Consider the following 144,179-nt stretch of genomic DNA (forward strand, 5'->3'; position numbering starts at 1 on the left):
AAATGTCACGGCAGGCATTATGTCACCGGCTGGTGGCAATAAAAACAGGGTTGATTTAAATGTTTTGACTTCGTAATTCCCAAGTTTCACAAAGACAGCCTAAGGCAACCTCTATGGAGAATTACCACAGTGAGACCCACACCACACATTTTGATCTTTTTATGCTCCTCAGAAATAATGTAATTCTCAAAGTGAGGTCTGGAAATTCATTGAAGTATCACCCATTATTATGTGGAAACTGTCGAATGAATTATTTTTTACTGTTGCGAACACTTCATACTTTTTTTAATTGTAGGGCTGAATTCTATCAAATGAAAACCACCACAAGATGATCGCAGTTTATTGAGGCAGAGGTTGTTGAAGATGACAACCGTGTTGCAAAGCCAAACAGCACAAAGTCTGACCCTCCAGGGCAAGCAGAGGGCAAAGGCCAACCACAAGGCCTTCAAAGCAGACCATAAGCAAAGGTTACAGCCATCAATAACATCTGGTGCTCCTGCAATGTGTGCATGTTTTTTTTTTTTTTCTTTACAAACATAATATATGTAGGTGTGTTGAGCGACATGGCTCCGCAGTCACAGTCTGTATTTAGAGATGTTTACATGAGGAACATCTGGATAAAGCCTGAGGTCATTGAGGGTGTTCACATTACCAACACTCCATAAAAGGTCTTTCCCACGGTTGATGGTTCAGTCTGGTGGTGTGTATGACCTTGGGACACTGCAGAAAAACAGACGCTCTGCAGAATTCTCCTCTTTTACTTAACACACACACACACACACACACACCTACACACACACACACACACACACACACACACACACACACACACACACACACACACACACACACACACACACACACACACACACACACACACACACAAAAAAAAAAATCAGGATCCATGATTCCTGAGCATTCAAAGTGTGTAACTAGTCACTAGTCATGTAACTGCTGGTTATCTCTCCATAGGAAACCACCAACAGTATCACCCAATAAATAAACCAATCAAATAGTCACTTTAATTTCATGACATTGTCTTTGCATTTATATGTTAAAATTGGTGAGCTTGGCATCAAACCTAAATACATTTTTCTTAGCAACAGGTGCTGAAAACAATTGAAGAGCAAAAACTGACATAAAATATCTAATAAGAATTCTATTCCTGCTGATGTAGCCTACAGGTAATTTAATCAAATGTTGCTGGATTTGGGTGTCAATTTAGGGTTTTTTTTTATTTTTATCTGGCATATTTTTTTTCTATAGCTACTGTTGTTTAGACTTTTGAGTCTGGATACGTTTGTTACATTAAAATGGGTCATAAGTCTCAGTATTGTTGTAGTTTCAGTACCAAAAGGAAGCTAATCTGTTAGTGCACATCCATTAAAACTTCTTGCCCCAAATATGATGTGTGCAGTACAAAAGTGTGGCACAATCCAAACATGCCCAAAGGAAACTGAGAAGAAAAACAAGTCACTGGAGTATTACATAGTTTGTTTATCCCGTCTAAGGCCTACAATAAGATAATGCTTTTTGCAGCTGTGGTTGATTGATTGGTGATAGCTTTACATACATGGTTATAAAAAAAAATAACAAAAAAGCACACACAGTTTTTGGATCATTCATAAAAAACTGTCAGCACCACTTGCTGTTATCACTGCAGGAAACACAGTTGAGTATTAGCCATAATTCACAGGAGACACCAGGGGAATACTTTATATTATGTTCACTTGAATCTTTATTGTTTACATCATTCAACATAGATAATAGGTAATCATGTGGTTGCTGTGTTTAGAATGAGAAAGAAAAATCAGAGGATTAGCTGAGATTATTGGTGAAACATTGCTTGACCTTGAGGGGAACAACACAGCTGCACAGACAGAGAGTTTTCCACTGGCAGGACGAAGAAGCACATATATTCTGGAGTAGATATCATCCCTCTCCCCTTTCTTCCTCCTCTTCCTACGTCTCCTCTCTTTTCTCCAACCTAAAGCCAGCGAGAGGCCACTCCAGCAAAGAAACTCTCATCCAGAGACTATGCAACACTGTCAATTTACTAGAGGTGAATTTGTACACTGGGATAAACAGGTACACTGAGTAAAACCAACTATGTTTCTGTGCATTGAGAAATATACCTACCTATTATCCTAAATATCACTGAAATACATACAGTGGGATGGTAGGGTCACAGTACTCCAGTAAACCCACTTTCTTTACTATTTGTACACTTGCATGTAAAGAACAGGACCATATGTGATTTAAAAACAAAATAGTGTGACTAGTATTTCATACATGTATTTGATCTACCAACCACAAATTACCCAAAAATATTTGGCACAATCTCGACAGAGAGAAATACAATGCAATGGCAAAAATACCGACAAACAACCAAGTACAAAAGATTTTCAAATAATGCAGAGAGAACATCAAATCTAACCATGCACGAAGTAAGGCAACCTACTGCAGAATTTTTTTTAAGATATAGAAAAAGATACAGTGTATGCACTATAAGGAGTGCACCTATTTCTACAACACCTGTAAGAACTGCTGTCAGCACTGTCAGAGCCCCACCTACAGACAGAGGTTACTGGTAGTGTTGCCCATCATTAATAACTTAAGTAATGCAAAGTATGCTCTTATGCTACAATAAAGCCTTATCGTGGACTTTGACAGGAAAATAGATGTATCAAATTCCAGTTTTGTTCTTTTTTAAACTACAGAATATGTTTTGTATTTTTTTCTCCGCTTTACATTCAATTTTGTTATGCTGTTTTTTCTTTCTTAAGAAATACTTAAAGTTTTATACTGATTTTCTCTATGCGTGTGTGTGTGTGTTTGCGTGAGTGTGTGTGTCTGAGTATGCATGTGCAGCTGTATGTATGCAGCTTGTGATGGTTGTGTTTTACAAATCCTTTGTCTTGATGAGGGTAACCAGAGGCTTGTCATCAGGACTGTAGTCTTCATAGGCGATGGGAGTGGCATCGTACATGGCAGGCCTGGACTTCTTGCCAAATCTAAGAAAGTATAAACACCAACTGTATATCAATTGTACATTAGACACAATACGTGGGATTAGTGTTAGTTTATACAGTGGTTCTATAAAGTTAAAGGGGTTCACAAAAGACAGAATATCATCAAATAAATATACATTCATGCAGTAAAGGCCAAGATACCCTGGTTTTTAGCTTAAAAGCCACTGGATCCCTCACCTCAGTAACTTATAGTTAGATATACAGTGTTAATGCAAAATAAATGTACAAACTAAACCTGTAACTGACCTGGCGTGGCGGATGGAGGCGATGGCGTTGCTGAACTCGCTGTCGATGCTGCGGCAGTTGTAGAACTCCTGGTAGGCGTGGCGTGACGAGCCCTGGTACTCAATGCGGCTGATGCGGCAGATTCCCACGATGAGGATGATGAGCATGAGGACGAAGGCCACACACAGCGCTCCGATGATGATGTAGAGGGAGTGGCGGGGCATGTTGGTCAGGGTGTCCTCGGTGTGTGCCGGCTTCCACTGGAGGTCTGACACACACACATACACACATTCAGCTTTCCACTTGTCTCAGTTTGAATTGATTGCTGAACAGATCTTTTCTGACAGGCTGACTTACGGATCTCACAGTTGGGCCCGACCCACCCGTGTGGACAGTGACAGAAGAAGCTATTCGGTTGGTCGATGCAGGTGCCTCCATGGTGACAGGGGTTGCTCTCACACTCATTGATGTTGACTTCGCACTTCTCCCCTGAGTGGACAGTTACGGTTTCATTCAGTATTGACTAGAGCAGGGAAGCTAAGAGCAGAAACTGAGGCGGATGTGTTACAGTGTTTTGACGCCTGACAGTTGTTTTCAAACACTTTAGGGTTTACAAAGAAAACAGAATTGTTATGTGTCAGTATCAGAAACACCATCTCCTCAGAAACTCTCATCTTTCTATTCATTTGGTAACATTTTAAAGGTGTACAGAAAAGACAATTGAATTTGAGCCCACTCTGGATCATAAAATTAATGTGATCTCATCTTTCAGACGATGTAGGCCAAACTTTGTGCAAAATTATATTTTTGAGTAAATCCGGGATGAAAGTGAGGTATTTTTTTTTCGCATTGAATAATGCAGGCGCACGGATTATACGTCAGCCTGTACACGATTCATCAGCCACTGATATTGGATCCGTAATCCGTCATTCAAACGTCTGAGACACGCACACACACACGGAGCTCGGGCTCGCCCCAAGCTTTGAATATCCCGCCCGCTCGATAACGACCAATCAAATTTGTTTTCCTTACTTGAGTAAACTCGTGTTGCAGCTCGTGACAACTCGGCGCGACAATAAGTAATGCACTCACCCGCCATGGCCTCCATGTCTTGCATGGTGCGTGTGCATGGAGGCCATGGCGGTTGAGTGCATTACTTATTGTTTTCTTTCAAACAACTGTACCCGCTGATCCCAGGTCTGTCTGAAGCTCTCCACCAGTGGTCCTGGACTGTTAGGGAACCCTTCTGATTATTGTTTTGACTCTTCTGTCTGAAATCTTTGGTTGCGTAGGTCTTTAGACAGCTCTTAGACAGCTCTTTGCTATTACCTATCATGCAATACTTATTGTCTGACACCTTGGTGGTGAGAAACCTTTTTAAAAGGCATCAATCAGGACTAAACCAGCAGATATTACTTTGCACTGATAGGAGACAGGATCACATTCTAAATACTGACAAACTCCAGCTGCTTTCTTGGCTTTCCATACCTTTTTGCCCCTCCTTTTCTTCATGTGTTCAATACTTATTCCCTGTGTCATTTCACTTTATTACACATAACTTAATTTATGGACATTAATGTTCGAATTTCTTTGTATGTGTGCATTACTTGGGTTGATGCCGACATCTGGTGAAAATTTCATGTCAATAGCTCTATTAGAAATATTTTCTGAGAAAAATGTTGACGTGTTCAATACTTATTTTCCCCGCTGTATATATATACACATATACATACACACACATACTGTACAGTAAGGTTCTACTTTATTATGAGGCATGAACATAGGCAGGTAGTCTGATGGTTGTCAGGCTGATTATTGTAGCGGTGCTCACCCAGGTATCCAGGTGGGCAGGCACAGGAAGTGTTGAGTCCTGTGTTCTCACAGCGGCCTCCATTCTGGCAATGCATCTTCAGACATGGATCCTTGTAGATTTCACAGTGTCTGCCTGCGCGCGCGCACACACACACACACACACACACACACACACACACACACACACACACACACACACACACACACACACACACACACACACACACAGAAAACTATAATTGAAGGAGCTAAGTCTACTACTTCCTTTCTTCCTTTTGCCCTTCCGAACTACACTTCAAATCAAAAGATCATAACAACATATTTGTCTCTTTTAGTAATGCTTTATCTTTACATTTACTGTAAACACGTAGAAGCAAGGATTATATACAGACATTTGTGTAAAAGTTAAAATAAAAAATCAAATACTCACAAGCGCACACACTTACCTTCAAACTGTGGTGTGCAGACACACTCGTAGGCATTGATAAGATCCCTGCAGGTGGCGTAGTTCTGGCACGGGGCAGACAGACACTCATTGTACTCCTCCTCACAGTACAAGCCATGGTAGCCTTTATCAGACACACAGATACATACACTATATTAATCCTAGAGCCTTCAAAGAATACAACATGAAAGACAGAAAAAGTATGCATGCCTGTGCATAATAGCTGTTGCTATTTTTGCAGCAGCAAACAGTAAACTTGATTTTATCACAAATGACATTTTTGTTTAACCTCGGCCTTTCCTCTCATTCACAATTCACACCATCACGTCACATCAGTGCAGCCATGACCTTCATCTATCGGAAGTGCCTTCTTCATTGATCAGATTGTGTGTAGAAGATAAAGAGATAGGCCTGCCTGATCTATCATAATTATGCACCTGACATTCAAAGGGGAATGATTTGATATCATATATAGTACTACTATGATTTGAAGTGAATGATGAGCATGAGGACTGTAAATGTATGAATATGTTGTAAGACCAGTACTTAACGACTCATCTCTGATGGGAATGGGCCTGAGGTCAAATGACATGCAGTGCACTGGGTTTTCCATTGGATGGCAGCTGTGTACTGAGGCAGAATGAGCTGGCAACATCTCCTAACATGGTCAGTCAGACAATCATGTCTCTTCTTCTGTTTCTCACCAATAATAATTCATGAAAACAACATAAAAAAAACAACAAAACAATGGGTAATATAATACATGTAAAAGGAAATGCCACCTGTTTCAGCTTGTTATGCTGATACAGCTTTAGTAGCACAGGTAAAGGACAGGAAGATAAAGTGAGTGGCAGTAAGTTTTTACTACAGTAAATAAGACCAACAATTGTAATATGTGTCCATGAATGATCAAATATTTGATGTACCTTACCTGCTCACACTCCCAACAGAACCACTACACTTTGTATAACTGTGCCGTACGCCCAAAACCACCAGAGGGTCTATGTCTCTTGAGTCCCTCTACGACTAGTGTAGCAATCTGTTTTCATTAGCTCTGCTCCCATTTTGACTTAGTGAATTTCTCTGTTGGGTCCCAGTCCCAGTCCAAGTTTCAACAAAACCTCACTGGGCCACAGTCAGATAACGTGTGTTTGGGGAAGGAGAGAATGGGAATTAATGAGGAGCCCGGTTAGAACCTCGAGGGTCCTCTCTGTGAAATGCCAGTAAAATGTCAAGTGCCTTTCCAAGACTCTGTCTGCTGTCTGAGGGCTGGCAGCATCTCACATGAGCTGGATTTCAGGAAACTGCAGGACAGATCCTTCTATGTATCAGCCCCCCCAGCAGCTTCCTCTGCGATGGTTGGGAGGCATTTACACAACCCCTCACACACATCTACACAGTTATACAAGATAGACAGCCATGCGAAACTAATGTAGTCACGTGTTCATACACTCAGACACTGAGATGCAAATGATCATATGCAGCATACGGACGGACACACACACCTCAGACACCAGCTGGCATTCTGATGAGGTGAAGAAAAGGTCAACTCTGGTCCAAAACACTTGTGTGTGTGTGTGTGTGTTCAGTGTAATGTCTGGGATGCTAATTACAATTCACCAAATTCACCAATCGCATTAGACTGGAGGTCTCTGAGTGGAGACATTTGATTGGATGGTGGCATCTACCCGTCCAGCATAGCCACAGACCCAGACAGTGGATTGGGAGCCATATGCACACACATACATACACACACGCACTCCCACATACTTGCAAGGTCTCACCATGGCAACCAGACAACAGCGGATGAGAGGGAAATGAAGTGAGGTAAACGGCAGGAAGATAAAGACGAGGAAGGACAAAGGGACAGGCGGAAGGGGAAAAAATGAAAGAAATGCAAAACAGAAATACAAAGAAAGAAAGAAAGAAAGAAAGAAAGAAAGAAAGAAAGAAAGAAAGAAAGACTGAGGATGCAGTGAAGAAAAAGGTGCAATATCGGAACAATTGGAAAACAGCGGTTGCCCGGCCGCGCTGCACCAGGACTCAGCAACAGTTAAAGCATATGAATAAACATGAAGACCATGAAATATGGAGGGATTATCAACTCATGCAATAACTCTTTAGGGTTTTCTGTAGCAGAGAAAGGCTTAGGCACTGTGTGTTTGTATGCAGCAAAATGAAAAGAGTAAAGTGTTATGGCTTAATTATAAATGTTAAAATGACGATGAGAGAGAGAAAGAATTTAAGAGGAGGTGGCTTAATTTTAGAAGGAAAGGTACGATGGCAAAAGGAATGGAAATAGAATAGAAGAAAATAAATAATAGATAGAGAGAAGATTATAAAGCCTGTTCTCAAAGTAAAAAAGTTAGCTACATAAAATACATTAGCCACTGAAGCTAGTTAGACACAAATTTAGGTCATGTCATTTTCTGATAGAAAATGCTGATCAATAGAAACTTTCATGTAAAAAAGATGCAGTCCTGAACTAAAGTTAACATTCAGCATTTTTCCTAGTGACTAAAATAAATATAAAAACAAACCAGCAACTCCTCTCGTCTAGTTTAATCTACAAAACAAATTTGGAGTGTCACATCAAATATTTAATTGTGTTCTGATTCAAACATACCAAGTCTTGACTTTTCTTTAGGACATGACAAGTCTTGCTGAATTATGTAGGCTGAGCAGTTGAACTGCTTTCACAAAACAATAACAAGACTTAATGGGCTTTATGCACAGCTCCACTACTTCCTGAAATAAACCAGCTCCTTTATTTCCTGTCTTACATTATTGGACCAACTGATTAATCCAGGTGTGCCTGACCATTGTTGTGAGGTCAAACACACCTGGATTAATCAGTTGGTCCAATAATGTAAGACAGGAAATAAAGGAGCTGGTTTATTTCAGGAAGTAGTGGAGCTGTGCATAAAGCCCATTCAACTTTAAACTGATTTGAATATACCAAACCCCCCAACCACCAACCCCCCAAAATCAAGACAGCTTCAGAGACCTGTAAAAAAAAACCCTGGGAAAACTCTGTTATTGTTCGTTTAAATATTCAGGTTTTGTTTTGGGGGTTTTGGGTTTTTTTTGGAGCATATGTTTGGAAAAACAACATTTCAAATCTCTAATTGATTCCAAAGGCTATAAAGAGAGAGCAGGAAGGGCAGAGTCAAATTATGTTTGTGTGCCACTGGCAAAATCATCTATTGCACCATCCTAGCGAGGTAATTGCTAGACACTGGATAATGATAAGTCATCATTCCACTCAATTGATTGCACCACAGAGGCATCAGCACCAGTGCTACGATCATCATGTCTAACAATGACTCATCATTCAGCCACAGCACACTTACTGCTCCTCCGATGCCTGAGCCACTACCGCCCCCTGTTTTTAGTTTTCACTAACTTTTATGCGCAGGTTGTAAAGCCAGATTTAGAGGAGGTCTTAGAGGCAATGTTTGGATTCAGAAGGTTTCCAAAGGACGTGGATGGATTTCTGAACTAGTGTATCGAGCACAAGTTCAATAGGACCTAAAACCGCAGCTTCTGTTTGATGCATCTGTTATTAGACTTCCCTATTACAAAGTCTGATCATGTTTTATTTTTCTCTGTTCATTCTTGCCCTTGTCAACATACATTGTAATAAAAATTCTAGGCTGAATGGATTTATCATATTATATATTCACATTATGTGAGGTCTACGATCTTTTTTTTCTGCCAAAGCAGAGACACTCTGCTTACCTTAAACATACCTTTCACCACAGGTTTCATTATTGTTTTTTTTAAATAAAATGATGTATAGGTTTCTTACTCTTTTTTATTTATGTGTGGATCGGCTGTGTCAGGAACTTTAGAACACATTTACCGTCTCATTTTCCGAATACACAAAGTAGCATCTGCTTTAAAACAAATGGATGATGGATGTTTTAGCTGCAAGAAAATAAATGTAACTAAATGACTGCAACTGAAACAGGAGGTGAAAAGTGGCTTCCCTGGTAGGTGGGAGGGAGGGAGGGCCTGTATGTGCCTGTGCTCTTATAATTCACTAATTCTATAAATAATTCTCTCTTTTTTATTTGGATTCTGTTCAAAAACCAGTCAGATGAGGTGAGCTGTCCCAACTCTGACTGACTTTGGCTAAATTTGGTTCTGTGCAGCACCAGGACATCAGAGGTTAGCAGTGCCCTAAGTCTGTATTAAAAGCATCAGTCATCACCAGGTTGTCTGACGCCGCAGCTCACCTGGGACACACAGACACCTGTAGCTGTTGCCTACACTGCGGCAGACCCCATGGGCACAGGGGTTCAGGGCACAGAAGTCCACCAGCTGGGCACACGTGGGGCCGGTGAAACCTGCTGTGCAGGTGCAGCCGAACCCCAGGGGGCCGGGGCCCTGGGCGTAGCACGTCCCGTTATTGTGACAGGGGCCGGAGGCGCACGGATCCACCTTCTGCTCACATGTAGCACCCTGGTATCCTGCAGCAGGGGGGAGGGACAGAGGAGGAAGGACAGAAAGGGAAAGAAAAAGGAAATAGTGATAAAGACAAAACGGTTCATTCACTATATCTGGAAGGAAACACAATTTCCGGATGGATGGAAATACTGCAAATAGCCAAACATTAATCAACCATTAGTCAAAATCACACACTGAAAATGTGTCCTTATCTATAAGACCAGACTAAGCACGAAGCTTGGGTGCCAGTTTTCCAGGCCAAAGTCAGCTGAAACTCAACTTTCCGGTGTTTTCGTGGCTTCAGTTGAACCTAGAGGCAAAGAGGTGGGCAGCGGGGCACAGCAGGGGTTGGCTTTATGCAAATCAGGTGGTGCAGTGTGCTATGTTACATCCATTATGGCATGAAATTGCACCCACTCTTCAGCCCACTGAGACCACCTCTTAATGCACACAAAGATTTTCTTTCTGTGGGTTTAGCTGCACACAGAAAGACCTGCATGCAACACAGCCTGTGGTGAGTTTTTTTTTTTTTTGGAACTGTTGCTGTTAGTTGTGCAGTTTTTGTAGAAGCAGTTTTAAGAAGAGTAACAGCAGTAATTAAAGATAATAGCGACAGACAGGAAATGGTTTAATTCCCTCATCAGCTACCAACCAAAATCACCACCTCCAGCAATTTTAATGTTCTTTCCTTTATCTCTTTCAGAGCGAAAGCACCTCAACATCAATTACTTTTTGCTTCTGACATGAATGTCTAACTATTGTGTTATAGCAGTGTCTGTTTGGCAGACGGTGGATGTGTTTTCGCCGCGCTCTCTAGGCAACAGCACCTGTGCACGTCCATTTCCCTTTTGTGGGTGACTGCTCGTGTGATGAGGCCACTGATTTCTTCTTCACCTCCTCTCATTATCTCGTGAGCCTCTGCTTCTCTCACCTTCCCTTCCCCTCTAAAAATAAGCTCCTCTCTTCACCCCCTCTCCTCCCCTCTGCCTTCACCTCCCATGAGAACCGCCACGGTGCTGCTGCAGCGGCGCGGAGAAACACTCACTGTTGTGTACGCGCACATAGCTTGCTGTGATACAGTGTGTGTGTGTGTGTGTGTGGGTGCTCTGATTTACAGTAACAGTAGTGGTAAATCCCAGTGCTGACTACACCGGAGTGCACCCTCCATTGAGCTAATGAAGAGATCCCTCTCAAGCCTCCATTGATCTGCAAGACTTTATTTCACTGTGTGAGGAGGACATTTATCATTCAGCGGCAGAGAGACAGGAGTAATCTGCAGCAGTCAGGGGAATATCTCACCCAAAGCTCTCTCTCTCTCTCTCTCTCTCTTCTTCGCTCCCTCTGTGTCCACTGCCTCGCTCTCCTTCATCCTCTCTTCTTTTTTCACTCCTCTCCCTTTTAACTCCTCTGCCTCCCTCCGAGCTCCCCTCTCTTTCTCACCCTTTTTTTTTTTATACCCGCTTGCAAACACACAGATACAAGCCCACGCTCGCACGCTCACACAAGCTCTGGCATAAATTTAATTTCGTGATTTGTATTTGTTCTGCCATGGTTTAATCCCCTGCTTTCCTCTGTATTTAGATTCTAACTTAAAAAAAAAAAAAAAGCTCAATGTCTGAAGCTAAATTTCTCCCTCTGCGTCTTTCAGTTTATGTTCACATATTCATCTAAAGATGTGCAAACACACATATGGACATGAGACTTGGCTGATGTCCCAGTTTATGCTGCTGGCGTTCAAACTTGCCAACATTAAAAAGAGTGAGCAGTTTAAAATTAGCTTGCCCCCTCATTTCCCCCCATCGCCCAGCTTGTTCTGACTGGAGGCAGTCCCAGTGCTGACACTCACACTTTCTCTTCTGTCAGTGTGTAGAAGAGGATGATAACGTACACTTCATATCAGTGTGGTATTCTCTGTTGAGGAATCAGAGCACATTCATAAAATTCATACTACGAATGGTTTTCATGTAGGAGTGAATGCATCAGAGATTAAACTAGACATTGGAAACCAACCCGAGACCATTGTGATAAACTTTTCCATAATGAATGTTTCATTTTGAATGGGAAGTGTTTATTCATAGTTTCTATTATGTATTGTAGTATGTGAGGTAAACAATGTACAGGCTTATGGTAGCTGCTAGAGGCTATTTCATAGCTTCAGTGCCAGTTCAGTTTGCTTTGTTGAGCTTGACCACATGGGCCAAGTTGATGGCAGTATGAGTACTCTTATACCTTCAAGTATCTGGTTATGTCTGAAATAACTCATCACCGTACTTCTCCCTGGAGTTAAATGTAGAGGACTATACAGTGTCTTTTTAGACAGGCTTTCTACTGATGTTGATGTTCTGGATGTTCTGTGAAGTTACCTGTATTTGTGCCATTATGTCTATTTTGTTGTGATATCTGTATTTTATTGCATTTGATCCTTGTTGTAAAGCACTTTGTGATTTTATTTATGAAAAGTGCTATATATATTAAATTTACTTACTTACTTTACTTACAGTAGTGAGCTCATCGGTAAAATGGGAATGTTTTTTATGACATTGTGCTGTGACTGACAAAATGTTTCTGTTGGAAGACAACGTGTGTTAGTGTTTTGGAAGATTTGGTGAATAGTGTCGGTGTATTCTTGTATTTTGAAAATGTGTGTCTTTTAGTGTTTAGTGATTCTGAGTATGAAATTAACTGCAATTGTGTGTTGTAGGTGTGTCGTGCGTTAACAATTTTGAAAAAGTGTTAAAAGTACTGAAAAACGGGTTATATAGGGATCCTAAAAAAACTGCAGGTTAAGTTTTCAGACTATAAATCTGATGGTTTTTCCTTCTCTACCTGTCCCTGAAGGCTGAAATATCGCTGTGCCCAAAATAAATATTCAGCTTTTTCTGACATCGTTGGCCAAGTGTTTGCAGAGTTTATATCTCTCTGATAATAGATGCTACCGTTGTCTTGCCATCAGTTATTTCATTTATTGCTTGTGTCTGTACAGGAACACTGCAAGAAAACTCAGTGGTGATTTACGGCGTTGGGAGGGGAGATCCTGGCTAAGCACTAAGCTGCATGCAAAAATGGGACTTTGTGTCCTCTGTGTAAACTAATTGCTTTCATTTTTGCATGATTGTGTTAATCAACACAAGTGCAATAACAAGAGTGCAAATGGCTTTCGGAAATAAATTGTTCAGAGTTTTGAATGATCTGCAGCACCTGCCAGAGGACGACTGGTCCAACAGGTGAGAAGAGGGTGTGAACAGTCCTTTACAATATTTCTGGCTCTGGAAATGTAGCCAGTGTTGGCAATATCTCGCACAGAGGGAGGAGGGCAGCCAGTGATGGTTGAACAGACAAAGTCTTCATTATCATCTATTGTAAACCATTTCTACTGTTTCAGTCCCTAACAAACATGAACAAAAGAAAACAGAAAAAAAAACTTGTGACTTCTCCAAACATCATGGTCTTGGTCCTGTGGGAAATGGATGCTGGGGCAACAGAGAAAAACAGATCTATTCTTTTAACAGACTTTTTGTCTCGTCCTCTTGTTCTCGCTCCATATTCTACACAATGAAAGATTTTACACAAAGGACACATAAAGCAGTCTCGGACTTGGAGAGTTTTCAAAAACACTTGCCCTTGGACACTTTACATTACTATAAAAGGATTTTCCATGTTAAAAAGCACCATTCTGGATGAAAAGGCATTTCTTCTATATCTGATTATTTTCCCAGTGGTTGTGTTGAAATCCTCCTCATCTGATATGTTCATCAGTGGACACTCCTTTCTCTTCATATCTGTGTTTCTCTACACAAGCTACACACAACCTTGTTTCTGTCACACTGGAGGCATGACATAGAGTCTCACATTAATGTTATAAAAAGTATGTCTGATATTAACCAGACAATGAGACACGGTGCTGATTTGTGGCAGTCATTTAAACACTTAAACCACATCTGCAACCTGATATTAACTGGAGGAGTGTATGAACATTGTTCAGCATTCAGGTTATTGATTGATAACTTGTTAAACAGTGTGTTCAACACTGCAGTATCCTTTTCTATGGATTCCCCATTTTGAGTTGTCGGTGAAGCTCTATTGATAATCACTCCTGAGTATTAATGCCAAACTGCTGTGGCGGCTTTAATGTGAAATTCATCCTGCTCTCAGCGACAGCGACGTGTACTGACAAATACTTTTTTATACTTTCTGTCTTGTACTGTTGTGTAATGGTATATGTGATGTTGTAGTCCCTTTTCACAGCAGATATTTTGACTCATCACAGTAGGCTATCAACAATAGTATTCAAATATTCAAATGCCTTAAAGAGGAACTATGCAAGATTTTTACCTTAAAGGACAATTCCAAAATTTCAACCTGGAGCTGTAGTTTCCTAATATTTCACGTCTAAAAGACTGAATCTAAAGATTTTCTTCGAAATTGCTCCTGTTTTGCAGTAGTTCTGTCTGTCCCCACATTGCCACAGCAGTGTATGATGGGAGCAGACCGATTTTACGCTGTTGAGGCTGTTTACATCCCACAAAACTGCATTTTTTTTCCACAGACAGCGTCAGATGGCTATTCCAACATACACCGAGGGGTTTGTTTACTTCAGGAAAGCCAACATGTTTGTAAACAGAGCTGTAATACAAAGTCTTGTGTGACAGTCAAGTTGACGCGCTCAGTATGTTCACAGGCAGAATAAACAATATCCAGACTTACTCCTACTGCTACGAAAACGTCGTGGCTCTGAGGTGATATTCCTTTGTTGTTAAACAAATGGGAGTTTCAGACGACCTGTAAACATACTGAGATGGTCAACTCGACTCTCGCACGAGACTTCGCAAGATCCCGCGGGACTTCGCGAGAACCGCAGAACAGGAGCAATTAAAAAGAAAATCTTCAGATTCATTACTTTAGATCTAAAATACTAGGAAACTATTTGCCTGAAATTGTCCTTTAATTAAACAACTTCAGAGTAATTGTGCTGGTTAAATGACTTGTTACAGGGAGAATGGAGGCTCTTTCTGCCCTCCACCTGGGGTCTCTTGGCCAAATGGCCTGCTAGACTGCTCTATGGCACTAAAACACTGGTAATCCGTTTGTCAAAGTTACCCACCTCGGTAGACATTGCTTTATGGATTGCCTTTTTGCCGGCTTCGTTGAAAACAGATGCATATGTCCGGGGGGGAGGGAGGGGGCTTAACAGTGAGTTTTTACAACAGTGAAAGTACTCGCTCTGAAACTGTAGGGGGAGCTTTGTAGAGGAAAAAAAGCGACCAAAACAGCGAAAAAGCGACCAGACTCACAAGAACTAAACAGTTCCCTCTGACAAAGCATTAGACAATAAACTTAAGGTATTTTACAGTCAGTCTCCACACAGTAATTATGAAGTGCAGGTGTGTTTTTTTTCACTGCTGCTCTCTCTAATTTTATGAAAATAAACACACAAGCGCTGGATTATGACTGCACTATCACTGCACTGGAGGCCATTGTTTTTTTTTGGCAGCTTCATATTAACAACACAGTCAGGTGTTGCTGTGTGAATGAGGCCTCCTCTAGATCAACAATGGACTGACCACTGGGTGCTGGGTGCTTGGCACCAGGTTTTACATCCATCTGTTACTTCATTGTTTAATTCACTGTTGCCTAATCTTTCACCTTGTATTCTGTATGTGTGTACACTGTTGTCAGTACGTGTGTGTGTGTGTGTTACTCGCTAGATGAATACTGTTTCGGCAGAGGTTTTGCGGCCACAGATTTCCCCAGAGAGCCTGATGCAGGTCACTGAGGCTATAAGACTAATTAGAAAAGAGGAGGAAGGTTTGAATTAATCTTGGTGGCACAGATACTGTGCAACTGTGAAACACGCAGCAGACAGAGTGTACAATAACTGGAATTGGACCACTGCAGGATTTACACTTGTTTCAGCCTCATTCTTTAAGCCAACCTCATGTTCCTCCCCTTCTTTTACTGTCAAGCACAACACGCTGGTGAAAGGCTGCTGAGTAGAAATGCTTGTGTAACCCAGACAGAGGCACAAAAAACCATGTTTCTGTGGCAGCCTCACTCACATGGACTGAAGACGCACCAACAAACACACAGAGACTGGTTCCAGGATGCACCGATGGGGCTCCTACCTTCGGGACAGTAGCATCTGGGCCCCGCCAGGCTGCTGAAACAAGTGGCTCCATTTTTACAGGGCTGAGAGAGACAGTGGTCGACCAGCAACTGGCAGCGCTCCCCCTCATAACCTGACAAACACACATTCAAATCTCAAGCCACAGGTTTTGATTAAATATGCTAAAAATAGACACTGGCATGAGTCAGTCTTTGTGTAAGTTTACAGCCATGTACACAATATATAAACTGAGGAAAGCAGGTTGGTAAATTACATATTTTAACCCTGAACTTCAAATCAAATGCAAAATAAAAAAAACTCCAAGAAAACCATGGTAGCAGCTAATCAGGATCCTACATCCTACATTTGACAGAGCCGCCTATTGTCTGCTAACACCTTTTTATTTTTTCTCATTAGCTGCTCCCTGCTCTTTTGTTCTTATTTACATATTCTCTAAAAAGAAGAGGGAGAGTTTCATTCCTCACGTCTCCACACATGTCAAACAGTATTTTCTCACACTGCCCTAAAATAAACACATCTAAGGGCCCGAGGCCATGTAAAATGGAATAAAGTGCACGTTGGACACAGGCACCTGCAGGGCAGCTGCATGTGAAGTTGCGTCCTTCACCCCCCTGCCTGACGTCGGTGCAGGTGCCGTTGTTGCGACAAGGTCGGTGGTGACAGGCGTCAAACTCCTCGCAGAAGATTCCAGTGTAGCCGTCCTCACACTCACAGAAGAAGGTGCTCTGCCAAACGTAAATAAGCTCACAATAAATTCACATGTCAAACCAATGAGCCATGGAAAACAAATCAGTAACATAACAATGCAATAACAAGCTGCAGTGACACAGTTCAATTTTCTCAAAAAAGTGAGAGGAATGATAATGAGAAACCCAGAGAGAGAGTCACTCCTGCAGCAGCTCTTTTAGTTGGAGGCATGTGTGGATGTACAGTTAGTGTGGATGTTTCTCTTAATTTGCTGCAGTGTGTTTTTATTACTGTCTTAAGGGTTGCGAATATCATAACCAGGCATTTTTGAACACCAGCAGAAGACCATAATGAAAACTCCTCCAAAAACAAAAACTCGCTTTTTCATCACGTTGCACTGCTGTAATTTGTGGTACTGCGTTGTGTTGTTGTGCACTTCTGTGGCTTTTGTTCTTTTGTTTTCTGCTCTGCGCTGGTCTCTGCTATTAAATTAAACACAGGGAGAGTGTGGGTTTTTTTTTTTTTCTTCAGCCATACATTTTTGAATAATGATCAAAAGGCTCCTGCACCACTGAACACAATGATTCAGCTGCAGTAAAAGTCTCTGTGTAGAATAATATACGAAGTGAGTGGTTGCTGAAACCAAGTATAGAACAATACTACGGTAGTTAGTTTCCTCTGTGAATCTCAGCTTCATCCACACTTAAAGGGATAGTTCAACATTTTGGCAAATTGGCCCATTGCCATAATCCCTATTATCATAGCAGTAGGTTCGTTACCTTTAATTGTTGGTGCAAGCTATTTTTAGAACGGCAGAGCAGAGCCGTGAGCTGCTCAGAGCTACGCTATGGAGGCTCATGGGGTTTCTTGGTTTCCCACATCAAACTCATTAAATACACAATCCAACAACTCCAAAACGCTCTGGTGGACAAGTTGTGACCTGCACATTCACCACGCTATGAGATAATAACAGAACCGTTCTAATAATAGCTTGCACCGACAATTAAAGGTAACAAACCTACTGCTAAGACTATAGGGATTATGGCAATGGGCCAATTTGCCCTTAAACTCAAATGCTTACTTGATATAATCAAAGTTGTTTTCAAAGATTTCATACTCTTGATTCCTCACCTCAGATGGCTGTGTGATACATTTGCCCTTCCCGGAGCACTGAGGGTCACTAAAGCTGCTGCCGGGCTCCACGCAGCTGCTGGCCTTCACCGTCAGGTTGAGACGCAGGGTGACCTCCGGGGCCGTGGGGGCGCCTACACGCAACACACCTACCACAGAAGAGCTGAGTTAAGGACCTGTTAAACTATTCATGTAGCACAGAGTTACTTTTTAATGACAGGTGCTGCATTAGCAGATAAGATTAAATAGATGATCCCTAAGTCTTTGGAGAGAAGATTTGACTTAATGCTAGAGAGCTTTATTTGACTAAAGTGCAAAGACAGAACAGAGAGACTTGAGGATGAATTCTTCCGACTTTCATGATCCTCTAGCTTTTCTTTTTTTAACTGTCTGGAACAGTACTGAAAGAAATGTCATGATATTTTAGCGATTCATATTGGTTTCAGGGTGAACTGTTAAAACTTAAATGATTGCCTTTCCTCACACACCATCATCAGGTTACAGTTTGTCCAATATTTTATTTAACTGACTAATGATTGATGATAATTACACCCAGTACACATCATGCATGTTGACATTATCATAGTGAGCCATCATCGGTTATCATGGTGCCTTTAGTATTTAGCGTTCAGCCTCGTAGCGCAGCTAGCATGGATTACTACAGACTCTTGTTGTATGATGCAGAACAGATCTTACACGATCCCTGCCCCCCCAAAGAGTACACTTAACAGACCAAGAAAGAAACCAAAACAAAAACCAATACACTCCTATATGAACTGATACAAGCAGCTCGTCATTGTGACCAAAATAGAGTGCGTGTGTGTGTGTGTGTGTGCCTCTCCGTCTTGTCTCTTTCTGGGTCTGTAAGTTCAGAACATCTCATTATATCTTCAAAGCTGACAGCTACACGAGCACTTGGATAAAAATAGCCTCGTAGTGAATATTAACTTCCATTTTTTTTAGAGCCCGATCCGAGGCCAATCAGCTTGCGAGTCCACCAACGACGAGACTCTGATGACGTCAGCACCGTCCTCAGCCAATCGGAGAGGGGGCTGTCAAAATCAACGAATGCTCCTCTGTCATCCCTCGACAAATGACTGTCAGACCAATGACATCGAACATCGGACCTGCAGAGTCACGGCTCCTTTGAATCATGAAAGCACATTGACATCGCACACATCCAGGCACACAGTGACGTGTGAGGAAGGAAATGCAATGTCACTGCACCGCTCCTCCCTGCTTACTGATGCTATGCACAGATTTTCCCAGCTGGCATGGCATGCGTGTTCGCAAGGTCACAACACCTTCATGGCTGCTGCATGACGCACACTTGCAACTGGGTGTAAAGGCAAGTTTGAGTTTGTGAAACGTTACTCATTTATTACCAAGCCTGACCCGCTGCTGCAGAAAGAACAGGAAAAACCACCATGTCTTCATTCTTCTGCAGTTTGACCTTCACTCCTCCCTCCTTCTGCATCCTCTGTCCCGCTGTCCTCTACTCGCATCCCTTTTCTGCCTCACCATCTTTTCTTTCTTGTCTCTCTCTCCCTTTATCTGACTTTTGTTCTCTCTTACCCTCCATTATCCTCTCCCCTTAGATTTAACTCCCCAATGTCCTCTCCTTCTCTCTCTGTCTCCCTCTCTCTCTCTCTCCCTCCCTCCCTCCCTCCCTCCCTCCCTCCCTCTCTCTGTCTCTCTCATGAAATGAAACAGAAGCCAAATTGCCACAGACAAGTCAAGGTCAGCAGACAGGCAGCGTAGTGAAACAGCATCAGGTATGTAGAGCACATACAAAGGTCATCTAGCCTTTCCGTCAACGAGTGAGCCTCCAATACCCATAACCCACCCCCCAGCACCGCTCCACCCCTCCCTCCCCCAGCAGCCACTGCAGCTAAGGACTTCTTTTTTTTTGTCGCACTTGTGTAAGAAAAATCCACAAAATCCATATGTAGGAAGCTCAGTATTAAAATACAGAACAAATATCTGCTAATATCTCTGACTCACACAGACAAATATCATGTGCTCCTCCCTAACGACGTGTACAATTCATTTAAATCCATTAATGCTCAGATGTGAATGAGCTATTTGGATATAGTTGGAAATAGAGTGTTTTCTCCTCAGCATCTTAATGGTTGTTGGACAGCTATCAAACTAATGAAATGATAAAAACAATTTAAAAAAACTACAACATTAAAAACATTTTTTTTTTCATTTTTGGTTTTATAATGATTCTTGTCTTAACTAAATATGACAAACTTCATGAAATAAATATCTATCAACTGTTTAAGTGTGAGTATTGATTGTTATACTTGTGTAGTGGTCAATTACAGCAACCTATCAATGAATTTTTTTTCATAAATTACACAGCACTTTCAGTGGGCTTGTTGTTGCTTGATGAAACCATGTCATAAGTAAGACACTTGAGCATCATTGTCTCGGGTTTATAGCATGTGGACTTTGCAGGCCTACTGCAGACCCTAAATTACACTTGAATTTTCCGATCATTTTTGTTTATAATGATAAAGTAGAAGAGATGATAAGATATTTATTGGAAACAGTTTCATATGCTAGTCCACATGAGGAAAATGGAGGAGTCTTACTCAGGAAGTAGTTCTGTCCCAGTGGCAGGAGGTGGTCTGACACCACCAGCCCATCAGGAGCTTGCAGGAACCACATCGTAGACCCGTTCAAAATGGAGGAACGGAGGAAACCCTCTTCGTTCAAACGCCAAAGCACTGGAGCTCCAGTGGTGTTCACCACCACCCTGGTTGGAGACACAAAGGAGGGGATGTCAGGACGGAGGATGAAGGAGAATCTGATGATTGTGAGCTTGGTTTGAAGTCTGGCTTTATATAGCAACTTCACCATATTCACAGTGCAAATAATGGATGGCATCAGATTTTAAAATATAGATTCATTATAGACTCATATATTCCGGCCATACTCTGCAGTACATCCACTGAGCACTCGATTCGATACATCTTAAACAGTATTAAAATGTCAACAAATCAGCTTCAGCACGATAAATGACCTAATCCTGTGTGTCAGCTTCTAATCCTGATCTTAGTTTAAATAAGAAGCTTAATAAAATATCATCCATTCTTCACACTTGGTCATCGGCAGCAGTGCAGCCGTCAGTCGCTCTGGTACTAATGGGCACTTTGCCCCGTGTTTGAACCCAGAACTGTTGATTAAAGGACAGTTTTCCTGTTTGCTGCTCCACCTTGGCATCATGCTCAGCAGCTCAGGTCTGGTGAGTAATGACTGTCAATGGTCTGACCCAGTGGAGGTTACTTCCTGTTGAAACACTGTGGCTCATAAACTGTGAAATACAGCCTGTGTGGTCGTGAGGGGGGGGGGGGGGGGGTGATCATTCATCAGGAACAGAGTCAGTTTGAGATGGACCAGAAAAATGAGTAAAAACTGGTTTGACAAGAGAGGAGGGGGAGAGTGTGTGTGAGGAAGTGTGGATGGGCACATCAGCACCACACTTTATAATCTGTTACTCAAACAAACCATTTTGTGCTGATACATTTTAGATTTAATTCATTTCGCTTGTTTTCATAATGTTCACACAGATGCACTTAACTTCGCATCATTGAACAGATCCTGCAGCATCCGTACACAGCCAAGAGGAGGAGACCAGACATATCAAAGTCCTGTCAAATTGTCAGTGAGTAGATTTTTTAGGCTACTGTTTATCTGTGGAGGAATTATAACTGGAGTCTGTTGAAATCTACACTACCAGTCAAAAGTCTGGACACACCTTCTCATACAATGGTATTTCTTTATTGTTATTACTTTCTACATTGTAGATTCATACTGGTGACATCAAGTGACCTATACCCAGTTGAGATGGTTCGAAAAATCGGTAACACTTTATAACAAGAACACACTATTAAGCATTAGTTAAGCATTAATAAATACTGAATTCTTCATTTATAACGCATTAATACTCATTAATATGTACTTAACAAATAAAGTTAGTGCTTATCAATGATGAGTAACATTTTTAATTGTGTTTATAAACTACATACTAATGAGTATTCATGTGTTATAAATGATGAATTCAGTATTTAATGCTTAATTAATGCTTAATAGTGTGTACTTAATATATAGTGTTAGAGAAAAATCTAATATATAAAACATATTCTGCTTTGTTTAACACTTTGTTTACCAATGCCATATGTGTTCCTGTGTTCCAGTATGTATCTACAATGTAGATAGTAATGAAAATAAAGAAAAACCTCTGAATGAGAAGGTGTGTCGAAAAGTCTGACTGTTACAAAAATTCAAAATCTTTCAAAACATGACAATCATTACATCATTGCCATGGGGGGTGGGGTACATCCTGGACAGGTGACCGATCTATTAATAGGGAAACAACCTCACAAATTCATATTTACACAATTTCTTTCTGTCCATTTGTTTGGACTTTGGGAGGAAGCTGGAGAACCGGGTAAGAAATCATAGAGGCACAGAAAAGCCTGAGGCCCACAGGAATCAAACCCAGAACCCTCTTGCTGTGAGGCGATAGTGCTAACCACTTTACCACAGTGCCGGTCGCCCCCTTTCACATTTTTTTACATTCCTAATGAAATTATCTCCCTCTATCCAGAGGACTTTCTCTGTGATCAAGAAGCCAAAAGCAGCATCTGGAGGAGGCTCACGACTTCTTCTGCAAACATCTGAGCAGAGCTGCCGGGGACGACTGCTGCTGCCTGCTGCTCAGCAAAGGGAGAACGACAACAACAACACAGTCCATGTTTCCTGCCAGAGACTCTGGGCTCCAACAGTGGCTGCTGAAGAGAGAGCAAACACCAGAGCTGAGCCGTGTTACCGCACTGTGTCCTTGAAACGGAGAGACTGTGCACTGCTGAGCAGCTCCTCAACAGTTAAATGCTCCCTCCCTCCCTCACACCTCAAATAATCATTTTCACATTAATAAAAAGGGAATAAAAAATGATCAATTATCCTCTCAGCTCTTGCCCTTGTGCATTTATTATAATGACTGCTCGCATAACCAACAATAATTATTATTACCTCTATGGTACTTAAGAACTGCAACCAGCAGCACTTCACAGGGAAAATGAGATAAAGAAAAGCAGATCCATGACATGTTGAACTTAAAACAATCAGACTCAGTAGCAACACATTCAGGCATTAGCCACCAGCTGTTTGATTGTTAGAAGATGACAGGGCTGTGCATGCCTGTGTGAAAGAGACAAAATAATAATCAGGTCTTCAATCTTTAGCTTAACTAAAAGGTTTTCTTTAAGTGACCACTGCCGGTTTAAAGCCACAGGTAAAAAACCCTCTTCTTACTTGAGCCTCATCCAGCCCTCAGCCACAGCTCGGGATATATGAGGATATATTTTAGGTCATGCTCATAAGTGGTGGCAAGTTGCAGTGTCACAAGTGGATTGGCATGAAGGCTGTCCTCGAAATGTAGAGGTGAAGAGGGAGCTGAGCCTGAAGGTGAATCTGTGAGCTGTGACTGGAATAATAAGATGGTGGACAGGCGACTCACAGCTGAAATGATTTTTTTTTTTTTCGTGGGGTGTCCGAGTTCAGCCACAGGGACAATATGAGCAGCTGAGATATCTGGGGATCTGCTGCTATTTTAAATTTAAGAAATTATCCAGTTGGCATTTTATATGGATGGTTCAGTAAAAAAAAGACCCTAGGATAGGAATCATTCGTTATAATGTAGTGTCCATTCAGCAAATTTTGACTAAGCTAATTACTACTTCAACCCAAACAATTACTGTCATTGGTTTACCATTTAAACATGTTGAAAGTATTCATCAGTGGTGTTTTTATTGTTGCCAAAAACGCTGCTTGTATCTGTTAGTGTCAGCAGCTGCATGACAACCACTCTCTCCAGCCTCTTTGGGATACAAGAGCCGTATTACATTATTATCAGGCAGCCTCTCCAAATCGATGTCAGCTCAGGATCACAGCTTCATTTCCAAGAGGCACATGTGTATTTGTGCGTGAGTGCCCTTCACAATGTCTCAGCGAGCTTTCAGGTGTTGTGTGTAATTATACAGTATGAAAACAAAGCAACAACAGTTGATTAAATTTCAGCTCTTGCCTCCCAATCTGAGATCGTGATCCGAGCCCTGAGTTGTGCCGACCATCTGTAATGAGGGGCGACATCAAGGGCAGTGTTTACCTTGACCATTACTCCTGCATAATTCATCGACCCTGATTTACAGAGCCTTTGTGATACTGCTCTTGAGCAAACACGCTCTGAAAAAGATGGAATATGCAGAGGGGTGTAATACAGTGCGTGTGCCAGGAGTGGATTATGAGGAGATTCAAATGGAAGGTCATTAGTTACAAAAAGCTACAAGCTGCGCTGTGTTGTCAACAAAAGTTGCTGCATGGTAAAGAATGCGGATAAGATGCTGTGCAGAGAAGATGCTATTTTAAGCTCTTCTTTGTGATTATGCAGACTGTACTGCATGCTCTGTTGTTATTGCTGTTGATTAGGCTCTAACAAGCAGGGCCAGTTTGGTTAATTAAGGCAGTTTTTAGGTTAGGTGTAGGGACTTCGTGTCCTTAGATCAAGCTGAAAAACACTGTTTAATTAGCCACATCAGTGTGAAAAAGTGTCTTCCACATCCCTAACCAGACCTATGACCTATGCCCATACCTGCATACCCTTTCATATCACTGCAGTAATGCTCAGTTCATTTTAAACACTTAAAATCTAAAAAGGTAACACAAAAATATAAAGTTATATATCAACCAAACTGTTAATGAACTGCCCCAACTATAAATTGCATCAGCAAAAGTAACTCATGTGCAACCATCTTTGAACAGTGCATGAACACTTCCGGCTTGCGATACTTAAAGGTTTCCCTGTTCCTCCTATTCTTCTGACATTGAACAAATGAGGTAAGAACTTCGTCCACCAGAGGTTAACAAAAAGTGCACTGCATTTTCTTTTATGAGAACATTTTTTGTACTGTCATCCACACAGGTGCTTTCACTAATTCTGCCGGATTTCACCTCTGCACAGGTTAAAGATGAGAGTGGCTGTGTAAATGGGCTCTTTAAAAGGAAGGAAAAGCACAGGTGTAAATAACCTGGATTATGTTTAGTTGCTTTAGCTGCTGTTTCATTGTCCTGGTGCTGTGTATGTCGGCTCACCGTCACGACTTATATTACTGGGACATCTGAATAGAACGGAACCATACATTCTGTTAATATTAATCACAGTGTCGAGGCAAGTGTGAGTTATGTTAGGGTTAAAATGAGTTGCCAACAGAACATAACAGAACTGACAGAAGTGAGTCACTGAAGGTCAACAAAAGTAAGATATTAAGTAAGATATATATTTTTACTTATTCTGCAACAAAATCTACTGAAATGGTAAAAAACTAATTTTGTATAAATGTGTAATTTGTGCCACCACAACCAGTGCAAGAAAACTGTTACGAGAGTCTCAGAGATATCAATCAAGCACATATGTTCACACCCACACTATCCTGGGAAACGGTCCAAACACCTGAACCGTGAATGAAACCTGCAGTCATTAAGAATCAAACATTCACTGCCTGCAGGCTTGAAAGGTTATTGATACTAGGTTTTATTTACTGTCTAAACAAGATTTTTCAAATCCAGATTTTTAAAGCCACTTTTCAAGTATTTAGACAGATTTTTGGTGGACTGCTCCTTAAGGGCAAAGCTGGCTTACGAACAGGCACTTACCATATTTTTAATAGTCACCACAAGCTTGCTGTCACACAGCAAACCTGTAGCATGAGAGTAAGCCACAATGGAAGTGCTGATTAGCTTGTAAGCGGATCCCTTGGCAAAACATAATGAAGCCATCACTTGTAGTCTGTTGATAAGTTAAACTATAGCAACAGGATCCTGCACAGAACAAAAGAAAGTGAGGCAACCCAGACATAAATAGGAGCCCAGAGTTACATTTCTCCCAGCGAACCCCCAGTCTGTTAATCCAGCGCTGCTTTCAGAGGGATACCAGTCTGTCAGAAAAGGTACTTAAGGCTACACACTTACTTCACAGCCGTCTCTTCAGGCACCTCCAGAGACAGAGTCAGAGTTCCTGAAGTCAGCTCACACAGCTCAGGACTCACACAGTGCAGACCCTCCGTCACCTGAAACACACACACACATCATATGTTTTTGCACATTTTCAAGGGATAGTTCAACATTTTGGCAAATTGGCCCATTGCCATAATCCCTATAGTTTTAGGAGTAAGTTCGTTACCGTTAATTGTCGGTGCAAGCTGTTTTTAGAATGGCAGAGCAGAGCCGCGAGCTCCTCAGAGCTACGCTACGGAGACTCATGGAATTTCTTGGTTTCCCTCATCAAACTCATCAAATACACAATCCAACAACTCCAAAACGCTCCTGTGAACAAGTTGTGACCTGCTTCACCACGCTATGAGATAATAACAGACCGTTGCCAGACTGAGTTGTTTTAGAGGTAAATTCATGCCAAACCGCTGATGCACGTTCCCGTCAGGAGCAGTTTTTCAGCAAGCAGTCTCTGCATTTACCTCTAAAACAACTCTGTCTCGTAACATTCCGTTATTGTCTCATAGCGTGGTGAATGTGCAGGTCACAACTTGTTCACAGGAGCGTTTTGGAGTTGTTGGATTGTGTATTTGATGAGTTTGATGTGGGAAACCAAGAAATTCCATGAGTCTCCGTAGCGTAGCTCTGAGCAGCTCACGGCTCTGCTCCACCGTTCTAAAAATAGCTTGCACTGACAATTAAAGGTAACAAACCTACTGCTATGACTACAGGGATTATGGCAACGGGCCAATTTGCCAAAATGTTGAACTGTCCCTTTAAAGATAAACCCACAGAATCTTAAATTTAACCTTGTTATCTTACCCTGTCGGCCTCCCACGGCACCACCAGCAGCCTCTGCCCGGCTTTAGGTTGCCATGGCTGCAGGGTGGGAGATGCTGGCGTTGTGGTGGAGGGCCCGGTGGTCGGCTGCTGTGGCTGAGTGGCGGCTGCGGTGGTGGGAGCGACCGGGGTTGCCAGTTCAGGAGCCGAGGGGGTGGCGGGGTCCCATTCAGCAACCGCCAGGTCGATCTGATCACACCTCTCGCCCTCGTAGCCTTCAGTGCATTCGCAGGTGTAGGCTGGCTCCCCCTCCTCCCCGCTGCTGCTCCGGCTGCAGTTTCCATGGAGACAGGGGCTGCTGGCACACGGGTCTGTGAAAAACTGAAATAACGGAGAAAATAAATAAAAACAGAGCGAGGGAAACAGAACAAAAACATTATTATCTAACTGTGCACTGCTGTCCTTTGTACTGTTTTTTTTTCCGTCACTCTTTGTCCATTTCCCTGGTGAGAGTGCAGAGCTGAGATTCAGTTTCGTTTTATGAGGCCTTGTGAAAAAGCAAGAAAATGTATGAGTAGTTCAAAGCCATACTGATCATTCTTTTCTTTCATGTAACTCATATTATTCCTTCAGTTGTCTCTGACTCAGCTTCCCTTTTGCACTCTGCACTCTGCTCTTTTCTTTTATTACATTTCATGTTCCTAATCAGGTTTTGCAGGACTGTTTTTCTCCTTCACTTTCCAGTCACACACACACACACACACACACATTTAGGATACACACATACCTGCAAACACACTTTCATTTCATCCCCCAAACATGGTTTCCCGCATCATGTGACGTTGTGGAAAATGCACCCTGACAACCGTCTTCATGCTGTTTTCCTGCATCAATAATTGACCATATTTGGAAGAAAACATTTCAGCATGGATGTTGAAGGTGAAAGAGGACAAAGCCGAGCTTGTGTAGCTTTACTCCCCGACACCATGCTGCCTTTTGCTCGGCTTTCGGAGCCTTCTTAGGCTTAGGAACGTCTATAATCCTGCTGCTTCTTATTTATGAGGCAAATTCGCTGAAACAACCTCAGGTAGGCTATCTGCAGCTCCAGCTGCCTGATTTAAATGTGCTCAGATAACAGTTTTTAATAAAACCAGGAGAGAAACAAAAACCTGGGCTGGAGAGTGCGGGTGAACACCGGGATGGAAGTGATGCTCATAGCAAATCCCTTGGTGCATATAGATGGGGACGGGAGCATATGTGTGTGCGAGTGTGTGTGTCAGTGAGAGAAACAGAGCCGAGCAGAACAACAGGGCAACATTAACAGTCGGCTCTCTCCACAACCGAGTCACAGCTCATTAGTGTTAATCTCTCTCAGGTTTGTACTCACAGAGCCTCTATCAAACTCTGTCTCTCTGCTCTGAAGCACAACAATCCCAACAGCCCCATCAGGCCGCTCTTCGCTTCTTACACAGTCTGCTGAGCTTATCTCTAGCTAAACGGCACCAGGGATCGACTTTATCAACCTTTGGAGAGCAGCAGCGTTGCCTCGTCTGGGTTAGAGGAAGCACTGGGAGTCCAGTCTCATGACCTTTTTCAACTGTCGCACCAGATTTCTCTTCCATGCTTAGCGGTGGCCACGCAGACCGGGCTGCACAAAATGAGCACTAACACAAAGAGGAACACGTCAGGACTCGGTATATCATCTACAATCTGTATCACAGCAACTGGCTGTATTTATCCTGATACACATTTTAGCCAAACCTATTTCATATTGTGATTGTTACAGGATATTGAGATTGATCAGCCTGCTTCAACGTAACTAATATCTAAGAGGTATCTGAGGAAATTCATACATTTAGGCCTGTATTCCTGCATCACGCTGCTTATTATTCTCCAGCTCTTATGCCCTCGGCTCTTGCAATCAATTTCCTTTAAGCAGCTGATAATAACCCACATTAGTCCGTTCATCTATATTCCCACATTGACCAACAAACAGAACAAAGAGATTCTCTCAGGCCAAATTAATTGCTTCACAAGGTGCTGTTATCTAGTATTTGCTAATTTGGGATGGCTGCCCCGAGGAGGAAGGATCGATGTAGGCAGACGGAGGGAAACAGCAACGCTAGTTAAGCCATTGGCATCGTCACTTTAACCTGGTGGAGAAGATGGATGAGTCTGTTACTGGAGATATACCACACACAGACACACAAACACTCAGCTTCTAGGTCATATTTGGGGCATTACTCATATCATATCATATCCATTTCCTGCAGACTAAATACTAACTATAACCACTGACCCCAAACCAGCTCTGTCTCTTTAACTGAAGACGCAATTAGACAAGCTTTCTTCAATTAAGTGGTCTGAAATCTGTCCCAATAGGTAGCCTCAGACAGACATAGACACACACAGATATGTTCTTTTAACTATGCTTGGGAGGCACATTAATGCATACATGCTTATTACCATGTGTTATGCATGGTGTGTTTTAATTGGACTGTACTGAAGGAGGGGAAAGGAACACAAAAAGCATCAGTACAAAAGCATAACATCATTACAGAAAGCAAAACGAGCTTAACCTCAGTTTTGAGTTTGACCATTTGGAACATGGTAACATAAATTGATCATTTCATTGAGCTATGTAAACTAAACATGACACCAACTGGCGAGAGCATGAAATGCCGTATTTTCATAAATGCAGCAGAAAGTCTTTGCTGAGTTCGGTGTCACCTAAAATGTGTGGGAGAGGGTGAGAGATCAAGTGTGTCAAGCAAATGCTGCTTTTCATGGAGGGTGTTTTTGTGCGCACCTGACAACTTGACATCCTCTGACAATTAACACTGATGTGATGGTGTGACAATGTCAGTTTTTAAGGATTTTACTGACACCTTGTCAGGAAAGGAAATATTTATACTCCGATTATGCACTCCAGGGCAGACCCATATCCCGTCTGGCCTGGGAATGACTTGGGATCACCCAGGAGAAGCTGGAAAAACGTTACCAAAGAGAAGGACGTCTGTAGCTCCCTGCTTTACCTGCTGCCAGTGTGACCCAACCCCAGATAAGCGAAAGAAAATGTAAGGTTGAATGATGATGTACTGTGTCATTGGACTAAATTAAAACAAGAAAATACATGTTATTATGTATCACACACTTCCAGTTAATTGAAGACTGGTATAGTTTAAACAGTCTTACACAGCATGAGCATTAACAATAGTAAATTAGCTAATTAAAATTTTATTTGGGTTTTAATTTAGCTTTTTTATATTTCCAGGAAATATTTGCAAATTATGGAGACATAAAATTATTTGTACAGTGACTAGACTACACATCTTTTTGCCAGTGCTGTGCAGGCATCAAAGTTAGGCTCCAGAGTTGGGAAAAAGACACACAGATAGAAATCCTAGCACACAAGTCCTTGAGCTAGTCATTGCAGTAAGTCTCTATACCAGCCCAACACATCTTAGTTAGACCGACCTCTGACCTTCGAGAGAGTAGAGAGAATTTCTCGACACAGATTAAAAATGTCATTAAGAAACTGCTGCCCAGCTTCATTATATTCCTCCATCCAGGGGGGGAATTGAGTCATATTGCAGGCTGCTGAAGTTTTAAGAGGTAAACTCAGCCTGTTATTGCACAGTAAGTGGGTGGTGGTGACAAACTGAGAGAGAAATGATTGGGAAAGGTGAAGTGCTGAGGAAAAACAAGGACACAGTGATTATTTTATTTATCTATCACTCAACAACTAGTGATTCCAAAACCTGCGGTATAAAGACATTCTGCAAGCTTCATAAGAAAAACAGTCCTGTTTTTAGCCTGACTGTCCCTGAGCAGTATGTTATCCCTCAAATGAAGCTTAACAAGCTCAGTAGCTGCCGGTGTTATGACTAGATTCTTTCCAGTCTGCATTGCTTGAATCTACACAGGACACAACAGAAATGCTGTATGTGCAACAACAGCAACAAAGGTGTGTTATGATGGAGGAAGCTGCAATGTGAACGGTGAATGCTTTCCCCCACCATTTCAATGAATCCAGTATGTGGTCAAAATATATAAACAAGAATGTCCACAGACATTTGCATGTTTTTTGTACGGATCAGTTTAAGCTATATAGAACAGGCAATATTGTAATGCTACAGCATACAAATACACAGTACAACACTCATTGTTGAATGGAAGGAAGGAATCCCTGCAAAGTAGGTTTAAGGTTGTGCAAATTTACCTCCAGCTGTGGACAAGTGCAGGTGAAGGTGAAAGATTCAGTACATGGACCACCTCCATCCAAAGTGTTGTGAAGAGCAGTAGAGTTGGAGGACGACTGTTTTAGCACTCTATCAGAGAGGATTATCTGTGCATACGATCACAACTTAAATGTGCAAGAACGGGAAGTGGATGGGAAGCAGATTATCTGATCTGTAGTTAGTTGCAAAAAATGCCTTAAATGAGGAGAAGCCTGCACAGCTGCAGTGTTAAAATGCAGAATTTAGCTGCTCGACAGCTGCTAGCAAGGACGACAAAGCCGGTGACACTTGTATGATTAGTTAATTATGTTGCCATCACCACCACAGGTCGCAGAGGCAGATGACATCTGATCAAGAAGCGACCATGGGTGCCACATACTTGTTACCAAAGGTGTGCATTTCCACTGTACGAAAATTGCGTGTGGACAGAAAGCAAAAACTTAGCAAAAGAGATGTGTCCTTAAAGGTATAATGTGTAGGAATTACCCCCATCTAGCGGTGCGGTTGCATATTGGAACATATTCTCAAATCGGGCAGACGTCAGACAGACAACAGACACTGCATGCAACAGGGTAAACAAGTGGTCCACCAGCACGAGGCAAAACAATACAGTCTGACAATATGTTGTCATGGTGATGTGGTATTGTTTACCTGACCCACGTTTTACCGTCTTTCTCTCGTCGAGTAAAAGGACATCCGGTTGGTTTGCCGACGGCCGTCTGCCTGACTGCACCTGAATGCAACACCAGTGCCTCCGTCCTTCCTCACACTACACAGTGGTGACAGTTTTAACAGGCCGAGCCCACAGCTCCGCTGAGTTCCCGTGGTTACCTACGGTCACGCTGCCACTCAACGTAAAAAATGGCGATGCAACATGGCCGCCTCGGTTTGGTGCGTCGCCCACTTATGTATTTGAAATGACTTGTAACAACTCATTCTAAGGTACGAGAAAGCTTTCATTTGTATGCGGGTGTGATTCGACTTCAGTGAAATACGTAATGAAAGCAATATTTGATTTTTGCTAATAAAAAGCCAAATAAGTTACATACTGGGACTCAGTCGTATGAACGTAGCCTCACTTTCATTTCATTGTGTTGAAGAGGGTTTACTCTGAACAAGCAGATCAGCCGCTAAGTTCAACAAGGTGCTGTGAACCTGATGAAGCTCAAGCTCTCAGCTGTTTCATAACAGCAGTTAGCCAAGCGCTCTACTTCACCAGTTTATCTGCCACTTACTCTGTATGGGTGACTCATTTGAGCGGTAGGTGATAAGACTGCAGGGGTTGACTTTAATAGCCAGATCGTTCAGCTAATCGCACACACAACAACATCACCTGGAAGGGCAGAGCTGACTCACACACTGCACATGAAAACCAAAGCTCAACTTCACGAGATACGTCGACAAAATGTCACCAAAGGTCGGCACGCTCCACTCCACACCGAACAGTCCAACATCTCTACAAGCTCTCAGTTGAAGAGCTCCTGGATTTCTCTCCTGATTGTTTGGTCTGTGATCCTGCGGCCATGTTCTCCTCTTGAGAAAATCTCTGCTGTGGAGTAGTTGCTTTCTCTGTTACGCTGTGCTCTCCTGCGTTCGGTAATCCAGTCGTAGTGTCTGCCTCCTTCACCTGCTGCTCCACCTCAGCTCAGTGCTCCACCGCTCCACCACTCCCTGCTGCTCCGTCAGCCAGTCTCCAGCCCAAAATGTTCAATGAAACCACTGAAAACCAGCTAGCCTCTGTCTGTGTCTTCTCTGGCATCCAAACACAATAACAACACATCACACATTTCAGTGTTTTGAAGCTAATCCATATAAGGGAGCGTAACAGAGGACACGCATTCCCAGCCATCTGCAAAAACACACAGTCATGGCTGCGTGATCTCAAGACAATATTACAGTGACATTAGTTTCCCAGAGACTCAATCTGACCTTTAATATCATGTATTGCCTAACTCTAACCATAACATGAACCTAACGTCACTCAAACCTGAAAACAGACTTTTTGTTCCCCGACTTTCAACAGACAGGTACACACACACACACATCCTTGTATGCTATCTTTGTGAGGACACTCATTGACATAATGTATTCCCTCGCCTTACCCTAACCTTAACCATCCAAAACAAATGCCTAAACTTAACCATTACTCTAAGCCTAACTTAAACCTAATTATAACCTAAAGTCTTAAACCTCAAACAGCCCTTGGAAAAAGTGAGGACCGGCCAAAATGTCCTCACTTCCCAAAAAGTTTCTCGCTCTGTTGGTTAAAAACTTGTTCCGGTCCTCACAATGTAGTAAGTACAAGAACACACACACACACACACACACACACACACACACACACACGTAAAGTACTGTGTGCTAATTGCTCTCACCTTTCCTAATTACTGTAGCTCTGGCAAACGCATCTTGATCATTAGGCCTATGCTCGGCATTTAAAACAATTTCAGGCAACCTGCAGAGTGACTGTATCAGCTTGTCCCAGTGTCTTACACACACTCATCTTTGTGTGTTGTCGAGCCTTCACCACATCTGTTCCCTGTACAAACACTCCCTCTCTCTCTCTCTCTCTCTCTCTCTCTCTCTCTCTCTCTCTCTCTCTCTCTCTCTCTCTCTCTCTCTCTCTCTCTCTCTCTCTCTTTCTCTCTCTCTCTCTCTCTCTCAATATTTGTCCCATGCTGCAGAGACACGATCTGTTTTATAATCCACTTACTTCTTAATCTGGGCTGTTTATCACCGTTTTGCCTCCCTCACTAACACCCCTCGCTGTGGAGGGAGGACACACACACACACACACAACATTTGCTATATGGCTCTCTCATGAAAACACAGACTCACAAATGAGGAAAATATCTTCCACAAAATGTTCCTCTGCAGCTATGGCTACATCTACAGTAAAGGGACAGATGGAGGTCTGTATCTGGACCACTGCAGTCTCTGTGTTGCAGCGGTGCCACAGTGCATCTGCAGTGTTAGTCGAAGGTTTAACCTTGACTGAACAAAAAGCTTTAGATGCTTCCCTCTCCGTTTTGTTTGAGTCTGAGCTGCAGCTTGTTTAAGAGGAAACTTGACTAGATTTATTTCCAGGAACAGTCCATGTTATTCAAAGTGAAGTGTAGTAGTTTGGTTCAGTATCAGGCCTATTACTCCATTTCCCTTTCAAATACCTGCAGATGATATTTTTAGACATTTTTTTGTTGCTCTGTTTGCACCGTTAAAAGATAAACCTGACAAATAAGCCACTGCCAGCCAGTCTATCTTGTCTAAACTTATAATTACACACATTCACACTTTATATGAGGCAATGTCCACATCTCTTGATGCTGATGAGAGCAGATTGCCTGCCATTCTTCTAAGTAAACAGCCTCTCTTGTTATTAAGTAGATTGGGGGAATAGTTGCCAGATACTATTGTCATCTGTCAGAGAGGTTACATCACCATCAGACATGAGAGGAGGTCTCCTGTGTGGAGAGACTGAGATGTTGCCATATAATGAGACTGACTTTCTGAACTCCACACACACATTTGAGAATGAAACAAGCTGCGACTGAGTTCATCAACTGCCACTGATCATTTCGAAAAGCATACAGTACGTAGATTCACAGATACTGAATCTATGAATTAATCATTATGTGCTTCATTCTGCTCTGCTCCCAAAAAACCTGTTATGTGCTATACATATGAATGACGATTCAGCTATTCAGGAACTTCTCATTAGTGGTTCATCAATTATCAGGACAGTTCCTCATTTGTTCTCAACCGTAATATGCCCATTTCACATCATAATAGGTTTTTACACCAGATGATTGGTTTACTAAAAGGATATTCAGACTCACTTTTCTTGTCTTTCCTGCCTTTTGTAAAAGCATAAACTGACCAGAGTAACAGGTTAAAAAAACCAAAGTGCAACAGCAACATTTTGTAGAAACCAAATTGCGACCTCATTATATCCTACCAACATAATGTGGAAATTATGTCAATTTGAAGCAGCTATTTGAAAGTCTTGTTATTTGTTTCATATAGCCAACGTTGGCATTAAGAGCTGCTTATTTGGCCAACAAGTCTTTCCAAGCTTCAGCTGTAATTGTGTATAATGTATTACCAACAAACATATTCGCTGCTGCAGTTTATTTGTGTAGAAATGTAATCGTGAGATATATCAATTTGAAACTACTAACATGGCCGTCCAGAGCTGTGCCACTACCATCACTAATAAAATAAACAACACGTATTGACTGATTTGTTGTGTTGCTGTAAAGTTGCTGTCAAACAGTTTTCATGTTTGTAATTCTTCTCCTGTAATGGTAATAAGATGGACTGCCTATCCTCTCATCAAGTGGTTGAAGTTTCATCAGTGAAACTATATACAAACACTTCAGCTGAATATCTTTTTGTCAGGTTTTCCAGATGCTATTTCATATAAAAATGGGTTATTGAATCAACTGAAAATCTGCAGGCAAAAAAAACAAAAAACGAGTGCTTTTCAGAACCACTGTTCCAGGTCATGATAATGTGCTGTTCTCACTGCAGTCTGACTTGAAAGAAAATCAGCACAAACTTCATGTGACGTGTCTACAAGGGTCTTATATTTCATGTTTTACTAATGAGAACTATAGTTAAAAATTGATGCGTCTGATCTGGATCCATCCTCTTTTTCAGTACGAGTGTGTATTTCTGAAGCCTTCGCCTTTTCACTGAATTCAAGGCTATGGAGAGAAACTGGAGCATTTCTGCATTGCATAATCTCACAGGAGCAGAACAAATATCATGAAACATGAGGCTGGAGAGAAACAACACAACCCTGGCTGCAACACACAGGCCATGTACCTCCCAACACACATCCATAACCACATTAGGCTCCACAGATCGATACCTTCGAAACACACTGCATTCACCACAGTGAGGGAATTACAACCAGGACTATGTGACTTTAACAGATAGGGAACAAATACTAATTATATAATCAATCACACAGCAATTAGCTAGATGAACCAAATTAAACTTTCATATAGCCAGCAGTAATTTTTATCTCAAATGTGCAGTGCATAATTAGACCCCGCAATCCAGCTAAAACAAAATATTTAATTCATGATGGTGACAAAATAATACTTGAAAATCATCCCTCAATAGAGTAATTTCCCCCCGCAGTATTTTCCAGTCTCCTCTCAAGAGGTTTGAGTCTTGCAATGTGATCTGATTACATAAAAACATACTAAAAACCTGAAGTAAATACACTCAGAAAACTGTGAAATTTGCCGCTGGTACATAATTAACGATACTAATGAAATCAAAGATGTACTGCTGTGGAAGTATCAGCTTTCATATACTGTAGCCATGGGAATGTGTGGAACTCTTTCGAGTTTGTATATTTGTGTCCAAAAATGCACTTTCCCAGCGGCCATCCATCCCTGCTGTATGTGTAGAATGACTCAGGGATTCAGATGCAGCCGAGCATGCCCAAATGAAGCATTAAAAGGTCAAATAAACGAAAAGTGAGGAACCAAAAAGGCAGAAGTACAGACTGAAGGTGATGAAGAGGCAAGGGACTTTGGAAATTTAAATCCAGGCTGAAAACACCTCTGGAGTCCAAACAGTCTTTGCCCCAAATGTCTCACATTGTAAAGAAGTGACTGACTGAGTGAAAGTTTGCCAGAAGTACAAACTGAATTTCATATAAAGCTTGGATCATGATGCAAGACTGTGTCATTTCTATCTTTCCCAGCAAAGTGATGTTGATTTTTTATGTTTTAGGCTCTCTTTTTTTCTTCTTTTACAGTCCATGATAGCAAGAGGATCCACCAAAATGTTGCATTTCTGCTCCTCTTCATATTACAGTGGTGACTAGAGAACAGATGAGAAACTCGCCTGAGTGTCAAATAAAGCTGAAAGACTCGATGAATCATGGCCGCTCTAAATAATTTAGGATCTGGATGATGACTGGTGTTAATTTTGAGCCCTGTGAATAACACTTTTGCCTAGTTTTGAATGCACTGAGGTGTCAAAATGTGAACTAAATATAAAATACAGATGCTCATGTTTTGCCTCTTGATAATGAACAGGTTTTACAGAGCTCCACTTCTATGTGCCAACTCCACAACGTCTTTCTGTAACATCTGTTCACGTACATTTGGTGTTATATCAGTCAAAACATGCTATCTGCTTTATATGTAAAAGCTGAAAGCTAAGGTTTATATCTTGTTTAAATGAGATTAGGAGAAGTTGTGTGAGAATCTGGTGTTTCTGTTGATGGATTATTTGATATGGTGGCTCTGTGTTTAGCACAGTCACCTCAGGGCAAGAAAATCCATTGGTGTTTTGTCTTCTTCAAAACGTCCTGGTTTCTTTTTTAAGCCCTGGTTTCCTGGAAGGATTTGCTCAATTCATTCCGGCATAGGATCTGCTACGCACCACAGCACAGGAGAGGTTGATAGAAGTAGAAATAATTAGATGTCATGACACATTTCTATATTTTTGGAACATAAAAAAAAACAAAAAAACGAATAACCCGCCTGACCTTTTGTCTTGTCACCTGTCAACAATATCAACTCAGTGATATCCAAAGACAGGTTAATGTGGGGTTTTGAGCTTTTGCTTCAACATTTAAGCAATATCCTGTCAGTATATTCCTAGCAGACATTATTGTTGTTATGATTTATTACACCCGTCATTCAGAAAACCATTCAGCATGAATCCCCTCATGATCCAGCCTCATCCCTTCTGCTGTCTGCACTGACACAGCTTAAAGACACCATTTCAGATACTTAGCCGGACACTTTTTCTCATTTCTGTCATGGTCATTCATGAAAGAGCAGGTGACTCACTGTAGGAAACTTTTACTGACGTGAACAGAGACTGAAGTACCTTTCTCTCTTTTTTGTCACCATCCTGTTCCTTGTAAACTTTTTTTTTATATCACAGTCAGTGAGTCTGACACACAAATATCCAAAGACACCTTCCTGGATCATGAAAAAAAGAACATTTTAATCTTTTCATCCATGCAAATAAAGCCAAATTATGAATTATTGTTCTGGAGACTGATTAATTTACATAAATTAATGGACACCATAGGTTTGGACCATTGTTTTGAAGGTTTTGTTGTGACCCTACAAGAAGATATTTAATTTTTATTTTTGCTGTCAACTGAATGGTTTACGTACATACAATACCTTTCAGTATTTCAGCATTTTGCATCCAACACTATCAGGTTTATATTCAGTGGAACTATCTGTGTTACAGGTTCATTTACGGCTTCACTTAACATTCAAAACCAGCTCCACCTTGACCAGAAACAGCAGTAAAATGCTGATAATCCAAGATAATCCATGCTGATGCATCATTTCAGATTAATGTTTGGTTGGCGACGTTGGGTTTTCATTTCAAATCACCGTGGCTGCTGGTTAATTAGTTCACTACCTGCTACTACCTCTGGACGGACACTGAGATCTGCTCCCTCACTGGCAATAAGTGTGGTACATGATGCGAGCCTCCAGATAGTTCCTGACTTCTCAGCCAATTAAATCCTAGTGTGCTTAAATTCGTTGTCTTGGAAACACAGCCTCTGGGACGGCACATTGAAATGACCTAATACAACTTCAGTGTGTGGTGAAATAAAAAAATATAATAATAATAATGAGATGAAGCAGAGGAAAAGAGTCCAGAGGCTGTTGCCTGTTGAGTGCAAAGTAGACAGACATGAATCAGATCATCAAGTGTGAAGTAAGTGACAGCTGTCCAGAGATATAAAAGCTGAGGTGCAAACAAGGCTGTTCAGATAAAAAAAAAACCCTCCAAGACACCTATGTATTTAACTAAATAGATATGGCTAGAGGAAAAACCAAAAAACATCAGTGACGGAGCAAAACTTGGACACAAAATGTTTAATCTGTTGTTGCAGTTTGTTGTTTTGTGACCACCATCAGCAATATTGTAAAATAAAACGTTAGAGGGCAAAAACTTAGAAACCATTCACATGTCACGTGCAATTCCTGTTATGTTGTCCTCCAGGGTTCGGACACAGCCAGAGCAATGAGATCTCATTCTCTTTTAGCCCAGTTCGGCCAGTATACCAGCAGCAGGTCCTGTCAAAGTCCAGCTCTTCAGCTTCAACGCTGTCACTTCAACTGTCGATACAATTACTCTGCTGCGATGATCTCCTTAGGTTGTGAGGCAGTTTGGGGGCGACCACCATAAAGAGGAATAAGAGGTATCAGCTGCCACTGCTGTTACATGTGGGAGGATTGACACGTCTCACACCACGTAGGAGAAGAAGCCTGGTGAGGTGACAACAACAGCGACACCATGAACTACTGGTAGGAAAGAAAGTGTCAGGAAGTCAAAGCTGCACTCATCAAATGTTTCCAGATATTAACGATGGATTTCATGACTTCTTGCAATTCCCTTCAGCCTCCTGTGCAACACAACTCCAAATGAATACGAATGTTTCTCCATGTCAGCTGGATGTGCCATCATACAAACCTAATAAGTGATTAGAAGTCAGTTGTCAGTTTTTTTTCTCCAGCTTAATCTCCAAACCATTTTCAACTTTATATTGTTATGACAATCTTGATGCCTATTCACACACAGGAGACCATTAACATTTATTTGAATGCACCAGGCTGTTTTTGAAGTCACTCACTCTGTACTACTCCCAACTCACTTTTGGACACGACTTGTAGCATTTTTCTTCAGCTCAAAGTGATACATATTGCCTCAGCTGTATATATTATATATAAAATGCCAGTCATTCACTCTCTTTTTTTTTGCACTGTCACCAACCCCTGAGGGAAATGTCTGACTTCAAGGCTGCTAAATGCTTCACTATGTGCCAGCGCTAACTTTTTCTTCTGTCTGGGTTTTCAGATTCCCCGTCACTGAATAAAAAACACATTATTATTCAGAGAGCAGCCTTCGGGGGCGTGCAGCAGGAGAAAAGATGGATTACATTCATTCACTCACTCCCAACACCTGTCCAATGATGCCAATAAACAGCTTTTGCTCAAGGGTAATTAATGCAAACATTAACTATTTCTAGAAGATCTTACATGCCAAAAACAGATTTTGAGGTTCAAAAAAATAAAAAATAAATCCAATTCCCAAGTCTCTGCTACGCATTCCATATTTTAAGATAAGCCAGTAATGAGGATTTGAATTATCTTAATGTGCACACAACATCACTGCTAAACAGAAAACATAGCAAGGCACAACATGTTCATAATCATCTTTAAAATTGGGAAAGAAATCCACTGGTTCACTCCAAAAGAAGAAAATGTCTGGCTCTGGCCACACACAGTAGCCTACAGGACAAGATTTTCCAAAACGATATCCCAAATCATTCTAGGATAAAGACAATCTGCAGCCATCTGCTCCATATTCATCCAAGTGGTTGCACCATCCAGCAACAGAGGACAACGCTTGTGTTGTGGCCAGAAAGTGCGTTTTGTGTCAGTGAGCCTTTAATGTTATCTATTTCTGTACATCAAAGCGTCTGCCATCCCACTCTCTCTCTCTCTCTCTCTCTCTCTCAAACTTCCCCATCGCTTCCTGACCCAGTGGCTTCAAAGAGGAACCCCACTTTCAAAATTTGGATCCATGAAGCCAACACAAACAGGGCCAAGCACCTTGATAAATTTCAATCTCGCCTTGATGCATAAAGAGATGTAAATAGAGGAGCAGGAGGAAGAAGCTGAGGTGAAAACATGCTAATGAGATGAAATGTCCCTTCATGCTCCTAATTTGCTGTCCAAAAATAAATATTTCACACCACAACATTACTTTAAAGCCATGCTGAAAAAATCTAGTCTAGCTCTTCTGTTTAGATATATATTATTTACTTTACATTATTATCATACTGAAACTTTACTTTATTCCACAAAATCTGTCACCCAAAAGTCAACGCACAGCAGGAGGATGCTCACTCTGCACCACAAGGGTCCCTGTGCTTTCATCAAACAAATGACATTAAACAACCTGACACGACGGCCCGACATCATCACTCAAAAGACAATTACCCCTCAACTCCGCCAAATGCCAAAATAGACAGAGAGAGAGAGAGGGACTGATGCAAGAAATGAGACCAAGCAGAGAAGGAGGCGAGGAGTAAGGAGAATACTAAGTGAGAGGAGAATGATTTAAGAGAGGAGGTGCTGCAAGGCTCTATTTATACCTATCCAACTAGAGCTTGGGCTGCAGGGGACTTGGGCGTCTCTTCTCGAGGGCTGGGGCACAGTTGTCTGTCTTCTCGTTCTGCCAGACAGGGACTAAAATGGATCAGAAGCTCTCGGGCTCTTTGTAAATTTATCAGAAGATGCACTGACAGATAGAGGGTTTTTTTTTGTTTGTTTGTTTGGTGTTACATATGCAGCTCTCTCACATCGCAATGAGACCTCGTCCGTCTGCTTGATAGATGTCTATAGCGGGGACACTTCACAACACCACAGTTACTCTTGATTAGTTCTGACTTTAATATCAGCTCTGTGGCAGTGCTACAACTATAGTATTTTAGCTGTCACAGCAACCAACTGCACACAACTCTTGTGCAGAGTGGAAACATTTCTTTTCCTCCTTCAATTTTATAGCTTGCTGCACATACAACATCCAACACAGTCAGTGTGAAAAATGTGTCATTTGCAGTAGCTCGCAGCTCCTAACAACAACTTAATACAGTTGCTGCTCTTTGCTGTATGATGATTTTTCTTACACATTGTAGTTCGCAATTTAAACAAATGAGTGAGCTCACTGAATTCGGAAATCGAATTTGGACAAACAAAAAGCCTAACAGCCTTAAAGCCAAAGATTTGCTGTTGCTGTGTTAACTTCATGGGCAATGAGCAGAATCTAGTAGTTCAGAATGGGCTACTCACACAAAAAGACCTTTAAACAGGATTTAAAAGAGCAAAAATAATATCGGAGTTAAAAAAAAAAGAAGATAAAATAGAATGACGGATTAAAGAGGATCATAAAAATAACAGTACAGTTGAAGGATTATAAAACATGGGTAAATTGTCCCATAATTTAATAAAAAGCAGTGGCACAGAGACAGATCTTAATCCCTGATTTAAAAGAGATGAGAGTTGGAGCGGACCTCAAGAGTTTGTTCCTTCTGTGTGGTGCATACAGTAACAACTGAACGCTGCTTCTCAGTGTCTCGCTGAGACTCTGGAGACGGCAATCAGACCTGTCCAAGACAGCTTGAGTGGATGATTCATTGTCAGACATGCAGAACGGCCCTAAACCATTCAGCGCTTTGTAAAGACGTTGTCATTTAAAAATCAAAGTGTTTGACAAACAAGACGCTCACATGAAAAGCCAAGAGCCGAACTATAGAGACGACAGAGATCTTACAGTGAGACAGTGGCTCACCTCAGCTTCAGTTATGACAAATAGTGTCGGGATGGAGCCACCATTGTCCTCTGTAACTATGGTTACCAAGGTTTATAGATTAGACTGTAGGGATGATTCAAGAGGGACCGTCCAAATTCAGTTCCATCAGAGAAAGCAAGATACAAAATTGGTGGTAATTGTAAACCGATTTTAATGTTGCATGAACTGAAGAAAACTGTCACATCCAAACACTGATTTGTTGGTATCGTTATATAGAGGGATTATCTGTTTACCAACAAATCAGGATGCGTGCGCAACCTGACTGCAGAAAGAACCGGTTGTCATGGTTACCTCCATGGATCTAGTGTAGTCAAAGCGGTGTTTGCTAGCGATGTTGTCAGCCTACCACAACAGTTTATCACCCACTGATGTAGTGTGTGTTTTATACATGGACTGTAGGTTTTATAACGGCAGAAAAAAAAAAAAAAAAAAACCTCAGGACGGAGGATCGAGTTTGTAGCTACCGCGCCAACCAAGCCACGGGACAAGACACGGACTCTCACAGCAGCGGTGGTTATCGGTAAAAACAACACTGTGCATCCCTAACGTTACCTACAGCTATTTAACAGACAATCATGTTCAGGTAAATACTCAAGATTACAAAACTCAGTGTCTGTGAGGACTGATGCTGCCTGGTCAGAGACGAGGGAAGAGGACGGACCTGTCTAAAGTCTGGAACAACTGCATAACGTAAATGTAACGTTACATGCATGGCTGAGTATGTACCGGTAATCTAAAACAATGTATCTTAACGTTAATTAATGTCAGCTTCCATTAGTAGGCTATGTGATCGTCTTCAGTCACTGTCGTAGTAAACATTTCACAATTCATTCGCTGCAGTTATAACGTTACAGCTGTGCCTGTGAGCATTTAGCTTTATCACCATTCAAACCAACATATCTAACACGTTATATTGCTCGAAATTAATCGCCAATGTACTATTTTCTCTCTCGTTTGCCTTGAAAGGGGTGCGAGTTGACGGTATTCTGTTAAATTTGCGCGTTTTGTTATTTTTATCAAAACAATTAGTGCAACTTCCAGCACAAAAAGACCTGATCACGGCTCTTGCTGCTCTTTTTCTGCAGGCGACATGCGCAGTAGAACGTCAGTGACGTAGGCTGATAATCCCTCTATAGCCTACAGTAGATCTGTATGTCAACAGAATATCTATGGGAAGCTATTTAGTTCTCCTCTATAATGTGGGTTCAACATGTAGATGTTGAACAGAAGATGCCCCCAATTGGAGTATTGGGGATCTCCATATTATTTTTGCAGGTTCCTATGCGTAATCGCTATTCAATACAAATGATTGATTGGTTCAACTGCTGAACTGAACCGGCTTATATTTGAGACAGGGGTCTAATCATTTCGCACATATTTTTTGCTTGGCAAAGATGGGAAAATACTATCAAATCGAATGTTTACAAGAGTAAGAATAGAAGGAAACAGCACATTCATTCATGGGCACCGATGAAACTTCTTAATAACAGCGTGCTGGCTCTGGCTCTTTCCTTAGGTCAGTCGGTTGAAGTGACACCAAAGGCAAGAGCCTGATGTGGGTGTTGTTAAATTCACTTTATATTTATTTTTATATTTACTTTATACATTCAAGTTGTATTCTTGGCTATAACAGAGGTATTTATTTATTTATTTAATTTATGCAGTGCCAGCTAACTGTACAGTATGCATGAGGAGGCCAGGTTTGGGCTGAAAATATATGACCACGGCCACGGGTTTCCTTTTTTTTTTTTTTTTTTTTTTTCGGCTGGGTACGGGCCTAGAATTAATGCTAGTTAGTTGGGCAAAGTTGGGTCCAGGCTTCAACAACTGTTGGTCGTTAATTTTGGTTGGTTTTGGTTGTTCATTTTCAGACCTGTGAGAATTGTACCACAAATTAAGCAGCTTAGAATATGCACAAACGACCAATCTAGTGGGCGGTTGAAAGGTTTTTGTTTAGCTTGAACCTGTAGACAGACCCGGCCAGCAGAGGGCTGTTGAGAATTAATGGTAGTTCACTATAACAGTGAGCATGAGCACTATAAAATCATTTCACAGCTACATCAGTAATAGATAGAAAAACCAGGGCCAGAAAAGTCATTTTTGAGAAATAGCTTTATGTTTTTGCATTCCCTTCCATGTATAATGTTTGCATGTACTGTATATTCAACAGAGTCATGGTCGTGGTAATGATTTCTTACCTTTAACAGTCTATGAAACATGAGTAGGATTACATCTGTATTTCACAGTCTCAGACAGTTACAGTCTGGCAGTGGATAGAGTGTATGTGTTCATACTTTTTATATCACTCATACATTTTTCTCAAGGACGGTACAGCAATAACAGCACTCGGTCAGCAGCAAGTCAACACAGTAGATTCAATTTTAATGATTTGGATGGAGGCCCTGCTTGTGGCTTTTAAGCTGCCTCTCTGTGTGATATGCTGTTTTATCATCACTTTCTGCATAAACCATCACGACTCACTCTGACACCACTCACTAAGGAGAAGGAACAACAGCTATTTGAGGTTACAGTAAATGTAGTGTTAACAGGTTTCACATAAACAGTGTGGTTTATGTATCTGAGGGGTGAATAACAGCAAAAATAAATGTCCTTCTCCAGGAGAATAACACTCCAACGCAACATAAGGCTCTCTGTGTCTCTCTCAAGCCTCAGCTGGGAGAGATAGATGGTGAATTGATTGGACTCTGTGCTCTGATCTACAAGCTCCCTCTTCACTCTGACCTACATACACAGAGGGGTCTTTGCGAGACAAGATATCTCCTCTCTAACAAAATAGGTGACATCTACCGCTGACATGATTAAACTGGTTCTGGCATATAAGCCAAAGAGTTCCTGGAACAAAATCAAAGACGAGGAAGTGTCTTGAGGCTTTCTGTCGCTTTGAAAACATGATTTCCAGGTCACATTGTATTGTTTTAAATAGGTAGCAGATGTTAAAATTGTGAAAATCCCTCCTTGATTCACGTCAGACTAAAATGGGACTGAAGCTGGTTCTGCTGCCAGAGGGAATTAGTCGCTGAAAAGCTGGGTGCTGTAACATCCTGTTCCCATTATCACCAAAAAATCGGATGTGCATTACCACCACACATTTTACCTGCCTCTTGGGAAGTCAGGTAACGGCAGGGAGGTTATTGTGCACAGAAATAATTCACCAATAAAAAAAAAGGATTGTACAAAAGGAGAAATGCACACAAAAAAAAAACATGTCATACAACAGACTCCAACAGACTACAATGTGGGCCACATGATTTGTTCTGTTCTCTCCTCAAGTCCTCCACAACGAGCACAGGAAGTAGCTCTGACATTTTCTGCTCGGTGATATGTGCTCTCCACCTGTTGATCTTTCGGCTTCCCTCGTCATTGCTCTGTTGCCATGGTGACACCACAAGAAGAACGGGGGTGGGGGGGCATAGCGATGAAAATTGGGTCTCATAGTACGAGGTGACACTGGACATGCATCATCACTCTCCTCCCACGGGCTTCGTCCCCAAAGAAGAAGAAAATGTTCTTAGAAGCTATGACAGTGAAGACGCAGCTTTAAAAAAATAAAAAATAAATAAAAAAAATACTGTTTGAGCAGCTCCAGACGATCTGACTGTGATTTGCAACACCGCCTACAGAACATGTTCAAACGATGACAGAGGCAGGGATGACAGGAAGGAAGATCTGAACCGACAATACCAAATATGATCCAGGATTCGATTCCTGAATGCAGTCGGGTTTGGTTAAGTTACTATAGCAACACTGTTTCTTGGGTGGATAACAATCGTGCACCAGAGTGACAGAGTGGATGAGCGCAATCATTGGTCAGTCAGTTGAGCTTTAGAGTTTCCCTATTGTCCGTTGCTGTTTCAACATATTCAACTGTTGCCAACTGCACATAATAAAATGTAAAGAAAATTGCAATTTCCTAAAATAGCTCAGCACTGATTTTAGCTAATATTATTCAAACAGATAGAAGAATTGGTTGGGAATTATTTCCAGCCGTGGATGACTACACACGCTCTTGTGAATATTTCTGGTGGGAAGAATTCAAAATAAACTACTAATAGTCTGTGTTGTGATGGCTCCTGAATGTCTAGTCCAAACATCGACAGAGCTTTATGGGTCTATGGCAGGAAAATACTTTCTATAAAATACTATAAGACAACATTTAATAATGGGGTCAAATCATTGTTGGTCTGGTTATGGGACTCAAAAATCCTTGTGGAAACCTTGATCAGGGCCAGAGGAAGGGGAAGGATCAAATTTGAGCAGATGCAGGGTTTTTAAAACGACTCATTTACCCATGAACCTACTTGAACAAAACAGGGTTACGCGCTGTGTATTTTAGTTGCATATTCAAAGTTTTTGAATATTTTCCATCGTTAATACAATATCTAATCTCTGCATCATTCCACTTTTTCTTTGATGAATGTCTTCAAGATCCCTTCTGCCTCTGCTTTACAAGCTTTTCTTTACTTATTTATTCTGAGACAGAAACCCAGTGTTGCTTTTTAGTCAGTGTACGTAAAAAAAAGACAGAGTATTTCTAGTTCGATCTGTTATTATTCAGCCCACTGCCATCACTCCCTTTGGGTACATTTGAGTTCAATGTTTGCCACCTCACTTGTAGTATTGAATTGCAATTCATTTAGGAGAAGTTTTATGAAATGTTGTGAACATATACTCAAAAGCTATAAGAGGAAAATCTCATAAACTTCTAACACCCCCACTGATAGCAGCGATTGACTGGTGATTAGTGAGGTTTGATGTGATCAGAGTGAAGCTGTTGGAGGCAAATGAATCAGCAAGAGATGAAGCTCCAGACATGATCGATCCTTCCCGACAGAGAGCTCCACTCCTCCTCCTTCCCCCTCCACACATCACTGCCTAATGGTTACCCAACACTGAATAAAAGGTTTAAAAAGATCCATACGCATGTAAACCAATAGAAGAACTGGGTTAATATAACACAACATAAACCTAATTAACCGTAAACATTAGCTCTTTTTTTAAATGACATTATGTATTACAAAATTACATCAGTGTCGATATTGTACATTTAGCAAAAGTTTTATATACCAGAACTACATGTATTCCCCACAGAGGACTACACAATATTATAACCAGACTTTTAATTTATGAATGAATTAAATAATACTGGTGTGTTCTGATAACTTTATTTCATGTTTTGAGGAATGAGGAATGATGTTCTCGCCCTCCTTCCACACAATACAATCAAAAACTCTACACAAAAGTCAATTTTAAGTGAAGCTGTTCATTATTTTGGTCTGTGTATTTAATGTTTGATAAATACATTTCCAACACAATCCTCGACAGACAGCCACATTTGCCACAGCGTCTCTCCTATCAAGTGGCAGACAGGCCCAGCTGTACAAGCTAATGTCTCTTACACCAGAGGCTGGTGACTGCGCCTTACTCCTCTCCCTGTCGGAGGTGCTCTTCTGATCCTGAGGGGATTTTTTTGGATTAAGCTGGCATTTATTGTCTGCAGCATAGAGAAGACGCTCACGACGCACAGCGGTGCAGCACAGCACATGCTGAAAAACACACACACAGTGGGTTGTCTCCCTGTCGGCTTCATTAAATAATATATTGTCAGATCAACTGAACTGACACGTTGTGCGTGTTGGAGGAGGTGACGGCAAGTGTCAGACAGTTCTGCGTCTGTTACCGGGTCCGTTTCTTTTGCAGGAAAGGACAACAGAGCAGACGACGACACACACTCCAACTCATCCGTCAGTCGGCCTCGACAACCAAAACACTCCCATACAAGAGAGAGTCTGCATGTCAAAGTCTGTTCCTCTTCCTCAGACCTAATCCTGTAGTAAACCAGTTATCACTGCAATAACATGACCCAAACTTCAACACAACACTGGCTCATAAATTGCTCATTCCTGTGTAATTCTAATGTTCAAATCTGACTAAGAGGTCATGGGTGTATTATTTAGAGAATGAACTTATATTATCTTCCTTTGACTAAACCAGCTAACAATTTCCAAACTGTTCCTCTGGCAAAATCACTGAACAAGTTAGTTAATGCCATACAGTAGACTGTGATGTGACTTTCACTATTATTTTCTTGTAAAATTATCTCTCAGAGAAAAAGCTGGAACCTGCACCTTGGAAGTACTATGCCTGCGGCAGGACTTCATGCACTTCATGGACTTCAAGGGGAAATTCTGTCAACTCTCCACCGTGGTTTGTCCAAAGGGTCGCCAGATTTGTCGCCAGGGCAGTAAAAGTCACTGAAGGCATCTGAAAACATGGGAGTCTTGCAACAAAAGTGCTGAGGCACCAACACTGCCGATAGACATCCCTCTGGTAATGGAAATAGAAACTGTCTGCTGCACCAATTCATTTTTGCAAGAGTAACGGCCAATGAGGAATGCTCGACTGGCTGACAAATGGCGTAGCATCGTCATCTAGTCAGCAACAGATATTTGTATACTTCGGAGTGCAGCCTCCACTGTTGTGATTCAGCCAAAAACAAATACACACGTCCATCCTGTCAATGGCCTCGTTAATTTGACAGCAACAACAAACTAATCATTAGAAGTGACAGTGCAATGGCGGTGTCAGTGCAGAGTCAGAGGGTTATTAGAGGGGGTAAATTACTGCTGAGTAAGAGCTGCTCTGCCCTTTTTACATTATACAGTGGATGGTGACACGACTCGCTGTTCCATTAAAGATAAAAATAGCAACGAGGGCAGACAAGAAGCAATAAAAAAATACCTACACTAAACCACTGGGAGAGATGTAATGACTTTTTTTCCGTCTATCCAGGACAGGGAGGGAAGTTTTGCTGCAAGACACGAGGAAAATTAAAGAGCCAATGACACGGAGATAAAAGCTCTGCTGGTGATGAGTGGTGGCGATAAATAAAAAAAGAAATGTGGGCTGCAGATATGTGAGCAGTCAGGATTGCTTGAGAAATGTTGCGACTCATTAGACTGTATTTAAGGAAACGCAAATGAAAATATAACAAGAAGAAGCAGAGAGATGAAACCTGACAAGTGAAAGAAGTGTTATTATCTTTAAACCGCGGCTAGTGGAGCTGGAGCAGCCTTCACAGTCTGGCTTCAAATCAATTATGTGCTGTTCTATGAATAATACTGTATACAACTGCCTTATGAAGTGCTGATGTTGTTAAGGGGGTTCAATGTTCACCATCCTCACCATCTTAGTTTGGCTGCTAATTTGCACTAAACACAAAGTTGCGGTCCATTTTCTAGCCTAAAGCCTCAAGTGTTGGACAGACTGAATGGCAAACAAATTGGAAGGTTGCAAAGTCTTCAAGTTGTGTGTTTACAGGCTGGTTATTTGGTAATTCAACCCAAAAAGTTGTCAGAACTAAAATAACTCCTAAACTTATAGCTCATTATCAGTCAGATTGACTGTAGCAACTCCCAGCTTTCTCATCCTATAATCTATCTATAATCTACTATTAATAATCACCACTGAAATCAATTTGTGATATCAATTCACATTTTTATACCTATGTACTATATGTTATCTGAGCTGTCTTTCTATGACAGAATGACATGTCCTATAGACCTTTATTGAACCTGGTCAAATACACCAAGTGACACTAAATCAAATGTATGACTCTCAGACGTCACTGTGGACCCACACGTGACTGTTGCAATCGATATGTGGAGCATGAGTACTCGGTGCTCATGTCCACGGTGGGGCGGGCCGTATCATCCATATACATCAGGCCTCACTAGACCTTCTCACTACCACCTCCTCGTCCACTGATCAAAAGGCCAGGTGATGTGTGTGATATGGAAATGACCAAAGTGATTGGCCACGAGCCCTCCTGTTTAACAAAAGCAGCACGACCTGCCTCGTAACATCTAACGACATCAACATGAATAACAGCAATAGCCTGATGATAATAGCTCAAAGGAGTCTCTTTTATTTTGCTGAGAGGCAGCTACTGTATCAAAGGTATCCGCAGGCTTATAAGCAGCCTGTTTCCAGAGTAGCTAACATCCCCTGCTTTCATCAAACCATCTTTAACTAATTACATGAAGATGCATGTTTTCCTCTGCTTACATGCAACAGTTTGCTGCAATTAAAACTACCAAAAATGAATTATTTACTAAAACTATTTCAATCCCATCATGAAATTTGGGACATGTTTTCTGCTCCTCTTGTTTTATTGTGGCATAAACTTTCCTCTCCTTTAAAGAGATAGTTCAAAATGTTTGGCAAATAGGCCCATTGCCATAATCCCTATAGTCATAGCAGTAGGTTCGCTACCTTTAATTGTCGATGTAAGCTATTTTTAGAACTGCGGAGCGTAGCCGCGAGCTGCTCAGAGCTACGCTACGGAGGCTCATGGGATTTCTTGGTTTCCCTCATCAAATACACAATCCAAAAACTCCAAAACGCTTTCATGGACAAGTTGTGACCTGCACATTCACCACGCTATGAGATAATAACAGAACGTTACGAGACAAAACTGTCCCTGAAGGCAATGCGCATCAGCTATTTTGCAAGAATTTACCTCGAAAACAACTCCGTCTCTGTATTATCTCATAGCGTGGTGAATGTGCAGGTCACAACTTGTCCACCAGAGCGTTTTGGAGTTGTTGGATTATGTATTTGATGAGTTTGATGAGGGAAACCAAGAAATCCCTTTAGCCTCCATAGCGTAGCTCTGAGCAGCCATGCCGCTCGGCTCGGCGGTTCTATAAAATAGCTTGCACCAACAAATATAGGTAACAAACCTACTGCTATGACTAATAGCGATTATGGCAATGGGCCAATTTGCCAAAATGTTGAATTATCCCTTTAAGATTTCCACTTAAGTTTCCCTCTCCTGTGATTGACCCCGCCCCTAATGTGTTGCACCTGTCTGTTTAGTCTGCCTCTCCCGGTGTCAGGTCGTCTCCATTCCCTGTGACAAGTGCTTTAATATTCTCTCTGTGGTCAGCCTCAGTGTACGACCAGTTTTCTAAATGACTTAAGAGCACAGCCTCATCTCTAGATGTGTTTGCCTGACCTGATCGACTCCTGTGTACTGACGCTGCTGGCAAAGACCCTCCAATTTTGACTTGTGTGTCCTGAATTGTCCAAAAAGAGATTTTATTTAGTTGAACTGTTTCTTTGCACACTTGATGAGCTTTCTCTTGACGCCTGAGGCCAAAATGTAAACTCTGCAGATACTTCCTGTAATCTACAAGACACATCATGGTTCAGAGCTGATGGACTGTTTTTGTTTAATGATCCCACACCGGCCGTGTTTACTATTATATTTTTAGTCCTACTGATGGTAGATCTTTAAAAACTAATTGATTTTGTGGTGTAATTACAGCCTCTGGGGGGTGCTAGTGTAGCTTAGTAATGAGTAATATTGTGGTGCTGAAAACCTCTTTGTAAATTACAAAATCTTTGTTGTTGGTGAGAGTAGAGAAAGTCTTAGCAGGCACACAATGTCCTCTCAGCTGATGATGACAATGTCACAGTGTCGGTGAGTTAATCCAGGTCAGTAGTTTCAGTCTCAAAAACACTCCAATCAGTGCAGTCACTCAAAACAACAGTCCGGTAGTTTCAGTTTTGCCTCACCGGTCCATTTCCACACAGTCTTGACCGCACAGACTGCTGCAAATCTTAGTTACTGCTTGTGAGGCTGGGGAAGATGAAACAGACACAGATCAAAGAGCCCCAAAGCTGCACAAGGAACAGAGGGATAGATGTCCTTTAATATGGTGTCTTGTTTTTAAAATTGAAAATTAACTGAGTGACAGAAACTTAATCAGCAACTTTGATAATTAATGATTCCCCATTAATCTGGCAAAAATATGAATTGTTAGGTTTAGGGTAAACCCTTTGATGAAGAACCATCTTGTTTTCGAGTGGGTCCACACATTCATTCATTCATTTCTTGAACTTGAACTTGAAGTAAGTACGATGGTGAAAACTAACACAAGATGGCCATAGAGAGACCATGAACAAATGCATGCCAAGCAAAACCAATATTCGGTTAGCATATATTGTGTTTAGTATAGTGTAAATGGAAATAAAAAATCTTCAAAGTAGGGCTGACCCAAAAAAAATCGAAGCTTCGAAGCTTCGTTCATTGCCATGGAAAATCGATCATGAAGTCCGTGATCGATTGTTTTTTTTTCTTCCTTTTTTCCTTTTTGACACCAGTTCTCATCGGCACTTGTTACATTACAATGAATAGGCTACTTGGCATCCTGGAAACCTGCCTGATTTTGGATATATGCAGTGTTTGTTTGCCATTACTTTCATTATTTCCGCTTCGAACGCGCCCCCCCCCCCCCCCCCCCCCCCCGCAGGCCGTCGAAGCCTCGATTAAAATCTATTTTATGTCCGCGAAGCTTCGATTACCAAAATATGATAATCGGGTCAGCCCTACTTCAAAGTGTGTCATATACAACATGTGGAATAATGTTACAGTTCTTAATTTTGAAGGGAAGTTATTCCAGTCAGAATAAATATGAGGATTTGCTACTTTTCTCCATTTTATGTTATTTCAAGTGGAATATGTTGAACATACAATCAGTATCAATCATTTAATCAGTAACAGCTATGATCTGGTTGAAGCCATACTTGATTTCGTAACACACCAGCAAAGCCCGTATGGGGGATCTTCTGAACAAATGACACAATTCACTGACTGCTGGTTCAACAGAATCACTCCAGTAAATAGAGCAATAAAAAGAAGTGCCTCTTCAGCAAGAGGACAATACAGTCCATGGACACATACATACACACACACACACACACACACACACACACACACACACACACACACACACACACACACACACATTACCTATATAAATCTATGTATATACATACATAATGCATACACACATATATATATATATATATATATATATATATGTATGTACATATATATATATATATATATATATATATGTACATACATATAGAAGAATATTCCTCATGGCTTTTATCTTTCTTCTGCCTAACAAGTCAGGGTATCAAAGAGACTAAAGGCTGTGATGAGCTTTGAGCTCCGCTTAATTGGATGCAGCTCAGGCTGAATCCGTAGCAGCAGAGTGAACGGCCCTGGGAGACAAGAGCTGACCGCCACACACACACACACACACACACACACACACACACACACACACACACACACACACACACACACACACACACACACACACACACACACACACACACACACACACACACACACACACGTTCTCACAATTAAGATGAAACAGCTTCACGACTTGGCTTTGTTTACTTTCACTGAGTTCTGTCAGGAGGAGAACATTTTTTTCATCGCTCGTGTGTGGGAGTTTTGCCAACCCAAGAGGAAAAAAGAAAAAGGAAAACCAGTCATTACCAAATGAATGTCACTTTCTGCTCTGGATTTCTTCTTTTTTTAACTGGCAAGACAGCAGGTGAAAAAGTCTAGGGTGCAAATAGCAAGTTTATCACTTCAGTCTTAACATCTAATTAACATCTTTACTCTGTTACTGAGTCATGTGAAAATAGAAAATCTGCCAAGTGTGAGATTGTTTCAAGTTATTTCAGGATGAAGTGCATCTGGTTCTTTGATGCTGCAGGGGGTGAATCCTATGTCAACATACTACTGTTGCTTTATCCAGAATTAATCAACTAGCTCATTATTTCCCCCACTTATAGTTTTTTTTCTCCAAAGAATCTTCTTACTGAGACATTGGTACATTTAAAGACATATGCCACAAATAAGGCAATGAGATTAATGTTTAGACAAAGCCAGACCAGCTGTTTCCACCTGTTTCAAGTCTTAATGTGATCCTAAGCTAACTGTGCTGCATATTTACTGTACGACGATGGGATTGATTCTCTCGACTGACTCTCAACAAGACCATGAATCAGCACACTTCCCAAAATAGCAAACTACTGTTTTAATATGTTCTTCTTACACCGAGTCACAAAAAGGGAACAGTGACAAGCCTGAGGACTTAAACTGCTGCTTGTAAACCATCGAGACTGAGGAACTGAGGGGTGAGAAAGCAGCTTTAAGTGTGGAGAGAAAGAACAGTGAGGAGCAAAACCCTCAGCTGAGGTTTAACAAGAATCCTCACCATCTCAAGGATCAGAAAAAAATGTTCAGTCCATCACACCTCTACCTGCTCTGAGCTGAAGCAGAACCATCTGCGGCAGAAACAGCCAAGTTACTTCTGTGTTACCTCGGATTTATCACCTCTTTCATCACCTTCAGTCCCACATCCCTTCTCTAAATAACAATGAAATAAAAAATAAAAAATAAAAAATGAATAACATTCTGTGTTCATAACCCCAGAGTGAAGATCCTGTTAAGATTCACCGCTTTCCTATAACTCAATATAGCAATGAGCAACCCAGCAAGAGCTCCCTGCACCTGCTTCATGCTGGACGGCTGCTTTGCACTGCCATAGCCGTATTGTGTTGTAGAGCGAGTTACCAAACCCGTCGTCGTGGGCGCACAACAGGCCTTTCAATAATGAATAAGCTGGAGCATGAGAAGCCAATAACTCACAGAAAGGCCAGTGGCAGTGAATTCCAGCTGGACAGCTTACGAGCTGCTGTCCAGAAAAGGTGTAAGCTCATATCTAAACTCTGCTAGTTTAACAAGTAGTAGAGTGCATTTGTTCTCTCGTGGTGCCTGCTGCTGTGGTTTGCATTATAGGCTGTTTTGATTCCTGCAGTATTCAAATAAAAAACAGTGAGGGCAGAAAAGCCACAAAGCAGGATTAGCAATTTAGCCTGATTATTTGGAAATGTTGCAAAACATCCAGAAATCAACAGGTAGGGTCGAGTTTTAATCCTAAAACCTTCTTGTTTTACAGATCCAGCTCTTTTTTTTTTTTTTACTCTAATCCCACTTTGTGCAACGAGCTCCAGGTTTGACAAAGACTTTGAGATAAAATTTGTGAGAGAGAGGACGGTGAGTACATGACACTCGTTAACAAACACATTTACTCACTAAGCTCTAATACCAAGTGACTCTAGTTATCTCCCATAACCTCACTTCCTGTCTTTTCTCACCTCTTTAAACCCTCCCTCTCTTTGCCCCTAACTTATTTCTTCTCCTTCTTTTCCTTTCCTTCGATCTCTACTCCTGTCCTCTCACTGGACCATCTGCGTTGTGACGCATGTAAAAGGACAGGGGATGGAAACCAGCACCGTGCTCAGCCAATCAGGTCATTTACCAAATCTCAATTGACTGCTGCTCCAGTTTCCATGGAGAAGAAACATCCAGCAAGAGAGAGAGAGAGAGAGAGAGAGAGAGAGAGAGAGAGAGAGAGAGAGAGAGAGAGAGAGAGAGAGAGAGAGAGAGAGAGAGATGAGGCAAAAATCAATGATCCCCCTCAGGCCCGGCCCAGAGCCTGTGCCAGACCTGAGCTTTGGCGCATAAGGAGGATAAAGCTAGAGAGGATGAGGATGTCTCAGGATCTTACAGCACAAGATAACTGTGGGCTCCGTGCTTAACAAACACTTTACTGTGGTGTTTTGTTCCTCCTTTTATCCTGAAGAATATGACGGGAAATTCTGCCCCTCCGCACGTGTTGTCCAGCCTCAGTTCAGGCTGTGTGCCACAACACTGTCCTCTGTGGTTTGTGCAGACCCGGGTGCAGTGAAGCAGGCTGCGGAGGTAACAAACTGCAGCTGCTTTCTATTCTGAGAGATGAAACCAGGACAGCCAAGGAGACAGTGATCAGGTCCCTGGCTAAATGCTCCACTAAACAGCTTCAGTCTTGACGGCACAGCCCCAGCAGGTTCAGCTGTACATATACCTCCACATGCATTTACAAGATAAGAAAATAATACTCTGCAAGTGTAAACAAAAAGGACGGGGGTGTATGGCTTCCACCTGTTGGTGATCCTGCCAGAGTTTACCCAGTCACCTTGCCTTTTCCCTGCGTGATGCTGCAGCAGGCTCATTTATCCTCTGCTGCTGTGAGCGGATGCTCTCTTTCACCTCAGCATGACTCACAGGCCCGGCTGCCTATTGAGCCCGTTGCTACTAACGCCTATCTATCATAAAGCTAAAATGGTTCAATCTTCAGTCTTAAATTAAAGAAGTGCTTAATTAGAAACAAAAAGTGGGCTGTTTCAATATGTTAAATGTCCTTGAAATGGCAAATGTGTCAGAACAGTATGGCAGCCAGCAGGGTCAAATCTGTGTAGGTCAAGTTCAGGGAAAACAGTAGGTGACATTGGTTCCTTCTTTTCCGTCTTCAACCTAAACAATACAAATAATTTCCCACTCATGGGCATCATCCAGTGGATTACCAAATGCCATCTACCCCATCCAGCATTTTAGTGTCAGCCATATTCCTGCGTCTTTCCAAGCTCTCTCTGCTGGAAATGTGGCACCTATGTAATAAACAAGAATAAACTCCTATCTATAAAATCCTATCATGTAAAATTCCACCAAACAAAAGGCGCATTGCTTAAGACATTGCATAGCGTTATGCAGATGGCCATGAAAGATACTGTGGAAGCTGAATGACTGTCTAGTAACTGAATGAAAAGTGATGAATGACGTATTTCACCTGATACTCAGAGCCCCAGATGTTCAACACCACCACAGGATCTACTGTAGCTCTGTAACACTATACTTTGGTTTGCAGAGCGAATATGTTCAAAATTCTCTCCCTCTCTCTCTCTCTCTCTCACACACACATCTACTGTTTCCACTTGCATTTCACTCCTTCCCTCCTGTTGCCACAGCAACGCGGCACTTGTCTCAGTGACAGCACATGCTCCCATTAAAAAACCATCCGTGAACAGCAGAGAGCAAGAGCGCACTCTCACACATGCAGATACAAAAACACTCTTATGACAGGTTTGTTTCACACGCTGCAGGGAGAACTGTTTCTGTTCAGCAGAAAGATAACAGGTAGTAGTCATGTAATAGTCATACAACAATAATGGTAATAATGGCTCCCAGAGACTCTAGTAAACCATAGAAAAAGGACGAAACTCTGGGCTGAAATAATTCTCATCACAATATAAATAAAAAGCCAATAATGCACTTTATTTTTTGCTTTCTAAAGTAATTTTCTGACTAACTGTTCAGAGGCAGTACAGTCTTTCCCAGAAGCTAAGTAGTAAGTATAGTGAATACAGGTAGAACTAAACATGCTCATACCTCACAGTTGCGTCCTGTAAAGCCCTGGCTGCATGTACAGGTGTACTCCCAGGTGTCCTCTGGCCTGCCGACGGAGGGGAGGGCCAAGCAGTAGCCCCCGTTGAAGCAGGGTCTGCCTTCGCAGGGGTCCGGTCGAGGTGTGGCCTGGGTCGGGGTGGGCTCTGCCGGGGCCGGGGTGTCTGGGGCTTGCTGGAAAGGGGAAGGGACAGCCCCGATGCTGCTGCTGCTGCAGCTGCTCAGGAGGAGGAGGAGGAGGAGAAGCAAAGGGGACGTGAAACACCGTGCAATCTGAGTGGGACGGCAGCAGGGAAGTGCCGGCATGCTGCACACGTTTGTCCTCATCCTGATCCTCTTAGGTCTGGTTTGTTCCCTCTCTCTCTTTTTTTGTGTTGTTGTGTTTGCCTTTCTCCTCTTTCCTCAGAGCTGGTGCTCGTACTGACTGGGCTGAGCAGTTACTGAGAGGTGTGAGCAACTGTGTGTGTGTGTCAGAGAGCGAGAGCGAGAGAGAAAGGAGGAGGCAGCTCTTAGGATGCTTAGCCTCAGCTGTGCGCAGGGAGAATGACTGGCTGATGGTGAGGAGGAGGCTGAGGAGAGAGGGATGCGGGAGGAGAAGGGGAGGGCTCTTCTCTTTTTGTCAGTGAGTCACAGTGACGATGATAGCTGACGACACACACACACACACTCTCTCTCCAACCCCCCAACACCACCTCCACCTTCATACACACACACACACACTCCCTCTCTCTCTTTCCTGGCTTCTCCGTACGGTGCAGAGCAGCAGAGGAGCTCTGCACTCTCCTCATTTAGAGTCTCATCATCTATAACCTCTCCTTGGAGCTGCGTTTCCAAGAAGAGAGAAAGGGGGGAGTCTGTATAGTCGGGGGATGACAGAGGAGGAAGAGGAGGAGGAGAGCTGGCGTTGGTAGAGAAAATCCTCATCAGCTTTACCATAAGATTAGCTGTGTTCCAATGATAACAAGCAGTTTTACCACACGGGAGACCATGAGTCCAGAAAACAGCAGAATCATGCTGATGGAGTCTGAATGATGGAGGCTGGCTTGAAAACTGAAGGGCAGTTGAGTATTTGTCTTCTTCACTCAAACTACCATACCACACAGTAACATACCCAAATAATACTCCATTACAAGGAAAAGTCCTGCAATTTAAGATTTTGTTTCTTTCCCTATGTGAAATATTGGACAGAGTATTGAGGACAACCCGAAGACAACTGAGACGTGATATGAAGCATCAAAGAGACACTGATTCATCACGTGGGATCACAAGCCAAAAAAGCCTAGAAGCCACTGGTTTAATCTTAAAGGGATAGTTCAACATTTTGGCAAATTTGCCTATTGCCATAATCCCTATTGTCACAGGAGGAGGTTCATTACCTTTAATTATGTAATGTTGTTTTGAGATCCGCGGGGCAGAGACGCAAGCTGCTCAGTGAACAAAATGGAGGTGAACGGTAACTGGTCCCCTGTCGCTTAAAACTCATCAAATAGCTACACAATCCAACAACAGAGAAGTTGTGACCTACACATTCACCACACTATGAAATAATCATGCATAATTATGAAACATTACGACACACAGAGCAAATACTCAGAACTACTTGTACTTTTGAAATCACTCCGCCCACGCCCATTTGCCTCGAAAACAACTCGGTCTTGTAATGTTACATGATTATCTCACAGCGTGGTGAATGTGCAGGTCACAATTTCTCCACGAGAGCATTTTGGAGTTGTTGGATTGTATATTTGATGGGTTTAATGAGGGACAGGGGACCTGTACCATTAACCTCCATTGTGTTCGCTGAGCAGCTCAAGTCTCTGCTCTGCGGATCTCAAAACAACCCCACTACAACCCACTAACCCTCATGGGATTTTTTGGTTTCCCTCATCAAACTCATCAAATACACAATCCAACAACTCCAAAACGCTCTCATGGACAAGTTGTGACCTGCACATTCACCACGCTATGAGATAATAACGGAACATTACAGTTGTTTTTGTAAATGTATGCAAAACAGCTGATGCACGTTCCCGTCGGGGGCAGTTTTCCGGCAAGCAGTCTCTGCATTTGTCTCTAAAACAACTCTGTCGTTCTGTTATTATCTCATAGCGTGGTGAATGTGCAGGTCACAACTTGTCCATGAGAGCGTTTTGGAGTTGTTGGATTGTGTATTTGATGAGTTTGTTGAGGGAAACCAAGAAATCCCATGAGCTCTGAGCATCTCGCGGCTCTGCTCCGCCGTTCTAAAAATAGCTTGCATCAACAATTAAAGGTAACGAACCTACTGCTATGACTATAGCGATTATGGCAATGGGCCAATTTGCCAAAATGTTGAACTATCCCTTTAAAGGTAATGAATCATGACCTTAGGGATTATGGCAATAGGCAAATTTGCCAAAATGTTTCACTATCACTTATCATATGGTTAAATGTCATATTTAAAAGGCATTGCATGCATTTAGCTTTAAACTGTAGCAAAGTAGAGGGATCAGGAAGAACGACATGGACATAGTCAAGAACAAGTGCTTACATCCTCCTCCCCTGCCCACTTTGCCTCCGCTCTCCAAGTGTTTCTCCCAAGGCCTGGGGGCGAGTCAACGAGGCCAACTCAAACCATTATAGGGAAGCTGCAAAGATTTTCCAGAGCAAAACCAAAGATACTCTGTTATGACTACTACTACTCTACTATCTACTAGCTACATTTCTAAACTGTCTATTACAAAACAAACGCATCCCCAGCCACAGCAGCAGCGTCCACCTAGTTTCACACACAATGATGACGATATATGAAGCCCAATGAAAGCAACCACCAAGCTGCTGCGCAGCAATGGTCGGAGCCGGGCAATTATTTTATAGGCAAAATTAGGCATTAAAGTGAAAGTTTGCAACTTTGCAAGTTTGGTGTCACTTGAGCAAAAATTGTTGGAGGAGATGTGCAGTTTTTGAAAAAAAAAAAAGTGAGTGAGTGGTGGACTTCATAATTTGTAATGAGTTTAATTGGACAAAAGTTTCAGCAATATTGGGGCGACATTTTGGTGAAGTTTCAAAACTGTAGCATGTACCGTTGCTTTGGTAGGAATTTTCAAAGTTTTTAAATTTTCATTTCCTTGGAGTTGAATAAATCTGGCAGAGTTTTTTTTTCACTGATTATGCATGGGAAGTAGGATTTCCTTGGAAGAAGAAAGAAGAAAGAAAGAAGAACATGAGGAAAATAGGGTCCTGGCAGCTGATGCTAACTGGCCCCTAATAAATAACCACAATAAAGTTATTGACGAAGATCCAACAAAAAACGACCCAGGCCTATTATAACCACTCTTAGCTCAAATTAGCACCGCTGTGATGTGCTACAACAGTAACTTTAGCAAAAAGGCTAACAACTAGCCTAATTAACAAATGCAAACTGAAGGTTACAGCAGGCTACACGTTACATATTACAGCCACGACGTTACTTACTTGCCAAAAGAGGAGAGAGACGGTTCTCAGTCAAGTTTGAGCTCAGGGCGGTTCTCCATGTGCAGGTGAGGAACACAGTCTATGGTGAGGAAGGACCGGTTTCTGTGCCACCTTCAGCCCGGGAAAGATCCCGCCTCGGACTTGTTTGATGGGACAGTGGAGCCGGTGAAAACTTTTGACAGCAGTTTTTTTTTTTTTTTTTTACTTCAGTGGAGACAAATAACACTGTTTCACCTGTAGGCCTACTGCTTGTTATCCCACCTGTTGTTGGAGATGCCACAGTTAGTCTGGGCCGTTCACTGGCTGTTTCTAGGGAACCGGATCCAGGGCGAGAGAGACAGGCCTTCCCGTCAAAATAAAAGCACCAAGCTAATAAAAGGAACTAGAAAATTTCCTCTAGGGAAATTTTGAAAGGCCCACGGGGCTACTGCCGGTTTTGCCATCTCTGTCAACATGGGAATCAAACCCACGATCTTAAGGTCAAGACAGAGCTGATCAGACAGACACATGATCATCTTTCTATAAGCACTGATATGCTGTAATCACATTAGGTTAACTGTGTGTGTGTGCATGTTACCTGTGTGTTTTGATGTGTGTGTGTGTGTGTGTGTGTCTGTAACTGTAATCACATGAAGCTGGCTCTAGAGTGTGTGTGTGTGTGTGTGTGTGTGTGTGTGTGTGTGTGTGTGTGTGTGTGACTGACTTGACACATGTTATGAGCTGCATCCTGTGTCAGTCTGATTTAGCTGTGTCTGTGTTTATAAACATTTAAACGAGCGCCAGGTGGATTGTTTATGAAGTTAACGAGCTCTGGCCTGAGAATCAGGCTGTTTTCGAAACCGCATACTACCGTACTGCCTACTACATACTGCGTTATATGTACTGTATACTGCATACTGAATGTGGGATTCAGTATGCTACTTCAGCAGACCGACGCCGTTATCATCGCAGTATGCAGTATACGAGTTTCCCAGAATGCATTTCACGGCAACCGGTAGCAGTAGCTGTAAAACAGGCTAAAAGCTGTTTTATTTCTAGCTCTAGCGCTGTAATTATGTAACTTTATTAAGTTTTAATATTTTTTCATGCGAGAAAGTAACTGTTAAGACCCCAAATATACGGCCAGCTTATCCAAATGACGGCTGTTTAAAAGTTTGCTCCGATGTTTTTCGGAGAAGTGAAGCTCCGCAGCGACCGGGACATCACAGAGGCAGCAGCCCGGCTCCTGACGTGCTCGGCCGGCCAGCACTACGACGTCATTCCGGAGGAGAAAACCATCGCTAATTAACTTACCCGCAGGTTTTTAGAGGTTTACCACCGGCTGGTTAAATTATTTTTAGGAGAAAAATGTTGATCTCATCGATGAAATCTCAATTGTGGCAGTAGCATTAGTTTGTTTGAATGTAAAGTGAAGCTTCTTGTGTGTAAGCAGCGCTGCCTCGGGGCTCTTGAGCCTAACGTTACGTACAGAAATCACCACATTTACAAAAAATAAATAAATATTTTACAATGAACCGATCAGTCTGCATTAAGTTTTATTTTATTAAACTATAGTTACGGTACACGGCTACACTACCGTCTTTGGTTACGCTCTGGTTACGTTAGGACGTCAGGGGAGCATTGCATTGTGGGATACAGTAGGCGATCAGTAGACTGGTCAGATGCATACTGGAAATATTTTCCGAATCAGTACGACATCCGGGAACTTTTCGCATACTGCAGATTTTGCTTTTGTTGGCATACTGCATACTACATACTACATTTTGGCCAAATCAGTACGTACTAGCAGTATAGTATGCGGTTTCGAATACAGCCTCAGACATTACCACGGCAACTCGAGGTGGTTACCACGGCGATAGGGGCCCCCCAGGCTGAGTCAGACAGAAACGTGGAGAAAAAGAGCGATTTTCTGCCTCTGCACTGGTCTCGCAAAAGGCTTAGCGTGACAAAACGGTAGCTCCTATCAGAACAAAACACAGATCAACGTTGCTCTAAGGACTTCCTGAAAAATGTGGTACGATTTGGTGTTTCTTATATTTTGGAGACGCTGGCAGTTTTAAAACATCAGGCCGTTCTGCTTCTCTCAGAAAATATTTGTATTGGAGTCAATGAGGAGCAGAGACAGACGTGGCCGCACTCAGAGGCTTATTCTGTAAATTCTGTAAGTCTCTCTGATATTTTGAGCACATGATATGAGAGATAACAAGTTTGTCTTACAAATTCTGAAAAAATCATGTGTGTAGAGTGTAAATTGTGGCCGTGCTGACAGTTTATCCAGATAAAATACAGAATGTTTTTTCACTCTCTCCCACTCTAACCGATGATGTCACGCACTCTGACACGAACATTCCGTGCAATACACAACCATTATAATCTCATACTTTCTCCAAAAATGATCATGGTCATTGATCAGGGATTGATCGAAAACTATATGACCGATCAAAACGTGGAGTAATACGACAATACACAAGACTTGTGTCTAATGTTTGACTTCAATGCAAAGTTTTGCGCAGTTTTTCGCGACTTACGTCGCGAAAAATTCGTAAACTGTTGAGAAAAGTAATAGCATACCAATCCCAATCAAACCGCACGTTTTGATATATAATTTGTCTAGTAGCGAATCGAAAATCGTCCGGAAGATGAAAAATAAAAACTAGGAAAAAATCCACACAATAACAGTAGTGCCCGGGCTTCGGTCCCTGCAGCTATTTCATAGCTGTTGGGACCAGTGCCCGGTGCGATGGCCCGTGACCCTAATTAAGGAATATAATTTACAAGAAAATCCCGGAGCCATTAAGTTAACCTTTGCTTTAAGTTTTATGTTGGTGAACACTTTTACTTTGGTGAATTTGGTTATTTACGTCGCCACTACAGACGGGAACCAGAATACGCAGGGTTAGCCACGTGCTTCAACCATACTATACCACAGAGAAAAGGTTTTGCAACTATATTTTTGTTTTAAAACCTCCTGACTCATTTTCTTTACTCACACATAATTGGAACCAATTGTTTTATTTATTTACCTTTATTTAACCAGGAAGCTCCTTTAGACCAGAAATCTCTTTTGCAAGGCAGACCAAGGCTGGCCAAGGTAGCAGGCAGCCATATAAAATCAGCACATAAAAGATAGCCTACAAAATAAACAGTGGCCCAGTTTTAGTCAAACATTTTAAACCAAAACGAAATGACCTACAGTGTGAATAGATTATACACTCTGAAAACCCAGGGATCACCACTCTCACATTACAGTTGTGTGATATCTTCGTAAATAAAGTGAAAATTGATTTTTTTTTTTTTTAATTTTTTATTTACATGAACGGTCAAGTCTCACATATCACAAAGCAGGAGTTAGTTCACTTTTTATACTAAACAAAAACGTTTGGTGTTTTTAATTGGAAAAGTGGAAAACTCTCCCGTGGAGTCGTCCTCAGCTTCCACAGGGTCACCTACAACTATATTGTTTGTAGCAGTCTCTTGTTAACTGCAGCTTGGGCTGGATTTTGTGCACAAAGCCTCTGATCTTACATAATGCTCCTTTGTTAAAAATCCTGCAGTGGGTGTCTACTGAGGGTTTTTGCATTTGACTTAATAACCAATTACAGATCAGTGGTTTGTCAAGGACGCTGAACATTAAAGGGGCAGTCCCACCAAATTAACATGTCAAAGACAATATAACAGGAAGGGGGAGTAGGACACAGCCTGAGATGAGGGCTGTATTATAAGAGGTGAAGGATGAAGCATTTTCTAAAATCATGTTAAGAACTAAAAGTCAAAACCGAGTCAGATGTGTGTAATCACATTCTGACTGAGAATGAACAGTCACATCCAACTGCACTACTTATACAACACATAAGCATCTTGCCCTTGTCTCCTTTGTCCCTCTATTACAATATATACTATAAAAAAAAAACCTGGTAGGATTCACAACCTTAATTTTCTACTTTAAGTAGATGCATCACTCAGTGGGAGGGGTGGTGGTGTTGCTGCGGCACCCTCAGTATGATCAATATAAAACCCTGTGGTTAATAATGAGATGCCAGCTTTAAAAGTCTGGCCTCAACTTTTCCATTTCCATAATGAATCTTCCCACAGTGCAGTAAATCTGTCACCTTACACCACTCCAGCCTGCTCACTGAAACACAGGTACTGCAGCAGACAGCAGACTCATGCTACCTGTTGCTGCTTGTGCCAAACATTACGAGTCTCCTCATTAAAGACTGGTGATTATTCCTGTTTAATTCAGTTTTAAATTAATAATAAAAAAAATTAAAAAAAGAAGCAGGCCGCTAGTCAGGGACAAAACAGCCAGGGTCATTGTAGTCCAGTTGATGAACAGCCTTCCCAGTGAAAATGGGTTTAATCAGTTTGGCATCGGTTATTTCAACACCCACACGCCTCTTGTGTAATATTAAATCCACTGCTAAGCTTGTACTTGTTCCTAAGAGTTAAAGGAACATAGCGGTGAGCAAGGACCAGTAAGTGCCCATTATGTTAAATCACACTGAGATCTAAAGGGTGACATTCCAGGTGAGTCGGATAATTTAATTTTGTCATGGTTTCCAAGGCAACTCACTTAAACCCCTCACGCAGTAGTCAAGTAGGACCAATGTGTCAAGATTTGTCCTGAAAAATTACAATTTTGATCTTTTAAGAGGACCCACTGACACTGTTCAACTCAAACCTGCTGTATCTAATGTGGTGGAGCGGATGGATAAATAAAACTAACAATGAACAAAGATGAGTCAAACAGTTACTTTATTTATGTTCAGGTAAAAACATGAACCTGATGCAGTAAATTATTGCAGATCTTAGAAACCAGCACATGAACAATTGGGCCAGGAGAGCATACAGTGGCGCCCTCCCCTGGCCACAGACTGCAGGTGCACACCACGGTTTGTTCCAAGCCAGCAGTGCAAAGAAAAAAAAAAAAAAAAAAAAATCAACTACAGCAAGAAATAAAGACAATATAGAAAATTAAAAAAAAAGGTAAAGCAGATATTCCCCACCTCAAACAGGGTGTGAAACTGCATATAAACTTTATTCCATAAATGAACTTGAAATGCTATCTGGCCATGAAACGATAAAATGAGACCAGCCAAATTTTGTGCCCAGCTACATTATGTGTTGAGGGTTGCTCAGAGCTTGGTCTACCAACCCTACACATCAGGTAGGGCTCAACAGAAAGACACTAAACTCTATCAAAATAGGAGCAAAACAAATTTACCTGATCAACACACTGGTTACAACTCTTCATTTGAGCTGAAGCTCTCTATAATAAAGGAGGCCAGAACACAATCTCAACTTGGGTAGGAGAAAGAAAAAAAAAAAAAAGATAATATGCGCTCATCACTACCCGCATTCAACCAACTGCAACTCTCGTTTCCATAACTTGAAGCAAAGACACACAGGGGGGGAAAAGCCGAACCAAAACGCAACACACAAACTGGGGCCAATATAATACAGAACAGAATGAGAATGGACAAACTGAGGGGAAGAGACATGAGAACAAAGACCTATTCTATCAAATGTGTAGAATGAGCAAAGTCTGCAAATTTGTCTGTACAAATGATCTTTGGAGCTAAAGTAAACCTAGCTTGCTCAATGGACACCCCCCCGCCCACCCCACCCCCCTTCGTCCCCTGACACCCAGTGACATTGTCCACCACTCTGGAGAGGAGACATCCCTTTTTTTTTTTAAATATCACATAGCAATGCAATTTAAAATGTCACCCAGATGTTTTCATCTTTTTTTTTAACATTACTCAACTACTGATATAAGTTTTACTCTCTTTTTTTTTTTTTTATATTTTAAGTTCTGTGAGTCATGGAACACCTTTCCATTTTTTTATTTTTTATATTTTTTTTTGAGAGACAGGGGCAGCAAATATATATTTAGAGTCTTAATTTTTCTGCAAGCTGCTTTCTCTAACAAGAAGGCTGTACACGTAGCCTTGATGTATGTGATTACAAAAAAACTAAGAAGGAAGTCATGATTTCATCAATCGCTGTAGAAGGCATTTGAATGTGAGATGTGGAGAGATCAGGAAAGGTGGAAAGACTGCTGGCCCTCGCGAGCCGCAATCAACAGTTTCTCTCGCATGATCTCTATGCTGGAGTAGTCAGGCAGCTTCAGGTAGTTGACGCAGGTCATGACTGAGGGGAGGAAGTCATCCGGGTTCTCCGTTGACTCAAATGTCTTCCTCACAATCGTCAGAGGGGGATTCAAGCTCCGGAAACCTGAGGCAAAGAGCAACACCAGGCTCAGCACAACGTGGTTCAACAAAATTTACGTAAGCTCTAAAAGTGATCTAATATCGGCCAGTGCTCACTTCTTTAATTCAGCAAATTTCTCTAAATAAGTCTGTGATATGACTCACCTCCGACAGGCAGTCTAGGGCTTCCTGTGACGAACTGCAGGAAGAGTCTCTGCTGCTCGGCATCGAAGCTGCTCAACACCTCAAACAGGAACCGAACTGCACGGCTGCAGAAAAATAAGATAAAAATACACAAAAATGAGCAAGAATTGAAGGATTTTCAATGCCAGTGATGTGTTTTTAAAGGGGAATAAGGCAGAAGCCTGAAGGGATGTCATATGTCTCACCTGTCGTGTGTGTAGCCATGGTCCGGTCGACAGCACTCCATCAGAGTCTTGACGTCCCACGTCTCTGATTTACTGCCACACAGCAACTGGTCAAGCTACGGCAGGAGAAGAGAGAAAATGCATGTAGGGTTTTGTTTTCCCAGAGAGTAAAAATACATTTATGAACAAGGAGAATAAACAAAAAGTAAACTTCTTACCTCCTCTGGATAGAAATACTGCAGGTGATGCAAAGGGAAGACCGACTCAAACCCTTCCCGAAATGACTCAAATTGTCTGGACACTCCTTCATTTAAAGTCCAGTACACCACCAACTAGAGAGACAAAAAGCCAAATGTTAAAAAATAAAATAGATGAACATCAAGAGGAACAATATTAGGTGGCAAAAAGTCTGACAGAAAGCAGTAGCATCACATACCCTGAGGTACTCCTCCAGGTTGTAGATTGTGACTGGGACGTCTTTGCCGCCCTTCTTCAGCTCAATGTTGGGGAATCCTGGGAGGGTGAAATCCAAACCCAGGTCCTCCACTGAGCACCCGTTCATGTTCAAGCTTTCCAGTGCCTGCTGCAGGGTCTCCCTTGTCTGACACACACAAACACAGAGAGAAATGCAGGTTAACAACGAGAACAGTGATGGAGAATAGCAGCTGGTATCATTTCTGATGATCAAGGACAAGTTGGTCAGTAGAGGCCGGTGATTTTACAAGGCAGGTGCTTTAATGCGGCCGAGACGACCACAGTGTGAGAGGGGAGGTCCTCACTTAGGATCTTAGCAGAGTCCAGGTGGTTTTCTGAGTTAACAGACAATGAAAAGTAATCCTTCCCAAATGTGAGGACGGTGTGCTTTACCTGTGATCTGTCCTGCTCCAGCCTCTTCTTCTGGCGGATAATATCCTCCAGGTGCTGGATGGACTTGGCCACACTGGGGTCAATATTCACCAGGTCATGGGAGCTTACAGACAACTCATGCCTCAGCATCCACTTATAAAATGGCAGCCCCAGGGGCAGGTCCAGCTAGCAAAGAGAGAAGGACAAGTGTTTCACTAAGTCAGTAAAACAAAGAACACATTTTACAAATCATGTTATAGAAAACGTATGTGATTGCATAAATGCTACAGCATCGTCTTAAGCTGCAAAAATGGACAAATCAATTAATCTTATTATCTTGAAAGTTTTAAAATGTCTTCAACTACTGAATGTCATGTCTCTACTGCAAGTTTACATTGGAACTATTAGAAGAGCATTTACTAAATGCCTGTGCCATGAAAATATGAGCCAATTAGCAAAGACGGAAGTTGTTACCAGTCTGAAATCCATAATGGCTTTGGCCATTAGCTTTCCTAAGAAACGGAACTTCATTTTGATTTTGGCTATGTGTGCTGGTTTGGTTGTCCTGCCAAAGGGAACAGCAAACAGTCCTCTGGAGCTGAACATGTACTTGGTTCCCTCTTGGCTTCCTGTTGAGAAGAGACAAAATAGGGGCAGAGTTGAGCAAGGTAAATATATTTCGGTGTGCTGGATACCAGCATATCCTAAGTACAAGAATGTATATTTATATCCAGTGCAGATGTATTGAGTATTGTAGTGTATGTATTTAACAATGTAATTTCCTGCAAAGTATTAACAAAGTATCTTTAACTTTAACTTTGAGTAAAAGTGAATAAAAGAAAACATGATATACTAATGATCTCATGTGTGTGTCTTAGGATTCATAGGGTGCATTAGTTGGTACCTTTAGGATTGGCCAGAGTGACCTCTTCACCCCTCCACAGGCCAAGGTCGGCTCGCTGAAGCTCTTGAGACACCAGAGCATAGAACTCCAGAGTGGGGCCGAGACCCGTGCCGACCTGAAGGAAGACAGAGGAATTAGACTTGAAAAACTCTTGCATCAACGTGCATGTCTTGGGATGGTATTCAGGTATTAAAAACCTTAGGTACCTCATTCTCATACTGAATTTCTAACATTGCCCTGGAGCTGCCAAGGTCCTGCATCACAGACTCAGCTTGTTTGAGGAGTTCATCTCGGTTTATTGTCCTCTGAAATTCAAGTGAAGGTAAGAGATGGACAGGTCAATTCATGTCTCTAAAAAAACAATCAACAGGTACCAAAATTCTAACGATGTAAATTAAAACGTACTGAAAACTGATTTGTTCAAAGAAAGCCTTTTGCTAGATGTGAAAAGTGCAACTTCAATGAGGCTTCACAATACCTTTTTCCTGTCGAGGCGCGGTGCAACTCTGCTGTCCTGAGAATCTGATTGGTTGATCTCAGGGTTCGTGTCCAGTAGGCGCTGCATGGCTCTGTCGCGATCAAAGGCAGTTACGTAGAATAACATCTGCCGGGTGTCAAAGGGGAAGAAGAAAGGACTATGGGGAAGAGAGAGATATGTAAGTACCAACTCATTAGCTATACATACCAACATCTGTTTTGTAGTCCAAGTGTATATTACAGATGAAAACATGTTGTTTATTCCCCTCTCTGGTCAGTATGACAGTATGAAATCCTTACCAGGTCTTTCCAAGCTCAATGAGCCAAGTAGGGATGTTCCCCGTCATGATGACCAGTGGGTCTTGTAGCTGACGGTTGGCTTTGGCTGTCAGCTTACTGTTAATGAACTCACTGGTGGGGATGATTTCCTTACACACAGCATTCTGCAACACAACCACAAACATTCATTTTGTTTCATGCTAACAAACTGTAACTGATATTTAAAGCATGTGAGCGTATGTACGTTTATGTATACATTTAAAGAGGCATATCAACTTTTTCAGAGTTTTAGGAGCAGCATGTTAAAAATTAATTCACCCAAAATTGAAAGTCTGATACAATCTTCACATAAAAACAAACTGACCATAAGCGACTACATTTGTAATTCCTTGGGAGGGAGACTTACTTCATACAAGTAGAACCAGTATCTACTGATGGAGTGCAGGACCCTCAGCAGCAGGTTGACCTCTAAAGAGGGGTCATCAAAGGTTATGGTCTCTGGTGGCTCCGAAGTGAGGTATGTCTCTAAGGGATTGATGACGCTGGGACACACACCATCTGAAAGTGCAGAAACAAGGTTGTCGGAGTCATTCCTGTGGACCAGTCTAAGTGGAGGAGTCCAACGCTGAATCTTTTTACTGGTCTGACTGTGGAGCCAACACTAGTTTTACCTAGGTAGGGAACCTTATGAGCTGCTAAAGGCTCCAGTTCAACTGTTTTATTTTTCTTCTTAATGCACAACGTAGTTGATGGTTAGTAATGTAAACGGACATATAACAAGTGTAACCAACTACAGAAGCAAGATGATATTTTCTAACTTGCAGTTACTGATAGTATGAATTTGTTCAGCATTGCTTGCTGACTCACTGTCAGCATTACTGTGGAGCATATCACTGCAATGCTAGAGCTGCATAATGGTTGTAGCTGGATTGTGTTCTGTTGGCTTTGGTGTACTCTGGTAACTTAATTCAGTTGTTCTTCTAGTCGTTTGTTTAGTGGTTACATTTACTGGGATCACCAACATCTTGGTGAGTGAGTATGTGAAGGTCGGGAGGGGGGTTGTGGCCAGAGGCAAAGCTGACAAGGCATCTAGTTTGGTCTGAGATTGTGGTGGTCCAGTGTGACCTCTAGTGGCAGTGGCACACACTCAGAGCCTTAAGGTACAATACTGTAGTATTGTCTATAGAGAAGGTGTGCAAATTTAATTTTCTGTTCTTGATATGGTCACTCAACAGTTTCGTAGTGTTGATTTCTCAGTGTGCAACAGTTAATACACAGCCATGTTAAGAAAGGAGTAGATGCAGTACGTTCTGCCTAAATGTATCTTGAGAAACTCTGCACCATGGCATATTTCAGATTCTCACCATGCCACAGCTCATCCTGTTTCTTGGCGTTGCGAGGTGAGGTTTTGGTGGGAGCAGTCTGGGCTCGGCCCCTCTTTCCACCCACAGCATCTTTGCTGCCATCCTCGTCCTCTCTCACAGGCTTATACCTGCCAGCAAACAAGAGGGTATTTAGTCTTTGGATGGTCTTGTTGGCGTGAAGACCACAGTGTTAAAAGTCCATATGAAATAAAGAATCTTCAATATGTTTTTATAAAACACATAGACATGAGAGATGCAGGCGTGTTTGGACGCTGATCATTACGGCTCTTTACCTTTATGACAAGACTTTGGGAATCTGAACATTCTGTGGAGAAACTGCACTTAAGATAACAACATTTTGCAATTGCAACTAGTGGTCAGTCCATGAGCCCATCGTGCGATGTAATACAGCACATCACAGTGCACTGTAGTAGGTGAGACAACATTTTCATTCATCTGACCAACCAACTCTGTAAGATAACAAAAACATTTTTTTTTACCATATTGTGTGCGTTTTGGTCCAGATGCCAGCTCGCCCAAGTGGGTTTGCCTCATCGTCTGTCGACTCCCTTTCTTCTTCAGCTTGAAGACTGTACTGCCGTACAGCCTGATACACCGTCATGTTGTATGGTAGCAGGTGGTCACCAATGTAGAACTGTAGTCTGTGACGCACACTGCCAGAGTTCAGGAACTGCGCCGCCTGAGTATCAAATTACACATAGTATATTAATAATATTGTGGTTAGTTAAGAATTCAACACACATTCACATGGGATTGGCTGCTTACGAATACAATTATAAGCGTTATTTGGCATGAATGACCTCACATACCAGTGATTCATCTATTTCATCATCTGAACCGTCATCATCACTGTCTTCATCCTCTTCTCTGATTCGGCCGTACCCTGTACAGATGAGATTTTTAGTCAGCAACCAAACTCTCACTGTCCTTTTGGTCTAACTTAGTTTTAGTTTGTCCTGTTACCTCTGACAACAAGATATCTTTCAATGGCTTGCACCAGGGCCAGGGGGTCAATCTTCACTGGGCCCCCTTTCCACTGTTTAACATTAGTGCAATCTGGGTGTCTCTGCAGCTGACACTTTAGTTGATGTGTGTTGAAGAACTTCAGCGCCTGAGAGCCTCTGGAGAGGGAGGAAAGAAAAAAAAAAAAATCATCAAACTATACAAATTCATACCAAACAGCATAACTTAAAGTGAGTATATACACACGTGTGTAATGCTGCAGACCTGCTGCCATTCCCATTGCCACTGGGGAAGTCATGCACTTTGACAGGGAACTGCTCCATCTGGCTCAGACAGCTGTTCATCTTGTGCACCAGTGCCAGGTAGGGCCCATTTTCTGTAGTGTCTAGACGACCTACAGGCTCCATTCCTGGGACCTAGATGAGGTTGAATGAGAAAAGTTCAATTCAACAGGAACAACGACAACAAGTGGGGTGTGTCCTGCCAAGAAGACCGAGCAAAACACAGGATGTGAGAAAGACACAGGTCTCTCTGTACCATATACTTAACCTTAGCAGTTAGGCAGTGTAACTATTTTGAGAGAAATGCATGATGTTAGCCTCTCACCGGACAGCCAGCAAACACATGGAGGAACCTTTTGAGCCGCACATCACGACTCAGCAAGTCTCTGTCAGTGTTGGAGGTCAAGTAGACCAAAAGCTGCTTCACCAGCCCACTGTGCTGGATTTCAAAAGACGACACATCGGATTCTGATACAATACTGGAGATCTCCAGCAGGCACTCCATGCCACCATCCACCTGGGAAACATCACACAGGAAATGTATTTCATGCAGTGAATCTTTGCTAAATGAAAATCATTTCAGCATCAGTATCTCATGTCAGCAATACTTCAGAATAAAGTAACAAAATCTCAACAAACTTAATTTTCAAGTAGTTATTGCTATTCAATAAATATCCCAGTGTGTATTTTACCTGCAGGTTGAGCTGCTCAGTGGCTGTGCAAAGTCTCTGGAGTACATTCAGTGCAGGGTTGCTGCCATCCACATTTTCAGAGTTGAAGTAGCGCTCCACAAATTTACTGGCCTGTTCCTTAATCCAGGCCTTTATTTTGTCTCTGCAAAACAATGTATGATGATTACAAACAGAGACCCACACATTGCTCTGCATTCATTTTGTGTGAACAATAAATTACACCAATGTGATTTGGATGATATAGAAGTATTTTGCTGTGTCAGACAACTTTCATCATCGCACCTGTTATTTGAAATCGAGTCCTTAGGAGGCGCCCTTGCCAGGCCACTGACCCCCGCTGTGCGTGAGGGCTCCGAGTTGGCGTTGTTGGTCTGGGCACCCAGCTTTCCCCACGTCTTGGGATTAAGACTGGCCAGGAAGGATGATTTGGGCGACTGAGTACTTGTGGGGCTCTTGGCTGTAAAGAACCCGAAAGGTAGATTAGGAGAGAGATCCATATCTATGGGAAATTGTGATAATTTAACCAAGACCACAAAATGCCATTTCAACATTTCAACTTACCCTGATTGTCTACTTTATCATCATCTCTTGGAGGGGAGTATTTGGGCCTTCTAGGCCCTCTTTTAGGTAGTCGTTTCCTCTTTAGGACATCACTTAACCGCCTTAATGAAAGGGAAAATAATTAATATAATGCTCTTGGGGTAAAGATAAGATCACACTGCCCACCCACAATACCTACTGACAACCTTACAGGATTGCTGAATTTAACACACTAATACTGTCTAATATGTTTATTGACCTCATCTGGGGATACAACATAATTCACATTCCCTCATCCTGACTTTCCCATTATCCCACAAGTAATTCTACTAAAGTTTGGCTGTTTTCTTGTAGTTTGTGTCTTTTGTTACAACACTGTAAATGAGGAGCAGCTGTCAATAATTCCTTCAGTTTAAGTAAAGGCTATTTATACAGTTTCTAACTGATTTTGAAGACAAAATTAGAACTAACTGTTTACAGGCAGTTCAGCACAGGACACAGGTGCAATCTGTATTTACAGGATTAGTCTCCGAGTGTGACTCTGAATTTGGGACTGTGCTAGAAAAGTATTTTTAAAACACTGTAAACGGCCAAAGCAAAGCCACATGCGGCCACTGACTCACCCTTGTGGGCTGAGGTCCAGTGAGTCGTCCATGCTGTGCTGGAAGCTGGGTGAGCCCAGGTCTGGGGTTGCATTATTAGTAGATGTGGTGGATGCTGTGCTGATGGTGGTTGTGCACAGACTAGCAGTGCCACTAGGACAAGCCTTGGGGGGACTAGTGACTAGAAAGCTCTCAGACTCTGCCAGGTTCTTCACCTGATGCATCACACCTGGAACAGAAAGGAGAAAGAGAGGCATTACAAACTGTCTAAAGCCACGTTTCCTCTAGGTGGTACCAGACTCGACTCAGCTTCACTTAACATTCAGACACACTAATGAGGCTGCCACAATTGTTAGGATTTCACCATATCTTCCAAAAGGAAATATATGAGCTGCAGGTAAGTTCATTGGATCGCTTTCTCCCCGGGATGACGACGGAGGTCGACTGGCCGATCATCTCAGGAGGTGGGCTGCGCAGTGGGCACCTCTGAGATGACCCGCTGGTCCCGGCCAAAAACGTAGTCATTTCGAAAAAGGTGTTATTTGGATAAACTGACGACATATTGGGGATCTGAACAGTTACTTTCTTGCATGAAAAAAAATAGTAAAACTTAATGAAGTGGCATATTAATAGCCCCACAGCAGGATGCATGCTGCGCATTGATGACGCAGTGACGATTCCTGACCAATCAGTGGTCTGCAGTGGTTGCACGTCACTTTTTAGTACCTCCATACTCGCACTGGAACCTTGGCCGAGGTGGTACCAGAAAAGTAGCACCAGGTACCAGATTCAAGGTCATTTGACCTAATAAAAACGCAAAAAGGGCGAGTCATGTCGAGCTGGTACCATGTAGTGGAAACGCAGCATGAGGTCTAACAAGAAACAGCAAAAATACATATCAATTTCCTTTCAGACAGATGCAAGTGACTCCTGCCAAGCTGAGCACTGCAAATCAATGTGAAATACAGGCAAGGAATAATGCACTGGGAAAGGAAACGTACAGGACCACACTGGCAGCTGTGCATTTTACTGCCATGACAAAATGTTTACATACCGTGGACCATTTGTCTCACAGACCGTTTAGCTTTAGATTTTATATATTTCTATGTCTAAAGTGGAATGAGGTCTCTAGGTCATCCACTGTGGTGAGCAGACAAGGTGGGTCATGGGTTTGTCATTGGATAACACGCTACCTTCTCTTCTGAAATAGACGCTGAAAACATCAGGCAGCTTCTGCATGAGAATCTCAGCCATCTGCAAAGAACCCACTACAATCTTCAGGTCCTGGCTGGACAGCATGGAGGCAATGTGACTGCAGAAATAAAAACACACAAACAGATATTTAAAAAAAAAATCTATTTACTTTCACTCAAATGGTACATTTGGCCAGTGTTAAAAGTTGCCCAGAGACTGGACACCATACCTGGACACAGCATGGTTCCTCAGCACATCCTTCAGCAGCTCTGCATCAGCAAAGTAGATGATCCTGAGGATGGCTCTAAGGCACTTGTGTCTGACAGCAGGGCCAGCTGATGAGCTGTACACCTCATATAAGACCCCAAAGAGGGTTTTGATAAAGCACTTTGCCAGTTCAGGATCCTCCTTCATTAACTGGGCTCGTGCATCTTCTCGACGAACCTCCTGGTGACTGCCTAGAAGGACAGAATAAACAGACTCAGTGCTGATGACTGTGTGCATGTGATGTGTGGACTGGTGTCACTCAGATTTTTGCCATCAGAGATTTCAGCAGTTTGTTAGAGAAAATGGTCACTGTAGAATTGTAAATGTTGAAAATGTCCATCCTCTGCAGTCTGATGTTTGTGTAATTCTCTAGAAATTTGATAAACTGATCAAGCCACCATCTCATAAAAAATGTCTGTAATTTGACACAACCAGCATCACCTGTATTACCTGTATTGGGGTTGGCAAGAGGATTTGGTTTCCTCTGAATACCCCGTGCTGTTCCTGTATCTTCATTTATCTGCTGCATAGAGTTGAAATCAATCGTGTACACACGGCCCAGGGTTGACAAGCTGATCTCATCCTCTCCGTTCTGGTGGGCTGTCTGTGGGACCAGATTATCACCAAAGAAACCCAAACTAAGTATCGCATATGAATTGGACCCATGTAATGGCAGGAGAAAAAGCTAACACAACGTAACGTAACAAAGTTTGAGAGTTACAGTTTGTATCTGCTGCATTTTTACCTCAATAATACGGCTGTCAATGCGATTGTAAGGGTGCCACAGGCCCCGGTCATCCCTCCACTGCCAGATGGCACCCTCGGTTGTCTGGGCACTACCCTTCTTCAGCATTACATCAACGGCAAAGATGCCCTCTCGAGGCAAGCAGGGCATCAGCTCACTGAAAGTAGAAAAGTGTTGTCAGGATACTTAACTTTAATAGCCACCTAGTGAAATGGGTTTGACATTGAGTTTTACTGCGATGACCCAGACATGACATGCTGTTTTATTAACAGACTTTGCTGTGGTATGACTAGGCTGGTGTGCCAAGAGTAGTGGCTAATGCAGCAAAGCTACAACTTGTGGATTAATTTAAAAAAACAACTCTTGCATGTCACTGTGCAAAGTGCTCAAAATGATGTTGGTACAGTTGGAGCACTGCAAAATTATATTAAGAGGAAATCAAAATTCAGAAAATAAAAACAAATGACCACTGCCATGGCTGTTATTAATATCAACTGTGGCAAAACAACTGAATCTGTTAAGGATCTGAGAGGAGCAATGGTTACATTTGTGGCATTGTTGTACACCAGTGTGGCATAAACACAGAGTGAGGGATAGTATCTGTATATTGTGCAAAGGACAAAGTAAGAACATTTTAGGGAGTCAAAAGTAACCCATACAGTATTGAAACAGATGTTACCATATGAGGGAGGTCAGTTCATAGAGCTCCTGGGGGCTCCGGGGTACCAGTTCAATCTGTTCCTGGCAGCTGCCATTTGACGCACCACACAAGAGGAAACGCAGAGTTTCGGCTATGTCTGGAGTAGATAACAAAGACATTTCTGTTGTTACTTGGTCTGTTTGCAATCCCACCACAAAGAATGAAAACAGTAATGCTAGAGTCTGTTTCAACTGACTGCAAAGCGGATTGTAGAGGCCGTAAATGTGAACAGCCATGAGTTCACTCATGGGGGGCAATAGTATATATGTTTCTCAATGGTTCGAGGTGAAGTACAAGATTTCTAACTTTTTTGCATGAGTACATACAAATACTCAAAGGTTGATCTTAGCAGTTGTTCTTAGCTACCTATTAAGATATGAAAAATTACGGACGACATGTGTTATATTATTATTCAACTTTACTAACAACGCCTGCTATGAATATGTGAATCAGTAACGAGAGAAAAGAAATAAATAAGTGAGTTGCATGGGTCTGACTCGTTGGTCCGTGCATGTTTAAGGGTTACTCACTTTGCTTCATGAGCTGGACTGCCAGGCAGGGACAGTTAGAGCACATCAGTGAAAACATGCGCACAACCATGATGAACATCCCCGAGCTCAGTACAGGAGGGGTCACGACCAGCAGCTGTTGAATATTGGTCAACAAGTCCCGTGACGCCACCTCCTGCAGCAGGTTCTGTTGATTAAAATACAAGAGTGTGAGGTGGTAAATAAATAGAGTATAATACAGGAATGCAAAACATGGTGTTAAGTCTGGAGGTACAAACCTCTTCATGTTGAAAGTTGTCCACCAGTCTGGCAAAACAGAGGCAAGTGCTTTCGACGGATTTTTTATCCTGATGGAGTTTGAAATAAATACAGTTGTTAGTTTTTGTTTTCTATAGGTCACAATGAAATAAAACACTTTAAAACTATTCAAAGCATCAATCAATGAATACGATACAGAAAAAAGATTAAGAAAATGCAATGACGATCCAAGTGACCTCAAAGTACACATATGAGTGCTGGCAAAACTCCAAGACAAATTTAGACTGCATGACCAACAGTCTGTTTCTGCATCAATAACCTGCTGCAGCCAGTGCTGCTATGCAAATGTGCCATTAGCTACTACTAAGGGAACATATTGTTTAAGTAATAATAATGCAGGCAAGCAACATTTACGTGCTACCACTCCTGACAAAATAATATATGCACAATTCAATCCCGCTCCATTTTTCAGCAAAATAATAGATAGCAGGCTTGACCTCTACAGTAAATATGAAGCCGATTCCTGATTAACATGCACCATCAATAGCATTCTCACATAGCCGTCTAATAACCCAAAGATGTCTGTGATATGATATTGTACTGTATAACCACTTCATTACTTCACAGAGTATGTCTGAAGTGTGGCTGACTAATTAATATGCAGTTAAATGGACTGCCCATCTCCTGAACCACAAAGAAACCTTCAGTTTGCTCACCTGATGTGTGAGTCTCTGCGTCAACAGTGGCAGAGAATCAGCAACAAAGTGGAACTCATCTGGAGTGATGCTCTGGCAGCAGTTGGCTGCAATGGCCAAGGCATTTCTCTGAGCATTGATGCTAAAGAACTCCAGGTAGAGGAGGCAGTCGGCAAGCCCACCCTGTGAGGGATGAAATTATAATATCATTTTCATGTGTGTTAATGTGGCTAAAATGTTGAAGGTTAAGACAAAAAAAGAGAGTCAGAACACTTACAGCCTGCAAAATAGCTTTACTGTGTCGCCTTGACAACATCTCCAAGGCAGTGAGGGCCTGCTCTGCTACGTCAATGAACTGGATCACCTGAAGCTGCGTACAAGAAGGTGGAACAAGTTATTAGCATATCAAAAGGCCACCACTGTAAATTAACAAGCGATTAGGGGCAGAGAACAAAGTGTCTTACCTTCTCTAGGAAGACAGGAATAGCATCGACCACCACAGCAGAGGATCGGGGCAATGCCTCCATCATGTATGTGAGTGCACGAGAGGCATGATTCATCTAAGCACACAGACCAAAGGCAGACACAAACCAGGTAGCATTAGAAAAATGAATCAAACAAAAGACTACTACATATGTAGCAACAGAAGTTCATTATACTCACAATATCAAAGTTATGCTCCATTTGTAACAGTGTAATCTGTGAAAGAAAGTTGAGTATTAATAGGGGATCAGATCAGTTTGACTCAAATATCCTCCATACATACATGTTTAACAAAATCATATTCATTTTCTAAGAATCACTGGTAGGAATTTCAACGATTGTTCTGTTGCACAAAAGAACACCGAACCTATTTTTATCCAGTAATTTAAGTCTAGAGAGGAATGGCTTAAACACATACATGAGAAGATGGCCAAGCAAAATGGCCAAAATAGATAAGACTCACCAGAGCGGGCACAACACTCTTGACAGGAAATCCACCCAGAGTCTCCTCATTGCCCATCACCAGCAGCTGGCACATCTCAATAGCAGCTTGAAGCTGCTGAGACTCGTCACCTGTGGCCTGCAGGCCCTGCAGCAGTTGCTGAGCCTTGGAGCCTGGAAATAGGGTGAGAGTTCCCCAACAGTTATCTACAGCTCACCAACATGAAGCACACTGATGGAGGGATAAAAAGATTGCACTTACTGGCACCACTGCCTATGGTCCTGTGAAATAGCTGCGACATGCGGGGTCCCAGTGGCCCGAAAAGATGTGGGGGGAGACCCCTGGCCTCGAGGAGGGCTTTAGGGACAAAAAACAGCAAGGGTTAAAGATCAGCTGTACTAATGGAGAAATCAAGCCTGTGTGTGTTTGGGAGTGGGGCAGGGGGGGGGGTTAACATACCTTGAAGCCTTCCCATTTCAGAGTCATCAGATTCACTCTCTCCAGACGTGGTCATGCCAACTGCTCCTGCAACTGAGCTTGAAGCTGGACACAAAAGTCAACCAATTGAGTGTTTTTTTTTTTTTTTTTAAACTGCTTGAAGAGGGTTCATAGAAAAATCTTGATCATACAAAGGCTCTACTTCCGACAGAGAAAAACAGACAATTTGTTTGCCAACAAGAATTAAACAACGTTTACCTGAAGCTCCTTGTGATGCCTCATCAGTCCGAGCGGCTGACGAGTTGGCCCCATCCTGGTTGTTGTCGGAGTCGGCCATTTTCTCCTGACGGCGAGCGTCGGCTGCCCCGCGCTTGCCTAGGCCTGAGCCCCGCCGACTGTGGTATGAGAAAAAACAGATTCATAATGAGTGAGTACAGTAATCACAAAGCACGGCGCATTCTGTGTTACCACTCCCAGTCAGATAAATACACAGTAGTGGTGGCCCTGGATATATTTTGATTTATATTAATGATGATGCTCATGTGAACATCCAGGTTTCTACTTGTTCTGGTGGAAACTGTGTAAGTCCAAAATAACAACAGTCCTAAAAATCTTCCTGTGTGACATCATGGACCATGGTCTTCATACAGCTGATATGCTCAGTGAAGTGCCTTATTGGTGGTTTAGGAAAGTAAACATGACTAAATGTCTATTTTGTTTTGCGATCTTGCTTTGAAATCTTCAAAGCAAGATTATCCTGCAACAGTGCTTTGAGTGGGACTTAACACAGAAAACCACAGGTGAATTACATGCATCATATAAAAAAAATACTAGGGCTGACCCAATTATCATATTTTGATAATCTAAGCTTCGCGGACATAAAATCGATCAAAATCAAAGCTTCGGCGGCCGGGAGGGGTGCGCGATCGTAATGTCTGATGGGGGGGGGGGTGGAGTGGCGGCGGCCGTAACGTCTGGCGGCCGTAACGCCAGGTTTCCAGGATGCCAAGTAGCCAACTCATTTTAATGTAACAATTGCTGATGAGAACCAGTGTCAAAAAGGAAAAAAGGAAGAAAAATAAACAATCGATCACAGACTTCATGATCGATTACCATGGCAACGAACGAAGCTTTGAAGCTTCGATTTTTTTGGGTCAGCCCTAAAAAATACACAAGGGGAGCACAAAGCTTTTCCTGCATCTTCAACATTATTAAAGGGGAAAAAATGATATTAAAGCAGCTTAGTTAAACATCAAACTTTCAAATAGCAGTAATCCAGACATTATACGACAATCTTACACAACTATCAGACCACAGACCTCGTATCAACATAAACCCAACAATGAATAGATGGGCTGGAAGAAATAACCTTAAAAAAAAAGGTAAGTACAAGGTCAGTGCCTTGTTAGTACTGTAATTGCACTATAATTTACATATCACACACTCTTCATGTTTTCATTCACTCAGTAGTGGTGCATTGCCACTTAAATGTTAATTGTGCATATGGCAGAAAATGTACAGTCTGGACTGCAGTGTGTCAGTTTTCGAGACCAATTTTTCAGTTCTTCGGCCTCAAGACCAAGAAAAGTCAGATGTTGTTTCCCAAACACAATTATTGATACACTTTTGATCAACTGAAATAAGTTTCATCTAAATAAATCTAACTTATCCCTTATTTTCAGTGGATGATTAAAACTGTTGATTGATCGACTCAAGTTTCTTTTTTCTTTTTCACAATAACAAAGATAAACTGATATTCCAGCTACATCAGACTGCTATAAGCCACACGTTCTATGAACAGATTAAAGCACTCTTTGTGAACGTGAGTTTGCATCAATGCTGTATATAAGGCAACCAAATGAAGCAAGCCCATAGGAAAATGTAGATTCTCCTTAAGTAAAATGCTGACGTTTTATCATGATGTTTTACAGAGACAAACATGAATTATACCTGGTGCTGGCACAGGAGCCCGTGTTCTTCTGGCGTGTGCTCCGCCGGCTGGGGAGCTCTGCTGGAGGAGACTCGCTGCGCTTCTTAGTGGATTTCCTCAAACCTAAGGTGGAAAGAACACCAACACTGGTATTGGTACTGGCACTGGTATTTATGGCTCAAACACATTTTCAAAGCAAATCAAAACAGTTTGTGATGATTTACATGTCAGATGACATGAAACATTTGTCATTCAGATATCACAACTATCATTCCAAGTTTGACCTTGCATTTGGGTTGAATTATTAAACAATACTATTCTTTTATGCAACACCTGGCTGTGGCATGAAAGGGAAATCATGTCTACATAGCATAAATATCCCTCATAGGTGGGAAAGATGTGGTTTTATCAAAGCTGCTACAGCACAGATTGATGCTGACTGTTACTTTTCAATATAGTAAAGGCTCGCCTGTTTGGAGCCCTGTACCACTGACTGGGGGGTATTAATAGTAACCCAGCTATGGCACTATGACAGGACAACCTTCATGCTGGATCCATGACTCATAATTCAGTAGTATAAAAATAAACATTTCAGAAATTAAGACGAAATGAATTAAAGAGATAAGGGCAATTTATTTTCCTGTACTTCATTTGACTATGCATTTGTGTCCCACTAACTGCTGAATCATTACTGGTGGCACAGTAATAAATCTTCACACATGTTTCTCGACAAGTTTCATAAAGATTCTAAATAAAGATCCAGTTATCTAAAACCAATTCAATGGTAACCCTTCCCTATTAATGTGGCTTCAATGACATTACAATCTCAACATGAATCCAAAATGACATTGTGCAAATAAAAGCCAGGCAGCAGCAGTGAAACATAGTTCAGGAGCACTGCATGTGCTTACTCACCATTATAGCAGAAAGTAACAGAGTCTGTGTGTTAAAAAAGTTATTAAAGGCCGACAAATGAAGATATTCCAAGAGAGAAGTTCTTTCCTCTTGACAGAAACAGCGTCTGAGCCCTTCCCTGCCCTCAAACATACCCCTGGTCAGCTGGTGGGCACAACCCGCCAAAGCCAACTTAGGAGGGGTCTCTCCATTTTGGCCCAGGGCCCATGGCACCAAGCCCACCTCAGTTTCTATCCTTTCACCTGCCTAGAACAGCCTGACCTCACGCTGACCTGACAGCTTAGACTCACTTAACCACACACATCAAATCTGGCCTATTGTTCCTGCAAGTTCTCTGCATTTTACACTATAGGTATCAAACCAGAATACTTCTTTAGTACCAACTAGTTGGTGGCTGTTAAATGGTTTATTTGTAATTCTCATGTACCATCGGTTTTGCTTCCTCTGGTTATATATTGGCAATTTTAAATCAATGTTTAGTTGTCCATACACTGTACATTTAGGCTTCTGTAGACGGACCAAAATTGTATATACAGTTGACACATTTCATAAGTTTGACCTATTTTGCTAAACAGAGCTCATCAAAAATGATTGATTGTTTTCATACTGGGAATTCAAAAAGATCTGACAACATATTATCACAGGATCCAAGCTCACACATATAGGTTGGGTGGAAGTCTCAAAATCCTGTATTGGACAGGCTATATAATTAGTAACAACTGTCTTCTGTTGTGCAGCCACCAATAACTGCATAATGATGTTGAAAATAAAAAGCACACTCCCTTAAGATCAGGATACATCTTAAGGAGATCAATAGGTCACCTAAATCCCTCAAGACAGCAGCAAAGAAACAAGTTACACTGCTCATATTCTCAATTTAGCATTCACAATTTTTGCGCTCATGAATGCAGCCCTTGGATTAAAGGTCAAATCAAAGGGTATACTGTCGACATTGATTTTAAAACAGCTCAAATTTTCCAGTTTTGCTGAAATTTACATTCTGTAAAAATATGAGTGTTTCTGAAATCAGGGAAAAGAGCAAATAAAAAATTAAGATTAGAAAAAGAGTCATATAATCTTAAATTCAAACTTTGATCTAAATTTTTGACTCAATCATCAGCCAAAGACACTTGTTATTTCCTTTCTACTTGAAATGAAACACTGTTTTGAGGTCCCCATGGTTGGATGTGTAGGAATTGTGTAGAAATGTGTAGACTTAAATGTTTTTGGTTGTAGTGCAGTTGGACAGTTTTAACCACTTCCTTTCATACCTATTAAGGTCATTTCTTATTTCTGCATTTCCCTTTTTAAAGGTCTCCTATCCCTGTGAAATCTGACATTTTCTCCACACTGATAATTGAGAAACCAGCAGTATTTATGTATTTAGCTGCTCTCTGGGTTCAGGCTACTGGTACTTAAGGCTGAAATCTGAGCCAGCTCACTGCCTCAGTTCTCACTCAGCTCATGTGAACAAGACATGCTAGTCGAGACACACGCACTTTATTGTGTGAATGTCAGAGTGTCACAAACTGCATTCATTCACGACATGTACATCATGAGTTACAAAGGCAGAAGGCTTTGGAAAATGTACTAAATCTACACTCATTTATTATGCATTCATCTTTATGATTAGCTATGTGATGTTTGTGTTTTATAATGTGTCTAAACTGAGCAACATTTATACCAAATATATATGTTCCCTGCAGATAAGATTCAGCTTTTGTAACTGATGCTGTGACATTGCTCGGATCACAGGCTCTGTGACATTTAATCCCAGAGATGTAACCTCGAACCAAGCACATAAGAATAATGTGCTGACCCTCAACAAGCCAACCATTGCCCTGTTTAAACTCCTGTATCCTTTTATGCAATTACAAACCAATTAAAGCAAATTCATTTAACCTTATTCCACAATACTCAACCCCTCCCATCACTAAAAGATTAATAAATTAACCCAACTATCAAACACCCGCATATTTTTTCTCTTAATGGAAAGCTGTTCCAAGACAGATGCCACAGCTGAAAAAAACAGATTAAACAAGTGTTTCAACAATGAACAGAAGGGATCCACACACAGATAATGTGACTCACTTGCTAGTTTAGCTTGTAATCCTGATGGCCCAGGTTTGGAAGTCTCAGTTTTGGAGGATCCGGGCAAGGACAATTTGGGTTTTGGCAGGTTGACTTTGGGGTTAAAGCGTGCTGCCCACTCAAATTTTGAAGAGCTGGCAGATTTGGCCTGCTCCTTGTCACGGGTACTACGGCGTGGGGAAGGGCTTGAGGCTGAGCGAGAGCGACGCGCCTTGGTTTGATCTTTTCCCTGTTTGACTCGAGCACCCTGCGTGGTGGCACTGTTGGTGCCTGTGGTTGAGGAGGAGGAAGAGGTGGAGGCAGAGGAAGAGGAGTCCGTCACGTTGCTACACCCAGCTTTGGCTGAGGCGGCCGATTTAGACGCCAGCTTGGTGGGTTTTGCAGTCCTGCCCTCGGTACGATTGGGGAGGGACCCAGCGGTGCTACTTAGACCGGGGAGAGAGTCCGCTTTCTTCCGTTTCTGAATTGGTGAGGTCCCAGCGGACCCACTCTTCTTGCTCTGGCCTCGACCTGACGATGCAGGTGGTTCTGAAGGAACTGATCTCTTCTTGGACTTGGCTTGGCCTTTCTTGGTCTCTGAGGTATTGTCTCGGGGTGGTGGGAGGGATTTGGGCTTCTTGGCAGGGGTCGGTCCAAAGGTACTGATTTGGTCAGGAGCTTCACTTCGCTTTAACCCTCGGGTGCCTTCACTCTTTGACTGGTGGCCTGGTCGTTCTTGTTCAGATGTCCCTGCAGTCTCTGGGTCGTCTTGCAACACAAATGAAGCGACGGACAGAGTAAGACCGCTTCTGTCAGGGAGAAAACACAACACAATCTTAGGACATTTCTGAAACCATAAGAATTGAGAAATTACAGTACCACATTCGTTGTACTCATTCAGATTTAGAACAAAACCCAGAGGTGTAAAATAAGTGTGATGTTAATGGATAAAGTACAATCTCTCACACACACACATTTAGCACCAAGAACAGAGGAGGGGTACCTTCTTGAGCTGTGCCCTCTGGACTGGCCAGTGGCTGTGCTGGCTGTGGCTTTGGAAGCCTTAGAATTAGGTCTTCTACTTTCAGGTGGGGAATTTGCTTTATGTTTTACCTGCTCTGACTGCAACCTGTAAGGTTGGAAATTAAAGAGTAAGTGATAATGTGGGTTTCTGTAAGTAAGTCACATAAAAGAGAGTCTTGATCAATCCCCAGATCAATTTGCATCTGCATATCCTCTGATCAAAAACACCTCTGGTTTACCATGAAAACAGCTGAAAGAAGAGTTAATCACCATTTGACTATGATAAACAAACACATGATAAGCACTTTGATCAAAGAGGCCAATACAACCATTCAGAATTTTTTAAAATGTAATTTACAAAACACAAACACCACCCATGAACTAAACAGCCCACATCAAATGCTCTCTTCAAGAAAGACCCATGTGATATTCCCTCAAATCATGATTAGTGCCAAGATTAGAACCAAGATTTTAACAAAAAATGGATGGTTAATTTGTAGGCTCACCTTCCCGCGACTGTATGGTCTTGTGGCTGGGCCGCAGCAGTGTTCCTCTGTGAACGGCGCAGTGACCCCCCTGGATTGGAATTAGGCCGGTTGGACATTGGCACCTCTCTCCTGAAGGGACATACCCTTTCTAGACACTACCATTCACTGCAATCATGGAGAGAGAGAAATCACATAAAAACTCTGACAAACTGTAATGGTGGCCTCTATCTCCGAGTACTCCCGTGAGAAGTGGTTGTGGTTTAGGAGAGGCTCCACTGCTATAGGTGACAGTTATTACAGCTGTTGCGTCCTCAATCTCAAACTAACCCTTCTCGTCTATTTGAGAGGACCATTTGCCAAAAGCCATTTGTGCTGGGACAGACACCTGACATAAAAACAACATTTAAGGAACCACAGTTCATAAAGTTTTAAAAAACAAAACAAACAAACAAACAAACAAAAAACCTTCAGTTTTTATAACCTTGATTCACACTTAGATTTCTATTATCAAAAAGATTGAACAAAGTCTATAATGTGCTTTCATCTTAAGAAAAACAAATCCACACAGCTCAGTTTACAAGTACCGTTGTTCCCCAGTTGGTATTTCTGCCAATAATTGTAAAGAGCATGATACTTGTGTGCCCCCTTCACAGTAAACCACTGAAATTCTAACATTAACATACATTTTATAGTCTCTATCAAATTAATGACTTTAAGAGAAAGCACCTCAAACTGTTTTTTTGTCATCATGTATTAAAATCACAGACTGATCATAAGGCTATAGCCAAGTATTAATTGTACTAACCTTGTGACTTTTCAATTAAATTTTACTTTTAACCCAGTGGCATAAATTAATTTAAACACTGCGATAATTTCCATCTTCACAATATCAATTATCTATGGCATTCGTTAATCCAGTGATCACAATCATTGTGATCATCCTCAACACCAGAATATCACTTTACAATGTTACATCTGAGAGGCCATTGAGTAATAATGAGCAAGGTCACAGACAATTGATTTAAATAAACCTACAATGAAAAGACTGCATAAGATAACTTTCATAACCTCAAAAACTCATATTTCTATAGAATATTAACAGTGGCTGATATTATTTAAAATGGCCATGACACTCCATAACATTTGGATACCTGACCAACAGAGGTTGTTGTTGGGTAAGTTGTAGTTATAATTTTTGACAGGACATGGAGTAAATGTGTTTTACATATTAAATATAATTCATATGTGTTTCTCAGAGGTCAGTGACATGTGAGCACTGATAACAGGAGTGATTGACATTAACAAATACACAGCTGGATGGTTTTATCAACTGATACACAGAAATAACTGAATCACAACCGTTATACTTTTTGCCATTTTGAAAAAATAAAAAGATTATTAATTAACCCATTGTGTTTAGATTTAAATCATACCATCATTGATCATAAAAATACGCCACACTTGGCAAGCTCACAGGGCCATTTTAGGCCTGTACTGACAGTGCATCCTAGTCTTTGTTTATTCGTCCATTCTGACAACTGGTGCACCACACTCGCGTATGATGTGACTAGTTAAGCAGACCAAATGATCGGCAGTTTGAAACGCTGGCCAGTACAAAGTTTCTTATACCACACACACTAAAACAAGCACGACAGTGTTCAATTTTTATACCCATGATTTACAGAGGCCTGCATTTCTGACGTAGTTGTCTACCACCACCGACTAGCATGTTTAGCTATTCATATCCTAGCTAGTCCCATACATTTTGACAGTAACTCAGTCGCATCCACATCCTTAAAATAAACTACCATATCCCAAAGGCGATGATTGGATCTGCTTTGTACTGAATATAATGACAAGAAAACGCAACAAGGCCGGTAATTACATACTAGAGACTCGTTAAAGTTACGCTGGCTAACATAGCAGAGGCTCCATGGAAATGCGTAGTTGGCGTACCGGTGTGTGTCAACCTATTTAGCTCTGTAACTAAACGCCACTACCGAAATCGAACAGCTACCTTGTTTGTGCCCTGGTGCGTGGCACGAAACGGCGACATCTTCACTGAAATTTTCAAGACGGGCCCCTTGAGTGGCAAATGACGAATGCGTTCACCTGAGCTTAGTAACACATCGAAAATGGCAGCATCGGACTGGACCGTCTTTTGAAAGCGGTTTAATGTAATATAGCTCGCAGGCTACCAGTAAAACCTACAAGGTTAGCCGAGTTGGTTATTCCCACTGCCATGACACACTGGTGTGTCTGGCAAACGATCAAGATAGAAGAAAAAATAAATAAATATACAAGCCTCGCACGCAAGTTAGCTCACCTTCTGTACTGTTTGATGGGTTGATCAAATCAAAAATACACAGCTGTCAAGTCGCCAGGTAATCAGATAGATCCAGTATCACTGTCTAGGGAACTGTCAATGCGAATGTAGAGTACACAAGAGGAGCTAACTAGTGTTAGCCTGCTATGAGGATCACTAATGTTTTCTAAGCTGACTTAAGGCCAATGCCTGCCCCTGACTACAACGCTGGTTAGCGTTTAGGCTAACGCTAACCAGACAAAAACAAGTTGACTGCTAACAAGAGACGTGTCAATACAGAACATATTTCCTATTTAGAGTTTATGTGAAGGGACAAAAATAACATTGAGCATCTTATTTAGCCCCCGTTAAGACCAGGATGACAAGTATATCGAAGCTAATTATTAGCAAGCTAATGCTATCTTAGCCATGTTAAGATAGCGAGTGTTTTCCTCAATAATAACCGTAAACTCACCAACAATAAGTGGACAAAAAATATACACCTGGTTGTTAGGTATACACAATATCGATCCTCAGTGGTGTTGGTTAATATATCTGCCCGGGTGTCAATAAATGCCTGACTTTGTACCGAATTTGCGTCTGCGAGGCAGTCACGTAGATGACGTTTAGCGTTGTCAAATCAAACAAGAGCCATAGCTACTGCCAGCTAACCTTGGCATACAAGCTAATTAATATTAGCAAAGCCTTGTTGTATTCGCTACCTAACGCCTTTTGCCACCTCGACAGGATTGGGATTTCTTCTGATACAAACGCCAGCTTCGTTACATCTTACGGATTCAGTCTTTTTGGGAACGATTTTGTTTAAATTTTTGTTTAAATTAATACAAGTTGCCTAGCGTGCGGCTAGCACGGTAACGCTAGCTAGCAAAAAGAAATGGCCTCTGATACCTTTTTAGACACAAAAAACAGGAAAGCAGGAACGGGATTCGAGATATTTTCGCAACACTGAATCATAATTCCTCCGATGTATTTCGACAATGAATAACCTCGAAGGTCCGAGAGACCGTTTGCTGACATGTCACTGAAAATTTCTACCTTTTGTATAATGTTGTTACCTATTTGTTCCAGTGTTGTAGTTGTAACAGACAGTGCACCAGCTCCTCTTTTCTCTCTCTCTCTACCCCTGCTACTTTCACATCAGCTGAGGGGCCTACAACTGCAGTGTACATCCGCGCGATTCATCCGCTCAGGGACTACTTTCTTCTGATTTCTGTGCTCTCCGCATCTGCTGTTTTGACCACGCGACACCAAACGAGATGTGTTGCTCTGTAAATATTTTTGCTTCAATGTTGGATACACGGATGGATATTTAATTTACCGGCAATCACTGCAATACTGAAGCCAATGGGAACATTAGCTTGTCACAATTATTAAGTATCAATCCGCTGGGTCGTGACCCCCCCTCCTTCCCTCCCTCCCTCCCTGCCCGACATATTTAAATATACATACATAAAATAAAATAAAATCTCTGGTGATAGATTCAATTTCCTGTATTCATTTCTATAATCACCACACATTAATGTCACTTAACAGCCATCTAATCGTTGCCTTTGTTGTTGAGTATCACTTTTATTTCAGGTGCTTTTCAGTTGTCATGGTTACAAGCCTGCGTCCAAAATGGCGTCCTTGCTCGGGGACCAACTGTTTGAAATCAGTGGTCAAGGTCCATCTCCTGTGAAAGATTTTTTCCAGCTTGTTATCACGAAAAATGAGGTTGAGTATTCCTATTTTTTGTTTCTACTTATGAAACCGATAATTTTTAACGTTAATAATAAAAACATTTGTTTTTAAAACCACTGTCCTACTAGACATTAGCTTAGTTACCTAGTTAGTCAGCTAGCTTGAAAAAAAACATGAGGCTGGGCAACTCTACTATTTCAGTTTGTAGACACTCAAGTTGAAGTGAGAGATTTGGAGACAAATTGTTAACAGGATCACTGTTAAACTATCTCATACCATTATTATTAATATTGTTGTTAAAAATAGTAGGCTAAATCGTTTTTTTTATTTACAAAACAATCATAAATCATATCTAAAGTGTGCCTTAACAGTTTTTCTGTTTGTTTGTTTTCTGTTATTCTTTTTTTAGGTAACATTGATATCATGGAAGATTTCTTTACAACTTAACCAACGTGGCGCTCCACCTAAAGAATTGAGGACATCCCATCAGGAATTCCTACACCACAAACCACTACAGCGTAAGTTTACATGATCAGTGCCCAACAGCCATACATTACACAGTACACTGAATTCCCCCTCAGAAATAGATATAGAAATAGAAATATTGTCATATTGTCAAATATTGGCAGCAAATTGTCTTTGGCTTACCTACACTAAACATAACATATCACATCCAACCAAAGCCACATCAAAATAAATTTACAATAAAAGCTATGTTAAAAGAAAATGAGCACCAGGTGAGGGCTGAGTGAGAATAAATAGTTTCACTTGTTCTTAATCTGTTAAGAATCGTCTTTGATGAAGTAGTACATAGGTCTCAGTATTTTTGCTTCAGTGAAAATCCATCATTTGTCAGAGTTTATCTAAAGTTTCAGGTGTCTGACAACAGGTATTTACTTTGCCATTTCTCATATGCAGACCAACTTGGTACTGTTTTTGGGCAGAGGATCCTGGGATACACAACATCACTTTGTCAAGGGAAGTTTGATTACCTGGAACGCTTACCTGATGACATTATGCTCTGCATCATGTCCTACCTACAGATGAAAGAAACAGTACTTCTGGCACAGGTTTCCCGTAGATTCAGAAAGGTGAGGGCCTCTTTAAATGCTAGGTTCACAGTCGTCTGGAAGTTTTCCTTTGTAGATTATCCAAATAGGATGTTTTAGAGTCTGTTTTGCTGTCTCACCGCAGTGTTTATGTGCTGTTTATGTAGGCTATATCAGGAAATGGATAACTGTGTTTGTAAATCTGCATTGTGTTTTGTTGTACTATAATTTTCCTGTATCAGCTCTGCAATTCTGAGAAATTTTGGGAGCACACTATAAGGAATCGTTGTCCTGGGTTTACCACGGAGATGGAGGATATATCCAATGCCATGGGCTGGAGAAGGACCTTTTTTACCTTTTTCCACACCAGTGGCAATAAGGAGCAGGAGTAAAGCAACTGAGTAGGTTTATTAAACAAGTACAATACAAATCCCATCACAGTGGATGAATGGACAATATTAATTTTGCTCTTTTGATGACAATTGCCACTAGTGTTCAACAGATAGATGCAGTTACTTACAAGTTATGTTTGTTGAAAAGAGTTAACTAAATAAAATAGCATTTGGTGTCATTTTTCCTGAATGATAAACTGGTTGAACATGAAACACTCAATCCCTGATAACATCATATCAAGGTCATCAATTCAATTTCATCTTTTACTTCCTGTTTACATTTGCGGCTGAGTGATTCTTGCGCCCTCTGTTGAAGGCCCTTGGCACTCAGCGCTGTCTCAAGATAATCATGGTTTGTGTAAGTTCTCTGTGCTATGTTCACTTGTGCAGCCAGCAGAGGGAGCAACATGGCAATGAAACTAAAGTCAGATGATGGGAGGAGGAGTATCAAGCAAATAAACCCTTGGGTAACGTGTGCAAAACAAGTGCTGTAATTCTGGTTACCACATCCAGGCCTAAAGGCTACAACACTTATTCTGGACTGAAATCTTGTACAAATACGTCTTTAAGGGCATCTGCCACACCGGTTCTACCTCACCTGAAACCTATACAAGCAAGCTTCAGTAACGTAAGAAAAGGTATGCACTGTTTTTTCTGTTTTTAACAGGTACCTTAGAGGATCAGAGACAACATATGGTATAATAAATGTCAACAAAAACAGCTGCCGACTAAATTAATGTTATTGTCTTCCAAATGGAAACAGTACACATGAGGTATTCCATTCCACTGCGGTACGGGACAAGGAAAACAATGTGTTGTTTTACGGCACTTTAAAATGGTGGTTATTTTCCATGAATGACAAAGATCCTCTTGACATTAAATATTCTTCTTCCCGGATGATAGCTCGGAGTTGGAGTGATCTGACTTGACCGTGCACACCCAGACTGGTAGGTACTATGGCCTATTATTAGCCTCTGAACACTAGATACTGCCTTCTCAGCTGAGTCTGGTCTAGGAGAAAAAATATTCATTACGTAACAATAAAGGATCTGTCTCCCAGACCCACTTCCTGAATACCACAGCAGCAACTAGGCCCCAAACTGAGGCAGAGCGGAAGCCTCATCCATTTGTTTGCTGGAGCAGTGCAGAGCAGTGCCGGTTGTTTTCTGCTTATCCCTTGGCTCCACATATTCACCACGCCACCCCTCCTTCTCAGCTCCTCTTTGTGGGTCAGTGATGCAGCGGGAGTGACGCAGCAGTGGCAGCAGCCTCCAGAAGGCAAATATACACACCAGGAATGGGGAACCTCTGGTAGAACAGACAACAGTTAAGAAGGAAGATGGTAAAAGCCTGGGCCGAAAGGAGAACGGGAGCCAGGTAGTCACCCTGCTCTACTGCTCCTGAGCAAAGCCAGAGAGACTTCCACAACGACAGAGAGGCCCAGCAGGACCTTCAGCACTGAAACATTTTTGGTAGGCAACTTAAAGTATAAGTGCTTGTTATGGCGGCAACTTAAGTGCTAACAGAGAAGAGTGTATGCTGAGAGTGTGAATGCTTTTGGAATAAGGATGAGGCCTACTCAGGATTTTAATGCGGTCTGTGCTTCCCTGCTGATCAGCGTCCCTGCAGGCCGCAGCTGAGCTTCCAGAGCATCCGAGGCACTGTATACTTTGTCGTGGGGCTTTGACCATATCCTTGCTGCAATATCAAGTGTGCATGACCAAGTGATGCTTACAAAATACTTCATAGGATTCAGTATGGAGCTATATTGAAGAGCTTTAAAGGCAATAGTCTTTTTTCCGTTTTCAGTATTGATTCTGATTTAGCTTGAGATCTTTTGAATGTGAATAGATGGTTCCCATAAGTTTTCTAGTTTTCCTAACACTTTGGTTAAAAATGTAATTATATTGGCTCACCATAGGTGCATTTCAACCTTCATGCATTGATCAGCAATACAGTAATGTAGGCCTCCTTTCAAGGCCATGGGATGGTCTGTATCTCACAACAAACTATTAATAAGAACAGTATGAATCAAAAAGTTTGCAAAACACTTGCAATGGTAGCACATCTTAATTAGTCAATTTGAGGACAAAATACTCACTTCTCACATAATTTGTTCTGGCTCACATCATGCAAAAACATGCTGATGCATTTCGGCTATGCAGCCTTCATCAGAGTGCATACGTCATACGCTCTGATGAAGGCTGCATATCTGAAACACGAGGTCACAGGAGGACAAGGTCCTTTTTCTGTGAGGTTGAGACTTGACAGAATTCTGTGATTGGTGACTGACAGTCCCTTTCAGTAAATCAGCTGTAATAGCTTCTGCATACTCACCACACTTCAGCCCCACCACCGCCCCACCCCCCCAGATTTAGATTTTCTGGCTCCAGTAACAGAATGAAGCCACTCTTTCACATGATACTATCCCCCTCACCACCATCGAATACAAGCAAAGGCTGCTATGTGTGGACAGTGGAGATACCAGGAAGGAAATAAATATCTTGTCAAGGTAAAAAAAAAGTCATTGGGATTAGCAACCGATACCTGATACATATCAGGTATCGGTTGCTTAGAGGTCAGTTAATGTTCAAATGTGGCCAGAAATTGAGATTGATGTTTAACTTAAGGTTAGTTAGTTATTACTAAAACCCTAAAAGCTAGGTTTTTTCCCCTAGTTTTAAAGCAGGATTTATCAATCTGATCAAAATTATGGACTGTCCAAATCATACTCTTGTTGTCTGTTGGCAGCTTTCTAAGAATTCCTTATTTCATCAAATTTCATTCAGAAAAAACACGATCTTAAAATTGATTGCTTTATGTTGTCTCTCTTTCTGTTAGCCTTTGGCAGTCTGAAATAACTTAAGTTATTTCTGTTCTGACTACCAACAATCTTAACAATTTTTCCAGTGTTTTCCTTCATTTTCCTACTTGAAAGCATATTGACACATACTGAATGCTGCATGTTTTCCACTCCAGTGAGACTGACCCTGTGTGTATCCCTCACTAACAAAGACAGCAGCGGCTAATATAAAAAAGAATCAAATGTCCTTTAGACACATCTGAGTTGAATAACAGACTCTACAGTGATAATCTTTTGAATAGTCTTATTTTTAACTCTTAAATAATGTGGTTTATCCCCAGTTGGTGTTGCTGATCTCCTGAAACATGTTTTTTTTTTTTACTCTCACTAAGGCGCTTTAATGCATTAAAGTCCATTAAATGCAATGCATGAAATGCCTTCATGGCATCTATAGCCTACATTGATGATGTGCTATAGGTCCTACAACATTTTGTGAAGACCAACTGCCTGCACATGTTGGATGTTTTTCCTTTTTCTTAAATGCAGCATTTGCAATTACAGTATATGTTGATGAAGGCTAAAGTGCACTTGTGGAAAGTCAGTAAAATGAAGGTACACCTATTCTTTCCCAAAAAGTATCCACAATCAATTATTAATTATAGCCTAGTCCTTTCAGTTATGAATGTGAGTATACGCTATTTGTGATATACCTGGTCATGAAATTGAGAAGTGGGCCTTTAGAGGTGGAAACAGATCTGTGGATAATGTGAATGGATCAAACGCCCAAACACCACCCCCTCTCCTCCCCTCTGTCCAGACAATTTCCTCTGATGATGGAAAACTCAAGAGTGGGGGTTAGAATGCAGTACACAGTGTCAACCAAAAACTGTGGCTAAGGTCAGAAATTTGATGCCACGCGAAGGGCAGTTTCTTAATATTTTTAGTTTTCACACTGACATGGCCGAGCATGGCAGATGATAGGGAAAAATACCTGAAAGGCTGGCATACTGGCTGCTCCCCAGGTTAATGTAGGGGTCATGCTGTCAGCACCAGAAAATAACAGAGGGCTTGTGGTTAACTGTGAAACTAAGGTAACACCGAGCACAGCAGCAGCTAAGAGTAAGTGTTAATATCAAGTGAAGAAGACACAAAAGCGCAAACACTACATGAATAGCACACATATTTTCCTTCAGGGCAATGAGTGAGTGCATTCATAGTGATATGACACCTGCTACTTTGTCTTTTGAAGTCAGCAGTTCATAAGATAAAATAGCTTTGAAACTAGTTTAACGCGGGTTTCAGGCAGCATGAAGAGGAGACCTACACAGCCACAGGACTCTACACTCAGTTATGTAAATAAAAGAGCAGCTTCCGTCCTCAGAGGCTAGCAAGAGGCTCACAGTGCCATGTCGGGTTCAGCTTCCTCCCCTCCCCCTCGTCTGCAGTGCTGACGCATCTGCTGCTTTTGCATCAATCAGCAGCCTCCATATAGGTATACCCAGAGCCTCCGCTGATGGCAGGACTCTCTTTTTCCCCTCAGCCTTCTGTTTAGTTTGCACGATCACTGCAACTGTGAGCAAACGCATCGATGAACATCTGTCCTGTGTCTGCTGTGATACACAATAGGACAGTAGACACTGCCATCTTCTCTCTGTTTCTGCATTACCTAACCACAGCGACTGCGTAAGCACGGCTTTGGTGTAATATACTGCTGCACAGACAGAGACTGAGTGCACAAGCATGAAACAGATGGTGTAGCGTTATGCATTCAAGGTGCACGTTCTTTCTGCGAGAGCTATGGATGATTTTGTTTCAAATTACTTTGTTTTTGTGCAAAAGGCATTTTCTCTTGTGGTCATCATCGAGGTGCATCAGGATTTAGCTGGTGTTGTGCTGAAGAGATTTAATACGGCATTTGCTATACAGCAGAGGACCTCTCACTCTATGCTGCTACCAGCAATGCAGCTGAGCATTTTCCCAGAATATAGCATCGAGTGCAGAGCTGATGTGTGATGTAGCACCCAGCATCTCTCCGCTCTCCCCACAGCCCTCTGCCATGCTTAATAAAAGTTGCCGTTTCCTGCTCAGTGGCTACAGTGCGAGCGCTAACACAAAGGCAGACCCATACTCCGGATTAGCTATGCTGTATAAACTGTGAGTTATTCCTATAGCTGAAGCAAGGCAGAAGAGGGACAGTCAGAGGAGTGCAGGGTAGATCCAGCCCAGGACCTGGGCTGCATGGATAGAGGCGAAGCGAAGGACGTTGGAGCTGGAGTCATCTGCACACAGAGAGGGAGGGAGAGGAAGAAAGACGTCAGAAAAAGCTCTGCTTCTGACAACACCACTGTTCATCGACCATCATAGAAAGAAAACTACTTTCGCCTTGCTCTGACGAAACTGTTTTTCATGTATAGTTGTCTGTTCAAAGGGGATACTGCATGACTCTGTTTCCTGTTTGCCCTGCATCATTTTCTCAGATTTACTAAGGTATGTTTTGCATGATTTCCCTCAATTTATAACCTGTATTTGCGGAAGTACGCTTTACAGAGGTGCGTTGAATGCATTTTGCTTTGACATTTCACTCTTTGTTAGACTGTGTGTATTCTCTAGTGTCATTTGGTTTGTGGTTTAGTATGTGGGTTTTGTATTTTACAGGCTGAGATGTAAAAAAAAATAATTTCACATGAGCTTTGAAGATAAAGTAAGATTGGGTGTGGCAAAATCAGAAGCACTGATGACAATTTCAAAAATTTCCGCTCAGCATGTGGTGACAGTAAGCCACAACAATTGGTACAAATTAAAGTGTTAAAGTAAAATAGCATCCTGGGGGGGAGAGATGAAACTGTTTCTGTAAACAGAACAAACTGGTAAACTACTAAGCTATGGCACATCACTTGCTGTTATCAGATGATAAAGTCCTTTGGGTAGCATCTCTGCAGCAGACAAAGACACAGACCAATACACACAGATAAAGTATATTCAAGCGGAGACGAAGGCAAACCTCGATGCCCTGTAGACTGCTGTGTGTTACAGGTTCTCAGACAGGGCAGGATATTTGAGGGAGAGAGGCGACCGAATGCCCGGACAGCTAATACAGTCACTTGCCATCCAGCTGAATCCCAATAAGTGCTGCGCCATAGCATGTTGCCATGACAACGTAGGCCTGTCTGAAAAAGAGGGCGGGAGGCTGGTTGTGTTTTCAATCGTCTGAGAGGCTTAAAGAACGGCAGCCATATTGTATTTATTGCACGAACATAAAGTTGGAATCATATTAAAATAAAATAAAAATATAGGCTATATGTAGCTATATATAAATGGAATACAATTGCACTAACTACCTAAACCACTTTGGAGAAAACAATGACTGCTGTAGAATTTATTGCCATAAAAAATTTAATAAAATAGAAAAAAATCTACATATTTGGTGGTGGTGCGCAAGACAAAAGTTAGCAAAACACAAAAACAAAGATAAGATAAGATATCAAATTGAACTCGCTGATCATTTAATTCTCTACTACTCTACTCGTAGGCCTATTAAGAAAGCAGGGAGAACAAAATAAACAGGTTTAAAATAGAGAGGCCCTAAAAATAGCTCCAATGCTTCCTGTGTAGCATTTAGCTGAAGCATTTCTGGAGACAGAGAACATGGTCTCATGGTTAAATGCACAATCATCGTATGACAGCTGTAAATACATTTATCTCTCATCTTAAGATGGATGTGAACAGCACTGATGCAGGTGTCATGATTCATCACTCACACAGGCGAGTGTGTCTTAGCAGTACAGTCAACTTGCTACGTAAGACGTGCTACATGAGTCAGTATGGACTCAAACCACACTGCCTCTGATATGAGTCAGCTAGAACACCATGCTGGGTGACACATCCCCTTTCAAAGTGAGAATGAATGAACTTTAACGCTCTCTGTAAGAGTTGGGTGACGATAGCATTTATTTTAGTGTGAAAATCAAACAAATCCACAAATACCGCTTTGTCAATATAAAAAAGAAAACTGTACCAATCTCTGTCTGACCAGAAAAAAGTGCAGCAGTATGTGTCGGTGAGTCAGACCATCTGATAGCATTACAATGTTACAGTATTACAGCCACTTTGACCAAAAAAACAGTAAGGCCTAGTTTCTTTTCGTAGCTACTGGTTAATTTTTGTACTTCTCTGCTACCTGATACTGTATGGAATCAATGGCCTGTACTGGCTGCCATTTCCGTTGTGAGCTGTACATGAACCGTTTCCTGTTGTTAGAGTTGATGGCAACTATTTGACACAAGTTAAAAGATTAATCGATTGTGAATTAACATACAATTTAGGAGGGGAGCATATGACTGAACCGGGCATACGTATGTATGTGCATTTTCATATTAAGAGGGGCTGTGATTTAACTCGTCAACTAAACTCCAGAGCTGTGGCACACAATAATCACAGTGATGATTATCAACAAATTTAATTCAATTATTATTGGTAAAAAATTATGATAAATCAAGTGAATCACAGCGTATTTTATCATGTGTAGACACGAGAGTCTAAAGTCTGGGATTAGTGCGTGATTAACTTCATCTGTTCATGACATGCAAGTTATGAAAAAGTTCAAGCGCACAGAAAAAACAGAACACATAGAGGAAGGTTGTGGGCGTTTCATGAACTACATTCATTCGGCCTGTTGACTGCAGACCTGTAAGCAGCTGAACTGCAGCTGGGAGTTCAATGGTGTGCTCAAAGACACGTTGACTGTAGTTTAAGGGATTCTGCTCTCTGCATATTTCTGCACAGCTGGGATCTAAAACTCAACTGTCAATCATGAATCTATTTGTCAAAGCAATCATCCAACACCAGGCTGAGGCTGTAACAACAAAACATATATGTCAACAGTATACTGTAACATCAGTGAGAACCGGTCCTGTACCATACTAATACCAGCTTTTAATTATGTCTCACTGGGCATTTGTTTACAGCCCACAGAGACTATGGATCCCTTCTGCAACAAAAACATGTGATAGTCAACACTTACATTAATATATAGCCTAGAAGTATCCATCACACAATATATTAGAATTTAAGAATTTAAGACCCCTATAGTCAGCTTTTAAGATTTTAATGAATGGTCAATTCCAGGTTTTGTTAATCAACAAGGATGTTTTCATTACTTGATATGAAAGCTTGAGTCACCATGGCTGTTGACCATATTGTTAGGACTGGAGCTCACCTGTCAGGACATTACTGCCATCTAGTGTTCACTTACTAAAACAGCAAAAATGATTTTCCAATTACACTATCTACACACCAGCATTCTTGGTCTTTTTAGCAATATCAAAACAGTGAGAACCTTGGCTATGTAATAATCTGGTCTAATGATCTCTTCTGTTCTTTCTTTAGATGACAGTGGTGTCCCCAGGCACTCAGAACCTGATGGACAGCGCCCACCCTCACACTGTGCTCAGCAAACTCAATGAGCAGCGCTCACAAGGCCTCTTCTGTGACGTTACCATTGTGGTGGAGGATGTTAAGTTTCGGGCCCACAAGAACATCCTGGCAGCCTGCAGTGGGTACTTCAGGAGCGCTCTGACAACTCCGGAGACATGGAGCTCCAGCCAAGTGCTAGAGCTGATGGACCTGAAGTCGGAGGTGTTTGCCAGTATCCTCAACTTCATCTACTGCTCAAAGGTGACATCACCTGCCATAGAGGACACGGGGGGACTTGTGGCAGCGGGAAAAAGACTTGGAATTCCTTTTTTAGAGAAGCTTGCGGAACAAGAGAAACTAGATGAAAGTGTTAAATCAGTAGACTCCAGCACAGACCCAGTGTCTAAAAAAACAAAGAAGGAAGCTCCCAGGCCTGAGGAGATAGACACTGCCAGAGGGCCACGTATCACTAACGCCTTCTCTATCAATGAAGTGTGTCCTGGTAATAATCTTTTCACCCCTCTGGTTCAGCCCAGTGCGGAGAGGCAGTCACCAGATGTGGGACAGCTCCCATCAAGTTGCCCTACAGTATCCTGCCTCAATGGGAACAATGAGACCACACACGCCCTCTCAGAGCACTCATATGCAGTAAGCAAATCTACTGATAGCAAAGAGAGCAGTCAGGTAGACATCAAGAAGGTCTGTAAGCCAGCAATATCACAGCCAAAGCAACTCACCTACAAGAACACCGGCCCGCTTAAAAAGCGCCACAGGCTGAGAGGAATTGTGGGTAGAACAATACCTCCTGCACCAGCTGAACCACAAACAGATGAACCAAACACAACCCCATTATCTGATAGTGTTACCGCTGATGCTGTCATGACACCACCTCCACTTTTTTCAGGGGTAGAAACGGAAAAGAGTGCAGATCCAGGGCTATCCACAGGCCCCGACGATGCTCAAATGGATTTAGGACCACCAGCCCTTTCTCCCCACACAGAGGACAGCATCTCAATCTATGGATGCGAGAATTGTCCAGAGATATTCACAAATAAAGCTCTTCTCACTGTTCATTCAGAAGTACATAAAAAGCGTTTCGTCAGTCATTTGTTTTGCAAGTTTTGTCACAGAAAGTTCATACACCTCAAACGGCTGCGCAACCATGAGCAGGTCTGTCCTAAAGCTGCAAGGGACCCACCTATACTAGATGCCACTGACATACCAGCAAAAGAGGGCGACCTCCATTCAGATGACATGGCTGACAATGAGAGCATCATGACAAAGCTTCCCTCGCCTGACCTTCCCTCGCCTGACCTTCCCTCACCTGAACTTTCCCCTCCTTACATCTCTGAGCCCCTTGAAGTGGACCAATCAGAGCTCCCACAGGAAGAGAGGCCAGTGAGGCCAAGTGGCAGTCAAAGAAGATACAACTGCAGTGTGTGTAAGCGGGTTTACGTCACCCTATCCAGTCTGAAGCGGCACGAGAACGTACATTCCTGGCAGAGGGCCTACCCCTGTCATTATTGTAATAAAGTGTTTGCTTTGGCAGAGTACCGCACAAAGCATGAAATCTGGCACACAGGTGAAAGACGCTATCAGTGCATTTTCTGCCTGGAGACATTCATGACATACTATATCTTGAAGAACCATCAGAAGTCTTTTCACGGCATTGATCCCAGCCTCGCTGTTAAGAAAAAATCTGCCAACGGTGGGCTGAAAGCCAGTGTTTACCCAATCAAGCTCTACAGGCTTCTGCCTATGAAGTTTAGAAAGAGACAATACAAGACGTACAGTCAGACATATTCAGAGAGTGTTGAAAGAGATGACGAAGCACCACTGGAGAGCAACACTCTCATCCCTCCATTTGAAGAGAATGGCCTGATCAGCCACCCCGATTCTGTGGCATTCCCTCTGACATTCATGGCGACGACAAAGACGGTGGCTCCTGTCATGCCCCGCATCACCTTTGACAAGCCATGTGACCAAGATACTGACGAAAACCTGAACAGCGGACTGCAAATTCAGCAGGGGACAAGAACAGAGGCTGAGAATCAGGATTCCCCATTCATTAATTACAACAGTACCTTCTCGCTGCAGCCAAATGCAGAGGGTTACAAAGACGATCCTCCAGCGCTAATGAGCTCAGAGTACATCAGTCATAATGTGCCATTCTTAAATTCTTTGAACACTGTTAAAAAGTTGGGTGAGCTATCAGCCTCTGCAAAAAGAGTTGAGGATATGACAAGGGAGATTCTTCAGTCAAGCAGTGAGAATGCAAAGACAGAAACATATATTGCCAAACCTGCCTGCCCAGGTCCATCTGTGGACGGTGACACCATGCCACTCTGTCAGATAACGGTGAAAATAGGTAATGAAGCCATCATCCGCCGCCAAATCAAAGGATCCAAACTGTTCCCCAGAAAGAAAAGGAGAGTCAGAAAACTGAGGGACGATGAAAGCCCAAGTCCTCCAACAAGAGAAAGTTCGGAGAGCCCCAGGCTCCGCCTCAGACCTGAAGTCACTGCCATCAAGCAGTCAGCGACATACAATGATCCCAATGACTGTGACACTGGGGATAAGCTTTGGCGGCCCTACTATTCTTACAAAGCTAAAAAGAAACGGAAGAAGCTGCGATTCAAGCACAGAAAAGCTTTGTTCCACCGTTACCCTGAAACAACTACAGATAGAGATGCTGCAACTGAGGTCCACGTGGACAGAAGTAGCTGGTTGGCAGAAGAAAATATCTCAGGTGGCGGTCCAGAGGTGAAACGTAGCCTTACCAGGAACTGTAGCCCGAGGGCTACCTACAACTGTGACATCTGTGACAGTTCTTTCATCACAGAGACTGGACTGAGAGCTCACGTTATCGGTTCCCACCCATGTTTCTGCCGGACCTGTGGCAAACAAGGTCCCCCTGGTGAAGCACCTGCCGGGGGCGACTACATCTGCAACAGCTGTATGGAAAATGGCTCCTGCTTTGACAATACACCCCGAAGCCCCAACCCAGAAAAGAAGTATCGCTGCTCTTTCTGTCCTCAGCGTTTCCTCTACCTTGCCACCAAGAGAAGCCATGAGAAAAAACACCAGGAGACAAATGAGGAGGGATACAATTATGACAACTTCACACCATGCTCTAAATACTTAAGTGAAGACAATAAACAAGACACCATCAAAAGAGAAAACAATGACAATCAAGGGGGAGCTGACATAAAAAGTGAAAGGGGAGAGGGAGGACATTTTTCCATTGATAGAATTAAACCTAAAATCGAAGACACAACTGACATTATGTCTTTGACTACATACCAGGACATGTCATATCCCAACATTAAAAGTCCATTATCACCATGCATTGACCCACTGTTTTCCCTGACATCCTCAAAAGCTAAACATAAAATGGTGAAAAAAAGGATCAATGCACTGCATTCCATGCATCTTATCTCAAAAAAGCAAGCCCGCGACAAAGACAGCGATAGCAACAAGGATATTGTGATTGGGCCACGAACAAACAATGATCGTGAGACATCCTGTAAACTGTTTAGGAAAAATGACTCTGAGACTAAAGGTGCACACATTTCTATACACAAGCCAGAGAAATGGGTCTGCAAAGAGGAGCCGTTTTTTTAAAAAGAATAATGAAGGACAGTGACCAAACTGTGGGCAAAAGAGAAAGTGAATGAAATTTGACTTGGAGCCACTGCCTTGGTTAGGAGATGTAAAATCTGTAATGTTGTATTTGCAGCTGAGCTCAATAAAATGTTTCAAATAGACATCACCAAACACAAGGATCCAGTATCAGCGTGGGCTGTAATTGCTTCCCTCCTAATCTCAACAATTGAGTGATTTTTCACCTTTGTAGAAGATATTTTTTGCATAATATAGGGTATTCTGACACAGACTGTACTTTGTCCATTGTCTATGCATATAAGGCAGACTCAGTGACATAACTGTAAGAGGCTAAATGAATGTTGGCAACGAGGGTGGGATGTGTTGAACAACTGAAAACTGCCTAGCATAGTGGCATCTTCACTTTTTAAAATAAGTCTGGGGAAAACAATATGAATTTTATGACACATTGTCACATTTCTGAATCTCCATTTCAGTTAACTGGGCATGGTGAGTTGCACTTTATAATCTGACTATGCTAATCTGTTGGTTAAATACTTTGATAATCCAGTTTCACTTCTAAACACCATTGATATACTTCTAATTTCTAATTAACACATTGCACCACTGAGTTACTACTTTTGTGTGTAAAACATGTACAACTATTTAAATAAATGTTGTTGATATTCTAAACAGTCACATCCTGTCCTCCTTTAAGCCTAATCAGAGAAATGATAAATGCTTCACTATCCTTTCACAGTATTCAGTCACCACTGGGCAACACGTCATACATACTTGGAGGCTCTTTTACTGATGGTAAGAGAATTGTGACAAAACAGCTAAACACGCAGATTTAAATTGTAGAGATTTGTATCACTACAATTAGGAGGAATTTTTGACTAGCAAGATCTATACAGTCATACTGATGACTAAAAGAAAAAATACAAAGCCACGTGGTGATTATCTGCTGCTGGTCCTTCAGGGACCTGCAGCCCATCTGCAAAGTTCATTTCAGTCTTCTTCCTCACAAACTGCATCTGTATTTAGAGTTAGGCCAGAAAACACAATTTCCAGATGTTTCTAAATTCTTTGCCTCTTTCTAAAACTTGTCTTGTGATGTAACAGATGGATTATAACTTTGCAGTATAAGGGACACACACACACACACACACACACACACACACACACACACACACACACACACACACACACACACACACACACACACACACACACACACACCCTATCCTAATGTAATCTGTTATTTGGTAAAAGATGATCCCTCTTTTAAATGCACACAAATGATATTGATTATGTTATTCCAGATTAAATTTGAACATAATTTTTCATTTATAATCTGTAAATGTAAGGTCTTCAGCGATTGCACTTTGAGACTTGCACTAGCCTATATCACTATATTGTAGTAGCATAATAAGGACCATATACTTGAAATCGTTGCAATGCACAGCTAAAGGTGCACACATTACACATTAACTATGTATATTTATATCACCACAACTAAATGGCTATACATGAAAAAATAAAAAAATAAATAAAAACAGACATGGGCACAACTGTTTGGATAGTCTTGACTCCCCCAAAGAATTTTGAAACATACTCTGCAGCGTATAAGCTTTCACATACTGTACCACTACTAATACACATACCCCCTTAATGAGGCAATAAGGTATTTTGAGCTAGTGTCGTGTGAGCTCCATATCAACGGGAGACTAAGAATTCATAGAAATTGGTGATAAAAGTTACAATGCATACCTGACTGCCCTCTCAGGATCCCTGTGCCTATCAGTGATGAGGATCAGACCTGCCGTTCAACCAACCATAAGAAATATTGCCTTGAAACAGAGGACACAGGATGTCAGTCATATTATCTGCCAAAGGATATTGAAATTGTGTTTTTAATAATGTAATACATTAGCATTCAAAATCTTGGAAAACTGTAAAATAAAATAAAATCCAGTTATGTAGTTACTGCTTAGGCCACTTAACTGGAATAAGCATTCATGCTGACTTTTTTTTCTTTCTTTTTTTCTTTTACTGCTATGCTAGACAAATACTAGCAAGCTGCCAAGTGGGATTTTTTGTATTTTGGCAGACAGGTTTAGGCTAGCTATATCATTGTGATTAGTAGTCCCCATGTTTTCAAGATTTGGAGATTATTAAAACAGGCAGATAAACAAAATAAATGACCATATTATGACAACTAAACTGAATTAGTCATTTGTAGCTTCTTGTAGCCTAGGCTCTAAAGATTTAGTGCTTTTCTTTGTAATTCACAATAGTAAATTTAACATATAGCCTAGCTAGGTTTACAGTGTTGGTCAGATGAAACAACCCGAACCCAGTAGGCCTATTTTATCCTCCTGAGACCCAGGAAAAAAAAAGTTTTTTGATTTAGATTTTTACATAAATTAAGTGTTGGGATGGTAAAGAACAAATTGCAAAGAAAAAAATCTGAAATTTTTATTTAATTTTAATTGTATAACCTGTGCACTGTAGTGTACAACAGGACTATATTGTTCTCAAACGTGTAATATTTTGATGCTCATAATGTACATGGAAAAACTAGAATTGTCATGTAAAATACAGTAGGCTAATATATTATAAAAACTAATATCAATAGGGTTTTCATTCTTTTTCATCAACTACACTATTTATCTTTGTGATTTCATCATTAGAGATGGTATTTCATTGACCATTCAGACGTTTTAGAGCAAAAGACAAACAGGCTGCATCGTATGCTTTTATGATTAATGCCTCAACAAAAGGCTTGTTGTCCATCCATGAGCAGTTTTCATTGATTAATCATTATTTAGAGTCAAGAACAAAATCAAGGTGGTACCTGTTTTCTGGAGTATATTTCCATGGGCATTCATTTTGCACTGATTTAAAACCTCAAAACCCTACGTTTTGGTTTCGGCCCATAGAAACCAATGGTGCACCACGTCAGCTCTGTGTCTTGATCTCCCTCATCTGAACTTTTACACTCTCCTACAGGGTCATCATCTTACCATGGACTCTTATCCTCTGATAAATCAATTTCTGAATCCCCCTCAACTATTTAAGAATATAAGAATTTACTCAGCCTCTGTCAATGAGCTGTTCCCAAAGAAATGTGACGGAAACACAAGTACAGAGTCCCGATGTCCACTACAGTGTACATTAGTAAGATTAGCTTTTTTTCATATGAAAAGTAAACAATTCAGTTCTGAAAATTTACTCCATGGTTGCTGAGATGTTTATTTATAATAAACAATCAACATATAGGACTCAAAATACTTTAAAATTGTAAATATCATGCTCACTTGTACTCTTTCCCATAAAATCTGCTGTTGCGATGTCGGCCATTTTTAAAAGAGATGCACAGGAAGTTTGGAAGGTCACACCCCCCCACACAAGATATCATTGGAAAAGGCCAGTTGTCCTCTGTAGTGAACAACAGGACTTAATAAGGTGATATGTTTAGTATGAGAGAAATGGGTTTGAATATGATGTGCACTACAGTGTACAAAAATGCACCCGGCAAAATGATCAGTTGATTAAGTTAAAAACAAAAAACTAATGTCGATGTATGAAAACAATGATTAGTTTTACTCAATTCCTCTTTGACAAAAAAAAAATTCCAAATGTGTCTCACACGTTAGCCTACTAACCACAGGGTTAACATGACATCTAAGATTATCTAACCGAGCTATAGCTCCACAAGTACCTATGTGTTCTTCTTCCTCACAAGTGTTGCATAATGAGCAACACTACAGAGACACCTCAAATCCTCTTTAAAGCTCCTACCGTCTTCAGATTGAAGTAACCTACCAGCCAAAGCGCGGCGCTCGACTTTTGAGGAAGCTTTGACATTTCTCCAGGCGTTTTAATAAGACACCAGTGTGTGTGTGTGTGCGTGTGTGTGTACGGGACCTGACGTGACGCGGCAGTGAGTGGGGCTGTCTTTCCTCCCCGCTCTGCCTGCATTCATAAACGGATATGATAATAACCCAGCGCTGAAAGCAAAGCACCGGAGCAGCGACAACTAGTCAGCTCAGCTCTGACCATGGCGGAAGAGGACGACGCGAGGATTCGGATTTTACAGAGCCTGCGGGGGAAAATATGTAAGTCTGACCGGGAGAGAAGAGGGGAGAGGAGAGCCGAGCCGAGCCGCCGTTTTCCGTCTCCTCTCACAGAGGGAGGACGCGGGGCTGCCTGCCGGGGAGCGGAGAGAGGTCCGTCGGTCTGTCGGTAGAAGCAGCAGCAACGAGCGGCGCAAGAGAGAGAGAGAGGGGAAGCCGGAGGGGCGCGGCACGGCTCGGCTCGGCTCGGCGTGCTATCGGCAGTATCGACACTTGTGGAGGCAGAGACAGAGACAGACAGGGACAGGGACAGAGGCAGCCAGCCAGCCAGTCCGTCTGGTCGGTCTGCTGCGCGTTAACGTCAAGTGAAGTTAGCCTCGCTCGCTACATAGCAACGGCTACTACTACTAGCTTGTTGTGAATGGTTTCATTGATTCACCGAGTAACGCCTCGCAACCGCCAGTTTAGCTAAAGCTTAGCTCGTCCGTGGTGGTGGTGGTGGTGGTCAAATAGGGGGGTTATTTTATTATTATTATGAGTATTTATTAGAAACTGTAACGTTTTCAAAAACACGGGGGGAGTTTAGTGTAGACTCGAGCTGTCTGTCTGGTAAGAAGCTAAGTCAACGTTGGTGGCAAAAGCAAAGCAGGCTAGCTTTACTACCAGTGGTGTAGTCTTAATTTGTTGTAGTGGGTATACTGAAATCTTAAAGCTTTTTAAGTTGGTAAACTATACCTGTATCACATAGACTGTAAGTTAGTAGTTAGATAGTTTTGTTGTAGTGGGTATACTGAAATCGTAGTGGGGTTTTTGTTAAGTTGGTGCTCATACAGTACCTGTATTACCAGATAGTTGGATATATTGTAGTGGGTATACTGAAATCCTAGTGTTTTTTTTTTTTTTTAAGTTGGTACACTGTTCATAGCTTTATCACATATGTTATAGTAGTTAGATAGTTTTGTTGTAGTGGGTATACTGAAATATTAATGCTTTTTAAGTGGATATAGGACTGCATACCTGCATATCACATATAGACTAACGTTACACCACTGTTTACTACCAAGCACCTTTGAGTCCATCACCACCAAACCCATTCAGCTAAAGCAGGTATCTGGCAGTCAGGTAACTTTAACCTAAAGTTAGACAATAACATACAACAAATGTCTGTGCAAATTCTCATTTGTCCAGATCAAAGGCATCTCTAGGCAATTGAATCAAGTCATCTGGATTTAGTTTTTGTCTTTGAAGATGACTGAAGACATAACCAGTCTAGTCTACATGAACTGATGAAGCCACTTGGATAAGGGGCGAAACGTCCTCAAAGTCAAAAACTAAGTCCAGTTGACTTGATTCAATTGCCTAGACATACATACAACAGATGTTTTAACAGATATCAAATGACCAAGGAGCTAAGTGACAATCACTTAATGCTAGCTCCTTAAGACACCCTCCGTTATATACCAAGGATTAACCCGGTAACGTTAACAATGACCTGTTGACTTACTAGTACCAATCTCTGTATTATTATAGTAGGCCTACTCTACCCGGACTGATGGGAGTCTGCTCCTGTCCACTCACAGTTTCTCTGAATCTGGCAAACATGTAAAGAGGAGGCAGTGATGAAGAAACATCCAAACTATCGTGTGTCATCATTTACCACTTTATCATTATTAAATCACTCATGAGTGGTGAGTTAGTTTTGTTGCCCCGCAGCAGCGAATACTCTATTTTGCAAGGTATTAGTTGGTGATATACTAATACAATAGTCATGCAACGTAAAAACAGTCCAAATCGGAAACATTGGCTTCAGAGTCAAATGTCTTCACAAGCCAGTTTCCTCATCCTCATTCACAGGCTGGGCTGGTCCAGTGGAGTACCTGCCAAGAGCCTGTGCGCCTATTTGAATGTGTAATTGTGTGTTGTGTTTTTCTTGAATGACTGAAGTCCAAGATGTGTATCTCAGGTTTCAGCCATTACCATCATTAAGAGATTCAAATTACACAAGCTGCACTCATTCCCATGATGCCGTATTTAGGGTGTTACATATGTCAGCAAGGGCTGGCTCAAATCGTGGCAAATTTGATTACTGTCACGTTTAACATGCACCCATTAGTTAACACCTGCTAGACGACTCTCTCCAGTGTGGGTGATTGAGGTCATTGATCATGGTTAGATTTACATTTGCCACAATGGCATTGCTTCATCTTAATGGGGAAAGTACATTTAGTGTGGTCAGTCTTCAGAAGAAATTAGTTTTTAATAGACTCACTGTCAATATTATTGTTGTAGTAATAATAATATTTTATTATCATTTTTATTGTTTCACATGTTTTAGACTTTTGACAAAACATTGGTTATGCACATGGGGTACATTTTATGTTTCTAAACCAGGCGTAGGCCATGTCCTAACTAGCTATAATTGTGACTTAACTGTATACATGTACTGTAAGGTGAAAATAGGTTAACTAGTACGAAGGGCTTGTGCATAGGCACACAATAGGAAGACAAATGTCAGTTTCACTACTATGAATTAATGAGAAAACGGTTAGCAGAACAAAATAGAGGAACTATCATGGCATGTAACTCACTTTGCAGTCTTACGAAACTCCATTCTTCCTCGTTCACACTTTGTCCTTTTTCCTTTAGCCTACATCAATGGAGGTGGCATTCTGTGAAGATGTATTTCTAGCAGTGTTTAGATGGCCAGTGCGCTGAGGTATTTTCAGTTGTTTGCTTCATGGTCAGAATAAAATGAGGAAAAAAGACCAGCTGTTAAAATAGCCAAGCAGCCCTCAGCTAAAGACAGGTAATATTCAGGCATGCTCCCTGACCTTTAGGTTATGGTTTTCACAGGATGGCATACTTCTGTTTCAGTGGAAATGTTTTTGAAGAGATAAGTTGCTTGGTCAAACTGTATTGAATGTGTTTGTGTCTGCGTGCTCGTGTGTCATAGTCCCTTCAGGTCATACTCGTCTAAGCTTAGTGACAACTTGGCTGTTTTAAGGGACAATTCCTAAGATTAGCCAAACATCCTTATTAATAGCCCGTTTAAAAAGCTGATCCCACTGGTGGCCTTTCTTAATTAGGTCCCCGCCTGGGCTCAGGGTACCAATCCGAAGCCACAGGATCAATTTAGACTACTGTCGTTGCCCCTGTAATCCACCTGTCTAAATCTGACTCATTGTAAAGTTATTGATAGTGCTCTGTTTGAGTGACTGCTCTTTAGCTGCTCTGACAATTCAGGTTCAACTTGTGTAGCTTTGATTTGGTGCATTTTTTTTATGCACGTGTTACACAAAACTTCATGGCATGTAATCTGCGTCTGCCTGCTATGCAATGTAATGTAAGTGTGTGCGCAAGTGGTGTGTGTGTGTGTGTGTTACAAAGGTGTTTGTCATTTGTGAATCAGCGCTGTACCGTCGCCATTGTTTATGCTGAGGAAGTCAATGTTTCATGTTTTTAACCACATGAGCCTCAAGTCTACTTCAGCTACATCCGCTCTGCAGCGTTTACCCTGGCAACTGGCAAGAAAGAGAGCCCCGATGTGAACACGAGGGTGATAAATCTAAAGGCATATTTTTAAGGTGTACTGTATGTAGTCATGTGTGATCACATATTGAGCTCGTATAGAGGCGTCTTCAGGGAAGTTGACCCTCACTTTCGTTTAAGGACAGTTTAAGGTTAAAAGTAGGATAATTGTATTTTTAGTGTAGGACTACCACTTGTGTTGCATTAGCAGAGTTCAAGCTCTAAATACTTACAGCCTCTTGAAGGGATATTGTAGTTTATTTCTCTGTATTACACGTGTAATTGATCCATCAAAGACACTAGTACATGCCACAAGAGCGCTTGTGTCTTTGAAATTAATTGATAATTGTAGTCAGTTAGTGAGTTTTTATTATCAAAGTGTCATGCACAAAAGGTGCCCAGCCCTCATGGGCTTACAAGACACGTAGAACATGAATACAGGAGCCTTACAACAACAAAAAGAAAAAGAGTATAGTAATGAGTTGAGATAGTAATGACGTTCCTCTCTCTCTGTGCTGCAGGTGAAGCGAAGAATCTGGGTCCAGTCTCGGGCCCAAATCGACAAAGGGATCTCTGTACGTTTAGCACCATAAGCTTGGATCAGGAGGAGGTGTTTCGCACCAAGGTGTTTGACAAAAGCGTCAGGTAAGCAGGATAACCCCTTAACCTCTAACATGCGTGGAGTGAAATTTCATGTTGATTCCCATCCCAAAACCCATTTTCTCCTTGTTTTATTTCCAGCTGGGCTAGGCCGCTTCCAGCTCTCACTCAGGTGTTCAGTTATGTTAACAATACAGTAAAAGGTCAACTGTCAAACATAACATTTTTAATACAGTTCATAAATATTAAGGTACACTATGTGTTCACTTTGGTTATATGAGATGCCAAGGCACTACATATTCATTTAGTGGAGCATTAACTTTGTTATTCTTTGTTCTGATGTTGAGCATGGACTAGCTGTCTTGCTCTGTTTTTACAGTATTTACATATTGACTTACCGGTATTATAAATTTAATATCATTATTTTAATGAGGAGTGCTCTCCACATCTCCCTTTTTCCCAGATTGTAATATGGCCCTCTGGCTTATATTAAAAGTTAGTAAATAGAAAGCGTAGTGAAAAGGTAGATGGACATGCTTAGGGTAATCAATAAGTGACAAGTTCATGTGATGGAAACAACCAGCTATGTGAGAGGTGCCAAAAAATCTTCCATTTACTTCATGGTAGGAGCTGCACTTAAAGTAGTATCCGAAAATGCTTCAGACATCATGCTGTGTAGGTACACATACACAACGTGTTTTGCTACATGGGGTTTATCATGACAAGTCATCACACTCACCAAATTCAAACACCCTTCTGTTTATATGGGTGGAAGTTTTGAGTGCAGTTTCTTATTTGTTCCGTTTCCACTTCAAGTAAATCTTTGAACATAATGGTGAATATTTTGCAGCATGGTTCCCAGTGTGTGACCTACAATCGGTTATTCAGTTTGTGTCTGTTGGAACCCGGGAGGTCATTAAGTCCTTAGTTATTTGTTTCAGCTCTATAAATATGAATGTAAAGTGATGTTAATCAGTTATGTAGTAGTTAAGTGCTGTAGCTGTGAAACTGTCATGACAGATTTTTTTTATGTATATCTGTTTGTGTGTGTGTTTATACAGTCTATACGAGCATTGTCTGTAGTATTACATTACATTACGGTGGTTTTGTAATTGACCTGGGCACATAATATTCTTCTGGATGTAAGACACAGCTTACTCAGATATCTTGCTGAGAAAAATCTCTCATGTGGAAACAATTACACTAAACTGTGTAGCCTTTTTGTTTGTTGTAGGCCTATCATGGGAAAAATATCCGGTTTGAAATGCAGTCATTTGATTACATCTTATAAGTGTCAATGCAGGGCTCAGAGATGTGTGTGTGTCTGTGCGTGTGTGCGTGAGCTGGGAAACATGAATTGACTTTGACTGAAATGAAAACTCCAATGCCCACAAGTTGGTTCAGAGAAAGGTGTGGGACATTGGCAGTCAGGAAACCTTTTTAGGTTTCTATATCTACATAATTGCACATCTCACTGTAAACATGGGCCTGCCTTCTCTAGGTATTTCACAACAGCTTTTTTTTCTCTCTCTCTCTCCTGATTCGGGTGCCGTCAAAAGGATTTTATAGTCTCTGAGGAAGTGTGTCCTCCCACGCTCTCCCCCTGTCTTTCTCTCTGTGTCACTCTCAACTACCTTAGCCTCTCTTTAGCACATCTTAATAGTCACTCAAATTTGACCCACTGTTTGTATGATGGCGCTTGACTCATGTGTGTTCTTTGGGCTCCTGTTTCTAATGGTTTAAATGCTGTATGGGAGCTCTAATTGCAGCTAATCCCAAGGATAAAGCAGGCATGTACAAACAGCTGTGGTCAAGTGCCTCTACCTAGCATACTCACATTATTTAGACGTTAGGATGACAACAGAAGGGAAGGTAGTATAGTGGGTGTATCTTTGAGTGTGTACAGAATAGGGAGGTTACAAGTGCACAATTGCATTTGATGCTGAGGAGTGTGTGTGGGTGTACACTGGATGTGTTGGCCAAACCCAGTGCGAGGAGTGTCAGAAAAGATATTTCACCATCCAAGATGCATAGATTGTAGCGGGAAAGCATCAGTGCAGAGATTAAAAAGCTATAGGACCAGGTTCCCTCAATACTTGCAGTGAATATTTATATTTACATATTCCTGTTTTCGAGTCTAGTTTCCTGATCCTGAATCAGTTTTTGAACAGGGATAATAAATTGAACAATAAAGAACAACTCATTCAAAGCACATGACCCACAAGCTCCAGTAGTGTCTGACAAGTGAACACATGTCTGAATGTCACTTGTAGGTAATTGTTGTTCCTGAAAAGCTAGTGTGTGTGTGTGTGTGTACACCAAGCACGTGTCTCCCAAGTTGTTGATATGCCTGTTTAATTATTTTTCCCCCAAATGAACAGACGAGACACCAAACTCCGAAACTGTTAATGTACCTTAAGACGATGAGGTGAGAACCTTTAAGACGGGGATCGCAGTTTTACTTGAACATATGAACAGTTAAGTAGCACTGCTCAGTCTGTTTGGGACAGTTGGTCCATCTGCAGGCAGCACGTACATCGAGGTAGTGCTTAACCTACAATTGGCTATGTCAGATCAAGCTGTCTTGCTTACGGTCCTGGTCATGAGGTAGCTATGTTGGCAGGACCGAGTGGCACAGATGCTCGGGCCCTCTGTGTTTCTGCCCACTCCTGCAGGGCAGTCGGTGTCACAAGAACGCAGGAGGAGGAGATATAACCACTTTGCAGCGAGGCTGTTGGTTGGGTTATACAGTATTGTAGCACATGCTGTTCACGGGCTTCTTCCGGGTGTTCAGTCTCGTTCGGTTTCCCTACAAGGTTAGATGGACTGGAAACTCTAAATATGCTCATACGTGTGAATGTGTTTGTTGTCTGTTGATGTGTGTCAGCCGTGCAGTGGATGAGCAACCTGTCCAGGCAGGGTGTGATGATGTGAATATAATCATCAAATGATTCAGCTGAAAGTCGGTATGATAACACACGGGGGAAAGGCCTCATTTTATTTCCAGAAGGCTGATTTTTTTTTTCTTTCCTGTATACAATAATGATGTTTTTTTTTATATGCGATTGCAGATTGTGATGACACATTACACATCTGTAAAGTAAAAGGAAGACTAGTGCAATAGTGGCCTGTGCAGGCTATTTAATACTTTTTGTGCAATGATTCTGTTTTATTTTTTCAAACAACCAATATATTATTACTAAGGCAGGATTTAGCTTGAAGCAAAAGCTCAACTTCAGTGATTTATTATTTTATGATTGGTTAAACTTAATATACTGTCTGAAACATACCAGGAATTGCTGTAAAATACGGCTGTGATGTGCTAACAAAAATGTTAATAAACCTATGTTGCAGATAGAGTGTGTAATGTGATAATGTAACTGGTGCTAAACATAAATTTACAACCTTATCATCTTGTTGGGTCATTGTTCAACTGTGAAAAAGGTACAATGTATTAAACTTTATTCTAAGTGGATGGATTGTTCAGCACTTAAATAAAAAACCTACCCTCCTTCATTTATTATTTGTATAGGTATTTTCTTTTTATGTTCTTATTATCTAGAGATCTATTTCAATTTCCTCTTTTGCTTTGGTGTACACGGTAGGACTGCTTAAGGAAAGGAAAAGAAAGGTTGTGGAGAGCATGGAAGGCAAAAGTGACAGATTTAAACCTACGACATGGCAAGAACATTTCCCTCAACCCTGATGAGTCATAAGGGCACCCTGTGTTGTCCACCTTCTGCTCAGGCAGCTCGTTTCCCAGTAAACGAACAAATCCTGTGTTTGAGATTTGCACAAATATGATAATGTTATTATGTCAAGGCTGGAGCACTACATATGGTCTATATAATCTAGGGGCTTAAATACAACACTGTATCACAGTAATTGCATCACATGTACATTACATGAAGAATTTAAATTAATGAGCACATGGTTTTACAGTGTAAGAAATTCTTCGAAGCATGCAACAACACTAGAGAGGGAATTTAATATTGACTTGACTTTGTCTTCATTTATTTGCTGCACTCAGAAGGTACTGCCTGGGTGCATAGCATGGTTACTATACTCAAGGGTGAAACTTTGATAATAGGGCCATGTGACAAATGTGACATTTTTTTCTCATGTCAAGCATAAAAACCTACTGATTCAAACTGTTGAACTCCAGTTTGCATTTATAATCAACTATATTTACCATCAAGCAAAGCAAGTAAGATTATTGTGCTGAATAAAACACGTATTTGCAATTATATTGCAATATGACAGTATTGTCTATATGACTATTTATTTTGGCCTTGATAGTTGCAGTAATGTCAGGTCTTTACAGGTGCAAAGCTTAACCAGTTAATCTCTAATTTGTTAATTGAAAGAAAGTTATTTAAAAAAAGAATTTTCGTTTGTTTTTTGTTCTCAGAATCAAATCTATGAAATTAGTGACTTTCTTTGTCGTATGTGATGTGACAAATCTTTTTAAGTACATTTTTGGGGCTTTTTCTTTTTTTTTTTTTTTAAAGCAGAAGTAAGCGATCCAGTCATTTTGGCTAACTTCTTGTCAACAGATGGAGTTAGCAGTCCCCGCCCTCGTCCCTACGTCACCACATTCACGCGCATCCCTTGGCTGCACACACAGAGAGGACCACCCCTTTATGCCGTTCTCTCTCCTCATTGGATAAAGGTTGTAGGATACAAGGAAAGTTTTCTCCTCAGCTTACAGCAGAGCAGAGTGACTGACAGACCCGTGTTTCAGACCAAACACTCTATATAAGTGATTGCCGTCGGAAGATATAACTATTTAAGACTTATATTAACACAAACATTCCGCTTACTTCTGCTTTAATCACACTATATTTATATAGATTTTGGTTCCACTGTAAAAATGAAAAACAAAGCACAGCAGCAGTCATGGACAGAACACTTCTGTTATGAAAAATACACTGTTACTCATACATGGACGACCTTTTGACCAACCTTTTGAATTACAGATATCCTGTATTATTTTTAAATTTTTAAATTTTTTCTTTCTCATTACCGGTAATTTTTTTTCCCTTTTTTCTTTTCATTCTTTTTTTTTTTCCATTTTTGGGGCTTTTTTGCCTTTAATGGAAAGCACAGTCGAGAGAGAGACAGGAAATGGGGAAGCAGAGAGGGGGGAATGGCATGCAGGAAAGGGCCGCTTGATGAGGGATTCGAACCGGGGCCGTCTGCAGTGAGGACTGTAGCCTCAACACATGGGGTGGCTGCTCTACCAACTGAGCTCAACACATGCCCATTCATCAAATTGTTTGTGTCACAACTTCTTTAACATAATCAGGCTCTAGGAACTAATCTTATCACAGTTTATCACACATTCTCACACACTACTCCTCCCTCCCAGAAAGATGCAACTGTGTTTCCTAATTTAAATCTCTGCCTCTATTTGCAGCCCTTTTTATGGAGAGGACTTCTACTTTGAGATCCCACGTCCATTTCAGTGTTTATCCTTCTATGTTTATGCCAAGAGTGTTTTCCAAAGGGATCTACCTGTTGGTAAGTAGCATTAAAAAAGGCACCTACATAAGCACATTTTCTCATGTGTATGGATGAGTAGTAGTTTAATGTGTGTGTTTATTTTGTTTGTTTGTTTTTTTCAAGGCAAGGTGTCAATTCGGAAGGATGACCTGTGTAAATACAGTGGGAAGGAGAACTGGTTTAGCCTTCAGCCAGTAGATCCTAACTCAGAGGTCCAGGTAATTTCTCAGGAGATATTAAAATCTCTCTTTTAATTTACATCACATCTTATCCTGAAACTTATCTTGGTTCTGACTTTGACTTGCCTGTGCTTTGAAGTTGACACGGTAATGAGACTGCGTCACTGACCTCTGGCTCAGGGAATGCATGCTTTCACAACTTTCAGCACCCCAACATAATAAACAGGAAATCCACTTGCATGTGGTCTGACATTAGCATACAGATACAATCATTTCAAATTTCAAATAAGGTTCATAGTCTCTGTCCAAACTGTCCTGTTTTTACATTTTACTAGTTGAAACAAGACAGGCTCAACACCTCAGCACAGTCTGGTTGCGGAAAAATGAAATGCAGTTTTAGCAAGACTCAGGTTTTGAATGCTTTTGCCAAACCTGAATGTAAAATACTCCTGGAATTTCCTAACTTTTAAGCAAGAATCTCATTTAACGGGATTGCAGTACAACCATTTGCAAACTACAAACACTTTACTGTGTTATCATGAAAATATGACAAACTGGAAGATTAGAAGACACCAAATACAATTTTGTGGCATTGTTTGGTCATCACTTTTTCTGGCACCTTAAGAATTTAAATGTGACCAAAACCAATGAAATCGCTCTTCCGCAGGACTTTGGTATCGTGTTTGTCTGATAAAATTCATAAAGTATTATCTCCAGGTGTCTCCGTTTTTTTTATTATCATGCAAATGTAACTGGTGAGTTGGTGTGACTGCATGCAAGATGGTTACTTTGAATTTGCATACTGCCTGAATTCAGGTAGTCATTGTTTTATACCACCTGTGTGTCAACTGCCCAAAAGGCCAAGAGGCAATACTGTGTGGAAGTCGGTACTCGGTGAAGTTTCCAAAGTTGACGGCCAATATCACTGTCTCTCTCAATTCTGTGATAAATAAATTTGCTGTTAGAAGCTGTTTTCTCCCCCTTTCAGCATTTTATTGATGATTTCTTCAGGGGTGTGTTTCTAATTCTTATCACACAGGACATGTATGTGGGTTGTTCTATTTGAACAGATAGTTTCTGTGGTCTGATTGCTTGGGTGAAACTACAGCACCACTACCACTTCTGTGCTGCTGCTGCTGCTGCTGCTGTAGCTAACGTATTGACTCTAGCTGCCATTAGCCCACGCCAGACTATTCTGGGTATGTGCTGCTACACTGATTCACTCACAAGTAGACACTTTCAACTGCACAGTTACATTAGTGAGCAATAGAGGTGTGATTGCAAAGCCTCTCTGGCTTGGTTTTCAAGTCAAACAGGAGCTGTGTGTGGATCCTGTGAGCGGTGTTCATCCTATCCTACTGAACTTTCCATTTTAATTTAAAAGCAATTGCAATCATAAGACAAACATTACACATTTTTGACCACATCCATGAGCCAAAAGTGAGGATAGGGAGTTGTTATGGGAGTGTTTATTCGCTGATGATATTGGTTCATTCAGATCCTTGCAAATTGGTTAGTATTATATTGGCTTAAAGGCCTATCTAGCATAAAAAATCTACTCGCCATCTCAGCCAAGTGCTGAACTGCAGAGATGGAGTGCGAGTGTGTGGGCGTTTTGTTTAGCTCTCTCTCTCTCTCTCTCTTGCTCTGTATCTCTTTCTCTCACTCTCTGACACTTCCGAAGGCAAGACCGGCAGCCTTTACCACATCCGACCCCGTAAAGATCCTTTTTGAGTGATGACAAAATTCACAGCTGTTGTGGCAGCTTGTAACACATGGTACCACCATTAACTTAAAACAGTATGAAACATGAGGTGGAGCTACAGTAGGCCACACGTCTGGGATGAGGACCAGAGAATAATAATACTTTCATTGCATTTTAAAAAATGTAGTGAATTTTTGCTTGGCCCATCAAAATGTGACATTTTGCTTGTCATCAGTGAAGTAAAAAAAAAAAAAACATTAGGTTTAGTGGTTAGATGAGCTGAGGGATTTGGCATCTGGTCATTTTCTCAGAAGCACATACTACAGCCCACACTTATCTTGTTTTACAGCCCACGTGTGAGCATGCGATTCAGCTTGAAACTTTTGACTTTTGTGCCCTGCTGTAAGACTGAGGTCTCGTAACTTGAATAATTTGTAACTTCCCAGCAGTGACTCTCCTCTCCTCCGTCTTCAACAGGGTAAGGTTCACCTTGAGATGCGATTGAATGAAGTGATCACAGAAAACGGCTCAATAGGTCAGCAATTACTAGTCCGGTGAGTATCAAGGTTCCTCTGTTACCACGCAAGTGTGATCTCATTCAGTCTGTTGTCTCACAAACCGGAAAAGTTTGCAGGGAGCTTGACATCATGGTAGAATTTTTTTAAGTTGAGAATTGAACTGAATGAACTCAGATTTTGATGTTTCAAGTTTATTTATACAGAAAGCAAAGGCTGGAAAACTGGAAATCAAAGAGACAAGATTAGACACAAGACACCGCTATATTATAATGGATAATCATGGGTAAAAAAAATGTATAAACTCATGATTATGAAAAGAATTGAGTATTGACACACAACAGATCACTGTCTTGAACAGACAAAGGGGTTTGGGGGGCTTTGTCCACACTATTTCCAAAAACAGACAAAGTGTGTATTGGTGCATTGTCAACACTCTTCCTCTCCTCCTCTGAAATGTTGCAAGTACGGCCAGTGAAAATAAGATTGAGCTGCTGTACACATACCTTAGGAGTCTCTGGAAAATGACAACTAACGCACAACTTGTGTTGCGTGCCAAGTGGACATTTCTCTCAACAGGCCTGACAAAGGTACATGAGAGAGAAATAAGAAATCCGTCAAAACTGTTATCAAAGCGCTGCCCCCATTGATAATAATTATAATAATAATAAACTTTATTTATATAGCACCTTTCAAAACAAATGTTACAAAATGCTGTACAACAAAGTGACAACCAAAACAATTAAATAAGGTAAATTTAGAGATAGAATTTACCTCTAGGGTTGCTAAAAACTCTAAAGACACAATTTTTATCTCAAATTTTTTGACAAAAAAGGCAGCTTGGAGACTGGTCTGTATTTGTGATGTAAGGAAGGATCTACCCTAGGTTTTTTCAGAAGAGAGGTTACACATCCAACCAATAGTCAGCGAGCTGTTGGAAATAGAAAGCAAGCTGGGTCCAACAACAGAATCAAATACTTGAGTTAAAAACCTAGATTGAATCACATCAAAGCGGCAAGTTGACACTAGTGTGTGAGACAACATCTAAAAGTTCAGGTAGAGTTGTTGGGTGAAACTGGTGTAAAATGTTGATATTATATCTTTCTCACAATCTTAGTTCTACGCAGTTTGCTTTTGGTTTTGTGTGTGTCACAGTATTTCTTTATCGATGGCCTCTATGGCCCAGCTCAGCAACTGACATCAAAATATTTGCCAGATAAATGACACAGTAGGATCAAAAGAAAGCGCTCATTGAAGGGTTTAGGTGGAGCACATGTGCGCACAAGTGTATGTGTGCGTATGTCAGACCTGCTGCTGTTTACGTGTGATGTTTTGCACCCCCCCCATTCATACTTGAAGAGCAGGCTAATGAGGAGGAAGTGATGGCATCTGAGCAGGAAGCCTGTGCTTCTCACACTGCAACCGCTGTGGTTTTCTGCTGCCGTCATTCACTGTGTCACTCAGATTGTTTGCCTAAGCTGTAACAGTCGACTGTGAGCTTTCACCATATGTGCACACGTTCAGTCATCTGTGTCTGCATGGCACCCTGCTGCAGTGTGATTAGTCACCAGAGATGGACAGAGATGGGAATGAGTTTAAGAGAGCAAGATGCAAAGGAGAGACTACAGGGAATATCGTCATGGCACCCTGGAAGATGATACACAAACATCCTGACATTCGCTCTGTGTGGCTTCTCCCTCCGGCATCACTTAGTGCTGGGCTGAATTCATTCTTATTCTCTGGTGGCTCCTGCTTAGCAGCCACATCCTGTTTAGAGTGCCGACAGTGTCTGTTTGTTGTCACCTGGAACACCTGTGAAAATAGCAGTGCTCCCTCTGTGACACGAGGCAAACATGGGGGCAGAGCGCTCCTTCTAAATGAAGACTGTAACACCCGGCTATCAGTGCCGCACGGTGCTGTTTTTATGTCGGTGACACTCTGTTTTGCTCTCCACCTCCATGTCTGTTTGGAAACCGAGCACTTGGCAGCGGTGCCGTTCTTAAATAGTGATCTTGACAATTGATGCCAGATAAGCAAGACTGAGGGCTGATAAACTGGACCGAACTGAAATAGAGAAAATTATTTTGAATGGCAACCAGATTCATAGAAATATGTTAGACGTCTGTTCTGTGTCCAGTGCTGCTCCCAGGCATCACAACCAATATTTTTCTACCACAAAGAGCATCACTACGAATCAATAATTAGAACTTATGATTGATCAAGTAAGTTTAAATAAAAAGTTTGGTCAGTCAAGTCAACATTGTACAATCACAGTATCTAAATAAGCAAAACATTTAATAACTAGCTTTACTAATAATTGAATTATATTTAAAAAAAAAAAAAAAAAAAAAAGTTTTATATTATACTGTATTTTAATCCTGGTAAGCCCAATTTTAACTTCTGTGTAAAGTAATAAGTGAACTCTATGTATTATTTACATGAAACATGATTTAGTGTTTTGTGTTTCTGCGAGGAAGATGATTATCATAATGATGCTGCTGCCCTGAAATTAGATTCTCATATTTTTATGGGTGCTTACCTGGCTTCTCCAGTTCATTTGTTTCCCACTGAACGTCATCTGAGGCAAAACATGAGAAAAAAAAAAAGTATTAAGGAAATATCCATTGTTTTTGAAATTGTCATTGTATTACATTGGGGCCACATAGTATTAGTATACTATAAAATGGTGTCCTGTTTGAAGTAAATCTCTTTATACTCACTGCTGTGATCATGGAGTGTATAGAGGGTTAATAGCAGCAGCATTTCCACTGATGCATCTGTTAAACCAACAAGGAAATGTTTACCATATGAAGTTAATCTCTCCAGGCCATGTTAAAGCCTGATGATCCATAATTGGTTGAAATGTTGAGTGTTAAAGATGATAAGTCGCACTTAGAAGGGTGGGCCACTGCAAATGTAAACAAAAACGTAGTTCTTCATTTTATAATGATGATATCGGGCTCTATTTTCGTAAACTAGATGCAGAACCTGACTGAATTAACACAGATGAAAGATGAGGATGGATTACTGCTGTGTTGACACTACACACTGTGCCGTTGCGATGATCTGCTATATTTATTTATTTATTTATTTACTTATTGATTTATTGAGCCGCATCGTCACGCGACCATAACAAATAAAACTGAAAACAAATAAACTATCATCTCTCACAGCAAGTGAGACGGGAGGAAACTGATGTTCTGGTCCGGTCCAAGCTGGCAGTGTCCGGTCGCGCGAACAGACCTCACGGGCTGATGATGCACAAGTAGTCTGGGAGGGAGGAGGTTATGATTTTATCCAGGTTTGCTCTGACATATTGAGAGCTGTTGCCCAGTAAAAAAAAAACAAAAAAAAAAACACACACACACCTTTTCCATTAATAAAGACACTCATATTTAGTAACCCATATTTAAACCCGTGTGCACAGATCACAACATAAACAAACAGCTGTGCGTAAACAAACAGCTGTGCGTAAAGGAGGCATCACGGAGCGTCTCTCTTTTTCTTTTTTCTTTAGAATTTACCTGAGATGGGAGATGTGAATATCTGCTCACTATGATGCCGAGGCTGATTGTGGTTTGCTGTGAGAGATGATAGTTTATTTGTTTTCAGTTTTATTTGTTATGGTCGCGTGACGATGCGGCCGCTGCCCAATAATAAATCAATAAGTAAATAAATAAATAGCTGATCATCGCAACGTCACAGTGTGTAGTGTCAACACCTGCTCTTGGGACATTCACGGCTGCTTTTTTGTCTCAGTCCCTCCCTGGTTTCATCTGTGTTAATTCAGTCAGGCTGAGTTTCCATTACGCATGCCGACAGCCTTTGATCTGTCATCAGTGTGACGGGACAATCGATATAGATATACGTGTATGTGCTGATTCAGATAGTTACAATAAATAGGGGTTATTGTGATTATTAATTGTATTTAAATGTGCCTGGAACTGTGGAAACCTGCCTGTGAGGTCTTGGTGACGTGGGCGCACTGCGCGCTGGGCAGTCAAAATACCAGTCCACTGGCTGCGCTTCACCTTGCGCTGAGAGTAGACCAGGTTGGAGCTGGCGAGCTTTCGGCGCACTCTCCGCGCGGTCTATCGGCAACAAAATGTCACTGCGCCACGGTGAATCTGTCGACACCTCCCCCTGCTGCGTGACCACTCCCATCTCGGCGCACAGCAGTCTGCCAATTTACCGAATCCGCTGTGCACCTTGTTGCACTCGAGGAAAATGTCACTGCGCCAGGGCTCACCTCGCTGCGCCCCCCTGAGTTGCGCCAGGAAAATAGGGCCCATTATGTGGACATTGTTCACCAAAAGTCCATGTTGTGCCCCCTTGCATTATAATTAATGCAAATATACATTTTTGTGCCTCCCCTGTAGGATAATCGAGTGCCAGGAGCTGCCTTTGATCAGTGGGCAGAACTGTGACCCCTATGCCACCGTGTCACTTGTTGGACCTGCCAGGTAACTGGTTGACACACACACACACACACGACAGGAAGCTTAGGTTTTCCTTACAACATACACACAGTGTTATATCCACGGTTCAGATTCAGTTTTTTTTAAATCAGTGTATTTAAATCATATTGAACTGGCCGACCCGAGGCTGTGCTGTCAGGGTCTTCCAAAACATTTTGGCTCTGACTGTAGATGTGTGCTCACCTTCATTAGTAAGACAACATCTGAGGATCTTAAGTCACGCCCTGGCATTTACTGGATCCTGAGCTCAGCTGTGTAACCAGAGGCCAGAGCATGTAGTGCTTAGAAAAAATGTTAAAAGTGACTGAGCCAATAGAGGGATTCATATCAGTTTGACATTTCTCATGTATTTGTACCAAATTGTAGCTGCTTAAGGAAACTGAGACTAAGGTAGCAGCTTAATGGTTATCTTGGGGTGCAGTTACATGGATTTACGGCTTTTATTTGGCATTTTTGTTGACTGTGTGCTGGGAAAGTCTTTAAAATGTGAGGATCAAGAGTGTCTCGTGTGTGACGTGTCTCCTCAGGTCTGACCAAAAGAAAACAAAGGTAAAGAAGAAAACCAGCAATCCTCATTTTGAAGAGACCTTCTTCTTTGAGGTATATTGTGAAACTACTCATCTTTCTGTTGAACCACATCATGGGTTTTTCAGATGAGCTACCGCTTACATCGCCGTTAGTAAACCAGTGAGTAAGCCTTGACATGTTCATCCTCAGGTCACGCGCTCCAGCAGCTACGCTAAAAAGTCTCATTTTCAAGTGGAGGAGGAGGACATTGAAAAACTTGAGATCAAGTGAGTTTTTTTTTTCTTCTTTTCATTTCTTTGTCTCTCTTTCTTCCCCCCTCGCTCTCTTGTTCCCCCTCTGTAGTCTTGACAGAAGAAAAATGATTTCTTAACAACACAAGGACAAAAAGAAGTTAATTTGGATGTGGTGTGTTCTGACTACTGATAGAGAGCCTTGGTTTCTGGTTAAGGATATGTGGGGCTTCCATCACAGTGGACTCATAGCTCACTGGGTAAGACTAGACAGAGTCAAAGGTAAACACTCATGCATGGTTTTGAGGTTTGGATTTGAGGTGATGTCATTGCACAAGTATTGTATTGACGTGTATGCACCGAGCAGGTAAGCAAGCACCACTCAGGAGTGACAGTTATTTTGTCCCTGTTACCATATCAGAGTTGGGTGGTCACTGGTCACGTGTTTGTGACAAACACGCACACAGAAAAAAAAGTTGTGTCTTACTTGATGTACTGTAGATATGGTTTGATGTTGCATAATGCCTTACACTCATAGATGTAATGCATGGTTTCAGTTCTCATCCTCTCCTTTTGCAGAGTTGATTTGTGGAACAATGAGAATCTGGCTCAGGACGTGTTTCTGGGTGAGACGCGGGTCCCCGTCAAGATCCTGCGGAATGACCACATCCACAAAGCCTGGTAAGGACGAGACAGAAGGAGCCGTGTCCTCTCTTTCCAGACGTGCACCATCCACATTCAATAGGCACAAATACAAAATGTGAAATCAGGGTTTTGGATAGAAGTCACATGAGTTACATAATTTGCTCACGGACATCACACCTTTTCTTTCGTAGTCATATTCAGTCAAGTTGAAACACAGATGTTTTGCACACACACACACACACACACACACGCTCTCACACTTGCTGCTACAGTACAGTGCACATACTTTACAGTGGTGGATACTGACTGTGAAAAGGTAAACTTTCATAAATCTAGACTCTAGACTTACCTTATAACTTGTGCTACATCCATCCATTAATATTTACACAGCTTTTGTTTAGATTCAAGTCAGGCTTTGTTTTTCTATTGAAGACAGGGATCAAGTACAACACAGCTTACACGCGACAGTGACAGTAGACAACCATTCAAGTCAGAAAATAAAGCTTGTTTGACAGTTTTCTAATTGTTACACATGCAAATAGATATTTTTACTAATTAAACATACAGATAGTAATAGCGTGTTACACCACTTTAATCTCCACTCTGTTGTCTTAACAGCAATCTTTCATGTTTAAAAAGTGATTTGCAGAATCAAATCACTTAGCTGTACTTCTTTTCTGGCGGCTCACGATTCAAGCACCTTGATAAAAACTGTCAGTCTGCCACATTCTGTTCAAATGTGCTTCTGCTTCATGCTGTCAGATCTTTTCTCATACATGAGCCTGTTGTTCTGTCCTGGAGGCTTTCATGTACACCCAAGGATGAAAATGATGAATAGGCCCATTTTAGATTTCCGGGGAAGATAATGTGAAACTGCTAGAGCTGTAAACATGCACCAGTCCTGGATCAAGTTTATAACTCTGAGACCTGGTGATTTTTTTTTTTTTTTCCTCTGTGTTTTTTGTCTTAGTTCAGACAGGGACTCATATCTCCATCGTAAGAGAAATAAATGGACAGTGGAAACATAAAAAAGAGACAATGATGAAAATAAAGTCCAGGTCGTTATTGTTGTATTACTGGTCATTACACAAAACCAGGCAGAAACTGTCAGTCTGACGTCACAGCTGCGTCACCTTCCTCTTAATTAGATCAGGTCGTTACATGAGATGAGGTGGAGCTTCTTGCAGTAGTCTTTGTCTTTAAGAGCTGTGTCCTGTTTATCCATTATAAGGATTCGCACTCCTCTGTGCCAAGTATAAAGTGATTTGAGAATCTTCCTAGATTTCTCAGTGTTCAGCAGTTTTTCCACTGTGTGTGGGTGTTTCCTTGCTTTGCGTCAGTGTAGGTGATTTGGGATTATGCCAGATAGCAATCTGTTGGTACATGAGGGCTGTGAGTTGAGTGCGTGGGTGGCTTTTTGCATGGTGGCAGTACCTCATATCTCGTGTTTACGCTGGAAATAGTCCATGTAGCTCACATAGAAACTGCCCAGCTTGGGAGATTTGATGCAGGTTATCAGGTGACTTCTTCAGAGAAACGTCTCTGTGCTTGTTTTTTACCACGGCTACAGGTAAAGCAGCTTATAGACAAAACCTACATAGTACATGGCTGCAGCGTTTTAAAAGCACTGCAGTTCAACTCTACACTGAACCATTTTGTGTTTTGCACCACCTGTTGGCTTAAAAGGAGAAATGCACGCATCAGACAGATAAACAGCATTCACTTCAAACAAAGTTAACAATTGAACAAAACCTTTGATTTTAAGCGGACCATCAGACTTGGGAATAGGAAGTAGATGTTGGTTGTGTGTGTGTGTGTGTGTGTGTGTGTGTGTGTGTGTGTGTGTGTGTGTGTGTGTGTGTGTGTGTGTGTGTGTGTGTGTGTGTGTGTGTGTGTGTGTGTGTGTGTGTGTGTGTGTGTGTCTGTGTGTACAGGAGCACATTAGCTTCATAGAGCAGCTATGATACTACTACTACTACTACTATACTCTATTTGCAAACGTAAATTAGCATTTATCAATGTGCTGTTTGGTTTTTGTTTTCTGTTCATAAGGAGCTCTCAATTAAACCTGTGAAATCTGTGTGATGCTAAGTTCCTTCTAAAGGCAGCATTGCCCCAGTTAGAAGACTATCATACTGTATATAAGCTCCAGTGTTTACATTATGTCTGTCATTTGAATATCGCTAACTACGCTACGCAGCATTTCTCATATTCATTGACACTATAGGGTGCTATGTGTCTGTTGTGCTGTTTTTTATAAGAGCACAGTGTCTTCCTTCGCAGCACTCTGTCTAGGAACCAGTTAAAGCAGATATCAGTGGAATGTTTTTGTTAATATAAGTCCTAAATAGTCCTATTTTCCGTCAGCAATCACTTACATGAAGTATTTCAGCCTAAACACGAGTCTCTCCGTCACTCTGCTCTGCTGTAACCCGAGGAGAAAATTTTCCTTGTGGGATACAAGTGTTATCCAATGAGGAGAGAGAACGGCATGAAGGGCTGTGTGTGCAGCCAAGGGATGCGCGTGAATGTGGTGACGTAGCACGAGGACCAATTGATGCCTGACAAGGGCGGGGGCTGCTAACTCATGGTGCGTTCAAAGAAACTCGTACTTTGTGTTTTTCCTTCCTGTGAAGTCATACCAGTTCGATCTGGTACGAGTTCACGGGTCGGAAGTTACGAGTGGCCGTTATAGGGAACTTTCACAGACAACAGGATGGTAAAAACACGAGCTACGGGTTACCTGGAACGCTACCAAGTCGTAGTTGTGACTTGAAGCTGTAACTTACGGTTTCAAAAGCCTGCCTTGAACGCAGCATTAGCCGAAACGGCCGTGAAGCTGATATCTGCTTTAACAACCAGTTCATTCATCATGTTTTCACTTTTTCATGTTATTTTATGCCCATCCCATCATGAAACATTTTCTCCCCATGGTTTTTCCATATGCAGATACACTCTTGTTTTTCCTTGATAATAAATCATACAATTGGTGTGATGTGCTGGTTTCAGGTCAATATGATCTGATATTTATTTGGCCTGTATGTATTGTTATATCAGTGGTTCCCAACCTTTTTTGGCTTGTGACTAAGGATGTCACGATGACTTGTTTTCACAATTAATCATGGTATTAAACGACATAATTAATTGATTGTAAAGATTCCTAAATACCGTTATTTTCACAAAAATTTGATGTGGGAACCTTATTGGCTGATGTGCACAAAAATAAAGGTAAATGCACACAGATACTTGTCCATTTATCTAACGTAACACTGAATTGGTAGGAATTTAAATGTTATCATGTCATTTTTAATTAAAAAAAACCAAACCAAAACAAAAAACTATTAAAATAAACGCAAACATTTGGTAAAGATAACAATTTATGACCTGAATATTTCAAACATTTGCCCTGGGGATTAAGAACTGGCCATATATTAATAGATACTTGAAATATTTTGTGTAAACAATGAGTAATGTAATTATATTTTGACTATATTTGATTTTTAGTGCATAATAATCGTGATAATCGTAACACAGTGATTATTTTTCTGACAATAATCGTACCAAGAAAATGTATAATCGTGTCATCCCTACTTGTGACCCCATTTTGATATCACAAATAATTTCTGGTGACCCCGTCAATCAAGATGCGTCAGCTCAGATATTTTTATATGCTGTATTTTATTTGAACTCGATTTATATTTGAGAAAGTGAAAGTATAGAATACAGTTGTTTAAGATTGTGTGGTGTTTTTAATCATAATTTTAAAAAGAATAATAATTAGCTAAGATCATATTTTTATCAATAATTGTTTTTTAACAATTACTAGACATTTCAGGCGACCCCATTTGAATTTCAGGCAAGACCCAGGGCCCAGTTGTTCAAAAGGTGTAATCTGGATAAAAATTATCCGGATTTTGAAATCCCCTTTTTTGCTATCCAGGATCACGTAATCTGTTTTACTTTTATCCCAGTTGTTCAAAGCAAAGTTGGATTGGATCAGTCTGATCCAAATCCAAATTTTCAAGATTACCAAATCCGGATAATGAGTGTTCTAGATGGGACTGTGCATCACAATGACGGCTGATTGGTCTGTTAACAACAGGCAGAACAGCAGCATGGGTCACTCAAGTGTGTTTATTTGAAAACGGAGTGTATGTATTGTTTTCTGTGATCTTTGTTGTTTCTTCAATGTCTTTTAAACAGCCAGACTCCATCTGGTTGGGCTGATAAAATAAATTGAAAAAAGCAAATATACACAAATGTATACAAATATACATATATTTCCCCATGTGTTTCAAATTCAAACTTCAAATTTCAACATTCAAACTTCAAATTTTAAAATTCAAACTTCAAATTTCATTAAATTCAGTTTGGGGAAAAGTAGTTGGGGAAAAGTTTTTCAGTTGTAGAATATTCAAAAGTTAAAGCAGAAGTAAGCGGAATGTTTGTGTTATTATAAGTCTTAAATAGTTATATCTTCCGACAGCAATCACTTCTATAGAGTGTTTGGTCTGAAACACGGGTCTGTCAGTCACTCTGCTCTGCTGTAAGCCGAGGAGAAAACTTTCCTTGTATCCTACAACCTTTATCCAATGAGGAGAGAGAACGGCATAAAGGGGCGGTCCTCTCTCTGTGTGCAGCCAAGGGATGCGCGTGAATGTGGTGACGTAGGGACGAGGGCGGGGACTGCTAACTCCATCGGCTGACAGAAAGTTAGCCAAAACCAACGGATCACTTACTTCTGCTTTAACATTATTTACTAATCACTGTTGTGGTTTAAAATTAGGTGCAAAATGTAAATCAATAAATGTATATATACTATATTATGAATATTGTTTATTTGACCAGTTTGAATTTAATTTAAATCACATTTTGTTCCTGAAATCCCCCCTGAATCCGTCCAACTGCTGGGATCAGAATAATCCTGATTTTTTGGATCAAAGTTATCCCGATCCTACTGAAAAGTTTTGAACAACACAAACTGAGGGTTTTATCCAGATCAAAACCAAGATTGGATTACGTGATCTAATCCGATCTCAGAATTCGTTTTTGGTTTTGAACAACCCATTTTCAAGATTTGATCCAATCCATTATCCAAAATCCGATCGGATTACCTTTGAACAACTGGGCCCAGATGTTGAAAAACACTGTTAGTGTTATACAATAATGTGTTATGTAGATGGTTGTCGATGTGATTAGTCTTGATGCAGAGAGCACTGGTGTAGTGTTGCATCACCTGGAGGTGAAGTGCTCGGCCTGTGGCGTCACACACACTCACCTACTCACCTGTGATCGTCATACAGTTGACCTTGGTGTCTGCTGAGGTTGCATCGCAGTGTCAACCTGTTTCACTCAGTGTGGTTTCTTATTGCAAACGTGCAGTATTGTGTTTCCTCACAGCACAGTGCACTGAGAAGCCGTTTGTCTCCCTGTGGTCTACTAACAGGTATCTCCTCCTGCCTAAAGGGAACGGCAGCAAGTCCAAGTCTGATGATTTAGGATCCCTGCGATTGAAGCTGACCTACATAGAAGACACGGTGCTGCCATCTGCCTGCTACACACCACTCTGCAACCTGCTGCTCAAATCCCCAGATGTGAAAGTAAGGAGAAATCTAAAGTTACAGTGAATCCTAAGATGGAGGGAAAACCCTAAAAACCTGTTAGTGTGTATTTCCTATGGGAAGCACAGTCACCTCAGTCTTGTGTTAATATAAATTGATGTATGCATATACACGGTTTCCCAGTAAGTTGGAATGATTTTTTTTTTCTCATCAAATGATTGTGACGATGTGATTTATACTTTAGATAAAGTGTATATCTATCTAAAAACTCTACTGATCCATCTCTTCCAACATATCAATTTCAAAATAAAACACCAATTAACCTTATAATAGGAATAAAAAGAGGAATGTGTCTGAAATCAAAATTATTCCAACCTAATGGGCAACCGTGTATATTCATGGAATTGATTCCCAGCACATTGTTTTTTTGTTCCCATCACTTCCTTCTCTTTTTGATCCTTGCACTTCCCCTCTTCATCCTTGCACCTTCTGCTCTCTTCTCTTTGCCTCCCTCAGCCCATCTCAGCGTCAGCAGCACACATCCTGGGGGACATCTACAGAGAGCGGCACGAGGCTGTTCTGCCCGTGGTTCGTCTGCTGCTCTACCACAATCGCTTTGTGCCTTTCGTCTCTGCTGTGGCGGCGCTGGAGCTGGACAACACTCAGTGAGTACTCACTCATTCATAGCGTGCAGCGCAGGTACACAGATAAATGTCATGACCACTTTGTTACTTCTCGTATTCTTTGAGCTTTGAAGTTGAGTTCCCTTTTTTTAACAGCCGGGATTTGACTTTTATTAGTTTAAGCCATTTTTCTATGAGATTATAACATTACCTAAATTAAGTTGGAAAACAGGAAGCAGCTCTGGAAAAAAGTATTTAATGGTGGGTGGACATTTAATGGTAGATTCTCAAGTTACCTTACTTTGACTTTGAACTTGTAAAGCATAGATGCTGAGTAAAATGCCATACTTTGACCTTAACAGTGGTAGAGGTAATGATCTTTTCTATAATCTGTTTCAAAACTATGCCAAGATAAAGTAATTAAAACAGTTTGTGAAATTGTTAAGAAATGTGGTCAAAAATGATTTTAATATCTGGTTGAAATTTGTGTGTCCATACAGGGAGGCTAACACTATTTTCCGTGGCAACTCACTGGCGACACGCTGCATTGATGACATGATGAAGATTGTGGGAAAAAATTACCTGGCAGTTACACTGAAGCCTGTAATAGATGAGGTGTGACTAAGATGACTAATGAAGACACACACACACACACTTGCACACACTCGCACATACACATCCAAATGCCAGAATAGACATGAGTAACTGGGGTCAATATGGAAAACTCAGATTTCCACTGTAAGCGAGCAGATGTGCGGAGGTAATTTGTTTGGAGGTTTGGAGTTTTTACAAGTTCCTGCGTCAACCATTTGTTGAAACTTTTCTTTTCTTTTTTCTTTTTTTTTTCCTTTTCCAAACAGATACATACAACAGCCAACTCTCACATTATTACAAGAGAAAAAAAAAAACCTATTGAAACTGTTCTAAAATAATTCTATAATTTCCTCTAAATGGCGTCACCCTGTTGAAATGGTGTTTTCTTTCTTTTTTTTATCATCATTTTTTACCTTTTTGAGTGCATGATATGCCATTTTATACTTTGTATTTTAACTTAAATGTGAAACTTCATATTAATCTTGTATTTGACAGTGAGTGTGTGATAGAAATGGAAAAAAAAATGTCTGAAATAAATCACACACACAAACACTCGAAACAAACGCCCGAAACTAATTCTTTGTTGTTGTTTTTTTTCCTCATAGATTTGTGAATCCAACAAAACATGTGAAATAGACCCTGTTAAACTAAAGGAAGGTGATAACGTAGAGGTCAACAAGGTAAACGTCCTTGTCTCAAACCTGTACACACATGCGCCAGTAACATGAGAATGATGAAACAAAATTCTGCTTAGTTAAATTTTCTTACACCACAGACTGTCTTTATTCTGTGTATATTTGTTCATGTGAAGTCAAACTAATGTGCTTGTAACCTCTGCAGGAGAATCTACAGGGTTATGTCCATAAGGTCTTTTCCTCCATCACCCAGTCCAGTTCGAGCTGTCCCACACTTATGTGTGACGTCTTCAGGTCACTGAGACAGCTGGCTTGCAGACGTTTCCCAGGTAAAAGCAAGAGCCTGTCTAAGAGCTGTTTGTGTCTCTGCATCGGAGAAATGACAACCCACTCACTGTCATCATTTTACACACATTAACACATTACACATTAATAAAACGTGTTTCCTGTACTATTCTGTTCCTATGAAACAGTTCACCAGCTTATTGCTCCCAATTGTTTTACAATTTATTGACTTGTTTTAGAATTGTTTCTGTTTTAATTTTTCATGTATTTATTTCACCATGTGCTGCATTATTTAAAGCAGAAGTGAGTGATATATTTGTTTTAATATAAGTCTTAAATAGTTGTATCTTCCGACAGCAATCACTTACATAGAGTGTTTGGTCTGAAACACGGGTCTCTCAGTCCCTCTGCTCTGCTCTGAGCCGAAGAGAAAACATTTATCGTATCCTACAGTTTTTATCCAATGAGGAGAGAGAACGGCATGCAGGGCTGTGTGTGCAGCCAAGAACGCCGTGAATGTGGTGATGTAGTGACGAGGACTGTTATGGTGCGTTCAAGGAAACTCGTATTTTTCCGACCGTGAAGTGGTACCAGTTCGATCTGGTACGAGTTCACCGGTCGGAAGTTACGAGTGGCCGTTATAGTGACTTTCACCGGTAAAACAGGTCGGAAAAACACGAGTGGGTTGCCTGGAACGCTACAAAGTCGTAAGTTGTGACTTGAAGCTGTAATTTACGATTTCAAAAGCCTGCCTGGAACGCAGCATTAGCGAAAACGACCGGATCACTCACTTCTGCTTTAATGTAGATATGTTGTCTTATACGTTTTATAACAGATTAAATGACTGAGCTTGTACACTCTGATCTTATTTTAGTACATATTTGTACCACAAGGTGGAGCCAGAGTTTAACAGGAGTTCCATCTTTAGTGTTTTTTGTTTTGTTTTGTTTGTGAAAACAAACATTCATAGTAAGTTGATGGTAATGAAGGTCACTCTCCAGTTTTTCCTCATGCTAATTTCTTGTTCTCTTTCTCTTGACAGCTGACCCTCATGTTCAGTACTCAGCTGTTAGCAGCTTTGTGTTCCTGCGGTTCTTTGCCGTCGCTGTCCTCTCCCCACACTCCTTCCAGCTCCGCTCACATCATCCTGTAAGCGCACGGCCCCTGGCACCACCACACACCAAGTTCACACATGACCTTTAGCATGAAGGCTTTAGGTAATATTACATATTTTGTTCAATTTCAGGATCCTGAGATTTCCCGAACACTCACTCTCATCTCAAAAACCATCCAGACCCTGGGCAGCTGGGGTAGTTTGTCAAAAAAACTGGTAAGACATTAAGACTGGTAAAACAGGAGAAATGATTTTTTTTTTTAAAGGATGAGGAGTTGAAAAAGTCTTCTCATCTCATGATGATTTCTTATTTCTTCTTTTTCCAGTCTAGTTTCAAAGAAACCTACATGTATGACTTCTTCAAATCATTCCAAGAGGACAAGTGTATCGAAAAAGTAAAAAAGGTATTTGTGATGCACTCAGAGATCCTTAAATGGAAACATTTCTGCATTTGTTTATCATTTCAAATAGTCAGAGCTGACGTCACTGTAAACGCTGTTTTCCAGTTTCTGGATGAGATCTCCTCCAATGTCAGCAAGGAGTCCAGTGGACTGGAGGACGCCTGGGTTCTCAAGGAAGGGTGAGTGTTCATTAGCGGCCGAACAAGAGAAGGTCATGATGACTCTTCTAAACCATTCTCTAACCATTTTAGACCAAGTTGTGAGGCAGAAGCTCTGGCTGGCAGGAAGAGAGGCTATTTTTTCTCTCTTCAGAAAAAGTCAGTCATTTATAGTTAACTAAACTTATATAGCCTCAAGTTTCCATGTGTTACAGTGTATATGGACATCCATCAAAGGGAACATGAAACACTACAAGGTGACTGCTGACTGCATCAATTTAGAATAACACTTTCTGTAATATCATATATCATAATGGTCCTCTGTCAAGTGCAAAAACAAGCAGAAATGGTTGATCTTAAATTTCCCTTTCTTTAATTTAGTCTCAGTTGGAGATTGTCTGATGTAAAATAACCATGACACCATAACAAACCTTGTTGCATTACGCTTCAACTCTCTCAAACTCCAATTAACTCTTCCTTCGATATCTCAAAGTTGTGTCAGATTAAAAGTTTTAAGTTCAGTTTTATTTAAACGGAACAAAAAAAATGTGTCTGAACCTCAATCTTGTGTATTTGCCTACAGGGAAGTACAGAAACGGGCCCAGGGGAAAAAACGCCTTGGAAAGAAAAACTTCAAGAAGAGGTGGCTCAGAGTGACCAGCAGAGAGCTCTCCTACCACAAACATAAAGGTGAGACCTTCATCGTCATACTATACATTTTTTTTAATCAAAACTCGATATAAGATAAAGCTAACAGGAGAGGTTTTCTATCAAGTGTTACAGGTGCCAATTTACTATTTACTAAAAGCTGAAATCTGTCAGTGTCATGTTGTAAATGTTTATTAAAAGTTAAAGTTAATATTAGTAAAAAGTCAGTGCCTTAATAAAGAACACAGCTTCATAAATTCATGATAACCCTTACATTATAAGTAAAATAGTTCAGATGGAAACTCGTTTCCTCCACCCAGGGTCATAAGTCAGTGTGTTTACTCTGCTGTAAGTGATTGATGACATCTGGGTCATTATCACACGTGCTTCAGTTCTGAGGGCTTTGTAAAGTAAATAACGTCCACTTAGGGGATTTAAGGAAAGAGTGAGTGGTAGGTGATAAATTAGAGTTGTCTGTATTTGTGACTTGTGACCACAAGTCCCAGTCAAATACAGAGAAAGAACTTGTCTTACTACCTGTCTGACTACCAACAACAAACACACACAAGTCACAAAAACATGGAGACAGTAAATACAAAACAACCATGTAGCAGGCAGCATATACCCACCACACCACCCACACATCCATTCAAACATATTACACTCTTTTCAGTCAGTGTTTTGGTGAGCTCAGTTATTGAATTGGGGATGAAACTTTTGCTGAACTTGACTTGAGGATCTGACTCATCATTTTATGACATGTCCATCACAGTTAGATTGAACTGTTTTTTATGTATATACTGTAATTTGTAACAAATCTGAAAATTTGGAGGAGTATATTACTTGTCTAAACGTTTATCATAGGAGGAAATGTTAATGTCAACAGAAAGTAATCACTATTATTACTCTATTAAAGGGTCTTCTCTGTAAAGTTGAATAAGTAGCGCACTATTTAACATAACATAATGTAGATCATTAATACTCCTGACAGTCCCTGTTTATTGTTCTTGACATGCACTTGACAGAATAACTTCTGCTTTCCAGGGAAAGAGGCCCTCTGCATCATCAATGTCAAAAATATCCAGGCGGTGGAGAAACTGGATGAAAGTGCCTTTAACCGCAAAAATGTGAGCCAATTCCCCTGAGATGCTCAGTCATCACTTCTGAAATGTGGCCCCCTTGTAATGGAAATTTTACCTCCAGCACCATTTCCCCAAGTTAAAATAAACAAATGATGAAATAGTATATTGATAGTCCTGTGAGTGATCGCTGACACACTGCTAAACGAGTGTAAAGTAGATTTCCAAGTTTTGACGTCAACAGAGAAACAAGTAGTCTGTCACTTTAATGTGAAACATTGTAGCAGGTGAAATGTTAAAGTCATCAGTGGTCTCCGGGCAGCTCCGGCCTGTTTGTTACTATTTTACATGAGATGTTGTGGAAATTACCTGGAAATGATTTCTTTAACAGTGTGCTTTCTCTTGTGTCAGATGTTTCAGGTGGTCCACTCTGAGAAGCCTTTGTACGTACAAGCAGGAAACTGCGTGGAGGCCAGTGAGTGGTTGGAGGTGCTGGGCCAGGTCAGTCGCTGCAACGAGGGACGCCTGGCCACCTTCCACCCGTCAAACTACAGCGGTGGAGCGTGGCAGTGCTGTAAAAACCAGAGCAACAATGCACCAGGCTGCAAGCCCTGCACAGCGTGAGTCTCTCCTCTGCATTGTCGTACTGTCGTTATCACCAGCAGCGAAAAAAAAAAGCATGATCTATCTATGAAGTATTCAGGATTCTTGCTGCTCTTTTGTGAGACATGTGTTGCAGATCACAACACAACACTTCATAAAATCACTCCCCGCTGTTTTGAAACTCTGCCACTGGTGGTAAATTTGACCGTGTTGTGTTGGTGCTCCGTCCAAGAGTAGAGCTGTGAGGAACCAGAACAGTCATGTAGAAACAGCAGAGTTGAGAGCACTTGCAGAGAAAGTTGCTGGGCCGTTTTACAGCAGATGCAAAACGCCAACCTTAAGTTGAAAGTATGTCACAGATGTCTTTGAACCAAACTTTTCTTGATAATTGTTTGAGACGGGTATTTAGCCTTTCTAATTTTTACCCCAATAAATATCCAATTTGATTGGGAATCTGATAAAAAAAATAAAAAAAAACTAGGTCACACATTCGTGATTTGATTTTAAAAGTGACGTTTCTTTACACACACCAATCAGTGTGTGTAAAGAAACACTGTATAAAACACTACCAAAAGAGAATTCTGCAGGAATTTAATGTGATTTAATGTGACAGTATGACAATTTGATATGAGTATGATGTCTTCAAGAGTGTGGATGATAATTGAAATCCTAAGTTGAAAAACAAGTGGATAACATAACTCACTGAGCTACAACAGTGAAGAGTGGCATGTGAGTGTGTACAGCAAGTGAACATATACACATGGATACATGGTAACCATATGATGGTAGAGCAGGCAGGAGCAGTCGTTAAACACATAGCCTCTTACATTACAAATAAGGTTAATGAGAGTCTGAGTAGATAACATCTTGCAGTTTTCAGTTTTTTAACAGCAGTTAAATAGATCAGTAGGAGCATTTGTGCTTTTCGATCCATGAAGGCGGTTTCCTCTTTGTTGATCTCTGTTATTCGCTCTGCTCCCATCTTTTCCTGAACTCTTCTCCTCTCCTGTTTCAGCACCGTGCTGGCCAACCTGCAGCTCGACATAGACTGTGACCGGGAAACAGAGAGGATCTTCTCCCTTCTGTCTTCAAACGACACCAAACTCCAGGACATGGAGGGTCAGTGCCCGTTCATGAAGCACTGAGTCTGTTTATTAGCACCTGTTGTTGTTGTTGTTGGTGTTGTTGTTGATGATGATAATGATGATGATGATGTCAGATTTTACAAACGCTGCACCAGAGCATCAATGGATTCTTGTTGCAAAATGTAATTGTTAAAGACCATGACTATGCTAATCCAAAACAATGACAGTTCTAGTTCGGTCCAAGCAGCTGACATGTATTACTACTACTTACGTAGGACTACAAGCCCTTTTATACATTTGATTAACTAGACACATCTCCAGTTCTCAGTAAAAATTAAGCAGCTGTGCCTACGTGCAGTTTGTTTGAATCCACATTAGTTGTTTAAACACTGCAGCAGTTCTTCCTGGGCTCCATGAAGACCAGCCTGAAGGGAACGTTTTCTCCCCCTTTAATTTGAGAGCATTAGCGTCCACAACATTTCTTTCTTCTTTAACCTTTATTTAGATCTGGAGGGCCATTGAGGATAAACCCTCGTTTCCAATGACCTCGAGAGCACGTCAAATCAAAACAGCAGTCACATACTGTACAGTAGAGCACAATCACACATCATCAACAACTTTAGGATTATTTTTTGAGTAGTTACATTCAGGCTAATTTTGTCACATGCACCATACCTGCAGCCAACACATGAGCATGCAAGACTCTGACGCCATTTGGGATCCCTGTGTAAATTTCCAACCAAACTATTAGACATTTGCACCCAGATGTCTGACAGCCTGACCACACCTGACCCTTCGACTGCACCATCTCATGATGTCTGTCCCCTGCACAGATGCATGTGCCAGCATGGCGGTGTACCAGGGCCCTCAGCGGGAGCAGGAGGAGTACTCCAAGTTCACCATTCAGGAACCCAAAGAGACCTTTCAGACACTCAAACAGCTCCGCAACATCATGGAAGAACTTCAGATGCAGCACGACACCAGGAACGACACCACAGCGCAGTACGGCAGCCTGTGAGTCTGCACTGCTGTTACTACACATTATGCATTTCGACTGCAGTACTTGTGTGTGTGTGTGTGTGTGTGTGTGTGTGTGTGTGTGTGTGTATATAATTTGAACAAAGAGCAGAAACTGTGCATGACCTCGAATGTGAATTTTCTTTTTATTTCAAAGTGTCATGTGAACATTATCTGCTCGTCCACGCAGAAGAATAACACACTCGTCTTTGTTATCCTTTTCTGTTTCAGGGACAACCCGATAGTTGGGAAAACGTCCTAACCAGGAAAGGCAGGTGTGGCCTGAGACGGCCGTACCAGCAGGTGACATTAAAACCACAAAGTGCACCATAGTGACATGCCGGTGTCTTAAAGGAGCCCGGGGAGTCGTCCCACCGAGAACAGCTGCTGCACGTTCAGCAGAAGAGCAACTGATACACCCTGACCTCCAGACATCATGACTCCACTACAGCAACGGGAAGTGGATGGATTGTGAGCTTCTCCTCGTGTCAACCCCCCCCCCCCTTCCAAACCCCCTCCTACCGCAGGTCCCTTACAAAGAGACTCTTTTCATGTCTTAACTTTCGTCCTCTTTTAAGTCTCCAGCTGTATGAAAAAGGCATCATTAGATGGGAGTGTGAATAGGCTGCTATTTTTTTTATTCACCCGGTTTTATATCAACAGCTGTGATGATGCTCTCAGAATCTTTTAACAGTTTGCTCTGACATCTCTCTTCGGCAATGATTGATAATCATCTTTCTGGGGGGGGTCGCCCTCTACTTGTGCCCGAGTACACTTAAATCTCTCTAAACTCTTGGTGTCCTTTCTCCTCTGAACAAATGGATATATATTTTCAGAGTACCGTTGTGTCGATGAAACCGATCTGCCTTACTATGATGGATGTTTCTTTCACATTAAATGTTGAGGGAATAATGCAGAAGCACTTTAAATATTTGGAGCAGTCCAAATGTAAAATGATTAGATACTTGGTATCAGCCTCCCCCCTTTTGATCAGTTAAATGATCTTGAGTACATGTTTCTTTCATTCCTGTACAATAACATTGATAGCCTGTAGTTTTTAAGATATTTTTCTTGACCAAAGACAATTTCATAGGTTTGACTTGAAAAAAATAATAATGTATTTTGAATACAAATGTTTTAAAAATGGAAATTATGGAATATATATGTTTATATGTATATATACATATATATGTATATATGTGTGTATATATATGTATGTGTATATATAATATATATTTTTTTGGTTTATCTGTACTTTTCTTTTTTTTTTGCTAACATTTTAGTGACTTTACACGACTATGCTTTTCAGTTTTGAGTCCTGATAGCACATGACTGTGGCGTAGAGTTGTATTTCGCTGTGATTGTGAATCGTATTGGTACGGTGTGCATCGGATCTGTGCTGTCATGTCGAGAGCCTCGCAACATATCTATAGTGGTTAATGTAAGAAACAATGGATGAGATGCAGAGAGAAATCAATAAGAGTAACAAATGAGCCCTGTTATCCCGAAATTGGTGTCGACAATCGATCAACACTGCAACCGAAAAAAAACACATATTCTTGTTTTTCTCTTTATATTTTCTAAACCAGCAGTACTGTGCAGCTCCAGCTGTTGTACTTTATGGCTTTAGAGTATTTGTTTGAAATGGGACACACTGTGGCTCAGAGTTAAAGGGTTGTGTTTTTTAACTTCCCCTACAGCTGTTAGTCCTAGCGCTCCACTGCCAGTTAAGAAAAGTCTATGTACTAAACAAGTTTAAAAAAAACAAAGAAAACGTGCACTGATAAGTCACTTTTCAAGTGACTTGTATGACCTAGTTTTTATCCCAACAGTCAGGCGTTACAGACACATCACCGCATCTGATCAACGCAGTAACAGAAAAGATTCTATAACCAGTCCTAACAAGATATTTTTTAAGAACTATTTGGTTTATTACACATTAATGACATGGATGTTAAATGATATTGATACAGAAACCAAAATATCAAAAGTTTAGGTTGGGACTTTTTCAACATTTGACATAAACACATGTTTTTCTATTGATTGACTCTGGTTTAATTAACAAATCCTTTTTGTGCTGGAGAAAACTGATAAAAAAAAATCAAACCTCAATTCAAACTGTTTCATTAATGTTTTTTTTTTTTTAGCATAATTTGCCCATTTGAACAATGAAGTGGTGAAACAATACAAAAAAGAAACTTGAATTTATTTTAACAACAAAAGTTGAACATTTAATGCTGATAATACAGGGTTAACTTTCTGTTTGTTTGCTTGTGGAAATAAGTTGTTTTGTGTTCCGTGCGGTCCGTCATATATTTCTAACATGCATGTCTTGTATATTTAACAATATATTTTTATAGGAAAGTGTTTTTTTTTTTTTTGTTTTTTTTTTTGGTAACATTTTTTCAAACACTGATTTCATGTGTTGCTATACTGCTACGGTACCTTGTCATTTGTTTGCAGCACTTCTATGAGGCCAGGCGCTTTTTCCTTTCTGTCCCTTTACTGTGTGGTTGTAGCCGCTGCCAAAAGCTCTACTTTGTCGACAGCTCAACACAGAGTTACTGAAGTGAATATTGTGAGTGTGAAGTCCCACTGCGCTGCAGCCTGGCGCTGACCTGGTTCACATGAGGCCGTTGATGAGTGAACTGCCTGATCAGAGCCAAAACACAAATGTAAACTGATTTTAAGAAGATGATCTTTGGATGAATTTCACCTGTGATTGTTAAAAGTTTTCAGTTGGATGTAATTGAAGGATGAAAAAAAAAAAAAAGATTCCTGACCAAATTTCAGCAACAATATACTCATATCAAAAAGCTGTTGTGTACTGTGTAAATGTGCACGTCAATTCAGTTTTAGTAAGACTTGGTAAACTAGCAGTTGATGTCCTGTGGCCGTGTGCCCGTTTTCCTACCAAGGTGAATATGTTTGGGGTTTTCATTTAATTCATTTGGTCTCTGAATTCTGCTCTTTATCTGGTTTTTAGTATGAGAATTTCATTTTCTTCCCCCATGACCGTGCATTATCCTGAAATGAAATCAGTCTTTGTCAGTTTATGGATGAGACGCATGTGGAAACACACACACAGCGGCCTGGTAGTTGTCAAAGTGCATTAGCTCAGCGTCTGTGTTGACGCGGTCAAGAGGATTAAGATTTGTATCACCAAACGTTACACCTATCAGATGAATAACGTCAGTGAAGTGATTCAGGTTTTCTGAGCTTCTCATATTAATTATGTAAAAGGGTTCTGGTTTTTAGACAGAACAAAAACTCATTTCAGGGTCTGTAATCCAAGTTTTCTTTCAAAGGATGATAAAAAAAAAAAAAAAAGATTGTGTGTGAAATTCTGAAACTTTTTTTTCCCCCTTCAAATCAGTGCACATTGTTCTGTAAGGGTACGAGTACAAAATACAGTCCATTTAAAGCCTTAATAGGATTTTTTTCAATGTAAAAGCATCTTTCTGAGCAGTGTACAGTCAGTAGTTACAGGAAACAGAGGGTATCTTCACATCTCCAGCTCATTTCTCTTGAATGTCTCCACACTGCTTAAGTACAGTGTCTGTTCTTTTTATACACACGAGACGTTTTATTTTCCATACATGGTCTTTTCTGTGTCAATTTGAAAGGATTAAAATAAACACTTTGCCAATGATTTTCCTTTTTGTTAAGTTTTTCCACTTGCATTTCAAGAAACAACACAAATATGGAAAAAAAAAAAAAAAAACGAGACGCCACCTGCCAGATGTTATGTCTTAATCTTTGATTGTGATGCATTTTGATGCTGCAGGATGGTTTATTAGATCTTTCCTGCGCCAGCAAGCTGGACTATCTCTGTCAGTAATGAGGCAAAGCTGATCACGAAATTCTTTCGAATCATAAACCACATTTTTCCCAGAGAAAAGTTTATCCTTATAATAAAAACCAAAGCATAAACGGAAGGACAGTGTAGGAGCCATTTTGCCCGTTCTGTGTTTGACCACCAGGGGGGGTATTGTGTTGGGTGAAGGTGATATAGGTGAGGGTGTAATTGGCCTCCGGTGTGTGTGTGTGAGGAGGAGAGCAAAAAGTTTTCTGACCGTGTCAAGACCGTGTTAAGCTGGGAAAGACGTGTAAAACCGTGTATAGGACACGCAGAGTGAGTTACCGTGATTGAGTGTTGAACAGTGTGACATTTACCTGAGAGCAGCAATCCTGTGCTTACCTGGACTTTATGTGTAAAATTATTATTATTATGCAAACGACCTCACGTGAATGGACATTGGTTTGTGGACACGCGTCCGGAAGAGTTCCACACCCACACACACAGGAACTTAAAAGTACACGGCTTTATTGGTAAAAAGACTGTACAGACAGGAAGTAACATTTTGGGGTTTGAGAATAACTCTATGTCCCACTGGGCTCCTTTAAGTTTTG

The 144,179-nt window shown here is 41.3% G+C and overlaps 5 protein-coding genes across 13 annotated transcripts; 3 read left to right on the forward strand and 2 right to left on the reverse strand.

Annotated features, from left to right (window-relative positions):
* Positions 1 to 2,902: 2,902 nt before the first annotated feature.
* On the reverse strand, positions 2,903 to 57,871 carry dner (delta/notch-like EGF repeat containing; the record flags this gene model as incomplete). Its single annotated transcript, XM_083984437.1, has 13 exons — positions 2,903 to 3,014; positions 3,279 to 3,525; positions 3,615 to 3,746; positions 5,089 to 5,198; positions 5,512 to 5,638; positions 9,756 to 9,989; positions 16,089 to 16,202; positions 16,662 to 16,815; positions 17,909 to 18,057; positions 20,509 to 20,672; positions 25,946 to 26,043; positions 26,789 to 27,127; positions 57,530 to 57,871. The coding sequence occupies 13 exons, from the start codon at positions 57,869 to 57,871 to the stop codon at positions 2,903 to 2,905; spliced, it is 2,322 nt and encodes a 773-aa protein (XP_083840563.1).
* An 8,863-nt stretch (positions 57,872 to 66,734) lies between these two features.
* trip12 (thyroid hormone receptor interactor 12) lies at positions 66,735 to 90,175 on the reverse strand. Of its 6 annotated transcripts, none has more exons than XM_083985266.1 (42): positions 90,085 to 90,175; positions 86,722 to 86,868; positions 86,196 to 86,321; positions 85,214 to 86,001; positions 82,228 to 82,330; positions 80,536 to 80,672; positions 80,299 to 80,382; positions 80,101 to 80,196; positions 79,861 to 80,012; positions 79,578 to 79,613; positions 79,379 to 79,474; positions 79,192 to 79,284; positions 78,936 to 79,097; positions 78,240 to 78,308; positions 77,983 to 78,148; positions 77,432 to 77,549; positions 76,753 to 76,909; positions 76,458 to 76,611; positions 75,970 to 76,198; positions 75,740 to 75,858; positions 74,568 to 74,775; positions 73,966 to 74,066; positions 73,687 to 73,861; positions 73,405 to 73,546; positions 73,038 to 73,229; positions 72,696 to 72,847; positions 72,432 to 72,589; positions 72,278 to 72,351; positions 71,948 to 72,147; positions 71,448 to 71,575; positions 70,490 to 70,641; positions 70,105 to 70,247; positions 69,806 to 69,962; positions 69,534 to 69,632; positions 69,328 to 69,442; positions 68,898 to 69,052; positions 68,445 to 68,609; positions 68,014 to 68,178; positions 67,796 to 67,909; positions 67,599 to 67,693; positions 67,375 to 67,478; positions 66,735 to 67,234 (listed from the first exon to the last, which is right to left on the reverse strand). In XM_083985266.1, exons 2-42 carry the CDS (start codon positions 86,817 to 86,819, stop codon positions 67,038 to 67,040), a joined length of 6,174 nt encoding a protein of 2,057 aa, XP_083841392.1. In that variant the 5' UTR covers positions 86,820 to 86,868; positions 90,085 to 90,175; the 3' UTR covers positions 66,735 to 67,037. The 6 variants fall into 6 exon arrangements, with proteins under 6 accessions (XP_083841392.1, XP_083841390.1, XP_083841391.1 ...); XM_083985264.1 differs by having other exon boundaries at positions 72,678 to 72,847; XM_083985265.1 differs by having other exon boundaries at positions 76,449 to 76,611.
* Positions 90,176 to 90,612: 437 nt separating this feature from the next.
* Positions 90,613 to 92,471, forward strand: fbxo36a (F-box protein 36a). The gene is made up of 4 exons (XM_083984668.1): positions 90,613 to 90,742; positions 91,119 to 91,227; positions 91,628 to 91,800; positions 92,001 to 92,471. Exons 1-4 carry the CDS (start codon positions 90,647 to 90,649, stop codon positions 92,148 to 92,150), a joined length of 528 nt encoding a protein of 175 aa, XP_083840794.1. The 5' UTR covers positions 90,613 to 90,646; the 3' UTR covers positions 92,151 to 92,471.
* A 95-nt stretch (positions 92,472 to 92,566) lies between these two features.
* On the forward strand, positions 92,567 to 104,616 carry zbtb38 (zinc finger and BTB domain containing 38). 4 transcript variants are annotated; one of them, XM_083985292.1, is made up of 4 exons: positions 92,567 to 92,788; positions 93,054 to 93,097; positions 93,367 to 93,622; positions 100,339 to 104,616. In XM_083985292.1, the coding sequence occupies exon 4, from the start codon at positions 100,339 to 100,341 to the stop codon at positions 103,987 to 103,989; it is 3,651 nt and encodes a 1,216-aa protein (XP_083841418.1). In that variant the 5' UTR covers positions 92,567 to 92,788; positions 93,054 to 93,097; positions 93,367 to 93,622; the 3' UTR covers positions 103,990 to 104,616. The 4 variants fall into 4 exon arrangements, with proteins under 4 accessions (XP_083841418.1, XP_083841419.1, XP_083841420.1 ...); XM_083985293.1 differs by lacking the exon at positions 93,054 to 93,097; XM_083985294.1 differs by lacking the exons at positions 93,054 to 93,097; positions 93,367 to 93,622.
* Positions 104,617 to 107,947: 3,331 nt separating this feature from the next.
* On the forward strand, positions 107,948 to 140,909 carry rasa2 (RAS p21 protein activator 2). Its single transcript, XM_083985303.1, has 24 exons — positions 107,948 to 108,092; positions 112,100 to 112,223; positions 117,598 to 117,701; positions 117,807 to 117,901; positions 120,045 to 120,121; positions 124,462 to 124,545; positions 125,088 to 125,160; positions 125,278 to 125,354; positions 125,898 to 125,999; positions 131,410 to 131,563; positions 132,041 to 132,189; positions 132,648 to 132,762; positions 133,347 to 133,421; positions 133,582 to 133,705; positions 134,704 to 134,810; positions 134,908 to 134,991; positions 135,102 to 135,179; positions 135,282 to 135,355; positions 135,918 to 136,024; positions 137,027 to 137,109; positions 137,473 to 137,681; positions 138,680 to 138,783; positions 139,583 to 139,763; positions 139,998 to 140,909. Exons 1-24 carry the CDS (start codon positions 108,035 to 108,037, stop codon positions 140,026 to 140,028), a joined length of 2,469 nt encoding a protein of 822 aa, XP_083841429.1. The 5' UTR covers positions 107,948 to 108,034; the 3' UTR covers positions 140,029 to 140,909.
* Positions 140,910 to 144,179: the final 3,270 nt, after the last annotated feature.

This window comes from Trachurus trachurus (assembly GCF_905171665.1).
Source record: "Trachurus trachurus genome assembly, chromosome: 13".
NCBI classification, from domain to species: domain Eukaryota; kingdom Metazoa; phylum Chordata; class Actinopteri; order Carangiformes; family Carangidae; genus Trachurus; species Trachurus trachurus.

Coding starts and splice junctions, on each gene's coding strand:
- fbxo36a (XM_083984668.1), top strand. CDS start 90,647: ATGGCGTCCTTGCTCGGGGACCAACTGTTTGAAATCAGTGGTCAAGGT. Junction 91,228..91,627: donor ACACCACAAACCACTACAGC/GTAAGTTTACAT, acceptor TCTCATATGCAG/ACCAACTTGGTACTGTTTTT. Junction 91,801..92,000: donor TTTCCCGTAGATTCAGAAAG/GTGAGGGCCTCT, acceptor TTCCTGTATCAG/CTCTGCAATTCTGAGAAATT.
- rasa2 (XM_083985303.1), top strand. CDS start 108,035: ATGGCGGAAGAGGACGACGCGAGGATTCGGATTTTACAGAGCCTGCGG. Junction 117,702..117,806: donor CCAAAGGGATCTACCTGTTG/GTAAGTAGCATT, acceptor GTTTTTTTCAAG/GCAAGGTGTCAATTCGGAAG. Junction 131,564..132,040: donor TCAAATCCCCAGATGTGAAA/GTAAGGAGAAAT, acceptor TGCCTCCCTCAG/CCCATCTCAGCGTCAGCAGC.
- trip12 (XM_083985263.1), bottom strand. CDS start 86,819: ATGTCCAACCGGCCTAATTCCAATCCAGGGGGGTCACTGCGCCGTTCA. Junction 76,910..77,431: donor GAACTGACCTCCCTCATATG/GTAACATCTGTT, acceptor TTCTACTTTCAG/TGAGCTGATGCCCTGCTTGC. Junction 70,642..71,447: donor ACAGGATGAGCTGTGGCATG/GTGAGAATCTGA, acceptor CTGCACTTTCAG/ATGGTGTGTGTCCCAGCGTC.
- zbtb38 (XM_083985292.1), top strand. CDS start 100,339: ATGACAGTGGTGTCCCCAGGCACTCAGAACCTGATGGACAGCGCCCAC.